At 38.7% G+C, this 126,496-nt stretch overlaps 1 protein-coding gene across 4 annotated transcripts; it reads right to left on the bottom strand.

Annotated features, from left to right (window-relative positions):
• Positions 1-5,582: 5,582 nt before the first annotated feature.
• On the bottom strand, positions 5,583-108,607 carry ank1b (ankyrin 1, erythrocytic b). Of its 4 annotated transcripts, XM_041810594.1 has the most exons (44): positions 108,292-108,607; positions 57,238-57,339; positions 51,337-51,435; positions 50,711-50,809; positions 50,436-50,534; positions 49,695-49,880; positions 49,345-49,443; positions 49,005-49,103; positions 48,761-48,859; positions 48,050-48,247; positions 47,711-47,809; positions 47,199-47,297; positions 46,419-46,517; positions 45,418-45,615; positions 44,978-45,076; positions 44,661-44,759; positions 44,236-44,433; positions 43,300-43,398; positions 42,914-43,012; positions 42,570-42,668; positions 40,708-40,800; positions 40,398-40,470; positions 40,206-40,226; positions 38,753-38,876; positions 38,468-38,531; positions 37,071-37,183; positions 34,743-34,967; positions 34,014-34,168; positions 33,475-33,686; positions 31,359-31,563; positions 31,088-31,184; positions 30,756-30,984; positions 30,124-30,252; positions 27,043-27,162; positions 24,826-24,910; positions 23,694-23,768; positions 22,415-22,546; positions 22,064-22,222; positions 20,525-20,596; positions 13,404-14,061; positions 13,131-13,266; positions 10,503-10,574; positions 9,853-9,948; positions 9,534-9,616 (listed from the first exon to the last, which is right to left on the bottom strand). In XM_041810594.1, the coding sequence occupies exons 1-43, from the start codon at positions 108,415-108,417 to the stop codon at positions 9,880-9,882; spliced, it is 5,712 nt and encodes a 1,903-aa protein (XP_041666528.1). In that variant the 5' UTR covers positions 108,418-108,607; the 3' UTR covers positions 9,534-9,616; positions 9,853-9,879. The 4 variants fall into 4 exon arrangements, with proteins under 4 accessions (XP_041666531.1, XP_041666528.1, XP_041666529.1 ...); XM_041810597.1 differs by lacking the exons at positions 9,853-9,948; positions 20,525-20,596 and having other exon boundaries at positions 5,583-9,616; positions 13,404-13,476; XM_041810595.1 differs by lacking the exons at positions 20,525-20,596; positions 40,206-40,226.
• Between the last annotated feature and the right edge of the window lie 17,889 nt (positions 108,608-126,496).

Genomic DNA, 126,496 nt, shown 5'->3' with positions numbered 1-126,496 from the left:
AGCTTTGCAGTTTGTCCTGTTTATCACGAAATCTCAGCCATTTCCCCATATTTGGCATGAGGGGGAATTAAATGCTTTTTCCTGGTTTCCTGTAGCGGCACTATTGTTTATTAAAAAAAAAAAAAAAAAAAAAAAAAAAAAAAAACCAGCAACGACAACGCATAATATTAAAGTCATTGCTCACACTCAAGGCTGTGATAATACCATTCAAGCAAATCCAATTTGCATGTAGCAAATGAAAAATATTTCATTTTTTGGGTTTTCTCAATAACAAACATCAGGGTATTTTGCACTTAAACTGGCATTGAGAAGGTTACATTTATAAAAAATGATACTTGAGATCAGGTCTCATCTTGATTATACAAGACATGTTTAAAATTTGAAGTATTTTATAGTTTTTTATTTATTGCATCCATTTTTGGTCATAAACACTGGCATGTCAAAATTTACTAAAAACTAAAAACAAAAAAATGAATGAACATTAATCAAAGTTGTTGCTCATTGTTAACATACCCAAGGCTGCGCTAATAATCCTCAAAGGATCTGAAATATATATATATATATTTTTTGTATTTTTTACATTACAAATATCAGAGTTGTTTGCCCTTAACTTTACCTACTGTGGCTAAAAATGGCGATTTGGACATATTTTGTTATTCTGGCTGTAAAAAAGTCAGGAAATGCCCTAAGTCTGAGAGCTTTGGTCCCTTTTCCCAGAAGTACTTGAATTTGACTTTTCAACATCTGGTTAATGATTATTGCACATTATATGGAATTGCCAGCAGTTTAGAAGAAAAACACAAAAACAGAGTTGTTTTTGATGGCTTTTATGAGAAGAAATGTTGTTATTGCTCATGAAGTTTTGATTGGACATTTGAAATGTGAACCTATACATGTTTAGAATAATCACCAGTCATTTTTTGAGTCTAGGACTCTGGGTGTGCAAAAGAGAACTATACTAAACCTCAGTTTAGAAGATGCATCCTTCAGACCACTGTCCTCCTCTATGAACCGTAGTGGCTGTTTTACCGTTCTTGATGGTCTCCCCGGCATTATAAATGTGTGTAATAAAACACAGACACACAGACACAAATGCCACTATCTAACGCTATTTTTAGAAAACAAAACACCACTCTCGCTCTCTTTTTACTCTCTTCCTTCACTCTCCTTTCTCACTGGTCTTCTGCAAAGTTGACCTTGTCGCGGTTTGACATTACTGTAATATATATACCACACATCATATATTGCTGGAAAGCACAGATTCTCAGTATTCTCTGACAGATTCTCTGTCAGCATTGGAATTTTTTAAATTGAGCAAACTTTCGAGGAGTAATGGTGCTGAGAATCTGTATAGTTGTCTCTCCAAACTTCTGGTGTATTGTTTTGAATGCCCACATTATATGGTTGCGAGTACCATAATGAACCATATATGTACGCATGCCCACAATTCTTAGCTTTCCAACACTGTTGGAATTTTTCAAATCAGACAAACTTTGACAGAGTTACGGTAATAAAACTCCAGACATATAGAACAGATCACCGGTGCTCCCTCAGTAGGTAAAGGGTTAAACTGGCACTGAAAGAAACCCCAAGAATGAATTAAATTTTGATTTCAGGTTAGATTTGATCAAAAATTAATGCAAACAGAGTGGAAGCATTTTTCTAATCATGTTTAGTATTTTCATTGTAATATATGTATGCTATTGATCATGAACACATTCAGTGTAACAATTTCTTTAGCAGCATCTCAGGGTTAAATAAGAAATATTTTGAAATGGTTAAAAAGTTTAAATATGGTTAAAGCAAACAAATCAACTCTAACATATTTGTGATAAGCCTCTAAATATTCGAGGGATCTTATTTTGTGGAAAAAAAATCACAAGGCAACCTGATCTATGAATGCTTCCAAAATATAACAAAACACTGGCTTCAAAATTATTCTGCAATATTTTTCTCTGATTTTCCTAGTCGATGCAAATGACAGTATAATTTCCAAGTCAACAACTGTTAGAGCATAATTCAAATTTCATTGAACAAACCCCAAAATGATTTTTTTTTTTTTTAAATGAAAACACTCAAAATGCACTGCTCCAAATTATTATGCACAACAGAGTTTCAAAACATTTTATAGGTTGTAAAGAACTGTATACAGTCATTTGTTGAATTTGCAGTATTAGGAGGTCATATTTACTTAAATCAAAAGCTATTTCAATCAAAACCATCTTAACAGGCCAAGTTACATGTTCACATAGAACCGCTTCTTTGATATCACATTCACAATTCTTCTGCGAGTTATTGGAGTTTTCGCTGGAATTTCTTTGCAAGATTTAAGAATAGCCTCCCAGAGCTGCTGTTTTGATGTGAACTGCCTCCCACCTAACCATGCAAAGCAGATGGATACACCCGTTTCCATGTTTCTCATTGGTTAATCCATCTCGCAAAGCTCCTGTCTGAACAGTTTGTGCCTGGTTAGAAAGCGACAGGCCCAATCAGGGTCAAGGGGGGGTACTTTCGGGCACGGCAGAATCATGATGTAAGCAAGCAGCAACAAGAAGCCGATGCAATCATGGCGGAAGAGATTAGCGTGGATGCTGCTAAAGCACCAGTTTTATCAGAACTTGATGACACTTCTTTGTTAAAAGAACAAAGAACAGCAGTGAGTTGGGTTTTTTTTCAACAATGACAAAAGTCATGTACTGACATGTCTACAGTCGCCATGATTTGTGTTATGCAGTTCTCTATGGAGTTTATGGAGTTTACTCCTTCAGTAGGAGAGCTACTGAAGCAGCTTGGTAGCAAGCTCGCCATGTTGTAGGGTTGGTTGACATGCCTTTGCAACATTGCGTGGACATCAGGGACAGTGCCCCTGGACTGGCAGACTGGGGTGGTGGTCCCCCTCTTTAAGAAGGGGGACCGGAGGGTGTGTTCCAATTATAGGGGGATCACACTTCTCAGCCTCCCCGGTAAGGTCTATTCAGGGGTCCTGGAGAGGAGGGTCCGTCGGATAGTCGATCCTCAGATCCAGGAGGAGCAATGTGGTTTTCGTCCTGGTCGTGGAACAGTGGACCAGCTCTACACTCTCGGTAGGGTCCTAGAGGGTGCATGGGAGTTTGCCCAACCAGTCTACATGTGTTTTGTGGACCTGGAGAAGGCATTCGACCGTGTCCCTTGGGGAATCCTGTGGAGGGTGCTCCGGGAATATGGGGTACCGGACCCCCTGATAAGGGCGGTTCGGTCCCTGTACGACTGGTGTCAGAGCTTGGTCCGCATTGCTGGAAGTAAGTCGGACTCGTTTCCGGTGCAGGTTGGACTCCGCCAGGGCTGCCCTTTATCACCGGTTCTGTTCATAACTTTCATGGACAGAATTTCTAGGCGTAGCCAGGGCAATGAGGGCGTCCGGTTTGGTGGCCTCAGGATTGGGTCTCTGCTTTTTGCAGATGATGTGGTTCTGTTGGCTTCATCAGGCCGTGACCTTCAGCTCTCACTCCAATGGTTCGCAACCGAGTGTGAAGCAGCTGGGATGAGAATCAGTACCTCCAAATCTGAGGTCATGGTCCTCAGTCAGAAAAGGGTGAAATGCCCTCTCCGGGTTGAGAATGAGACCCTGCCCCAAGTGGAGGAGTTCAAGTATCTTGGGGTCTTGTTTACGAGTGAGGGAAGAATGGAGCGAAAGATTGACAGGTGGATCGGCGCGGCGTCTGCAGTGATGCGGTCTCTGCACCGGTCTGTCGTGGTAAAGAAAGAGCTGAGTCGAAAGGCGAAGCTCTCGATTTACCGGTCGATCTACGTTCCCACCCTCACCTATGGTCATGAGCTGTGGGTCATGACCGAAAGAACAAGATCACGGATACAGGCAGCTGAAATGAGTTTCCTTCGCAGGGTGTCTGGGCTCTCCCTTAGAGATAGGGTGAGAAGCTCGGCCATTCGGGAGAGACTCGGAGTAGAGCCGCTGCTCCTCCGCGTTGAGAGGAGCCAGATGAGGTGGCTCGGGCATCTGGTCCAGATGCCTCCTGGACGCCTCCCGGATGAGGTGTTCCAGGCAAGTCCCACTGGGAGGAGACCCCGGGGAAGACCTAGGACACGTTGGAGAGACTATGTCGCTTGGCTGGCCTGGGAACGCCTTGGGATCCCCAGGAAGAGCTGGACGAAGTGGCTGGGGAGAGGGAAGTCTGGGTCTCCCTGCTTAGGCTGCTGCCCCTGCGACCCGATCTCAGATCAGCGGAAGAAGATGGATGGATGAGGCTCAGCCCTTTCCCAAACACTGCTTATGAGTGGTTCACCAGATGGATGTGTGAAGCAAATCCATCTGGTGTGCCAGGTTACCTCCCACCCTCATAGATCTTATGCTTGAGGATGCTCCAAAGGTTCTCAATAGGGTTGAGGTCAGGGGAGGATGGGGGCAACACCATGAGTTTCTCTCCTTTTATGCCCATAGCAGCCAATGACAGCGAGGTATTCTTTGCAGCATGAGATGGTGCATTGTCATGCATGAAGATAATTTTGCTATGGAAGGCACGGTTCTTCTTTTTGTACCATGGAAAAAAGTGGTCAGAAACTACATACTTTGCTGAGGTCAGTTTCACACCTTCAGGGACCCTAAAGGGGCCTACCAGCTCTCTCCCTGTGATTCCAGCCTAAAACATGACTCCCCATCCTCCTTGCTGACGTCACAGCCTTGTTGGGCCATGGTGGTCATCCACCAACCATCCACTACTCCTCTATCTGGACCATCCCAGGTTGCATGGCACTCATCAGTGAACAACACTGTTTGAAAATGAGTCTTCATGTATTTCTAGGGCCATTGTAACTGTTTCTGCTTGTGAGCATTGGTTAGGGGTGGCCAAATAGTAGGTTTACGCACGACTGCAAGCCTCTGGAGGATCCTACACCTTGAGGTTCATAAGATTCCAGAGGCACCAGCAGCTTAAAATACCTATTGCTGCTTTGTAATGGCATTTTAGCAGCAGCTCACTTAATCCAATGAATTTGTCTGGCAGAAACCTTCCTCATTATGCCTTTATCTGCACGAACCCCACTGTGCTCTGAATCAGCCACAACTTTCATCACGGTACGATAATCACGCTTAGGTTTTCGTGAAATATCTAATGTTTTCATAACTTGTCCAAGGCATTGCACTATTCAACGCTTTTCAGCAGCAGAGAGATCCTTTTTCTTTCACATATTGTTTGAAACCTGTGGCCTGCTTTATAATGTGGAACGTCCTTCTTAGGTAGTTTTCTTTATTTGGGCTCACCAGGCAAACTAATTATCACAGGTGTCTGAGATTGATTTCAGTGATCTAAAGAGCCCTGAGACACAATACCATCAATGAGTTTCATTGAAAAACAACAAATTGAATGTTTATGACACTAAAATCCAATCTGCATGTTAATTGGAATGTGGTGTAAAACATATTTTCTTACTTCTTCAAGAAATTAATAACTGTTAATGGTTAACAAAAACATGAATGTATTTTGGATACATGAAATAGCACAAAGAATAAAAATAATAAAACATATTTATAAAAAGAAAAAACAGTATCAATTTCAACAAAATATGACACAGCACATATGTCACATCTTTGTTTATTAATTCTTGTAAATGGTTTGAGCTGGTGTACAGGGTAAGATGGTCTATACATATCTTCATGTCAGAATGATTCTGATTGAAAGGCTTGTATACATATTCACGTTTGTTTATCCTCTCTCTGGGACAATAAAAAAGAAAAGAAAACAAGTGGTCATAGCTACAAAGCCTCTACATTCCCCATGATGTGGGCGTCGGCCTAGTCTAGATAATGCTTAAAGAACATCCATAACAATTCTATGAGGGTGCATAGCATTCTAATGAAATATATTTTGTCATATATTTATACATATATTTTCATAAAAACATATTTTTTGTGCATGTGCGCAGTTGCATTCCTTAGGATAGAGTAATATGATATTGCGTTTACATTGTCATGTATCCATTCTAAAGGAGTATAGGTGATCTCTATTCTTTGCAACACTTATTTATTTTTATTTTTTACAATACTCTTTCTTAGAATACAGCATCCTTGGTTACATGTCCTCTCAAGTCACATTTCCAGTCAAATTTATCTTCTTCCCCCTAATCTAAGCAGGTTTAGAACAAGCATCACACACATACACACACACATCCCACACACACCCATCCCATACACACACAACATGGTGGGTGCTCACTGATTTATTCAAGAGTTCAATTCCAAATTATCCACCTAAGGTTAAAACGAAAAACTAAAAACCTAATAATATACTACACAAAGTGCTTAATGCGTCGTAAAATTGTTCTGGGTTTAAAACAGATTAATTTATAAACATGTAATCTCACATTTTTTGCTAAATTTCCAGTGATATTTTCTGTCAATAAATTCCCCCACATTTAACAAGTACTGAAACTTTTTAGAATGCATAATAATGAACTGACTGCTTGAAAGAAGAATAAAGACCAGTTTTAGAGTTATCTTATATGATATTCTTTAAAACTGTATTATCAGCTTTACAAGCACTGTCTGCCAAGGGAAACTGATATGCATTTTGAATCACAACCAAGGAAGACAGAATCTGGAACTAAAAATGAAAATGTCATATTTACTTGTGTTTTAATGACTGTGATGCAATGCAGTGAAAACTGCTGTAAAGAGAACAGTTTAAAGAATTGTAGAACAACAGGAGTTAAAATAAACCCTCATCATTTATGAAAGTTAAGAAGAAAGTAAATGAAATAGAAGGTGTCTTGTTGTCAAGGTTAAGCAGCTGCTTTGGTAATATTACAGAAGTCAAATAGTAAACCCAATAAATCACTGGAAAGACTGTATTTCTATCAGGTGAAACTGTCTTTGTTGCCCTTTACTTCATGTTGAGAAAGATTTACTTCAACAAACACTTTTTTGCTCATTACTGGTTAAAAACAAATGAATATCAGTTGTCACTGCGGCTCCATGGAAGCTCTGCATGCAAACATCTGAGTTTTTTCTGACTACATATTCTGTCATTTTTGGTGTCATTTGAATCAAAGGGGACCACCACCACACGCATACACACTCAATCACTCACAACGATGCTCACCCATCATCCATCTTGCTTCACCATCCACCCCCTTGATTGAACCCTTTGAATCCCAAAACGCCCCCTAATCGTCCCCCAAACCAAAGCCTGATCCTGAAGCACACTTTGTGTCTTGTCTTTGAGAGGAGGACTCCTAACATAAACAAAAGGAAAAAACATTTTGATTCTGACTGAGCAGAACTGAAAACCTGAGTGGAGATACAGTGGAAAACATGTGATATGTAATAAACGTGCTATATCTGATGAGGCTCTAGTGCACGGACCGGGCATGGAAAATATGTGCATATGTGCGATGTGTAACTAATGTCTACATGCATTCATTCATTCAGTATCTCACTCATTCAGGCTACAGTAGCATTTACAGTACTTAAATATTGTGTTTTTCCAGAAAAATGTGTGCTACTATGATATGACCCCGTCATAGTGCTGCCGTTGGATTTATGCATAAAGTAAGTGATGAGGGGTGGTTTACAGGGATGCCAATATGACACAATCAAAACAACCTATATACCCAATACAAGAAAATGCAATAAAGTGGTTTCCACACTTCTTAGTAGCAGCACACTTCTTAGTAAATATTAGTGTGATACAACATATCCTGGTTTATATTTTGCTACGTTAGGTGCTGGAAAATAACACAATAAATAAATAGATTTAAAATAAAACAATGTCTCAGGCCTCCCACACTGCTACTGCTGAGTCATCTGATCTTGGATCAGTGCATTGACTGTGACTCATTAACATCAAGGTCGACTGAACTTCACAGCAGCCCAATGTCAACTCGACTGCTGTTCATCCAGATGGAGTTTCTGTGTTCACTGAGGAGTTCAGTCAGTTACACCTTCCAGTTCACTCTTGTTACAGATAATACAGAAGCCTGGCCTCCATCTTTTTTGTTTGTTGTTAGGTATTATTGCTGTGGTATTCTCCAAATCACTGTCCTCTGACACCTTGACCTAGCAATGGTTATTAAATGATGTGATGTTTTTCTGATTATGTACGTTTATATATATACTGTGCTTTTCTTGGTTTATATGAATGTTTGTATATCTTCACAGTTCACGAGTCTGGGGTCAGTGGTAACATGACGATCACAGTGCTAGCTGTCTGTCCTCACTGCACAGTACCATTCATATGTTGAAACCTTATGCTGTTTTATGCTTTCTGCCATTTTGCTAGTCATCATCCAAACCCTCACATGAATCAGATACTCCCCGTTATTTCTCCACTTCTGTCTTACAGGTGAAAGTTTTAAAGTGAGGCCCTACAGCCATTGCAAACAGATAAGCGTGCACACGCAAAGTTTTTAAACTGATATGGAGGCGCAAAAGATGCTAATGGAGAGGCTTGTGATTTCTCTGCATATTGACTGAGGCTACTGATAAAGATTGCGGATCAGTATGACTGCGCTACTGGAAGTAATGATGGAAGAAGGTAGAAGAGGTCACAAGGGAGGAAATAAGTTACATCTTTGTATTGTTAGGCTGCTGCACAATGCAAACTAGCAACTGACCTCTTTCAAAGAGCACATTCCCAGTTGTCTGAAAAACACATTTCCCCTTAAAACATGAGGATTCAAAGAGCTTCAGTTTCCATACCAAGGTTGAACTCTGCTTAAAAACCAAGGTGGACAAGTTTCAGAAAGAAACAATAACAAGAAACAAGCTTATCCACAAAGGAAAAGACGTCAAAACACGCAGACAGGAACACTTACGAGCAGGGGAGCGCAGCGGCTTTCTCATTCCAGCGCTGAGCACGGCATGACATCACAGGGGCAAGAGCCACTCGTGACCCGTGTCTCAGCACAAAGCCAGAAGCAAGAAACACATGCGGTAGAGAAAAGTACACGCACACATACACACATACACACAGTGACACATGTCCACGTAGCATAGAGTGCATATATCACATTGAGAATAATAAGGGAAAAGGTCCGGTGAAGAAGCACTGGTAGGCTCAGCGGAGGATTAGCTGAATACGGAACCATCCTCTTGGGGACTTTTTTTTTGGCTGTAGTGTTTTTGGACTTAACTTGCTTGCCACTTTAGTTAGGGGGGGATTAGGTCCTTAAAACGACACCTGTCCAAAGAGTTGGCCAGCCCCATACCTTTTACCCCTTCAGTTTGTAGATAATGACAGTTCAAAAGGTCAATGGGCATGCACCAGCAGTCATCATGCGAATACAGTTCACAGGAAGCACTTTTTGTTGCTTTTTTTCTCTGTAGTTTCACAGACATTTATGTTTTTTTGTAAAAAAAAACAAAAAAAAAAGAATCTTCATGCCATAGTTTAGTTGACGTGTTTCTTTACAAATGTTATAAAACTACAAGTATAACTCCTCTCCTTTTCTTCTGTCTCTCTTCTTTTGTGGTGCTCCATGATCACACATTGAGGATGATTCGGTGTTTGCCATGTAGTTTGGATTTGTTAGTCTTTGTGTCACTCTTCCTCTTCTCCTTTGTTCATTTCCATCTTCGCTCTGGTTGTGTTTTTTTGGAGGGTGGTTTGGCAGTGGCTTTCCGGTCCTAGAAAACAGAGAAAGACATCATTAATGTTTAAAACACAGGCTGAATTATTTCGGCCTTCTGATATAAAAATATCATCAGAGTAGTGAATGCCAAATCTACTGTTCTAATTTTGAATGTAAATGGAACAGAACAGCATGTGACAGTCTACTGAGCTTTAACAGAGACAAATGTGCTGCCATAAAGGCTTCTTTCCAAGCACTGGGATGCACAAGTGCTTGCTGAGTGTCCCGTACCTGGAGGACTGGGGTAGTATGTGTATTTCAGTGTTTAACTCTCCGCAGACTGGTGCGCTGCACTGATTGAGCGCCCTTTCTCACATCCACCCCCACCTGGAGCAAGGAGGGAGGGAGGAGGGAAGGAAACAACACTTGGACCAGTTAACTCCTGAAGCCTCTTTATGTCACCAGAGCAGGAAACTAACTTCTCTCCACCGGCCAGCCAGGGAGGCTCGCTGCACTCCTAGAGGCCATTTCATTTTAAGATCTAATACATCAGCCAATCAGTTAAGAGTGAGCATTTTTACACACAGAGGAGCATTGTATGAATGAAATCAGTTTACAACTCTGAAAACAATTTGATCATAATGGAAATGATGATGAAAGGTGGTACTGGCTTACTTTTCTCCTTATAATCTTTTCAAACAACCAGACCTTACATTTTATTTTATATCAATGTCTTTATTATATGTATCTCTTTATGTTTACTTGTCAGATCTGCTAGTGTGGACAAAATGCTTTAAACGTATTCTTAGGCTGGTGGCTACTGTTAATTTCCCACCCTTTCAGCCAGACTCTGTGATTGATTCACACTTAAATGTGACAATGATTAGTTTCAGACTTGGTGAGTGAATATGAATCTGTATGAATGAACATGTCTCACTAACCTTTCGTGCCAGCATCTTGCCCTGTTCAGAGGCAAACTGCACCTCAGTACTATAGTCCTCTTTATCTTCTCTCTGAACAGAATGACACAGAGAAAATGTAAGGAGCAGATCAAAGTATTTAAAAGCCCTCTTTCCATCAAAAGCACAAGGAACTTCAAGCCAGGAACTCCTTTTCAGGGAACTTAAGGTTACTATCAGCCTGATGTGTGAGTTTTTATCGTGGTCTAAAGACTAGGAGAATCTTAGCAAATATAATGGACCAATAAAAAACAAGGACAGCTGTTTTTACTAAGGTTTTGCACACGACTTTATAGCAACACTGTAGCTGTGTATTTACTGTAAAACAACTCTTTTGGGGCTGCAGCATCCTTTTATAATTATGTGTCTTCTTTTCTCATGTTTTTATTTTCTGCCATTGATGTGTTCAAGCAAATAAGACACAAACATACAAAATTAAAGCATCTGTGTTGGAATTAAATGTAGCACATACTCAAAATAATACTGAATTAGAAGTTATAAAGCTGAAGTTCCAGTTGGTAATAAAAACAGTTTCACAAGTTTTGGTCAATGGGCCAATTTTATTCATCTTCAATATCCCCTTTGTTGGATTTATCACTAGGAATTACTCAAGGAAAATTTTTATACATGTGATAATCAATTATACTTATCTGTGAAGATGAATAAAACCAGTCAGTAAGGACTTGTGGACACAAAGACCTGGTTCATCAGCAAATGTTTCATTAGGGTTCAATTAGGCTCAGAATCTGAGATGTATTTAGGTATGGACTGAGCCTTCTGCCTGTGCCCTGAGGTCATTTTGTCCATCAGAGTTCCTAAACGCTTTAAAGAAACAAATCCGAGACTTTTTAAGATCTGATCTGAGAAAAATTAATACATTTTTTTGCATAGTAAATTGTCAAAAATGACAGGTGTGAGATTTCTGATTCAAAAAACTGTTTGTAAAATGTCAAACTGTATAGAGCAAAAGATTTCTTTTTTGGTCATAAACAGTCAAATTTGATGATTTCTAGCACACTTAATCCCTCTAATGTATCAATATACAGTATAATAATATTTATATAACACATTTTTGCAGGTGTGCTGAGTTGATCCGAAAAAGTTTAAATATTAAAAAAGCAGAAAAATGCTATTTGTCAAGGAAGACCTTTAAATGCAAGGACTTTAAAGTGGGAAACATGGTTTTTTACAACAGTACAGAGAATCACAATGAGTTCAGACAAGTGTCTGGGGTCCTCTCTCAGAAGTTAAGAACATCCAACACCAAATTCCCTTAATTATGGAGAGTATTTATGCAACAACTTGCAGAAAAAGATGATTAAAATCATATGAGGTTGGCTCGAGAACAAAGACTGGCAAAGGAAATGTTTTAGTCAACCTGCCTTCTAAAATTTAAGAACTTTTATGTAAAAAACAGACTTTTTAAGACTTTTATGGCATTTTATGGCCTTTAAATTTAAATCTGTAATTTAAGAATATTTAAGACCTTTCAAGGATCTGCAGGAATCCTAGTCTGTATGTTTATGAAGCTTACGGATACAGACCAAGTGTTGCAATACCACTGAAAATCATGAGGCATTATCGAGTATTGTAGCCAACAGTAAAATGGCAGAAGTTTTTGAGGAAAGATTTCAGGAATTGGTGAGGAACTACAAACATATTTATAATGTTAGCTCATCCAGGAACATCGACAGAAAACTACAAAAAAACAGCTGGGAGCTCAGACAAAAAATGAGGGTCAGCTCAATGGCAGTGAAGGAGAAGTGGAGGTCCTTGTGGGACTGTGCCCTCTTTTGTATTTGTTTTTTAATGTCTACTCCAACAGAAAGGGCCCATATAAGAAAATGAATAGGGATGTTGCTATCGTTTAAATTGCTGTTTAATTGTTTTACCTAGCGAAAACAAAGATGAGAACTTTCCTTCAACCTTAAAATAAATAATAAAAAAAATACTTATAAAAATGACAGACTAGCAATCTTGAGTTTGTTACTTTTTAGCCCTATTATTAGAGTTCTTGATGATCAGGCTGGTGTAATTAGCCTAAAAAACTTTTAAGCTTGTCCAAAATGCTGCAGCACATCGATCACTGACAAGAAATGTGATATGACATCATATTTCTCTCATATTAGCTTCTCTGCAGTGGTGGAAGTTCCTGGAAAGGTGTCTACTTCCTGGGAAAAGTTCCTGCTGTGAAACACAGCAATATTTGCATGTTTTTCTTTGCATTAGAAATGTAAAACAAAACCAAAACGTATTGGACATGGCAGGTATCACTCATGTGTTGCAGCATGCAACACATTCCTCTGTTCAGGTTCTGTGATGTCATCAAAATCAGCAGTTTTGATGATTATTGAATAGTTAAGTGGGACTAAAGCTGTGAATGATAGCTAAACTACAAAAAAGATAAAGGGATGGACAAAGATGTTTTCCCCTCCAGGCGCAGGCAGCGGCGGGTGGTTGTCGTGGCAACCTGACCTGGCCCCGCCTCTGCTCCTGTTCCCAGGCACGTTGGCCCATCTCCTGGTGAGAGAAGCCCAGCCCCTTGTCAAAGGGCTGTGTACCCTGCAGGAGACGCCCACGCAGCACATAAGAGTAACCCGTGTCACACACCGGAGTCAGTAACGCCTCTTGGGCCACACGCAAGCCTGGCATGCTGCCATCACGTCCTGATGACACTGAGCCCACCCAGCCCTGCAGGGTGTCCTTGTCTGGTAAGTACGGCTGAAATGCTCCACCGCCAACCATACTGGAGATTGAAATGGAAGTAGACCAAAGACAGGGAGGAAAAGAACAAAAACAGAAGATAGACTAAGTGTTATGAGAGGAATGGCTGTTTTATGGCACAGAATAAGGTTAATTTGAGCACAGATAGATTCAACGTACCGGTTATCTCCATTGTGTTCTGAAGCGCGACTCAGTCCCGATATCTCACACCTTTGAGCGTATACCTGCTGGCCTGCAACAACAGAAATTCCTTCCACTGAACCCAGCCCTTGACTTTCACCTCCCCCTTTAGACCCTCCTACTGTAGAAAGGGCCTCCCCTTTCCTTCTGTCCGACCTCTGACCTCCAAGCTGGCCGTTAAGGTTGACCTTGGGAACGGCACCACTGGCCCTCACCCTGTCTCTTTCTGTCAGGGTGGTTGCTGGCTCCTGTGGCGCCTCCTCCTCCTCAACCTCCCCTTCCTCCTCCTCCTCCTCCTCTTCCTCCTCCAACTCCATGATGGAGCCGCTGGCCCCACTGGCTCCACTGCTTGGGCGACCCAAGCTGCAGGGCAGGGAGAGGGTGGCCCCCTCCGAGTCATCAGCTCGACTGCTGCCCTCCAGGGACGAGTCCTCCACTGTAACCAATGAGGGGCTGACCCCTGCTGGCCACACCTGAACGTCCGACATCTCCATTAATGTGTCTTCCTCTGTGGTGGCAATTGGGGCGCATTCTAGGCTTGAGACTTCTTGCCAGTAGGGCTCCACACCCAGTGGAGATGGCAAGCTGTACTGCATGGAGGCCGGGGACAGCAGCTCCTCCTGCACCAGCCCATAACCTGGAGGGAAGACAGGGGCGAGACAAGAAAAAGACTAACACCACGCAGGCACAGCCAGGGGAAAAAGGGGAGGTGGTAGATTGACTGTTTCTCCAACCTATGAGGAAACAGCGAGGCACCACCCTGTCCCAATATACCAGGAAGTAAAAAATTTAACAAGTTGGGAGCTGTATTATCTGAATCAGTTGTATGACTATCCCAGACTGTATATTTCTTTTTTAAAAATTTTGTATTTTCTTTCAGTTCAAAAGATGGATCAACTTGTCTTTGATTCTAGATTTTATCATTGGGACACAGCAGTTAGAGTGAGGTGGGAGTAAGAGGGATTTGGTGCGTCATCCATAGTCTGTGAGGTGAATGGTGTGGGGCTCTAGTTTGCTACCATGTTGAGGGGGGGAATCTGCAGAACAGACACTGTGATCCTTTAGAGGCATAAACAGGGTGATTCTAGAGTTGTAAAGAGTACCGATTGTTGGGTTGGCACGATAAAAAATGCAATGTGGGTAAAAAATGTTTCAACTGGATTTTTTTGGATCATTACAGGAGCTTGAACTCATTAAAAATAAGCAAACTGATCAAAAAAGTCCACTGATGCTGTTAGAATTACAACACCAATAACAGAATAACATTTTAGATTTGACAGTCACATTAAAGCATTTCTAGCTCTTGTATTCTGTGTTTGGATGAATTAAAGAAAAGCATTTTTAAACATTTTGGATCATTGTGTTAACTGGTCATGGGAGAGACTGGGTGCTGCACTTCATCAGGAAAGAATATATCCAAACTGCATTTTAAACTGAGTCCAATCTCCAAAATATTTAAAACATTACCTTTGTTCTTTAATAAAACAGATCTATTATCGTTCCAACCCTTGTTGCACACTTCTGAGTGAGAGTAATCAGCATCTTGCAGATTCTGAGTGGAAAATGCAAGCTACTGCTGCTCTTGCATTCACCTGTGGTTGCACATCAGTCATGCATTCATGTGTTTGCACCCCAAGCACGGGAAAAAACTCATTATTCATACTCTAACCACACAGCCGGAGACACACTTTAATACATACACACAGACACAATAGATCTGCTGAAAGACTTTTAAAATTGTGTGCTTTGAAAACTGGGTTTTCATTTTCATCTAACCTGAAGAGGTCATTTTAAAATGCAGAACACTAATAACATTTGAAAAGGTTAACTATTTGGTGGTATTTTAGTGAGTCTCCTGTCTTTCAGAATGCTCTGTGGATTGTGAATTTCATGTTACCTTGCTCATTGATCCGATTCATTCAGTCCTACACAAAATAGTATGCTTTGTTTTTTTTTTTTTTTTTTTTAAGGAAAATGCTCTCAGTAACATTTATTAAAAAAACAACTTTTTAAAAACTGACTTTTAAAATTCTCTTTAGGTTTAATCAACAAGACATCTTTCACAGCAACAACACATGAAAAACACACAAGGGCACACACAAACACTCACAAAAACTAATTTTAATCAGTTGTCTTTTCATTTTATTATTTTTAAATTACAAATTTTATTTGAGATTTAAACTTAAGATAGGAACAGTATTCACATTCAAACCGAAGAATTCGAACTAAAGAACATTAAAATATATAGATTTTTCTTATCTGTAAATGTTAATGTAATTGTAGTTCATTTTGTTATATATATATATATATATATACACATATACATTACTGTATTTTCAAGAGATTTATGTTTCAATGTATTTATTTTTTTCTCCAAATAACTGATGTTAGTTTTCTTTCTTTTATTTATTTTTATTTTTTGCCTTTTTTAATCTATCTGGCTGGCCTTTTGAGTCAAGTATTATATCTAACAAATACTTTATCTAAGTTACCCAAAAATAAATGGCTACATGTCTTATGATTAATAAATAATAACAGTGCGGTTATATACATTCAGAAAGTTATGTGACATAATCTTAGATGGTATGTGTTATTTTTTCTTTAGATTTGTTTTTGGAATCGTATAATAACATAAAACTTGTTTTATAAGTTGTAGGATCAATGAGTTCTGATGAATGACATAAGGTTAACTTGACCAGTAAAGGAGTACTTCACCCACAAATAACATGTTGGGATGCATTAAAATGTTGTAGTAAAGAGCCTCATCCACAAAGGAATGCTGTCAACTGTTAAGCTAACAGCCTAAAGCAACTAACATCTAAAAACTACAAACATGAAATAATTATTAAAAAACTAAATAATAATATAAAGGAAATGTTTTGTGCCTGACACAGAGCTCTAGAAAAGCTGAACTGTGAGAACAACACTACAGTCTCCTGACAAACCTTTCAATTGATTTTTACAGGCAGTTATCACAAAATGACCCTGTCAAAGTATTGCCAATCATTGTGGAAAATACCCTCCTGATTAAATGTACTGTAAAGCTAAATATTTAGTAAAAAGCTGCCTTCATCTTGATCAGGCAGAGACAGAAAGGGGATACATGTACGATAAAGTCTATAGTTAGTAGTTCTCAGCCCTCCATTTCAAACAAACCTAACCTTTATATAAACAGAAGAAATATGGTAAGATTAATAAAGTTATCATAAAGTATACTAAAAAAAGAAATGACTGAAATAGACTGATATCTATCAGTACATTCACAGTATGGAAACAGCTGCTATGTACAACTTTATAGGCTGAAAGTAAGCAGCACTGCTAACAAGATACTAACCATGATTAATCCAATGGTTAAGCATAATACTTAGACCCACAGAAAGGTTTGATGTACTTTTTTATCTGTACTAAAATTATTAACAGAGTTGATGTATGATTTTTGCAAAAAATCATGATGTATATGTACATACATGGACTGGCACTGAGTCAGCTACATCCAAAAAGATTCAAGTGAATCACTTTGCAAAGTCTACCTTCAAATCAGGCTTTTTCCTACTCTCAGTTGAAGCAATGTAGATTTTTCCAGCATCTTTTCTACCGTAAACAATCAGACAACACATATAACTACGTAGTTCATACTTAAACGCTCAGCTCTAACAAGTAAAAGAACCATTAAAGGGTGAAATACCTCTTTACTGTAAAGCTTACTGCCTCATAGTGTGTTTGTGAGTAAGCTTGTGCATGTGTGTGTGTTACTGGGATGGTACAGGGCCAGGATAATGAGAGGCGGTGTCAGAATGAGGTGGACAGGGGGGAATGAATCAGGATTAGAATGAGAGTTAGAATGAGTTAGTTGAATCTGGGTTAGCCTTTCCCTTCACTCCTGCTTTTAAAACACCAACACATACACACAACAGTGTCAAAGGCACAGGATGTAGTGAAGCAAAAAGAATTCCACAGAGACAAAAAACAGACAATAAAACTGCACACCACGCTACTCACTGTACCACTGTACACACGCACACAAACTCATAATACTGTAGTCATACTCAGACACAGATGAAGACACACATTTGGCTCACAGATTTAACCCCAAATCTACAAAATTAATTGCACACACCCAAATCATACACAAACACACCTCAAAGGAATCCCCCTCTGGCAGATAACGTTTAGACAATGTTATCAGTGAGACTGTCATCAGACCAGGGCAAAACAAAGACTCACAAAATTAGGTAAGGTCAATTCAATTAGGTCCAAATTTATTTAAAGCTATCCTACTTTTTCAAAGATGCTTAGCATAACCAAATTAAAGCAATGAATGTGTGTATGAATTAGAATATTTACAGATTATTTTTACAGATGAAGAAATTAAAGTTAGGTACTTTGCCCGTGAATGAAAGACCTCTTCTCACAGCTACATTGTACAAAGAACATTATATTCTACGCAGATGATCATGTTTCACAGCAAAGCATCAAAAACACACCATTTATTTTACAGGAAAACAAAAAAATCCAGTTGTTTGTTAATATAGCATTAATAACAAGACTGAAATACACCCATTGGACAAAAAAAAAAAAAAAAACACATTTTACACTTTGAAGAAAACGTCATACATTGAAAGCATGCCATGCACATAAAGTGTCACAAAAAACAAAACAAACAAAACAACCAGTTAAGTTTTTGTTTAAAAATCCCTCAAGCTCAGTTCAGACCAAAGATTTGCAATGCGACAAGACGATTTTAGAACAATGTTGGTAACATTTGCGGCACTCTAAGCCGAGCCGTTGCAGCTTGAATCAAGCCATCTGATGCTGCCGGCAATTCAGCCTGTCAATCTGCAGACAGTTAGTTACAAGCATATAAATGTGAAAAAGGGAACTTTTTTTCTTAAAATTTAAATAAAACTTTCAACCTAGTGGCTTATCAGACAAGAAGCACACTAGTATTGCTGCAACTTAACATGGTAAATACATACTTATTGTTATCTTGATCAAAGTTTACATCTGTTTTATACGTAAGGCTCTTTGAGTGTGCAATTTTCCTCCTCATAGAATCTTCACTGAAAATCTGTTTCCTGTACGTTTTTTTGACCACTCATGACATAGAATATTAGCATCAAACTCAGTGATAGACATCAAGACAGCTCCAGAAGTATGTAGCTAAAATATTTCAATCGCCCCCTTGTGGCTGGCTGCAGTATAGGGGATAGGGACTGATCTCAAAGGCTTAAAGTTCCATTAATTTTGGAAGGAAATAATATTTTTGCAAGAATATTTCAATAAGACAAAAATAGTTTGACTATTGAGGCAGAAGAGCTTTTTTCAGGCTGTTTCATTTTTTCTTGACCGAGGCTCAAAAGCAGGCCCTTGTGAAAATAGAGTTGATGACCCCTTTTATATGAGATAACACATGAGAAACTGAAGGCTGTAAGAGCTCATTTTGACTGCAAAAAATGAATTCTCAGCAGATATCTTCGTTAGAACAAGACTGAGCTTGCAAAGCATTTTTGTGTTTTTGTGCATGAAACTTCACTGCCACTATATGATGTTGATGATGAGTTAGTAAAGAGCAGGAATCAACTAGCCTATTCTTATCCATTATCATGATGATAAAGATATAGGAAAAAAACAATTAATGTGCAACAGTGGAGACAGATTTATTGCACAGTAACTTTAGGAATAAATCACTTTAGACTGAGTGACTGTGAGTCCTTGCCATGGGAATGATGTGTTTTGTCCTTCATTTGCAGCAGTGTGAAATTGTAGTTTTTTAGAACGTCGCAGAGGGGCTCATTACAGGCAGCTGCAAGTTTCAACTAGTCTTGTCGTGACTCTTTGTTCTGAACTGGGCTTTACTCTCAAGTTTCAGTTACTCTAAGGACAAAAAAATACTGACTAAACATAGGTTAAAATATATTTTTAGATATTTTTTGGAAGTAGCTTAGTTTATCTTGCAAGCATTTCAAACTATAACCATTCACACTTAAAGTCCTTGCAAGCTAAACTAAGTAAGGGGATAACCTTGACTTTTTGGAACATTCAATAAATCAGCCTCCATATATAGAAGCCAAGGTCTGACACAGGCTCACACACACACACAGGCATACAAACACAGAGTGTAACAGAAACACATGCAGCATGCACATGCACAAACTGTAGTACAAACACAGAGCTGGATTGAGAGAAGGAAGAGGAGGAGAGGGTCCCCTCTCGACTGAACGAAGGAGGAGCACGGGAAAAAAAGATGACAAGAGAAGAGGAGGCCCAGAGGTCAACATGAGGTCATATGAGGTCAGAGGTCGGACAGGAAGAGCTGTGAGGAAGAAGAGCAGGAGAGGGGGCAAGGAGGAGGAGGAGCGGGGCGGCTGGGCAGCAGATATGACATGTCATAGGTTCAGAGATAGAGAGAAAGTAGAAAAGAGAGAAAGGGACTGTCCTGAGCAGAAGACAAAATTTAAAACCACTGGAATATCACAGACATAAAGTCTGGGGTTAATCGAGTAAAGCCAGAAGCGAAATTCTGTCTTGTTCTCAGGGAGAGAAAGAGAGAAGGGAGGAGGAATAGAAACAAGTAATGAAGGCCCAGAGCACACTATCATGTGTGTAATTTTGTCCCTTTAGATTATTGTATCCATCCCAGACACTCACACCCACGTATGCACACACATGGATGTATGTGTGCACACATGCTCACAAAAACACGGAATGAAAAAATCTCCTTAATTTAAAATCTGGAGACGCCCAAATGTTCTGGTTCAGCTTTTTGGTCTTCAAAAATCCAAGTTTACTCTCAAACCCATGTCAATGACAGGAAAAGGGAAAGTATCCTCTTTTCTCATATTAAGTCAAACCAATTAGAACCATCATGTTTAGGGCTCAAGTATGAAGTGTGAAAAATAAAACATGACTTGTGCCCCACTGAGGAATGCACAGAGGCGGTGTTAGTGCATGCTGTAAAGGTCGGGCTCATGGTGGGAAAATGACACCATTCCTCAGACCTCAAACCATCATTGTAGATTCATAATCATCATCATCATCTTCATCATCATCATGTCATGAGCAGCAAACCACCATGCAGCCCAAGTTTAACTTCAACTTACCCCTTCTGAAAAATGGGGGTCTAATAACTCGTGGCTTGTGCACTAGGCGCGATGGCCTTGTGTCCGTGACCTCTTGTGGAGCAACAGAGACAAGGTACAATGGCTGTTACCCACACTCAGTAAAAGGACGGAGATTTCAGGGGTGGAAAGTAAATGAGAACAAAAGCTCACCTCATTGATTAGAATAAATTTGTATCAGATTTTTTTAGGAGTGCTGACTATAAAACAACACATTTGTTTACCAAAGAGGAACATGAAGTAAGCAGATTTTTAATAAAATTGTGCTATTCAGTATTTTTTGGATTCTCTTTTAACAACTGAACTTTTACTCTTAATGATATATTAAATATCAATGCAGTCTTTAACCTGACATGCCAGATGATTGTTTAATAAATCCATGTAGTGGATTTATTAAACAATCATCTGCAAAACTTCCTATACAAAGCATTGGGGAAGTAAAGGACTTGTTCTGTTTGTCACTTTCATGGGCCAATCAAACAAATTAGTAGGCATGCTCAGCTCTGCTCTGCTAAGTAACGTGACCTAAGCAGGGAGACTACCAGAACGGTGGAGCTAGTTGGTGGATCAAACGTGAAGGGTGAAGAGTAAAAACATGTGTGCCAAGAAAAGCTGTCAGTGTGGTTCTTCGCTTCTCTTTCAATAAAGAAATGCTGTCCAGATCTGATAAAAAACTGCTGCTGTAGCTGCATCTTAGCTTGTTGTTCCTCCAGCAGCCATTGTATACTGGCTTACAGTACAACTATCCCAAACCGTAACTATCCAAACTCATGTCAAAGCAGGTTGGGAGATGAGCCAAAACATAATTTCCCACTAAAAAGCTTTCAGTGTGGTTCTTTGCTCTTTTTTAAATAAAGAAATGTGGTTAATGTTTGATAAAACTGCCACTGTATTGTAGCTACATATGTCCAAGCTAATAGTGACACTAGCGATGGCCATTACCACTGCACAGCTAAATCCTGCCCGGAGTTGCAGTCTCATTCCACTCAAATGACGCTGGTCTGTTTTCAGACCTGACTCAAACATTTCAGATTGGAGCTTTGCAAGATGGATCTGCCTGATGATAGTCATGAAATATGGCCAATCCATCAGCTTTGCAGGGTTAACTTAATGTGACTTTTTTCCTCTAAAATCTGCTTAAAACAATTCCTTTGGTCCTACTAACTTTCCGTTTCTGATTACCATAGGTCATCATGGGGCATGAAAATACTTGTGTTCATTTTATATTCACCCCCAAGAAACTCAAACAAAATGCCAATACTTTGGGCCATTTTGCATCATTCGCAGTATAGGACAGACTCTTTTTATTAAAACAGATGGTTTATGATTTGCTATCAAAAGATACTCGAATGATCTAGTCATAGTTAAATGATTTGAAAAACATGTCGGACTGCAAGATACAAAAGGCAACCTCTGCTGAAAAGTATAGCATAGTGTTGTAATTAATTCACTGTTAATTGAAAAAGATACTGGTTTGAATACTGAATGTGTCACATGAAGAGATGTGATTGTGAGTCTTACCATTGATGACACTCGGGGACAGCAGGGTTGAGTCACGGTCACTGAGTCGACAGGCTCCCTCCTCTGAAGAACCTGGTGCTGGTTGTGGAGCTTGACCCTCCAGAGAGGTAACAATGTCTGCACGGTCAATGTTTTTCAGAGCAGTGTACAGGCTCTCCACTGAGAGGGAAAGACAAAGAGGAGAGTTGAAGACAGAAAAGAAGAGAGAAACAGAGAGGTATGTGTACAAGGGCAGTTCAAAAGGTGAGACCACTCTATGGAATACTCGACACTGATGAATGAAAACTTAAATTTTCATATTTAGTGGGTCATTTCTAATTTTGAAGAGATTCAAAGTCAGAGAGGACTTACTCTTGGCCCTTTTGCCTTCTCTGCTGGCCCACAGACTGAGCAAGGCAGAACTTTGGTCCAAAAGTGAGTTGGGATTCTCCACACGAATTCTATTGATGTCATCCACACCAAACTGAAGCTCACGGGCTAACTCTGAAAATTAAACAAATCAAATACAAAAATACATGATTAATTAAAGCCAGTATATACACTTGGTAATCCTAGTTTTCTGGAAAGATAAGTAAAATATTTCATTAAAGGGTATGTCCCTCTTTGTTGTCCCAATAAGCCCATGCTATAATGTCTACGGCTTGCAGTCTCAATGACTGATTTAAGAGGAAGAACAGTCTACATACACGGAGGATGATGCAGCATGATCTCTCATGAAGTGAGCACATGGGTTAGAAGTAATACAACTAATTTCTCCCTTCAACTAAGCTGCTTGTAAAAGTGCTCATGTAGTTCTGCCTAATATGCTATCAGTAAAAAGGAGGCATTTAGAGCTGTTGATATTGTGCCAAGTGTGTATTGGCTTTGTTGCATAGGACTTACGGATATTTGCTCTAACAAGCATGGTGTTTGTACCAGAGGAAGACAGTTGTGTGCAGGTGAAAGGCTGTTTGGTGTTTGAGTGCTGTAGATGCTCCATTCAAAAAAGGGCACAGAGTTTGCTGCAGAAAATGTGTTCTTATTACAATTCAATCATCACCACCTCCGAACAAAGGAGATAATAGGTGTCAGAGCTGCTTGGCTGCCAAGTTTTGCATTTGGTAAACTCTTCCATTTCCCATTAAGGTAAGGTGTTTAAGTCTCATCATGTAGCTTTGGCTGTGAGATATCCAACTGTTCAACAGATGTTTTGCACATTTTTTAACCAGTAGTTAAGTATGGATCAACATAAAGTCTAGTATGAAATCTAGATAGTTGCTATGCCTGAGGCAGAAGCAGACGTAGCTGGCTACACTGATGGATAGCCTAGCCAAGGTACATGGAATTACACTTTGGTAAAAGGCTAAAAGGTGAACTACTTTAAGCTGTATGGAGGCAGTTAGAGTGACAAAGCCCTATTTTCTGTGACTTCATAATATAACCTGGCACAACTGGAGGCCTGTCATCTAGTAATAAATTAAATCTACTGACACTTAAGTGGTCAGTCTGGATAACAATCATGTTGAGAAAAGAAAAAAGATTTTCTGATGCTGCTTTTTGTCTGTTTTGGGACAGGATTTCGTCACAACTGCCAGCCAATAAGGATGTTCAAAAGTGAACCCCACAATGATGTGATGTTTTAATAACTTACCTGCCCAGCTCAAACCCAACTGTTCAGATATGATGTTGATCTTAATCTCAGTTCTTTCCATTGCATTCACTGTGGCTAGAAGAAAAGAAAAAATGCAAATGTTACCAACATGAAGTTTATGTTTGTTGAACTGAGGGAATTGTGACTTCAACCGTTATTGCAGTAACATATGAAGAGAAAGAAGTTGCAATGTCACCGTCAAATGCCCAAATACTGATAGGCCTACATAGATATCTGTATTAACAGTTTTGGTTTAAATGGAACTTGTGTCCTTAAATATTTGATGCCGACTTGAGTTGTTATTAAAACTGCTTATGGCAATACTTACCTTGACAAAAGTATTGCTCTGTTGAAGGAAATATGCAATACCTAAAACATTGTTTTGGTCCAAATAATTTTCAGGCTAAGCACACCATTGGACAAGGGAGGTTGGAATTTGGGTGTCATTCAGGTGCTTGTCCCACCAATCCAAGTAGCATTCAGTGACCATTTTAGAGGGACTGTGCAATGTAGCAGCGCTGGGTAGCTGATAGACAGAAAAGGCCTTTCTCCCTCAAACCCCCCAAAATCAGCAGCCTTTAAATAAAAAAGGGTGGCCATCTTGGCTGTTCATTTACCACAGGCCAATCAATATAAGGACTCCTCTGTCTAAACTCCACTGCGAGGTCCTGCCCATTCCCAGTGTTAAGCTACAGGGCTAATGCTAACCATAACTGCTGCCATGCCATTGGAAATCGCAGTGGAGACACCAGCGCCATGCAAACTAATCACAGAAGTCATTCATCTCTTGTCATAGCTACCAGGACACCTAGTAAGTACAAGGCTAAATTGCCATGTGTCATGGAGCCATTTTTGGTCATATTGGGGCTAGCGCTAAATAATCCTTTGGTCATACATTCAATATGATTTCCTCTGACTGCACTGCAAAAAACTCCGAGGCACACTGTAGAGCAGTGCATTGCATCCAAGGCTTGTCTTTGTGCCATGCGTGCACGCGACACATTAGGGGGAAATAAAGAGGGCAGAGTGGGAAGCAAAGGGTTGTAGGTAAAGGGGCAGTGCAACATTCAGTGCCCATCTCCAAAGTGTATGAATCAGGAGAGGGCTGAAGGTCAGGCAAGGGAGCACTCACCCACACCAGGCTCGTTGAGTGCACTGTAGCGTTCCCTCAGGGCGAGGGGGGTTAAAGTTCGCCTTCGTTCTTCACTTCCAACCACCTATAAAAAAAAAAGAACTTGTGAAAAAAAAGTTAAACTTCTATTTTATTAAGTGTCACAAATGCCATTCATGTAGGGCGTTCTAATGCCCAAAATGGAGCAAGTACGACAGCGGCATATGGCTTTAAGTGACAGCTGGATCAAGGACATTTCACATAAAGAGAAAACACAACATAATGATGACTTAATAAATCAACCTTACAATCCCTTGAGTCAATAAGTCTGGACAAAAATGGTTCTAGGAATACACAGGTACTGAAGTACCAAAAGTAATTTTCCTTTGAGCATTTGTCACTTTCTTTCCTATGGTTATAAGGGTCAGCTTATTTCTTAGAAATTTTGAGTCTCCCTACCCTTAAAGCAGTCTGTAAGTCCATAAAAGTAACAAATCCTAAGGAACTCAGTGTCGAAATTCATGGCAAAGATCTTACAATAAAAATATTCCGTTAGTTAACATTTAAGCCTGGCATACACTGTGTGAATTTCATCCAATCCAGCCCCGAATTTGCACAACTCACTTGGAAGTCAGGCAAACTTTCAGTTGGATCGTAGAGGTGGGAATCTTTAGGTACCTCATGATTAGATTTGATTACGATTCATAGGGCTACGATTCAATTCTTAATGGAATACTGATGCATTTTGATGCACTAAGTTTTTTTCATACATTTCTTTTGTTCTCACTGTGTCAAACAAAATAAAACATTACATTTGTGTTTAGAAATAAAGAGATCAATTAAATGTCAACTATCCTCTAATGGGAGATTTGTGTAAACTGGGAAGTTACAATTGCATTGAACCAAAAGTAACAGCATCCTTTCCTCTTAAAGTTTCTGAAAATACAAACATAACAAAACAAAAACGTCCTTTTTCACAGATGAGCAATTGGGAATCTAAATCTTGCTGTTACATGCTGCGTGTCAGATTTCCACCTTGTTGTTCCTGCTATTCCACAGTATAAAATATCTAAATAATTGATTATTATCGAGTATTGGACTTTTATAAATTGATTCAGAATCTTCCACCTCCACAACATGATGCATATAAGAATCGATTTTTTTCTCCCACCACTATTGGATGGTGCATTGTTTGTCGTGTAGTGCACAGGGGGATAAAACTGACTCGGATCATTTCTGACATGTTTAATATTTTGGTAGTAAGACTTCACACTCTCACAGTGAGAGCAAAGCACAAGCAGAATCCTCAAGTTTGGGGTATTTTTTCCTTTTTAAACTGTCAGACAGCATCTAAAATCACCAAAAGCAGAAATTACTTCTACCCCCAAACCCATAAAATAAGGGAAATAAAGAAGCAGGAAATATTCCTACCCATAGACCTCCAGCTGACACGGATGGGTATGCTGTTTGTGTGTGTGTTAGAGACATAGTGGGAGAGAGAGCGAAGATATGACAGGATACGACTTCAACCTTTGTGTGTCACGCTTTTTTTAAAGGAAACTCCACAGATTTGTGTCACAGTCTGTCCCATCTTTGCTTGTACAGTGTTAGCACTGAGGTTGTGCATGCCCACCGGACAATATAGTGTGAGCACATAAATAGTGTGCAATGGTCGTGTGTTGTTAACTATTCAGTCACACAGTGCAAGCTGACATTCAGCAAAGACTGTTATAGAGTCGGCCTAAAATTGTAGTGCACGTGTGGCTTTAGGTAACACACCCAAATTAGAAGATAGGTTTTGAAAAAATGCAGCTATATCCTGCTAATCTATTTTTAAATGGGACATTAAACTGTGAGAACAATTTCTTATGGGTGACAGCTTTAACATTTATATTACATTTACCATGAAAAATGTCCAGAGGACTCCAACTGGACGTGTATAGGTATGTACAAGTTTTAGGTTGTGACTAATTTAGCTGAAACACTAAAAAAGTTGAATTTTTTAAAATGATAACATTTATTAATGAAACGTTCTGCAATACTGTCCTTTAGCCAACCAGGTGTGAAAGCAATGCAAACTAAATTCTATATTGTACTTACTAATAAGGAACTGAAATTGACTGTTGTGTATTTATACTATTCAGAAAATGTAACCAAACTCAGGTCTTGATATTTTCGGGGGAATTTAAGGAAATTCTGTCTTGAAAGTTTGTACTTTGAACCTGTGTTTATACTTACCTTGACGCAGGGTGGCATGGTTATGTTTAGGTTACACAGTACATGCTGTGTATCCTCATACTTGGTGCACTTCCGCAGAAAGGACAAAAAGCCAACCGCATCCTTGTTACTATCTCTCACCTAACAGAAAGAGATGGCAGACAGAAGAAGAGAAGAAAAGAGAGAAGAAAAAAGACAAAAAGAGCAAGGACAGAGAAAATGGAGTAAACGAAACCAGACAGAGAAGAGATAAAGGTGAGCAAAGCAAGTAGCAAAAAGAAAATGAGAAAGTGAACCAAAGAGATACAATGAAGACAGAGTACATAACAGAAGAACAGAATGAAAATGAGTAAGAGTGAGAAGGTATAGGGGGAAGGAAAAGCAGATCAAAACAGGTATTAGTTCCCTCCACAATGTCTCGAGTATGTGCCGCACTAACATGGGACGAGAAGCAGGGGGAAACAGGGATGGAAGCAGTCCACAGGCAGGCGAGAGGGAGAGATTTACCTGCACATTTACCTGGACGTCTGTCAGACCAGACAGATACAGAGTGACCGTGAGAGAGAGAAAGAGAGACAGTGAGACAGACACATACAGACAAGCAAGGCCGCAAGATTGGAAGGCAGGCAAAGAAAGTGAGGGAGTCACAGGACATGCAAACAATTACCCAAGAGAGCTGACAGCTAGATAGGTAAGTTGTTTGTTGCTTGGCTACAAATATGAACAAATATTTATCAGAGTGTATATATATCTAGATGATAATGAGTGGTGTGTGTCACACTAATGGACACATACAAGGACAATGACAGACAAAAAGATGGATAACTAAATACAATTAAATGATAACAAAAAGTACATTAATATGATAACAAGACACACATAGATATGCACAAACTGTTCAAAAAGTCATCTCTGTAAGGACAGGGGTTCAAACAACATCAGAAAGGCTGATAGTCATAAATTAATACCTACAGGGGAATAATAAAAATAGTGCACTATTACTTCTTAGGGTGGCTTATAAGAGCATGAGCAGCAGAAATATAGAAAGGAAAAACAGTATGCCAAAGTAGGCTGGACAACGTTTTACTTGTTTTTGTTAAAAATATGAGGACAAAAATGACCTTCCCAACTCCAAAAAAGTTGGGGCACTGTGTAAAATGTCAATAAAGACATTATGCAATGTTTTACATATGTCACCAACCCATATTTTATTCATCATAAAAAACAAAAAAAACAAAAATAAAAACCAACATAAATCAGATGTTGAAACCAAGACATCTTACCATTTCATGCAAAATATTAGGTCATTTTGAGCTTGGTGGCAGCAACACATCTAATAAAAGTAGGGACAGGGAAACAAAAGACTGTAAAACTAAGTAGTACCTATGAAAAACAGCTGGGGGAGCATTTTGCAACTAATTAGATTAAGTGGCAACGGGCTGGTAAAATGTCTATGAAAGGAGCATTTCAGAGAGGCAGAGTCTCTGGACAGTAAAGATGGGCAGAGGTTCACCAATCTGCATCCAAAATTTGTGGAACAATTTCAGAAAAAATTTCCCCCATGTAAAATAATTATGTGAAGACTTTGAATATCCCACAAATTAGTATCGGGGCCCTCAGGTGGCACTGCATTAAAAACAAGCAGGATTTTGAACCAGAAACCCCTGCATGGGCTCAAGAACCCTTCCAGAAATCACTGTCAACCCAGTTTACTGTGCCACCCACAAATTTTGAAGCCGTTTCATTCCAAGCAGAAGTAAAACAAGACATATCTTCTCTGGACAAAAGGTTATTTAATGCACTGAGGCAAAATGGAAAATTGTTATGTAGTCAGATGAACCAAATGTGAAATTCTTTTTGGAAACCACGCCTTTTTGGAAACAATGAATTATCCTGCGGACCAAAATGGAGAGGGACCATCCAGCTTGTTTTCAGCGCACAGTTCAAAAGAATCGCCAGTGGTATGGGGGTTGCATTAGTGCCAATGGTGTGAGCAGCTTACACATCTGGAAAGGCACTATCAAGGTTGTAAGTATAAAGAGGTTTTGGAGCAATGCATGCTCCCATCCAAACATCTCTCTCAGAGAAGGCCTTCCATACTTCAGCAAGATGATGCTAAACCATACACTGTAGCCATCACCAACAGCATGGTCTTGCAGCACGAGTGCTGAACTGGCCTGCCTGCAGTACAGACATTTCACCAATAGAAAACATTATGCAAATTTTAAGATGAAAAATTCAGCAAAGAAGACCCTGGACTGTTGAGCAGCTAGAATCAGACAACATTGGGACAACATTCCTCTCCAAAAACTCCAGCAGCTGGTCCCCCCACTTCCAAGATGTTTACAGACTATTTTTAAAAACTGATGTTACACAATGGTAAACATGGCCCTGTCCCTACTTTTTTTTTACATGTGTTGCTGCCATTAAAGTAAAAATAAGCTAATATTTTTAATAAAATGGTTAAATGTCTCAACATATGACAGGGTTTTTCTATTCTTTTGTGAATAAAATACAGGTTTATGGGATTTGCAAATCATTGCATTTTGTTTTTTAACTGTCATTTTGCAGTGTCCCAACTTTTTTGGAACTGAGGTTGTGGAATGAACTGATTGACAGACATACACAGATTGAGAAATGTGTTAAAATGTCATAATAATCAAATAATATTCTCTATAGTTTCATCCTCACAAACATACTATTACATGCTTACTAGACTTTAGAATTAGACTTGATGCTACGTACATTTTGCGATGTTTATTTGATTTTAACTTTTTTGTAGGTATAGAGGTAACTTTTGTGTTGAGGTACTGCAGTAGTTCTAAATGAGGTTGAAGTTAACACAAAGCTGTACTGTGAGCTAAACCTTTACATGCTAATGGTAAGACAAACTGAGAGACTGCCTGAGAGATATGAAGGAGAAAAGCAAACACACAAAAACCACCACGTGAATAGCAGGTGAGTGCCCAGGAGGGAAACTGACTGCAGAGAGGATCCTTGACACACTGAAACCACCAACTGAACAAACAACACCACAGTACAGTACGAATATGTAGCATGTGATAGAAAAGCAGGCATATGGGCACTCTCATATCCACAGACCTTGACAGAGACAGGCAGCCTGTTATCTCTGAAGGCCTGGAAGCTGAAGCTGCGAGGCTGCTGGGTGGCCTTCCTGATGGGTACTAGGTTACCAGAACACTCCAGGTGCAGCGGCATGCCTTCCATCAGCTGTTGAGAGAGTTACAAAATGCTGTAGGTGTGAAGGAACTGACACTCGAAAAAGAGACAGAGTATTGATTTTTATCTGAAGACACAAACTCTGACAACTGCCACAGTGGAAAGAACAAGCCTCCTGGGATGAGGTTTGGTTAGCTGTGAAGCAGAGGTGTTAGTGTCATTTATCTATCAAAATAAAGAGGTTTAAATCTTTCAGTGCAAATCTTTCGTAGGATTTATAAGTAGGAGTGAGATAGTTCACAGAGATCATAATATGGTCTGTACCTCAGTTTTGGAGTGACAGTTCAGTAAGAGAGCAACACATTTCAATGTCTCTGGTTTAGTTTTGAACCCACAGTAGTGAAAGTTACGGATTGCTGAAATTCTAGTCTTTTTAAGTTTCTAAATATATAACATGTTTATTGTTTGCGCTACTGTGAAACTATGGTTGATGTTGCCATCACAACTGTTCCTTTTAACAAAGGTCACATTCTCAACATTTTCCCTGTGCTGACCTCAATGTCTCGACTGCGGGCAACTTCAGTGAAGTTTTCATGCAGCTCCAATGTTTTGTCCATCTTATCATCTGTCATGCAGTAACACCGTAGGCGTCCCTCACGAGCTTCATTCATCTTTGCAAAGATAACAAACTTGGCCATGTATGGAACAGCCATCAGCTCCCGGTACAGCAAATTTGCAAAGGTCACTGCCTCTGCTGTGCGTGGACAGTCTGCCAGCCAGAATCTGGATAATGTAGGGGGAAAGGTTATAAGTGAAAAAAAGAAACTTGGTTTTTACAAGGACAAAAAAGATAAAGCTGACTGGTGAAACATATATTATTACATACCTGGCGGAGACATTGGTAGTGAAATTTGCACAGTTGTGGGCGTACATCAGTTTGGTGGTTCCAGTGATGTCCTCCCATTGAGCTGGTGCTGTGCCTCCTGGGACATAACAAACACATAGTGTCAGCCATTCCCTGATAGATGATGGCTACAAAGACATTTCAAGTGTACCTTTTGTGTTATAAGGGCATCCAAAAAATGCAAAACATTACAAGAAATCTTTAATTCAAAGACACTCACTGTCTTCCTGACAAACTGATAAATGGATCCTACCAATGACACTGCAGAGCAAGCGCAAGCTGGTGGTATCACCCTCCCCAGCATCCCGAGGACTCTCCCTCCAAGAGGGTGGCAAAGGGATGCGCAGCCCGATTGGACGGTGAAATTTGCGTCGACGTGGCTCGATGGTAACCACTGGGCTGAAGGTCGCCTGGTTACCAAGCTGCCGAGTCAGCAGCTCATCAGGGATGGGCTGCGCCTGTGGTGGTAGTGTAGGAGGGAAAGGTCATAAATAGGAGGATGCCAGATAAGACTTTTCAAAAGATATGAAGATAAGGATGGCTTAACTAAAAAAAGCTAAAGAGAGTGTACATGACTGAGAAGGAGTCAGTAAGCAGGAAACAGAAAACACATGCAAAAGACTAAACATCAAACTCTCAGCCATACTCACACATGCAACAAATTCATATTTCACACCTGACCCAACTCAGATCAGTGCATCAGCTCGGTCAGTGTGGCTCACAACTTAAATCAGGGAACTGAGGAGTGATGAATGGCTGGATAAAAGAAAACATGAACAGAGCAGCATAAGGCAAAGCAAAACTCATGCAGTTTCTTTAAATAGCATCAGTGCTGTGACAAATCAGTGCCTTGACAGACAATGTAAGCAATGTACAGCAAAGCGATGTAAAAAAAAAAAAACCTGAAATGAAGAACCCATAATCCTACATAAAAATTCTGTCATGACAAACACAGCCAAGCGGAGGTGTGGTGTGAAAGGAGACAGTCAGCATAAGTGTTTGCCAAGCTTCCATATGTGTGTCTGTGGAGGTCTGGATGAGTGACAGTCAGCCACACGATTGCCAAAAGCTTCCATTTGGCAGGACAGACACCACGTGTTGCAAAGGCTTATCATAGTGAGGTATGGTATTAAAGACTGAGGTGCTCCTTAGGTTATTCCACCAAGCCCTTTTGAAACCATGTATACAGAGTAATATAGTAAACTTCTTGACTATTCTGCCAATTAAGAAACACTTTTATTAATTTCACTTAAAGAAATCTATTTTCTGTTTTAGTTTTCTTAATGGCCTGAAGAGAGCAGGGCGAAGCTGAAAAAGTTTTTGGTAAAATCTGATGAAACCATGACAATACTGTTCTATTAATGTATTGAATTGTACCATAGAAAACAAAAATACACAGTAATTTGTTCTGAAGGCATGAACACTGATCACTGCTGATACATATATAAATATCTATCACGCTGAATTTAATTTTCTTTTACAAAGAATTTTACATCATTCAACAAGGTTTCCAATAGTTTCAAAAGTAATTTACAAGGGCCACACAAATGTTATCAATTCAATGCAAACTTTCATATTTTACCTAACTGTTAACAAGCTTTCTTGGCATTTCATAGTGTTTTTTTTTAAATAAATGCTTTAAAAACAGAAGTTTGTTTCAATTGTATTTTATTTTATTGTATAACTTTCCTAAAGATATTGCATATATTATCTAACATGTACATGGTCTGCAAAACAGATTTAAAAAAAATGCACCCCTCAGCCAGCTGTTTAAAAACATGGATCAAAGTTACAGTGTCATGTAGAAGACACTTTAATCCAAAGCAACATACGTAGGTGTTCTTGGCAATAAGGACCTTGCCCAAGGATTGGCACAGGATACTGATCGTATCACAGTCAGTGACACAAACCACTGAGCTATCCAGCCATATTAAATAGATCAAAATATGACTTTGTAGACTGACTGTAGATGTATCAACACAGCTCACTTGTGCCCACAAACATCAATATAAACCAATGCAGGGTAATACAAAAAGTCAATTTTGCATTCAGTTACTACTTCTGCTTTTTCAGGTTAATTGGCAAACATACAGAACATCTGTCCAATCACAGCATGCTCAGGTAAAGATGCTGCTATGGACCATTGAGTCACAGCCTGAGACTCAGCTGTGTTGTCTTTCAAACATCTGTTGTCAGTAACTTTTGAAAAGCACCAGATTGTTTTGTTGAACAAGCAGCTTTTCAAATATCATGTTATTTCTTTTTATTTTATACCTCCAATACATGCAATTGCCATCATTTCTGCTCACTTATAGTTCATGTTTTTCCCTCTCTTGTATCTTTGCTCAGACTTCTCCTTTTCTTTGTACCTGCAGTCCCAGTCTCACTCTCTTGGTCACAGCTGTTTCAGGGAAGATGGCCTCCACATGGGGCACAAGTTTACTGGTCAACCTGCCACCTTCTGGGCCAATCAGATCACTCTCCTGCTGAATTCGAGAGACCACAGCAAAGTAGAGCGGGAAGTCAGTGGAGATGATCCGACGGATTCGCTTCTTCTCCAGCTCGTCTTGACTCTCCAGGTCTGAAAACAGGAGGAGGAGAGAGGAGAACGAAAAAGACACAAAGGACGCAAAAGAAAAACACAATAAGAGAGAACATTAAAGAGAGGAACAAATGACAAGTAGTTTTATACAGCTACAACTGAGCCTCATAGACTCCACTTTCAAACACATGTTCAGGTGAGACTAAATGTAATTCTGTGTCCTTGCTTAGACTCCCCTTCTAGAAAAAAGTATCCCCTCTATGTGCCCTTGTTCTGCAGCTCAAGGGTCATGCATCAAAATTAGAAATGACTCATCTGCAACCATGCAAGGTTTTAGAGAAAGTCATTCATTACAATCACACTGACCTTCATCCATGCCATTCAGAATAGTTTCTAGCACTTCGTCACCATAGCGATTGCGGTGTTCTTTCCAGACAGAACCATTTTCACTGCGGAGGACTACAAGCTCTCTGTCCCCTCGGCCCAGTGAGGCAAAGTGGGGGATTTCAACTATTACGGGCCTTGAAAAGAAAAAACAAGCATAAATTTTAATCTGATCCAGAGGGTGCACTGTACATGTTTATGGTAAAAAGAAAAAAAAAAAAGATTGGAAGCAAAAATAAACACATCTATTGTTGGGTTCAGTTTTTGCTTCTGAGGTTGTCATGTTAAACATGATCTCCCAAAGAGACACATATCTAGTTATGTCCACTAGATGGCGTAATAAGGTTATTCTTATTTTGTGGTTAATGGATCAATGACAGCAGATAACACTGGCTGCAGCTCTCTCTTTTGATTATCTTGCACATATCTGGTTCAAGTTATGGTCATTACAAAATATCTGCTTGATTTGACAAATTATTTCAATGATCTTAAAAGCATTTTCCTATATCTGTAAAAATTTGATGGGGAAAAAGATGATGGACATCAATTAAAAATAAAAAAATCACCACCATATCTCATACTCATTTTCAGAGACTGCAAATACACTGCAGACAAAAGCATTTAAAACCAAAAGCCGGCAATTAAGCTTTACTTGTAATAATATTCAGTCATCCAAGTATAGGAAAAATACCAAGAACAAAGCTAACTCACCCAAGGAACTGCATACTGGATGGCCCAAGGGAGATGATCCGGCTTGCAAGCCCTTCCCCTTCCACCAGAGGGGGTGGTGTGGTCAGTTTCTGAGGTTTGACCAAACGGCAGGTAATGCGTGTTGGGGCAGTGCACGTGCGAGGAGGAATGATAACTCTCAGGCCGTGGTGTCTGCTGCCTCTCATGGAGCCTCCTCGAGCATCCACCATGAAAGACACCAGGAAGCTAAAATTCATACCGACCGACAGACCGACAGTAACATTAAATCATTTAAATGATCCTTACCATCTTTATCAACATCTTTATCATACAATCATGATAAACAGGATTAAAAAAATGAACCACAAAGTGCTGGGCTTTCCAAAGAGAGATTCTCTCCACTGAATGAGACCAATGCATTTGTGTTTTATTCAGTGCTCTTATGAATGTGATCAATGTGATTGTATTTTGTGCAGAGTGATTCAAAGAGAAGAAAACATTCTAATATGTGTGTGCCCTTTTCATTTGATCATCTCAATATGGTAGGAGAGGACAGGCCATCTGGAGTGGTCACTAAGTGTGGCAAGAGCGGCATAAAAAGACTTTTAAAAGAGCCGCGTGCTGTTTGATCCTGCTGTAGACAAACTGCTTCATACAGACGTGTGTATGCGAGTGTGTGAAAGAGTGACTCGTCTTTTCTCATGAAGTCATCCTTCCCCTCCAACACCTGCACTTAATATTCTCACTTCAAATGCTGACTCATTGTGCTATGTATACACTATGACTAAGCAGACATAATAAGTCAATTCATGAACTTGCTCAATCCTGGGTTAAATTTATTAGAAAACAACACTTTTGTTTTCTTTTTGATTTACAAAATCCTCATGGTAACAGGGGGAGGGGGGATCACTTAACTGAAACAGTGTTATTTTAGGCTAGGTAGAGGGCTGGGTGGAGTATACTTACACCAATGATGGTCAATGATTACAAAAGTTAAAAATAAATGCATGCTAATATTTTGGAGTTTATGAATATGTCTTTTCTGTTTGTGTGGACCTTTCTGATGCAGACGGACTGTTTATGTTGGATTATTGTGATTTGGAAACAGTAGAGCTTCTAATGGAAATTGGAATGATTCTATTTCAGTGGTCCAACATACACATAGATTGTGGCCAGGCCCGCCCGTCCCTATACGCAGACCACATACACACAATGCGTAGGGCCTCATCATATGTGGGGGACCTTGCTTTGAGTTTATTTTTTTCTCACTCTCTGCACATCAGGCCTGTTTATACACAATAAATTTGATCAAGGTTATGTATATGAATTGGCCAAACATAAACTTTACTGGGCATCACAGAAATTAATCCTCAAAATACATATTTTTGAAGATCGGTGCCATGCCTGATAACTCAATAAGCAGGCAATGTCTGCTTGCTCTCCCTCTCTCTTCCTCTGCTGCTGAAATGCAATGTAAGGGGGCCTAATATCACAGTCTGCCTGGGGCCTCACTTTGGCCAAGGGCGGCCCTGATTGTGGCTTTTTTGTTGTTTTTGCATGCATTTTGATTTTGATTTGTAAATGATTCAAATGGCCAGGATCATAAGAATCATAACTTTCCAGCCATGTATGATATAAGTAATACTTACATACAGCAATTGTGTAAATGCTCATGACAATGAAGCAAAAGCACACAAACAGCAGGCTGTGAGACTTTCTAAATGGAAACTGGACTCTAGTTCTAGTTTACTGACTACTCGATGGGCTTTTGAACTGCAGGTCACACCTACATTCAAACAGTGATGGGAGAGGTTGCGATGGAGAATTGGCCATCAGTATTAGCAAATCCCATTCATACCCATCCATACACATTTGCACATCACCAACAAAGCAGTGGAAGCAAATTGTGGTTAAATGAAGGTCTCATGTAAAATATGGGACTTCGGCAATCGGAAAGTCATGGGATTAAACCCACAACCTTGAGACTGCAAGATGACCACCTCTACCTACTAAACCATAGTCGTCCAAGGTCTAAAGTTTTAATGTTAACATCGTTGTTAACTTCTGGTAATTCTGAACATATCCGATAGACTAAATTCTATCAAAGTTAGCATCTTTGTTAGTTTACTAACAAAATACAGTTTTTTATCAACTCTGCCCACTTTGTTTTTACACATTGCACTGTGAGCCCACCCTCGTTATCTTTTCAAACTAATTTAAGTTAACTTGTGGAGTTCACTTTTTTAATGAGGTGCCTAATAGGCAGTGTTGATGAATAATGTAAGTACATATAAGGACATTATATCAGTAGACTTTTACAACATGCAGCATTGTGTTTTGATAGCTGACCCGGTGTGAATGGGGCTGGCCACAGGGCTGACATTATCTGAAGTCTCTGTAGCAGGACTGCTTGGGATAAGAGAGTCTTCGTCATACTCCTTTGGCAGCGGGACTGGGGTGTGCTGAGGTCAGAGAAGGAGATAAAAGACAGACAAAATGAGAGGTGGTAAAATAACCAGGACTGATTAACACAGACAAAAGTTGCAGAAAATGCTAAGAAGAGCCAGGAAAATGGTATGGAAAAGTTGATGACAACAATACAGCACAATGAAAGCAGTGAGAAAGAAAAGAGTGAGGATGGGATTAGGCTGAGTGTAAAAAAAAGTAAGAGGAAAAGAGGAGAGAATCAAATAGAGGGGATGGAAAGAAAACAGAAACTCAAAACGAGCTAAACATATACATTTTAATACCATATTTAAAGGATGTACACTACAAGGGGGATATAATTTTGATTCAGAAATACATCCTTGTCTTGTCATCCTTGTCATGATATTAATGATGACGTTTCTGATGTCAAATATTGATAAAGAAAAGCATTCTGAGCAGATTTTCCTGACAAATTATACAATGTGTTGCTATGTACAGTGGCACCTATGACATGAAAAAAGGCAATGTGAACAGAGGTTAATTTGCCAAAGAAGAGTGTCAAAGGAAGGAAGTTTGATGATGAAGCATGTAGGGAGGTGAAACTGAAACCAAAATGTAGTTAATAACCATGTTAATCAAGCACATTACTTTATGGGAGAATTTAGTTTTTTTGGTCCATACTCCACGGTATATCATACATCATCATGAGTTGCCCTACATTTCCCACCACTTTTGTACAGCACCCACAAAACAGTACGAGTCAGTGTTAATTTTAGCAGCTATTTTTAATTTCAGTCTTAGTTTTAGTCTTTAAATGAAATGCATTTTAGTCTCATTTTAGTCATTTCTATCCTTTTTAATTTTAGTCTAGTTTTAGTTGATGAAAACTCAAAACATTTTAGTCTAGTTTTAATCCATAAAAAATCCTCACATTTTAGTCTTTACTTTTAGTCCAAGCATTTATTTTTTTGCCTAAATCTGGTACTAAATCATGGTAGTGTGTTCTATGCACCCTGTCAAACCTGGGGTCTCTGCTTTCTACAGCTGAGAGGCAGAATAGCTGCAACTGCAGTTTTTTGATAGATTTACCCACAGTGGAGAAATATCATGGATTTTGAATATCCAACGAAAACTACATTACATTTTAGTCTAGTTTTAGTCATCTTGATGAAATCTAAACCTAGTTTTTTGTTTTAGTCATCAAAGATCTATTTTTGTTAGTTTTAGTCTAGTTTTTGTCATGGAAAAAAGGCTGTCGATGAATGGTTTTAGTCATAGTTTTAGTCGACTAAATTAAAACTGCTAAAAGTCAAGCCTACCTGATCCAAAAGTACAGTCTCTGGAGACACACAAGGGATCCTTGGAATTGCAGGAGAATAAGGCCTGTGGGAGAGGCATACAGAATAATGTGAGACAGGAGACAATGGTTAATTTAAGCAAGCAATTCAATGAACCACTAAATCCCATTTTTACATCATCTATTATGTAAGGTGTTCATGAATATGTATCAGAACCAGTTGAAAATTCTACTTCTGCTGTCACCTGCAGCACCTAATTCATCAGACAGTAAAACGGCAAAAAAATGTGAGTACATGATGACTTACGTGGTACCCATGCCTCCCTCGAAGTCTCTAAGGGTTTTCTTTGGGGAGAGGAAGTCATCGTCCTGGTCCTTAAAGTCATCAAGCTTCAAATAGCGTGCACCATCCATCCCGAGCAACTCGTCTCCTGAGGGCATAATAAATTGGTCAGGAAAGGAAAAAGGAACAGAGAAGATAAGACGAAAAAACTGGCAAAGGACAGGTTGCACATAAAGAATTAAAGAGAAAAGGACAACACCAGGGGAAAAAAGGGCAGAATAAGGCTGATCTCAACTCTCAAGTTCTTCCACTCTGGTGTAAAAATAAGATTTCTTTCATGATTAAAATTCTGCCAATTGAATTCACTTTCCTCAGTGCAATTAGAATTCATGAATATTTGAAAATAGCTTGAACTTTAATTTGACCACTCTGCTTAAATCAAAATGAAATCACTCCATTCACATCTTGATAGAGGACCAGTAAAAGCTACAAGACCATCCTTCCCATCCCTTCACCTTCACGAGACCACAGAAAAAATGGCAACAAAGCAATTTAACATATTCAGGTCTTAGCAATGGAGACAGACCAACAACATCCAGAGCCAATGGAAACCAAAGTAGAGGATTGGTAAGACAGTGACTAGTAAGACAGTTTAGGACACTGCATGGACGGCAAACTGCAAGGCACCTGGTGACAGCTTTTTTTAGTGAGCATGCCCATTAAAGATGAAATCACATGTGGTGATGGTTGTTTCTGTGTAGGAGAAAATACCTCAATTATTAAGGAGGAATGGTATTAAATAATAATCAGAACAACAACAGTAAACTATATGCCACCAGACAAAACAGAGCTGTTTAGACAAATATTCAGAAGTACAAGCTGTACAGGAAAATAAAATGTTAAAGAAGAAACAATACAATTAAAAAGAAAAATTATTAAAGATGAAGTTTGCATGAAATAATGTCAAATTTGAGTTAATATTTTAATTTAAATTATTCTGAACAGAAAAATGGCAGAATAAACACCAACTGTGTGTTATATTTGTGAAGGGGTCACAGCTGGCTCAGCATGTGTGTAATTAGTGTATTGATCAATTGGGCTATAAAAGGTAAGACGATTCATTTTCTACTTGGATGGATTTGAAGGGAGCTTTTTGTCATTTGAATGCTGAAATCACTGGAGTTCTGTCTGCAATGAGTCCATGAACAGATGTGTGCTTAGAACGCTGGTGAAAAGGAAAATGTTTTAAACACATGCTGATGAAAAACAGACATTCTTAAATAAATCACTGAGCAATAGAGACTGAAGATAAGATGATAAGAGAGCAAACAGGGCTGGAGTTGAGAGCAGTCAGCAGAACTGATTAAAAGACAGTTAGAGACACACAGAGAAAAACGAGAAGTGCGTTTGCAATGAAGGCACAAGTTCACTATAGCCACCGGACCGGACAAGAGCAGAGATACAGACACAATCCTACCTAACGTTAGCTGGGCAACCCCTAAAAAACAAATGGAAAAGATATTATACACAGTCATTTACATTTTAGTATACATGATGGTACTAGGATGTGTTAGTTTACTTCCCCTTTAGGCTTCTACAAAACATTGAACTGGAGTTGAAAATGATTAATACTGTAAAGGAGAAATCTTCAACAAATTGCACTGCCCACCTTCATCCTCTGAAACATCCAAAATCTCATCTACTGTCTCCGGAAAGCTCATCCGGTGCTTCTCTGTAGTGATCTGTAAAAGAAGATAGAGGTTGTGTTAAGTGATGGGGCACAAAGAAACAGAGAGGATGGAGAGAAATGGAGAGCAAAGAAAGAATAGAAAAGAAATGCAGGATAATACTGAAAGCAGGTGACAGAGCTGAACCGGATCAAACAAGCGTTTGATCAAACATTAGTTTCATGGTGTGTCAGGGCTACTTCTTTTGCATAATGATGTAACTATGTGAACCATGCATGATGTGTTGCTCACCGCGGAGACGGACTCCTCGGTAACCAGTTTCAGCACGTCAATGACAGAGATATAACCCAGCCGCTTAGCAATACCGAGGGGAGAAGTCCCATTCTATTCAGAGAAAGATGAGACACATCATGCAAAATGTTTCCAGATATTTTAACTGTTCAAACAAAACAGAAAAAAAGCATTTTATACTTTTTATAGAGGGGATTCTATAAAAAAGTACATTTCAACTTGTTATTTAGCCAAATAATGTTAAAAAAGCCCATCATAGTTATTGTTTTTTAAAAACAGGCACAAAGTAAATACAAAGAGCTTTGAAATCAAAAAGCAAATGACTGGAGGCATGGTGCGCTTTAAGGTCTCTTTTTTAAACTGGTCTGTTGTTTACAAAAAAGAGAAGTTTCAAAACAACAGACTTAAAAATATCTTGTACATTGTCAAAAACATGTTTGATTTAATGTAAAACCATCATCCCAAACAAATCTCCAAGTAAGTATTTGTGTCTTATAAAATATGACATTGTGACTTACTTTCCTGTGGAATAAGCAGTGTTTAAAAAGTTAACACACTTAGAAAATAAGATACTGTATCATCAGCATAAAAGGACAAAGATATATAGAAGGCATACTAGTTTACTTAAGATCTGCCTAATACATTCAAGTTGCTAAACATTCCACATATGAGGTATAGCTATTAAATAATGTCACTGTACTTATGAGGATAAAACCACGTAGTTCACAGTCACACTAAGTGCTATATACAGTATTAAAGGTTGGGTATTCCTGCACAACTGCTGTAAGTTTCCAAGAAATGATGTCTTTAGTTCCCTGCTAGATACTGATGGAAGTGCACTTGCTTTTGCCAAGGCGTTAGAAAATGGTTAGTGTAAAAGTTGAGCAACTCAACTTAACTTGAAATTTTTGGTGAAACTGAACAAAGCAGCAGCCAAATCTTTTCATACATCAAGTGAGGAGTATAGGGAACCCTTAATGTCACTTGCATGTGTGTTTGAATGGCACAAAAGATTTTGTGAAGGCAGAGAGGATGTCTAAGATGATGAACAATCTGGGTGCCCATACATGTCAACATTTCTGAAAATATTTAACAAATTAAATTAATCAATTGAAATGATCAACATCTCAGTATAAGAATTATTTTGCATGAAAATTTGAACAGGACAAAAGTATGAGCAAAAGTTGTTCCAACACTTCTGAATCCTCATCAAAAGAAAAAAACACAAAAAAATTTGTGGAGACACTTTGGAACAAACTGAGTGGTTATATGAGATAAAACTTGGATATTCAAATATGATCCAATGACAAAACAGCAGCCAGTGCATTGGAAAACACTTCTGTCTCTGAGCATGAGGAAAGCATGATAAAACAAGTCCAAATTCAAGGCCATGTCTATTGCTTTCTTTCACATTAAGAGTATAATTTTGTCAAAGGTGAATCAACACTATTACAAACAGGTTCTAGAATAACTGTGAGAAAAAGCTAGTAGAAAAGACCACAGTTGTGGAAAATGGTTGTACTCTTCATCAAGACAATGCGCTGGCTCACACTGCGCTCTCAATAAAGCATTTTCTGGCCCCAAAACAAATCCCAGTGCTTGACTGCACTGCTTTGATCGGGGGAAGACCCGAATGCAGTGATGTGTTGATGCAGGAATGAAATTTTTTAATAAAATTGTATTACTGCATTAGTCTCATCTTTTTAATAGCCATACCTCGTAAGTGTCTCTTTTTTAAGGTTAAATTGCAAAAATAGAATTTTAGTGGGCTTTTCCCAAGAAATCAGTGCAAATACAAAGGAAATTCCCAGTTTATTTCAGAGAGGGATTGAAAGAGTTTTGATTTCCTGAAGATGTCTCACCGAAGTTATCTCATTTGGCTGGGCTCCGTGTTTTAACAAAAGAGTGACAATGTCGGTGTGGCCCTGCTGAGCTGCTTGGTGCAGAGGGGTATAGCCCATCTTGAGAAAAAAAGAAGAAGATGGTCAGACAACATAAGAAATACAAAGAACAAAACTTCCGCCTGTGATAATGGCACGTAAAACTAATACTGGCTCAATCATGTCAATTTCCTTAAATTTCCTGTTGGTTTTAGCGCCTTTTCATTATTTTCTTCATGGTGCTAAAATAAAGCGTCAAATAAGAAAACAAAAACACAGGTCACATTGTTTATTCATGTTATTCAAGAGGGAGTAAAGTTCTGTACCCTTGTCTTGCTATTCACATGAGCCTGTTGTTGCAGAAGGAACTTCACCATCTTGATGTTGCCATAGTGACAGGCCACATGAAGGGGTGTGTAACCCATCTGATGCGAGGAAAGACAGACAATAGGCTGTTGTTCAGTAGCTTCATTAATACCTCCTTGTATACAGCTTGGATCTTAAATGCACATTGCTCTTTTAAACACGTGTATACAAAATTTTCAAAAGACAGCAAACATCAAATATTTAAGCTAAGCCTTCAGGAATGACTGACCTCTGGTATGTACAAAAAAAGACAATTGTCAAGAAAGAAGATCCTCCATCGTTTTTTCATATCAGAAAATAATACACAGTGTATATTCCATGTAACAATAGAGGTAGTGTAACTTACTCGTGAGGCAGCATAAACTGAAGCTCCTTGTTTCACCAGTGTGTCAGCTATTCCAACATGACCTTCCTGAGCTACAAGATGCAGAGGGGTCAACCCATTCTACAAGACAGAGGGAATGGACAGGAAGGATAAGCATGTGAAATTGTATTTTACAAGTTTTAGAATTACATACTTCAATGACAGAACTAACCTGACACACCAGATATACTAGTACTGTTTCATACATCCATTGCATGGGACATATTCACGTTAATCTGAGAACCCTCCCACACAAAGCATCTGTAAGGTTAGGACTTTTCAGACAAATGTTCTGTCTGTCACATTCTTAACAGTGCAACAAAGAAAAAAAGATAGTGAGCATGTGCAGCTCCAGTAGAAGCCTGAACTCAGCAGATGGTCACTGTGCCGTAGTTTATGATCAGTGGAGTTTACCAATATAGGATGAAGGAGGACAGTCAGGAGCTACACCAGCGGTAGCCATTGTTAATACCAGCCTACAGTACAACTTAACCCTACCCGTAACTATCGCAAACTCATGCTGAAGCAGGTCGGGATGTCCTTTTTTTTTTAAATAAGGTAATGTGGTTCAATTCTGATTAAAACTACTTCTATACTACATCCAGGCTAAACGCTACGCTGGCAGCAACCATTGCTATCAGCTTCAAGTACAACTAAACCCCATCCTTTGCTTCTGCCTCGCTCTTATCAAATGACACTGATTGGTTTGGTCCATTTTCAGACCTGACAGAAACATTTTAGATTGGAGTTCTGTAAAATGGCTTTGCCTGATGACAGACATGGAGTCTAGCCAAACCCTCTGTTTCACAAGGTTATAACAGAACCTCCTTCAATATAAATCATTCATCAGCCTTCTTTAAAGGTGAACAACAATCTAAAGCAATTGCCACTCAGTCATGAACCATTTTGAGATAGTACCTTGTTCCCTAGATTAACATTGGCCTGTTTGGAGATAAGCAAGGCCACCATGTCGGGTCTCCCCTCCTGTGAAGCCAGGTGTAGGGGTGTGATGCCTTGAAGGGATTCTGCGTTGGGTGTCGCTCCATTCTGAAGCAGACAACTGGCCACTTCCATCTGGTTCTGCTTGGCTGCTATGTGTAGGGGGGTGTAACCATTCTGAAATGAAAAGCCAGGACAAACAAACAGGGGTGAGCATCAATTTTTAATCTTTAAACGGTTTAAAGACTGAGTGCTTAAGAGAAACAAGACTGTCACCTGATTGACAGCATGAGTAATAATCACATATTTATTTCATCTGTTTGATATGTGTGTCAACGATCAGCTCTCATGCTCTGTGATCGTCTGCTAATGCCAGTTAAAGCACACATATGTGATCGTCTTACTCGGGCAGTGCTGTGTGCAGATCCTCCCTTGCTGACCAGCAGTTTAACAACATCCAGGTTGTTGTGATGGACGGCCACATGAAGGGGTGTCAGACCATTCTGTTAAACACACAAACATACACATGTACACATATATACACCAAAAGACATTTCACATACAGATACACGTAAACACACAGAAACACATATATATGAAACACATACCATGATAGTCTATTTTAGCTGATAACCCAAATAAATCTCTATTGCCCTCCACAGCCTTGTGAAGAGTACTTTATTATTATTTTGTGTACTTCAGGGAGTACAGAGTGACTCACCTTCCCAGCTGCATTAGGGTTGGCTCCTCTTTCCAAAAGGAGCTCAGCAACATCCACTTTCCCATATTTAGAGGCCACATGGAGAGGAGTGAAGCCTTTCTACTCAAGCAAAAAAGGAGCAGGAAAAAGATATTTCATACTTGTCACTGTTTAATAGATTCATTGTTAATTAAAAAAGAAAAAAAAACATGATATCTCTTATGCAGCCAAAAATCTGTAATTTACTGATACTCTATATGAGAAAAGTATGTGTACAAATGGAAAAAAAATCTAAGATGAAAAAATATCTCTCTAAGCTTTTATTAAAGAAAGACATTTTCTCAAAGTACTTAATCTAGTCATTGCATCTCCACTGGGAAGTTTCCAATACAAGTCTTGAAGAAACTACAGTAAGGTCTCTCAGTGTACTAAGAGTAAGACTGTAACGGTTTCTACTCCACCTTTGTCATCTTTATCTGCTGTGCTCCAGCGTCTAGCAAGATCCGGATAGTGTGGACATGTCCTTCACGTGCTGAGATGTGAAGAGGAGTGTGGCCTGCAGTTGTTGCTGAGTCTGGGTTGGCCTTGTGCTCAAGCAGCAGCTTGACAAGCTCCTTGTGGCCCATGCGGGCTGCACAGTGTAGGGGTGTCTGATCATCCTGGACACACAGAGAAGGAGGTTTTAACCAGGGAAATAGACACTCTGTAGCAGAGGGGGCTGAGAAAGAAGCTACTAGCATTTCAACTTGAACATTTTGCAATCCCAGGAAGAACAATTCTACTTTCTGCTTTAAACCATCTATTCGGCAATTACAACTAATTCAAAAGGGAGTTGTGAATTCTAACCAGAACTACAAAGTCTGAGCACCTTGCACTAGTACTTAAATCTCTCCACTGACTCCAGGTTTTTTTTTGTTTATTTGGATTCCCATCAGCTTAAGCATCAATTGTAAGCTATTCCTCCTGGGTCCTGTGGTTCAAACAAGGACTAATTTTAAAATTCTATTGCATTCTATGGCTTCACTCCTCAGTACATCAAAGAAAAGCGTTACACCAGTTAGAAATCTCAGGTCCATAGACAGTGGCCTTTTGACCATACTACGTAAAAATTCCAAACAGGGGAAACTGCTTTCAGTTTTAATGCCCCAGCTAAATGGAACGTAGTGCCTGAGGAGCTAAGAAGGGGTCCAACACTTAAAACTTTTAAAAGTTAGAGCCCTTTGCAATACTATGACAGTTTTGTATTTGTTTTGCCACTTAATTCAAACCACATTGTGCTTCCCTATGTATGAAATGTTCTATGTAAGTAAAGTTTGAATAGACTTAACTTATGTAGATCTGAGGTAAGTACTGTATATACCTGAGGATGACTTACTGTAAATTTCTAAAGTTAAAAAAACAATAATAATCTCGTGATACTGGAACACAAAATTCTAATGTATTATTGCCACACAGTTTTTACCTTAGCCCTGGCATCCACTTGTGCTGCGTTCTGCAACAGGAACTGAGCAACTTCACAGTGTCCAGCTCTAGAGGCCATGTGGAGGGGAGTCTCCACTTTCTGGTGTACAAAATACAGAAAACAGGCAAATCATTGACACCTCATGTGTATTATGAATATTTGTAATTCTTTTAAACTTCAGGGCATACTCTGCCTCTATGGACAAATGTGATATTTTTACATATCATTTGTTTAGTAAGTCTTGACCAGGTTTATAAACAAAGTGACAATAAAATGACTTCATCCATCTAGGGTTTTAGGGTACAAAATTGAGCGCACAGTGCCTTGTCTGGCTATGCTCTCACGCTCACTCTGCAAGCTGCTCTTGCAACCCTCCTCCACCCCAGCTCCTCCTTTGTTCTGCTTCTGACTTAATCATTGTCTCTCTGTTGTCACAGATGTGTGCTCTGCTCTGTTTTTGTCTTTTAAATAAATAACAGCAATAAATGTTAATTAATTACTGCCCATAAATAAAATATTTATAACTGCAAATCATTGTGTTTGTTGACAAAGTGGTCCTGACTGAAGTAATATTTTCAAAATTTTTAACATGAAATACAGCTTGCCATTTCCTATTAAAAACAAGTAAAAAGAGAGGTAACTTCGTGCCATATATACAACTAAACTTTTAATAATAAAAAATATCAATTCACTTATCCTGCAAGATTGGGAGATGACCTAAAGGAAACGTGAAATTCAGAGTAGTAAGAGAAGTTTTGGTTCAAGGAAAGGATTTCTCACCACATTGGAAGCATTAGGTGAAGCCCCTCTCTGGAGCAGGTTCTTTACTATGTTCAGGTGGCCCATGAAAGCTGCTACATGAAGAGGAGTGAGACCAGACTGCAACACAGACAGTCAGAAAAGGTCAAAAAGGCTGAGTATTAAAGCATTATTGAAAAGTCAACTTATTTTATGGCTCATTAGCATTTGCTTTTTAATGTTTAAGTGCATTACTATTGATAATCCCTGTTAAAAAAATGTGAAAAGCCATTTTTGAAGTATTGAGATGGATACGCCTACCTTATGTAGGGGATATTGCAAAAATCTAGTTCTCACTGTGTTATTTACAAACCCAACATAAGCTACATATGGTGCTACCAGCTATTGTGTCCTGATTGGTAAAAAGAAACAGAATTCAAACATGCTCTAATTTGAAAAATGAAAGCCTCTTGCATATCCTCAATGTAAAAACTTTCACACTACAAATGTGGAATTCTTTTTCTAGCCTTAGTCCCTGGTGGTCAGAGTCTCACCTCTGTGACAGCTTCTAGGGAAGCAGAGTGCTTAAGCAGCAGGTCCATAGACCGCATGTGGTTCTTCTTGCAAGCAATATGGAGAGGTGTGAAGCCGTTCTGGAAACACAAAGATAAGAGTTCACAGCCTCATGAACTTGTTCTGAGAAACATGAACACAGTAGAGATAAGCAAATGGTAAAATAATTTCAAAAACTAACAGGGAATAATAAACAATTTCATTTCAATTGAATTCTTTTGAACATGTACTTTACAACAGACGGTTACCATCTAAATGGTTAAAGTAACTATATTATCACATGTTTTTTTAAATCAACAGCAGATCAGGAAAAAACCTACAAGAGCTCGTGCATTTGCCTTAGCCCCCTTGTCTAGAAGGACTTTGGCCATCCTATGGTGACCGCAGTGAGCTGCTACATGAAGAGGGGTCAAATGGTCCAGCGTGATGTCATCAATCTCAGCATTGTACTGCAGTAGCTGCCTGACGCAGTCCATGTGATCCCCCTGAGCTGCCATGTGGATGGGGGACAATCCGTTCTGAATGGAAAATAAGGGAAAGGCGGAGGACAGATAAAGATAGATTTGTCAGTTTTCATATCCTAATGTTGTGTGTGCATTTTCTGTCAACAGAACCCATTAAATAAAAGTCTGTTCTCAAAGTCCTCAGAGGGGATTTAATCAACCCATTGTGCTAAAACTGCACTTGGCAAAGAGTCTTGTAGCAAAAATATCTACTTAGTGCAGCATAAATATCCATAGCTGAGACTTAGATCTGATCTGTTCTGTAAACAGCCCGATATGTCAGGAATCTGGATTTTATCTAACTGAGTACAATTAACAGAGTTATATACTGTAGGTTTATAGGAAGCTAGTGAGTGTGCGGAATTTTAGATTAAATCGACCTCAGTAGTTTCATAAGATAGAGCTTCACAAAGTCAAATTAGCACTTAAAGTAAGCTTCAATGATCACAGCTGATTACAGAGCTCCTAAAGATAGAAATGGCTAAAAGACAGCCTCTGTGTCTGCAGTTTTTCATTAAATTAATCCACCTTGGTTTTAGCCTGGATGGGAGCACCGTGTTCCAGCAGGATCTCAATGATACGAACATGCCCATTCCTGGCTGCACAGTGAAGAGGAGTCAGCTCATCCTACAAAGAGTTATGAAAGAAAGAAAGACAGAGGTATTGGTTAGAAAGGTGTTAAAAGAAATAAGAGAAGGACAGAGCAAATCTGCCAGGAAGACATGGACAGGTGAGAGAAGTGCAGAACTAGAAAGCTGTCATAGCACTCTACCTTAGTTTTGGCATCAATCTGTGCTCCTCTGTCCAGCAGTAGTCTGACCATCATCACATTACCCCTCCTGGAGGCTATATGAAGGGGTGTGATGCCATTCTAAACAAGTGAGCAAAGATATATCAGATTTTTAATCATTCCTATTTTCAATAATTGTATTAAGCCTTAAGATTACATCGATGCATGGAGGCATATTAAATAAAAGTTTAAATGACTAAACATATAGGGAAAGTGTATAAAGTTAGATTTCTGTTTACTGTGTGATATTCTTCTCACAGGATGAAACACTTGAAACACACTTCAGATGTTATTTTTACACTAACAGTGAAGAAAAACTGACCTTGGGGGTGAAGTTTACATTGGCTCCTCTGTTCAGCAGCAGCTGGGCAACACTCATATTCTCATAGTGAGCTGCAATATGGAGAGGTGTGAAACCAGTCTACAGAGAAAAACAACCGGAGAAGTGTGTGATTCAAAGGGAAATTAAGGATAATTACTGTCTAATTATATCCTTATTAGAAAACAAGGCAAGGACAGTTCAGGATACATTTTAAGGCAAAGTGTACGAAGTTATTTTCCCAGTGAACAGCACTATTCTATTGACAGCCATGTAACCAAACAGCTTCCTTTCAACATTTGCAAACCATAGTTTTCAACAAGAAGTTGAAGCCTCAGAGGCAGTATTCATACCTTGCTGAGAACATCTGGGTTTGGGTCATTTTGCAAGAGCACTGCAGCGGTACGTGTGTCGTCGTTTCGGGCAGCGATGTGCAGTGCAGGGAGACGGACCTTGCCCTTGGTGCCATAGTTTATGAGCAGTGCCACAACATTTTCATGGCCCTGCTGTAGCGCTACTGCCAGGGGAGTAAAGCCATCCTAAAAGAGAGGGGAGAGGGAGTGAATGAAATTTGGATACATCAGAAAGGTTGAGGAGATAGGGTGGGGAGAGGGGAACAATAGGAAGAAAGGAATAAAGAAGTGAAGTGAAAAAATGTAACTCAAAGAATGATCCAACTAAGGTGTGGATGATCTAGAAATTAGGTTGCACTCTCAGCACAGAGGATATATTCCTTAAAGTGAGCGGCCTGAGTTCAGGCTCCTTTTTTGCAAGTCATTCCCACTTCTTGCTCCTCATTTAAAGTTTATATATAAAGTATTTATTGTTGAACAAAACATGTTGTATGACCCTGAAATCAGCAGAGTTTCTTGATAAAAGAGATTGTTTTACAAGGTTAATATTAGGCAATGTTTGGTCTCAAAAAAGCATACTCCTTTCACAAAATGATAAGACATTTCATACATTTTCAGAGAGTTTTTCATATACGAAGAAACAGCACACAACTATACAGTATTTTGGAAAATAAAAAACTAATAATTGTAGACAACTTTGGCCAATCAGAAAAGAAACCCTTACGTTAAAGAGGTACCTACCTCAGTTGGGAGACTCTGATTGGCACCGTTCTCAAGCAGAAACTTGACAACCTCTAAGTGATTCTCCTGTGCTGCCATGTAGAGAGGACTAAACCCTTTCTGTTATGGCACAAAAACATCATATATTGTGACAAAGACACACTGATATTTAAATGTAGTGTATGTCAGCATGCAGTATGGACAGCTCTTTTATGTGTAACACATACGACCACACAAATACACAGATCCAAGCAGACTTGGCACACACTTCTGTTACACAGTTTGCAGGGACTCACATGTGACTGGGCATTAACGTTGGCACCATAGTTGACGAGCTCAGCCACCACTTTCTCCTGCCCTGCCAGCGCTGCGATATGAAGAGCTGTGTTCCCTTTCTGGAGGCACAAGCACAAGAAAAACACACATACACATAGTGAGAGAGATAAAAAATTAGAAGGATTGAGGAGAAAATAATTGCAAGCTAATAGCCTAGATTTTTACAGTAAGAATTTAGCACCAAAATAAATCAAGTGTATTGCATTCATCTGTTTATGAGATGAAAACTCCAAATGCCAACGGATTAAGAATGTTTAGTATGTAATTGTTTTTTAATAGGGAAACTGCAGACTCTTTCAGCTTGTGTTTGTACCGCTGTTTTCAAAGCTTTTTAAAATTACAAATAAAGGGCTTTTTATGATTCTTTATATTTACACATGTCATAAAGGTTCTGTGGTTGCATATATGCCAATAAATCTCACGGTTGTTTGCTGCTATGGTGTAAAAAGTTGCAATTATGTAATCCTGAGTTTAGTGCTAACTACAAAATAAGTGATGAAGCTGTGGCTGTGACAGTGTTTTATTACCTACAGTTCTTAACACAATCTTACATTAGATCATCATGCTCAAAGAGAGAACAAAGTACCTTAGTTGTGGCTTCCAGCTCAATGCCAGCATGCAGCAGCTCCAGGACCATTTTGACATGACCTTCTTTAGAGGCCAAGTGTAACCCGTTGAGACCATTCTGGGGAGAGAACAGAGAGATTTCACATGAAAGGCAAAAAGCACATGTACATATAGACAACCAACAAATTACATATAGAGATGTCTAAATGTAAATGCTCAGGTATTTATCTGAAGTCATTAAAGATCTGCTAATACTGACAAAATTGTCCTGTATGAATGATCCTCTGCAGGTTAAAGAGGCACTGCTTCATCTTTTGTATTAGGCCTATTAGGAGCTGAAATAAGTACTTTATTAATGACAATCCCATTTTCACTGGAAAGTTGTGATGTGATGCATAAAGTCATCCACTGTTTTGCTTATTTGTCAAACCCATATACATCTGTACAGCTTATTTTAAAAACTTTTTTTTATTGTGCAAGCATTACCGGTGTTTTCTGAAGTAGCCCATAATAACAATGAGAAATATCATTTTGCTCACTTTTTGAATATCACAGTCTCCTCTGGGCTCAGCCTTGGCACATGCACACACACTAACGGATGGAGTTGACAGAGACATTATTGCTCTTACTAGTTTGTAACAGAGGCACATGCTTCCTAAATGCATCACATTGAAGAAGCAACCAAAGATAAAAAGAAGTCTATTTTGGGCAAGTGATTACTCTGCTGTTTGACTGACAATGGATGCGGTGAAGTCCTGCATTAAGTAAGAAGGAATGTTAACATAATACTGATAGAAGCACCATATTTTTAATACTGACCAATCATGCACTGTAATTACAATTGTAAGAGGGCCAGATTGTGTATTTACAGGCAACTTTAGGGGCCAGATTTTCAAATTAACAGAAATAAAATGAATGTTTTCATCAAAATAACAGATTTCTGTTTCAGTTTTTTTCTTAATAATGTAAGTATGTTTAAAGCACTAACAGTTACAGTAGTTCCGATTTTAAAACCAGAATCAAAAATACATCCGATACTGCTGAAAATGCTGGTATTGGTATCAGCAACATGTTTGAATCCATTACAGTTTATCTGACTTTATTTTTTGCTTTTTTTGTGTTCAATTTCAGTTTAGTGTTTATTAGTTTTGACTGCTGGTTTGTTAGTTTATTTTAATTTCATTTTGCAAAAATGCTTCGTTTTAGTTTAGTTTTTATTAGTTTTTAGTTTTTCATGGATAGATGTCGGGGCTGAGTGAGTGTCATACATATTTAAAAACATATTAAAAAACGCTACTTTTCACTAATCATTTATTTATTTAATGATGGTGTTTGAATACAACTCCAGACATAAAACTACCACTAAGTGAAATCTTAAGCAATAACATCAGAACAAGAATTTTACACTCCCCAGACTTGGGTGTCGGAGCCAGTCAGTATGGTTGTGTCAAAGGCTACAACTAAGGATATTTTGTCTCCATTTTAATTTTATCTTAGTTAGTTTTGTAAGCGCACTATACAGTTTTAGTTCGTGTTTTTTTTTTTTGTTGGTAAAGCTTAGTTTTTACTTAGTTTCAGTTAACTAAATAGATTTTTGAATTTTAATTTTAGTTACTTAGTTTTCGTTAACTATAATAACCTTGGGAGGCAGCATGGTATCATTTTCTGTATGTTTGTATAAAACTTTCTAGATCGCCGTTTCCATATACAACAAGAAGTGACACAGGTTATAAAATGTGAAATTACTTTTGAAGCATAAATCATAGCCTCCTACACTTTCCTCCTGAAGCTAGCCATTGTGCCGTTGTGGGGGCTTCCAAGCAAGCCTGAAATTTGGTTGATTTTTCAGAGACTTTAGAGTTTAAATCTAAACCAGTAAATCTGATACTGAACGATTATTTTTTTTCCATTTTGAACCCAGTTTTAATTATTTATTGCCGCTAGCTTGAATGCCATCAAACGCTAACGGCCATACTGTTTGTTTGTGGCAGGCTGTTCTGTCATCACGTCAAAATGCGCATGCTTGAACACACAGATCATTATAGCAACCGCCTGGATATTGCATAATGGAGAGAAAGAGCAATACAGAGCCCCTGGTGTGGCCTTCTGGGTCATTGTTACTTTGATATTTAGCAGTAAAACTCACAATAATCAGCAGGAAAAAAACTTTAAAATAATGTGCCAGTTTTCCCCAGCACAGCTGGTCAAGAAAGTTTAAACTGGGATCCGATCGGTACTCAGTATCTGCTGATACCCAATGCTCTGGTATTGGAATCAGTATCAGGAAGGAAAAAAATGGCACTGGAACATCTCTATTAACAGTGAAATAATTCTCTGTTGCCTATGATCAATTGAAATATCTTAGCTACACATTTCAAGGATATGTTGTCCATCACGAGGTTTGATGCTATTATGCTTGTCACTGATTGGTGAAAAACAAATGAAGGTAGAATGAAGGTCTTTTGTTTAGAAAACTGCATATTTAATCAGGACTGGACCATTAAGTTCATGTTTATCATACATCCTATTTACCAGTAACAGCTGACGGGTGGATTTCTGTAAAAGACGGATCAAACATCCAGTCATTCCTCATAAAACTGATGCAAACTTGATTGTTTTGGGGTTGATTTGATAGCTGTACGGATTTAAAGAAAAAAATTATCATTGAACCACAACATATTTTTCTTCCTTACATTTTATGAATTTAAACATCTTTTTTTATGACCAGATAGTGAGTTTTGGGGGGCCTGATATGGCCCCCAGGCCACCATTTGATGATTAATACTGGTAAAAGAAAACTGGTGCTTGATATCCATTCCTAATACAGATGCAATATAAATAAAAATAACTTTTATGAACTATTGCACTTGTGATTTAGTATAACTATCTCTATTTTAAATCTTCAGTAATAGTATAAGAGTCTGATTAATTATCAGGATTATCATAATCATGGTCCACTCTAACTGAAACGTGATACCACATCTCATGGCAACTTAATGAGGTGAGGAGTAGTCTTGTGAGTTAGTATAATAAAACACATTTCTTTCAAATCAATTAATGTAAAAGGCTCTGTGCAAAGATCGCTCAGGAATCTCTGTGCCAAAGCAATTCTTGGCAACCTTCAGCCGTGCCCTCTCCTTGGCACTGATTATTGTGGTTATGACCACAAACATTAACATGAAGTATCTCATAACCTTTCAGAATTGCCAAATTGAACTGTTAGTGCAGCGGTCTGAGAACCCAGGCAGAAATGTGTCTGACTTCTGCCTGAACATCATCAGGCTCACAGGTTCATAATTCTTCAGAATGATGACAAAAGGAGAAGACAGAAAACATTATAGTCTTTTGTCTCATATTCTACATGAGCATTGTAATACATGACTTCAATGAGGTTTCCAGAACATCACTCGTCTAGTTACTGTATTTCTAAAAATAAATGATGAAACAACAACAGCAGAAGGACTCAGTTCTGCCAACTTGAACCAAAAAAAGACTTATGAGCAACAAGAAGATAACAGGATAAGGAAGACAACTATAATGTACATTGTCTATCTGTCAGTCTTTTAGGCTGTAGTTGTGTCACTCAGGCTTAAAAATAGCACACCTAAACCCTGAGCTGCAACCTGCCTGTTGTAACCGACCCGGCCACCAGGAGTCTCCATTTTCTACACTGTTTAGAGGCTTCCCATCATATCATACTGCGGTGCCACTCAATTCAAATGGGTAACACAGTCTCTTTGTGAGCATGCGCACTTTGATGGAAACAAACCACATATCATTTGCAGTTACACACTCGTTATCTAGTGTGGGACCACTGTGCATAAGGATAATGTAAAATGGTACAATTAAATTTGTTGATTTTATTTATCATTATACAGTCACAGGCAACAGCAGAACGATTGTTTGTTGTCCTGGTTAATAAAGAGAGTGGGAGAGTGCAAGTGGGAGAGAGATGGTGCACCAACAACAGCCTGCAGGTTTGTAGCTATAGCAAGGACAGGTTATTGCTGCAGAATCACATAAATCACATATAAAAATACCATCTCTGCCCTTGTCCTTGGTAAAATAATGTCAATACAATCGTAACAAAGTCCCAGAGAAAGGGACAGGCGAATCAACAGAAATACAGCTTAAAATATGGCTCAAAATTAAATAAATCCCACAAGTTTTGGTATAACATTCAAATATTGTTGATCGTGGGCACATTTTACAATCATTTACAGTCATAATATGGAAATGTCAGCAATAACAGAAAATGTGTGAAATGAATACTTCCTTTAATATCATTGTCCTCTCTATCTCATGCTGTTTCTCTTCAGTGCATGTTAGTGTTGCCTGCATCAAAAAAACACAACACAGATAGTGGGAGTAGGCTTTCATTCTTAATGCCCCTCTCACTGACAGTGTTTTGTCTGGGTATGAAAGCACTTGTCTCTTCATTCACCAAACATCGCTCCCGCTACACAAGCATCAGAACACAACAATGCATCCTTGAGAATGTGCGCTTACCTCAAAAATTCACATTTACACAGCTGTGTTCATGTATCATGATATGTTATCGCCTGAGCTTCTTGTTTTACAGACATGATGCAACGACGTGTAAGAGAGCAGACCGCAGAGATGAAGATGGAGGGACTTATAATCTAATAGAGTTAATTATTTATGCACACCACTTTGCACAAAGATGGGGAATCAGGAGGTCTGGCAGTCGTTAATTTTTAACTTTCTTTTGTGCTTTTATTTCACACCCTTTTCTTATGTAGCACAATTGTATTCAATTTTAAATAAAGACGCTTTGTGTGGTACATTTAGACTCCTATTCAAATTACTCTAAAAGAAATTTAGTACTGTTTGTTCTTTCACAGATAACACAATGAGGTTTTTTTAAACACCACGCTTCCCTCTGTTTCATAATCATGACCTCTTTACTGAGGGAAAAGACTTCTACTATCCCACACTGAGGTAGGAGATGGCTCCATGCGCACCTAAATGATTGTTTGCTAAGTGTAAAATTATATTTCACCACATTTCTTTATTTTTTAAGTACCTATAAATGAACTCAGTGAATTATCAGGGTGTCTTATTAAATCCAAGACTTGGACCAAGACAAAACATTATTCATCTGTGTATGATCCAAAAACAGTGGTGTATCTCATGATGTGATACCAGTGGTATAAAAAAATGAAGTAACGAATGAGCTATGTGTAAAAGGACCAGCTGGACAACGTTGTTAAGTTCTGCTAGGGTGCTTTAAAGGAAAGGAACAAGTGAATTAAAGTTTAGCCCTCCTGCACTTTATAGCAAGAAATAGAAACCTAGACTTTCATCAGTGGAAATTTCTCTTGAGGAACATTTACAACTCGTGCTGAAATAAAGCTCTCTGGCCATATGTGCAGAAGCACTCCCTCATTTTTACAATAATGACAATTTTTAGTACCTCTGTGGCAAACATGACTAACAAAATGTTACACTGTTAGTTTAATTATTTGTGTACAACTGCCATTAATACAAAGTAATATTTCTTAATTAATGTTTTCACATGTTCATTGGGTAACTCTCCCTTTTTCAGGCTTCTTCTACGTCCTTGATTTATTGCTTCTGTGTTACCAGAAATATAAAAATGTAGAAAGTTACACACGGATGTATCAATAAAGATCAAAATGAAAAAGGCCATATTGTCCTTTTAACATTTATAAATGATAGTGTCAATGTTTATGCAAAACCATAAAAGAAACACCTTGTATTTTGTGCAGTGCTCTGCACAGGCTACTATTTTAGTACTCTGAATATGTGATCAACGTTTAATTGATTTAAATGAGCCAGGATTTGATTCACTGTTTTGTTAGTTGAAGTGTGTGGGTGGCATCTTTATACCCACACTCCAACAGCATCACTGTTAGGGAGAGATAAATTTATTTACTTGATTAGCTGTGTTGATGTCGATTCCATTCTTGATGTGATCCAGAGCCTTGTCCAGGTTCCCTGAACGAGCTGCACGCAGGAAGCTGGTCGCTGCATCGGCCTGCAATGAACACAGGACGAGTGTCAATACACTTTCTTAACTCATATAATCTGAAAAGAGAGAAAAAGCTTAACATGTAAGAATATAGATGTTTTCAGTTCAACAAAGCTTAAAACAGTTAACATTTGTTTGACATGAATATTAATACAAACAGATCTAAATATAATGTAGCTCAACATCAACTGTACCTAAGTAGAACCCCCAGTCAGGTTGAATAAAATCCATTACAACAAACTAACAGTGTCTTTAAGGCAGGACTCAAAGCAAAGGAAATATGATACTACATCTATCAGCCCAACTACCCTGTGTACGAGGGAACACATGTCAGACTCTTTACAGTCAAAGTTTCGCCCACATTGTGTGTCTGGCAGGCATTCACAGCTGAGCACGCCCAGCCGCGAGCTTCACTGCTGCCTGTCTGATCTCAGAGGAAAGCTCCCGTGGTTTGAGTATCAGTGTATGTCGGTATTTGTACGCCCACTTCTGTTTTAATTCATCGACCAATAGTGTAATATGGCCGACCTGCTCAATGGGTTGCAGAGGAAATACTTCATAATGTTCTGTACTCTTGACCCCACTCCTACCCCCATCACCAGCAAAATGATTTATCCATTTGAGCTGCTATTCTCAAGTGTTTTAATTATAGAGGAATCCTGTTTGATTCACCAGCCTTTTCCAAGTGACTAAGACTTTTTTTCTCCATATCTGCTGTCTGTGCTGATGCAAAAGGTAGCAAATGGGTCTACTCACATGAACCATGCACTTTTTAAAATTAACAAATGGATATATTTTTTACACCAACCTAACATCTCTCTTTAGACTCCTAGTGCTTCTTCAGAGTCTTCTTTTGTTGTCCACCTTCTTTGAAATAATCAGGATTTTTTTTCTAATTTGAATCTTGCTAAGTTAATGTATTGTGTGAAGGACCTCTTCTGGAGTTCTTTGTATCTCCAGAATCCTCTCTGTCTCTCATCCTGTGTGAAAACAAAAGTATTATTCCATGAAATCTGATACACAACTTTCAAGAGTATCTATTTTTTTTTCTTATTTGAATCCCTGGCAGGGACAGCTTTTATGTGTGGAGTTTCCATGTTTTTTCCTGTGCGCATGTATTTCCCCTGGTACTTCCTCTCACAGAGAAAACAGCCACTTGTTAGGTTGATTGGTTGCTCTATTGGCTGTAGGCGTGAGTGAAGTGTGAATGCTTGTTTGTGTGTGCATGTCAGCTCTCCGACTGACTGGAGACCAGCCCAGAGAGCACCCACCTCTTGCCCAATGAAAGCTGGGGCTGCCAAAACACTCTGTGACCCAAATAAGGGACGTCAGTATAGATAACAGATGGAGGGACAAATATTATTTCAGGGAATAACCTCCTTGAATCAAATCTAAGGTAACAATTTCAGTGGTACTTAAGATTTAGACTTGACCTTAAAGTTCCACATTAACAGGTGGTTAAACACTAATTACTCAAGTACAAAATATCATTCCTCTTTGAAGGTGTTAAGAGTGGGAAAAATTACTAGGGCGATGGGCTAAGCATATCAGTGCTTACAAATTTTGGTTTAAAATTACATGAGCTACCCTCCCAAAAATATAATTATTAAAGTTATAGATCATGTGTACTACTTGGTTGAATTTTCCTATCTGATCTGAACAGATTATAAATTGTCCTGAAGATAGACTGGAGTTCTTGTCTATTATACAATCATGAAAACCAAGATAATTTGGTCATTTTCTCTTTTATAGGGCCCCTTAGGCATCAGCTTGGAATAACATACGGAAATTTCAGCACTTTTGTGACCTCCATCTAATAAGGCTGTCCTCTGCCAGTGCAATCAATGAAACCCCTAATATGATTTGTCATCAATGATTTAGCTAATACTCAATGTTTTTCAATATTGGGGACAACTATCTCTACTCAGCAGGACACACACACCATCTCATCTAAGCACACACAGACACAGAAACGTGTTTATTTGGAGCGTGTGGGTGTGGAGTTGCTTAATAGAGATGGGCAAATCTGTATCACTAATTTTATATTGTTAAAGGAGGCATATGCAAAAATCACTTTTTCAGGCTTTTCTAACAAAAGATGTGCCCCTGGCCTGTCCAATATCCCCTCAAGTACTAGATGACACATGACTGCAGAAGCTGGGAATTAAACCCCCAAGTGCATGATGTAGAGATGGCTGACTAACAGTTAGTTGCTCCCCCAATTTGATATGTAATATGATACTATACCAATTGGTTAATATCAGATTCTATAAACTCATGTTTTTCCGTCTTTTTCTTTTCGCCTAACATGAAGTGCCTGTGTAGCTATATGATAAGGACACCATCTCATGTCTTAAAACATGAGAGTTTAGAGATTACTGAGAGCCTGAGGGTGCAGGAACACTGAACTTTAGACAGCCATTGTCCCTGACAGGATAAGCAGGTGTTTGTACTGTATGTTTAAGGTGAGTGAATCACAGGCTCTACCTGCATCCCTATTCTTTTCACCAGGACCCCACCACTGCTTGATGAACCAGTTTTCAGTGCATTCATCATCTGCAGTATGTGTTCATTAATAAGTGCTAACCAATTTGTGTGTGTGCATGTGTGTGTGTGTGTGTGGGTGTGAGATTAGAACTGCAGCCTGAGCCATGAGCTGACCACATTTAGCAGAAAATGAAAAATCTTGCTTCATCACCTTCCAGAAAGTCTTTCTGCACTAGATCAAGCTCATGTTGCTGTCAGGCTGGAATCCATTTTCCTCTGAGCTCCCTTTACGTCTGTTCGATATCTTCTCATTCGCTTTCACCACTCCTTCCATCTTTGCTTTCAGGCTTCCCTTTATCACAGAGATTAGAGCTGTTTGTCCACTCCTGGTAGTTCACTTGTAATTATTTGTAATAAGGGTACAAGTTACACTAAATGATCAGATTACTGAAGCACCTCTCTGTGCCTCTAATCTCTGCCTCTGCCCTGTCTGGACCTAAATCTGATTTTACTTCTTGCAGCTGCCTATCAAACTTAAGCTATTTTCTCCCTTGCTCTGGCTCTTTTTTGCTTTAATTTCAGACATTCACTAATACCAACATCACATTTTGTGACTTTCCACAGCTCATTGACTCATATTGAGCTGTTCTTGTACGTTAACAATGCAAACACTTTCTATATTCTTAGATGTTTGTCTTGACACTAAACTTTTCACTGATTTATTTGTTTTTGCTTCCTGTGTTTCACATGTGCCTCATAAATTTTCTTTCTACCTAATAATCATGAGTGGGAAAGTCTGAATACAGTGTAGAGATAAATCATTGCTGCTATTGGACTACAGGACCTATTTTTGAACAAATCACACAATATCCCACTGTCTTCTGCCTCCAGTGAGTGCTGTAATTAAAAATGTCTTATCTCCTGTGTGTAAGAAGGATACAATGATTGTTTTTCAAGTCGAGTGAAAGCTACTGAGCTGATATGTGAAGGGGGTTTTAGATTTCCAATTTCACACTCTCTTTATAAACAGCGTTGACCTCAGAAAACATCCAGGGGTACATTTTTAATTTCAGCTTGGTTGTTTGTCTCTACATGTCTGCTCTGTGACATGCTCTCTGCCCATTGATGACATTTGGGGTCAGCTTCACTCTCCCATGACCCCAAAGGGAAGGGTTGGTGGTTCCCATTGAGAACCGGTTCCAACTGGTTCAATCCAGCAAAGTCATTTACATTTAATCTTAATGATTCCTTCACTGATCTACACCCAGTAGAAAAAAATGAAGTTTTAAAATTTAGATTGTCTTGGATCACATGACAACCAGCAGTGCATGTCTAACAGTTTGACTTTAGTGAAGACCATACTGCAGTGCCAGACCTGTGCCTGTGCCATGGCAGCAAGTATCTGCAAGTATAAATGCGCATGCTTGTCTTTTGCAAACCCTTCTGACATCCTTAGCAGGAGTTCTGTCATCACTTTTAAAGCGTCTTCATACACAGGCAGTGACGCTGCAGGTGGAGACAGACATGCAGTATTCTCGAGGAATTTATTCTAAATGTGTGCTCATTATACAGCCCTGCTTCATGACAGTAATTTAAGCAATACTGAGGCTATTTTAATACCCCAGGATTTAGTATTACCTCCTTACTGCCCATTCCAAGTGGGAAACCACAAAAACAGGCTAAAGTGGTCAAAAGCATGGCTTCATTTCTCAAAAAAATAAAGCAAACAGGGCAATGTGCAATGTCTTTCGAACAGTCATTTCATGCAAGGCATGCATCTTTTTGCACAAGAACTGTTAATTTTGTACAAGCTTTTAATTTATTTTTACAAGTCCAGAGATCTAAGATCCAGAAGACTAGTTGTATACTCATTTTAAGGTTATATCTTTTAAAGAAAATGAAAAGTAGCATCATGTTCTAATTCTAGTTTATAGATTGAAGATCAACAGAGAAGTTTGTTTTAACATTTCCACAATTTGAAAAATAGCACAAGCCCACTAAACAAAAAATCCCATCAGGCAGAATTATAACATACAGAGAGGGGAAAGTAGAACAGCAGTGGAAAACTACAAATTACTGAAACCTATGGCCTTAACAGCTGTGGTGGTCCTGAAAGCAATGACCACAAAGATCTTACAAGAAACAGCCGCATCACAAAACAGCAGTGACAGTGCAGAAAAAAATCCATTACTTTAACTGTTGCCAGAGTTCAAATTAAAATACAATTAGTGAAAAAGAAAACCTTGGGTTAGGGTTGAAAGATTTCTACAGACTGGTAGATACAAAAATGTAAAAATTAGAAATGCTAATGTTCATTCATGGTGAATTGTTAAAATCTTTGAAAATCTGTTCAAATCTCTTACTCCCTCAAGAAACCCCACTGCAGCTGATGAGACAACACAAACAAAGTGAAGAGGGAATATGAAAAGTGTAAACAATGATGTATACAGGCATCATATTTACTCTGTTATTAAAGAGCTTCATTCTTCACACTTAAGCCAACTTCTCTGAGCCCACAATGCCGACCTGACAGACACATCAGAGCTGAACCACATTAGCAGAGGCAAAACACACCCAACAAGAAAACAGATAAAACAGAAATGTATAGTTAATTGCTAACCTTCAAACAGAAATAAGCATCATATAATCTTGTTGGAATCAGGCAAAAATTGTCAGGTGTCTCTGATTTAGAATTAATTTAGTGTAATCTAGATTTTGTCACCAGTATTACAGATGGTTTATCACTGAAACACTTCAAACTTGGACCCTGTTGTATCGTCCACAAGAGTGTAGATCATGTAACTGTGAGTCCATTTGTTTACATACCAGCAGGCACACAAGGCAATCATGGACACAGTGTGAAATATGGCCCATGTGCAACAGTCAGAAGTATGGCTTCACAGAACAGCCATATAGCACACCCAGCAGTAGCCCATGTTTGTTTCCAATTCAGCCCTTTGCTGCAACTCTCTCTCTCTCTCTCTTCTCAACATTCTCTGCAGCTCTGTATGCAGCTCATCACAAAAATAACAGCACTGCAAGACAAAAGGCCAGATACACAAAAAATTAAACTGAAACACCAGATAGAATGTCTCATTTATCCACTGCATGGGATATACTGTATGTCACATCTGAAAAATGATCAGATAAAAACTGCAGCTAAAGCTACATCTGAGCAAATGCTTCACTAGCAGTGATTGCTACCGGCTTACAGCATAACTAAACACAGTACGTGTAGTATGTAACAATCGCAAACTCATGCCAAAGAGGCAAAGTAGGTCAATGAAAGAGCGAAAATATCTCTTCTACAAAGAACAGCTTTCAATATTGTTCTACAAGTTTTTTTAATCATTAAAGAAATGATTAAAATCATTAAAGTTATGATATAACTTGCTAAACCAAAGCTACATATAATAATAATAATAAGTTTATTTTTATAGCACCTTTAAAGAACAGCGAGGTCACAAAGTGCTTTACAAAAAGGTAAAAAATATGCTCATATGAGCTAATTGTTACACCAGCTGTGACCATTGCTGCAGGCTTTCACTACAACTAAACCCGGCCATAGCTACCACCTTGTTCTCCTCAAATAACGCTGATTGTTCTGGTCTGTTCTAAGACCTTGCACAATCATTTCCAATTGGAGCTTTGCAAGATTTATCTTCCCGGTGACAGACATGAAATCTGGCTGATCAATAAGCTTTGCAAGGTTGGTTGGCCACAATCCAGAACCATGATTTAGGCTGAATTAGCACCCTTTCTGTGCCTAATGTAGTGTTGCACTTAACCAAAGAAAATCTTTGACTAAAATGACACCCACACACTTACCAATCAATTGGTTAAAAAAAAAAAAACACCTGCACATTATCTCAAGATTAACCTGATCAACTACAGTACCCCCACTGCGCCCTCCTTGAGGTCCAAATGAACTAAAGAAAAACATGTTAGGGCTTTTGCAGCAGAATAATTTCTTTAAACAACACTATACTGTACTGAAAACACTTTCATTTTTAACCTTCCTACTGTCCTTTAAAAACTGTTACACCTTTTGCCTTAACACGCAAAAAAATGCACTTATACAAAAAGCCATATAAATATTATCTAAAAACACATAATTCCAGTTTTTTTATTTCATGGATACCATTATTAACCTCAGTCCTCACCGTGCATATCAAATATTCCTTGTGTTTCTGAAATTTAACCCCTAAAATGCCATTTTTGATGATCAGAACTTGAGTCTAAAATGAGACCAAAAAACACAAAAAGTGAAAAATTTTTCACTCCATAAATGCAAAATAGATGTTTTGGGGGGTGGGATAATTAGGGCCTGGAAGTGTCAAAAATTGGCATCAACACTGATTTTTTTTTCATTTTTTGTTTTTGTGTAATATCAGATTTTATAACAATTGTTACACCTTTTGCCTTAGTGCACAAAAAAATGCATCAACAAGGACTGCATTGAAATATTATCATTTATGACAAACATTGGAACAGATGAACATAACAGCTTGCGTGTGCATATACATTTTACACAATGCAAGTTGAGCAAATCCAAATAGTGTGCTCCTTGCACACTGCCTGGCCACATTTGGAGCAGCTCGTCTCATCTTGATAGTTGGGGATGAAATGAACACCAATCTAGGTGATATATATAAGGTGTTTCCAGCTTAGATCTGTGTAATCAAAGCCAGTGTCTAGTCTCTTGTTTTGAAATAACTATGTCGCTAAATTTTTTATTTTTTGCAAGATATTCGTTTTGAATGCACAGCACACTATGACATCCCTAAATAGTTTTCCTTCTGAATATTTATTGAATTGGCCTTACAGGCATGAAAATATAAGCAACCATGCATGGTTTTCCTGTGCATGGTTGAGAGCTACCTACCATATATAGATACATGGCCCTTACTAGTGGAAAACAATAAAACTAAAATTCCAGTCCCTTATTAACAGGGATCAATGAAAACATTGTCAAAAATTTAAATTCATGCAGCAAATACAGCCCAATACATTTTTTTTTGTTTTTATATGAGAGTAAATGGTGCAAAAAAATGTCAAAGGATCATTGATGTAACAATTTTGTTTAATGCAGTGTATGAAAGGGTTAAAAAAAAAAATCATGAAATTTTAAATATCTGCCCAAAACACAAATATGGGGCAATTTTTATGCCAATTGCACCAACACAGCCAAAGTTATCCACAAAAAAAAGTCTTAAAACATCAAAAAATGACCCAACGCAAAAAAAAATCTACTGAAGCAGAGCCAACCAGCGTGCACCTGCCTATATTCGACTGATTTTGCAATCACAACAACATTTAAATAACTGTTTTTGTATTGTTTCGTAACTATAACAATGAATTCAAACCCCTTCTTGGCCATGCTGTGTAATTTACAGGTAAAATTCTGTCCTGATAGCAAGCAATGCAGTCTTTTTTTTTGCAGCCTTAAACTCTCTCCTCTGTTCTGTATCTGTAAAAGACACTTATTTGCCAAAATTTTTCCTGAGCGCACTTTGAATCTGACCAGCCACTTGCCGTGAAGCAAATCCGTGACTTACATAGCGTAGCTGTACATTTGTTCATGAACGCAGCGCCGTGCATGCAATTTCTGCTACTCTTATAAATCAACTTCACCACCTTTTCCAACATTTTTTGCTATGATTTACCTGTTTAGCAATTTTTAAACCATTTTCATTCTTTTTTTGACAAAAGGATTTTACATTTTTAAGAAAGCTTTTTGCTTCACGCATGAATGAATAACAATATTTGTTTCTTTGATAAGAGTGGTTATTATTCAGATTAAATATAAGATATGGATATAACAGCTTAACTTTAGAGTGGACCATGGCTTTGCTGAACTCCATGGGCCCTCAGTTTGGTTGGGCATCAGAAAGCTCCCCTCTTTATCCCCCCTTTATGGACAGCACTGTCCTAAAGCAGTGTTCTCAACCTGGGGGTCAGGACCCCATTGGAGGTTGAGGAACACTAAGAGGGGGTCGCCAGATGCCTTAAAAACTGAGAATACTTTTGAAATGATTTTTCTCACCCAATTTTGTTACTATAATTTGCCATTTTTCATCAATTTTGCACAATTTGAACCAATTTTTTTGCCACTTTACTCCATTTTAACCCATTTTCATCCCTTTTTCCCAAATTTTTTGCCAATTTTACAAATTCTTGCCACTCTAAACCCATTCATATCAATTCTTAATCCTTTACAACACTTTTTACTGCCTGTTTGTCACTTCTAAACCAGTTCTCACAACTTTGCGTATATTGTTGCCTCTTTTGACCCATTATTGCCACTATCAACCCCTTTTTTTTTGCATTTAACACCCATTTTTGCTCATTTCAACCACATTGCACTGTTTAATATGCCCATTTTGACCAGTTCAACCCAATTCTGCCAATTTCTACCTATTTATCTGCCCCAGTTAACCTATTTTTGCCCGCTTAATGCACGTTTTTCCACTTTTAAATACCATTTCACAAATTTTTGCCTATTTAACACTTTTCCTGCAACTTTTTAATCCCCTTTTACAACTTTTTGTGCCTGTCGTTAATGCATCTATCCATATAGGAGTTTCTAGCCATGCAATCGCTGGAAAGTCTAAGCATGCTAGGTTTGTCTGTAATATGGACATCATGGGCCACTGTCCTCATCCAAGTAATAAGTGAACACCTTTTCTATGGTGTAAGGTGGATATTGCATTGATGAAAATCACAGTATACTATATGGACACTTTACTCTCTACAGTTGACAGTACAGTACAGGAAGTCTATTCTAAGAATTTATTCACTTTAAAACATTTTTATTGAAATTGTGAACAATTTTTCTTTTTTTTTTTTTTCTTTTATTCTATTTTTTTATTGGCAAACCGGAGCTCCCGGAGAAAACCCTTTACAGACACAGTGGACCATGTATCACCCTGACAGACAGAAAGCTACCTCCTATCCATCAGGACTTCCTGTGACCCACTGTGCTGCCTAGGCCTGTTACAGCCTTTGTGGATCTGGAGGACAGAGAGCGCTGAGTGTGGCCACTCTCTGCTGCCTCATCTCCATCTTGAACTGGCGCCGATATAATGGAGTGAGGGCCTTCTTGAACTTCCTCCAGGATGAGACGTTTTCCCCCGCCTCTCTTATTAACTCGTCCACTTCTGTCTGCAGGACGATGCAGCAGGACGTCGTCGCTTCCAGCTCGTTCTCCAGCTCCTCATTGACTGCGTCTCTGCTGGAGGCCTCCTCGTTCATCTTCTGCTCCAACATCAGGTTCCTGTCCTCCGCCTCTGAGAGCTGAAGCCTGACACCCTGTAGCTGTTTTTTCAGAGTGTCAGCCCTCAACGTTTCAGCCTGCAGATGACTGGCCTGAGATGCAGTGAGGTCCCTTGCGTATTCAATTTCTCTCTGCAGGACCTGGATGTTGTCTTTCTCAGCCTGAAGTTGGAATTCCAGGTCATGGCAGTGGCTGGTCTGTAGCTGCAGCTGATTGGTCAAGGCCTCTATCTGCAGGGAGGTATTGGCGTCCTTTCTAGAGGCTTCTCTCTGGAGGACCCATATCTCCTTCTTGAGAGAGTCTATCTGGGCTGTCAGCCTCTGTCGGACCTCCTGACCCTCTCTCTGCATGGAGTCAGACCTCAACATTTCAGCCTTCAATCGATCATTCTGAACAGACACAAGATCCAAGAGCTCTTGTATATTTCCAGGATCGACTGATTCCTCCTCTGGTGCTCTGGAGGCTGGACGTGAGGTGGTCTTTGGTTCAGTGGCCTCCTTTGGAGGTTTTTCAACCAAATATGACTCTCCATTCTCGTCAAACCTCACTTCCTCCTCATCCTGAGTAGGAGGTGCCGCACTGTCATCCCACATGTAAATCTCCAGCTGCTTTCTAAGGTCTGTAATCTCTCTCTCCATGTCCTGTTGGGCCTCCTCCTTAGCCTTTATTGAAGCATGCTGTTTCTGCAGCTGACCCTTTAAAAGTTTCAGCTGCATGGCAGTGCTGGCTTCTTTTTTGGAGGCCTCTTCTGGCAGGGTCTTGTTCTTCCGCTCTAGGACCTCTTTCTGAGCTCTCAGGGTCCTGGTCTCCTGCTCCAGAACCTCTTTCTGAGATCTCAGGGTCTTGTGCCCCTGCTCCTTGACCTCTTTCTGAGCTCTCAGAGTCTTGTTTTCCCGCTCCAAGACCTCTTTCTGAGCTCTCAGAGTCTTGTTTTCCCGCTCCAGGACCTCTTTCTGAGCTCTCAGAGTCTTGTTTTCCCGCTCCTGGACCTCTTTCTGAGCTCTCAGAGTCTTGTTGTCCTGCTCCAGGACCTCCTTCTGAGTTCTCAGGGTCTTGTCTTGGAGTGAAACCCCTGAAGCTTTGTCCTGGAGCTTTTTATTCTGAGCTTCAATGACTCCGATGAGCTCCTCTTTGGTTTTGTACGGATAAAGGCCAAAGTTTACTTCAGTGAAGGATGGATTCAGGTGCTTCAGCTGTTCCTTCAGCATCCTGATCTGTTTTTCACCCTCCAGCCTCCTGTTATTCTCCGCCTTCACCGCTTCAAGTAGATCATTGATCCTTTTATCTTTTTTGCCATTCTCAGTCTCTAATTTGGCTTTTTTCTCTTTCTCCCCTTCCAGCTTGGAGGACACATCTTTCAGCTCAAGGGAGACCTCTTTGAGTTTGCCGGTCCGATCTCTGAGCTTACTCTTTAGAGTCTCTATGTCCTTCATCCAAGGAGGGCGATCATGGCCCTGGTATGGTTGGCGAGGGGGTCCGTGTGGTTGATGAGGGGGTCCATGATGTGGTGGACCAGGAGGACCCCTGTACGGCTGATATGGGGGTCTGTAGTGTGGTGGCGGAGGGGGTCCACGGTGGGGATATGGTGGTCGTGGGGGTCCGTGGTAGGGGTAGCGTGGATGAGGGGGTCCCTGGTAGTGACTGTGGTTCTGCCTGGGACCTCCTTCCCCACTTTCTTGAGGAGCATTATCTTGCTTCTCTGTTGCAACTTCTCCAGCCTGGATCTGATCGCTGCCAGTCTCAGGCGTTGTATCGTGCATTTTCTCATCCTCCATCTCCATCAGATCTCCCCAGCTAAATAAACTAGTCTCCGTGTTTTCAGACATTTTCTGTGTTTGAAGAAAAGCCTAGAAATCAAAAAGTTTGAATACGTCTTGCTGATTGATGATCTCTGATCTGCTCTGTAAACTCTGTGCTCTGCAAACGCTGTGTTTGTGGTTTGGCTGGTATATATAGACATTTAAGGAGTGACATCAGAGCCATTTGGCTTTGATGATGTCACAAGAGTCCAACATTCCGAACAGTACTTGTTCACAATATGTCTGAGTCCAACATTCCGGAACTCCCAAGTTTTCTTGTTTACCAGTTTGAAATGAAATGTAAAGAAACATGGCCGCCCCGGCATTAAATGCCAGGTGCAACACTAATCAACAATTCTATCAGGAAAAATAAAATGACTACTGCTGTTTTGAAATGTCAGTAAATTGTGTTTTCTTCAGTTGTAACTCAGTAGTGTTTTAAAGCTCCTGTGAGCTGTTGACAGTTCCGCAGGCAGATTCACTAAATTCAGGAGATTTTATCCTGTGTAAACAGTCAGGAAGCATGTGAAATCACAACGACAACTTAACACTGAAAAAAATACAACCCCATTTACAAAGGGTCTTTTCACACCTAAAAGATCAAGATCAAGGTTTATATTGTTGGTGCATTATATATAAACTTAGTACAAAAAGTAAGAAACTTTCTATTACATTGATTATTTCTTACATTTGTTAGGAACATGCATTTGTGAGATGAGCAGCAGAGCTGAGTATGTGGGTACCAGCATGCAGTACTGAAAGTCCAATCAATAGACTGTCACTGCTTCCTATAAGAGCCGTTTTTATATAAAATGTATAAAATATTTGATCTGCATAATCAAAAAAAGAGATCTTTTCAAACAGATATTAGAGAAAAATATTCTAAAAATAGGTGCATGGCTCTTTACTCCCCATAATTATAATCAGGGGTGTCCCGATTGCGATTGTATGTATCAGATCGTAGCCGATATAAGCATTTTTTTAATTGATTGGAGATCAGCAATTTGAGCCCATCAGCCCTGCCGATCATTTACATGACATGAGCTGTTGTAAACGGAGCATGATTTACATCAGGCCGTAAACGCACCATTAACACAACAAAGCAGCAGCAGCAACATTTGTATTCCTGTGTTCAACATGTCAGCGGTGTGGAAAAACTTCAAATGTGAGAGTGAAAACAGTCCAGTGGCCACTTGCAGCATCTATAACGTGACCGTTTCACAAGTGGTAGCAGCAGAGCTGCGTTTAATACTACAAATCTGATCCGTCATCTCCAAATTAAACATGCAGCAGAATACGGGGACTTCACTATACCAACAGCAAAGCAGCTACACCAAAGCAACAAACTCTGGACTGAAAGAGGAAAGACAAGTACCCTCAAGAGAGAGATAAGGCTCAAAAGGTAACAGAAAAAGTGGTCGAACTCATCGCTTTGGACAACCAGCCCATCTCCATGGTGGAAAATTTGGGTTTTGTCATCTTCTTGAGCTTTTGGACCCATGCTATGCCTTGCTTCTTGACACTACATTACTGACACTGCAGTGTTTCCCCTACCAATATATTAGGGGTGGCCCCGCCCCTCTTGAAGGTCGAGTTAATTTTCATTTAACTGTATTTTCTATATACCGCCAGATCACAACTAGGGGTGTAACGATTCATCAGTGTTTGTCGATATATAGATTGGTTGATTGATGATCCAATCAGATCAATGGAAAGTCAAAACATCGATCTAAATGGATGCTTCAAGCTACGCTGTTATTTTGAAATTCCCCTGCACACCTATTGACAGTTTCCGCCCAAGACAGTGACAGTGACAGTCCTCACCAAGCTAGCCGCAAGCTTACTAAGTAGCAGCAGTGGCTTAAAATTTCGCTGCTGAGGGAAAGAGGATATCCTCTCCTCTCTCTGCTGTGTGGATATATTTCAGACACTGCAGGATGGATCTCTCCCCTAAGTTTGCCGACTACATCTACGTCTTTATCTGTATATAACCGCCGTATGAGATCGTTCACGGATAAAAACACTCCACCCGTTATGGCTGAGGAAGCGAGTGCTGTCTGCAGCAGACCGCCGATACAAAGAGAGGAAAAAGTCGGCGGCTGCATATCTCCTTTGATACACTTATTTTACATCGCCGTCTCACGTTAGATTTATAATGAAAATATAAGTTGTCCAAACTTAACATGGTTCAACCAGGACAGCTGTTGTTTGTATATCCCCGCCCCTTCGCACTTGTTATTAGGCTGCACATCACAGGAACGTCTTTTATAATAAAACTTTTCTCTAGTATTCTGTCGAACCTTTTCATTTATTAAATTCAAGGTTGCAATAAATAAAAAATGATAAGGAATCATTATATAACATCATATGCCCCATATTTTACCTCATTTAAATCTCATAAGGTGAAGAAACTAAATTAATTATCTGCCACATTAACAGGCCCCTGTGTAAAGTACGAAGGGCTGATATAGAGCAGAAATATCTGTCGAAGTCCACATTGTGTAAATAAGTTTAAGAAAAAAATCTAAAAAGGGAACACAGGCCAAACATTTTGATCCTTATTATCAAGGGTTGCAGAAAAAGTCCATATTGGTGCTTTAGAGGGATCTGGGGATGTGAGGAAATAAAATGTTTGGTACTGAAAGTGTTTTCCGTTTTAAATCAACATGTTTTAACACAAATGTGCATAGTTGTGTTCCTAATTTAAAGGTGATCAGGGGTAATCAGGTCTTTGTTGTTTTTGTTAAAGACATATTTTTATTAAATACAGAGACCTGTCAATAATTTAATTGCAGAAACTGTTTCTTTTTTTTTGTAACTGTGTGAAATTTTTGCACAAAATTGCCTGATATTGATCCTGGGCCCCATATCGAATCAAATTGAAATCGTATCGTGGCAGATTTTGTGATATCGGAAAAAATTGTATTGGATAGGAAAGGATACCTTTCCTATAGAGCAGGGTTATACCTAGTCTCTTTATTAAACACACTAAACAGCCTGTTATTCATCTAGAATGCATGTAATTAATTTCTGAGTCCTGGTAACCTGCTTGCTCCGTCTGACTTTATAACCAGAGCTGAGCAAGCTCACTGAGCAAAGAGCCCTGCCTCCTCCTCCCTGTGTCAGAGCTGCGGTCACATACAGTATGTGCTGGGATGCTTTGACTCAGTATCAGAAGAGAGAGTTTTCTAATTCAACTGACTTTTCCTCTAAAGTTGTGTATGAACCAATGCCCCGCTTGTTTTACATCCGAGATAGTTAAACGAGCGCATGACTGCAGCAATTGTGTGTAATTCATTAAATTCTTGGAACAAGTCTGACACTTGTAATGCAGGAAAATATTGCAATCCCCCGTATATCACACTGCAAACTGACAAACCGGTGGGAAACGTGGTTAAAATTAGTGACAGTTGAGCTTATGTCTGCACCAACTCCCTCTTGATCTTCTCACCACAGCAGGCAGAAATGCGCACGGTCCTTCACAGGTGTGTGGGGGCAGGTGTGAGGGGATCAGCTTGGCTCCTATACAGACTGAGCGGCCCATTCGCAGGTCACCTAACGATCATTTTATCATTTTAAAATTCATTCATCTGGGAACAACAAACTGGTGGACAACCTTTTTGTGTTTTTATTCCTCGCGTGCAATGTTTCTCATAGCGCCTGATGCTATCGGCAATATTTATTATCATTATTTACGCTCTCTTAAATAAACAGAACCTCTTCAACCTTTATAAATGTAGGAGTGTTGCAAAAAGATCACAGGCACAGAGACAACAGGAGGAGATGGAGACATGCAATGTGTGTGAATAGTAATAGTGAAGCAGGGCCAGAGTTCCTCTCACCACCAAAGACATGCTCGTTAGGTTAATTAGTGACTCTAAATTGCCCGTAGGTGTGAGGGCGCCTGGTTGTCTGACTCTATGTCAGCTCTAGCGACCAGTCAGGGGTCCAGGGTGTACCCCCATATTGGTATTGGCATATATTAGCTAAAATAAAAAGGTAAGAAAAGGTATTAGTATTAGCCAATGTCTACACACAATATAGCAGCCATACATATTGTTAGTATATAAATTGTAGGGCTGTAGTCAAACAAAAAATCACGGTCGACCAACCCACACACCAACCAGTTAATTTGTGTGTGGATTGCAGGTTAAAAAAAAAAAAAAAGGAAAAAAAAATCAGCTTAATCCATGACAGGTTCCTCTTTGCACCCTCTGGTAGTCTTAACAGAAGAGGCTCTATGAATCATTTTGTAATTAATTTATCCTCATCCTGTTGTACTAAAATAACAGCTGACTCAGGAACAATTAGCACACACCTGCCTTTACTTACATGATTTCTGTGATCACAGCAAGGTAACTACTGAGCCTCATATAACCTATTAAATAACCTTAGATAATTGTTTGTGTTAATTTATAACAATAACTTTTACCAGGAGCCCTTGTTCCAGCAGACCACATGCAGCATTTATTTACCACGGTGAAGGGAAAACATTCACTGGTCTCAGGACTTAATAACCTGAGGACACTGTCTTTTCTCTCTTCTGCTATCTTTTGTCAGTAACAGACTATAACAGCGACGTGAACAATTTAATTACCGGATAATACCCCGTATTTACTGGCCAGCAAATGAAACAACCTATCAGAGCTGGGGCTCTTCTGGAGGGCAGGGTAGAGACACGCCACTTCGACACAAAAATCCTGCATCTTTGTGTTGAGTTTAAGATGTTTTTAAGTTATTCACAGCGTAACTGCACACACTCACAACCAACCAACCAACAGGAATCTTGGTGGGATGAGAGCTATCGACCAACTATCCGACTGGAAGGTGTCAGCCTTAAATGATGGCAAAATGTACAACTACCACCAGTAAAAGTTGGTTGCCAAAGACGCCATGCACTCAAAGGGTCCACTATGAGCCCTAAACATTCTGAATGAAGCCTCAAACATAAGACCACTACAACATTGTATACTTCCCTGCTCATCCCCCAGCTCTGCTTGACTCAGCATCTCTTTGCACCAGAGAGGGATTTTTACAATAAAAAAAGCTGTGCGTATACACTGGTACAGGTGCTGGCTCAAAAGATTTAGGAGATATTTCAAAAATCCTATAACATGCATCCTGAATCAAAGCATTCTGTCAAAGGGTTGAATGAAATGCATGTGGGGATGTGTCCTCTGCCTACAAGTGCTTGATCTGACTTGCCTCCTATGTAATCTGATATTTAAACACTTGGCAGTAATATCATTTACTGCGGAAACATTTTGGGAAGGTTTAATTGTATTAAAAACTAGAAACTGCCCAATCCTATTGAGAACCACTATCATATAAAAGTATACAGTACAGTCTAAGAAAGGGAACAGTTTAAACCTGGAGATGTGATTATATGTCAGTTAAGTGACGGTTGATACCGGCCCGCAGCCTCCTTAGGCTGGATACACTGTACTCCCTGCTCAGAAAATATGACTGCCTCCGGTTGCTATGGTTACTCCTATCATCTGACGGCCGCTGCGCATTAATTTGGAACATTGTAATGATTTTTTGACCAGAACTACCTGGGAAGTTTGAAAGATGTCCATATATCAGAAATTAATGGACACCAATGGAATTTCTAGAGCAAATCAAAATCAAGTATTCACCAAAACCATGGTATAATTCAATAAAAGGCAGAATCAAAGAGACAGTCCAGGCCAACATTTCCTTCAAGTTACTGAAAATCTTGTAATATTGTGTGGTACTCTTATCCTTGTGCCTTGTTTGTTAGCATCTGCTGTGCTACGCTACATATTTCATTTCTGGTTGTTGGTGTTGACAACCCACACAAATCTGATTTTGTGTCCTCACAGCGAAACACGGACTCATACACTCCCTCATATACTCACTGAGCCCAAAAATAATAACATAGACATGAGAAAAGCCAAAAGACTTCAGATATTATTACCAGGGGAGATAACACTGAAGCAAAACTGCTATCACTGCATACACACACAGGTGGATATTAAAAGCAAAAAGGTTAAAGCACTTCATTTCAGGTTTGCTATTTAATCAGTTTTATCTGTGCCATTCTATAACAGGCACCTACACAGGCACACATGAGGTGTGAAACACAAAGCACACAAACGCTGTAAAACACACAAATGTTCCTGTAGAAAAGCAGGTTGATAGAAACCTATCCCTCAAGATGAGTAACACCTCATGTGAAACAGTGAGTCACACATGAGGCTGGATCAAAATATAAGCTGCAGTAAGAAATCTATGGTTGTTACAAAACTAGGGACTACTAGTCTATTACCATTATGCTCAGGTTTCACCGTCAGCAAGGTGTATGCATTTTCCTCTATGGTGCCTACATTAAGCAGACTGGATGGGGCAGTGTCACGTGACTTCTTCTCCTTCATTTTTGGGTTTCCAGGCAGGCTACATGGCTTGCGACACCTGGCTGCCTGTCACATGACAACACAGCCAGTAGTGTGTTTGTAGGGGGAAGGTGCATTAGAGAGAGAATTACAAGGGAAAATTAATGACCAGCACCTAGCTGTGGCTACAACAACTACTGACACTTTCAGCTGGAAAGTCATCAATTAACACAGTCACTAGTTAAAACATAACACCTGCTTTCATACAGCATCATCAAACAGTGAAGGCTTTAGATTTATGAAAGTTTTTTCCACTTACGAGTTCCTGATAAATATCTTTCCTGCTTAAGTGCATTTTATTCATATCAAACTATTTTGCAACATAAGTATAAATGACTGTTTTCTTTATTTTTGTGATTAGCTGGTCAAAAATCCAACAATTATGCTGAAAAAAGCATTATCTTGAACAAATTTTACAAACCCTTTTAATTTCAAATACTTATTTTCAGTTAATTAGCGCACGGCAGACTGAAGTAGATGCTGAAATAATCATCTCTCGTTGTAGGGAGTGTGTTATGAATCAGAAATTGATTCAAATCAAAAACTGATTCTTAATTAAATTACACTGCCAGAATCTGAATTGAATCTATATTTAAAGATACTTAAAGATTCACTTCTCTACAAGACAGGTTTACGATTGTATATCATCGTACTACTGTATAAAATATTATTGATTCCCAAGTTTTTAAAAAATATGAAATCAGGGTTTGATCTCCATCATAGGAGAGAGGAATAAAAACTCATTCAACCCAACCATAGAAAACTTTCTGTCCTGTAAGCAGTTGTTGGTTTTCTGTACTGTGGCTACTCTCAGAGTGAGGTCATCTGCAAAATGTTGCTACATGCTCTTATTGTAGTGACAGCGCCTGTCACTTTTAGTTTTAAACAACTTCAAACTGAGACTTCGTCCTACAATTCATCATGCATCATACAGACATCTCCATTTACACTCTAACTTGGTAGGTGCTTGTAGAAATACCAACAGCCTCAACACAGTTTTAGTACCAGTGTTGGGACAGACGGACAGAGGGTATGCGTAAGTCTGTTTATTCAGCAAACATAGAACTTTATTTGTTTCAGATTTGCAGTATGTGAGATAAAACTTGTTATACAGTCCTAAGAAATCTGCAGTATCTGAATGGGGAAAACAATTTTGAAAATGCATTTACATCCTCTAATTGAAATTGTTTCCTTAAGTTTTGCAGCTAACAAGAAAATATTCAGCAAAATGTATCAGATAGCAAAAGCAAAAATTACCCATAACCAAGAAATAGATCAAGTAAGTAGCTTGTGTGTTTGAAGTGCAAGACCTGACAAAGCATATTTGAGAGTGTAATGATGAATAATGCTGAACAGTCATGGGTTAGAAGTGAAGATGCACAAACTGGCAATTTTTCATTGGGGAAAAAAAAAAAACGCTAAAAAACAATACACATAAAGACAAATTACCTACAGACACACACATACACAAAGCAAGCTAAAAATAGCTGCAAAGATGCCACAGTATGTTAGTGTTGGCACCAACAGGGAGGGAGATAGATCACAGTAATGAACCCTCGTGGGTTTAAACAAAGACCCGCTTCTACCTCCAAACACAGATAGATTCTCAAGTGAACTCAGACACACATGAAAAAGGACTGAATACATAGCAAAACAATGTGGACCCAGAAGATTTATGTAGAAACACAGTACACATTATCTGCTAGTTGGGATAACTGAATACACTAAAAAACAACTGTAAGGGAATTTGAGTATGATAATAGGCTTATTATTGTCACTGCATTTAACACATATCATCACCCATTTGCCCAAAAGCATCTACCATTAGAGTGCTTTGTGATTATCCCAGGCCATTCTAGTTGTACCACAGCCTTTAATGGTATAAAAGAAAGAAACCTTTTCACTGCTGGAACCTGCTGCACAAGGATCTGTAAAGGATCTGTCATTTCTTCACATCTTATATTACTGCCACTGTTACTGTTTTCCCACTTGGTTTCACAGCATCAGTCAACCCCAATTTCTCAACTTAGACTTCTAACTTTGAAATATTACCTTGTCAGGAGGACCCAGAGTTAATGGAAAAAGCTGATCAGCCCAATTACAGTGATACATCTGTTTCAAACTAGCAGTGACAGTGTCTGGAGGAATTTGCAAATAATACACCTTCCATCCTGTAATATTCAGTTTTAGGGAGACATTGAAAGAAAAGGGCCCTATGAAATCCATTTTACTTTTTGCCAAAACTCAGATTTTTCCATTTTCTGACTGTAGCTGTTTGCCTCGCGCACAGACACACCTCTCTCTCTGTGATTCTCTGGTGTGGTGAGGTAAAATAACTCGAGGCACGGATGAGTTTTCTTGAAGGTGCAACATAATGTAGCACTGAACTGCCCCGTGTTGAGCTAACCTGTTATTTTTAGGGGGGAGTGTTTGTGAAGTGAGGCACAAGTTGTGCCATGCTTTAGTGATCCCTGTAACATTTTCCTCTGGTATACATTCTTCTTTATAGAAAACACAGCATTTTCAGTCAAATTCATTCAATTTCCGCGACTTCCACGTTAAATTGTAAATTCTGTTTTAATCGGCCAATTCCATGATTCATCCGTTAAGGGGGAAATCATAGGGCCCTAAAAGAATGCCCTGGCACTGAACAGCAGATCTGAAATGCAAATGAGTCTGAAAGCTCTGAAATTTACAAAGACAATGATCAACCACAAGCACATAAAAGCCAACCAGCTAGAACCAAATGTTACCAACCTGCTCCCTGATAGGCTGCATAGCATGCCTGTCAAGCTTAAGAAGGGGACAGGCTTTTCTCTGCATGGCCAATGGGGGAGGAAAAGACGGGGTTGCTGTCTTGAGAGCTGGCGCCGGCATGTGAGAAAGAGGACATCGGTACAAAAAACCTGAACAGTCATCTGAAGACCATCTGGCATGGGCAGCTGACGCCTGGAAACCCTAAACAAGGGTTTGCTGCTTCCTAGGGTCATTTTTACCATGACACAAAATGAAGTGTCATTTAAAAATAGGATACATATTAAATCTAGTTTAACATAATACACTTTTTTTGCACAATTTAACAGCACAACACTTACAATTCACATACACAAACTAGACATGCACCTATTGTAAAAATCAGAGCCACAGATACTGATATTTAAAATAACAATTTAGCCGATCACCGATGCCAATGTCTATTTTTTCTTTTCCTCTTTTGGAAATGAACAAAAACTCAAAACTCCCACAATGCCAACATCTTTTCTCATGTCTGACGATGAAAACAGGTCTGATCTTGTCCAATAAATCACATCTTCTGCCTAAAAACACACCTTTGAATCCACCATAAGAAGTGCAAGATGCCAGTATTACATTTCTAAGACGTACATAATAGATAAACATCTGCAGATGACATCGGTTTGTGACCACATATTTTGCTGTTGCAAGTGTCTGTCATAAGTGCCAATATTGGTCGATACCAATGTTGAGCTTATGCATCTGCGCCTCCCTCATATAACAAATGTGTAGTTTATTTACTGACAGAAATATTCAAAAAGTTCTGAAGTTCAAATTCAAATAGAGATTTCATGGTTGATTACAAAATTGTCTCAGGAGAGCTTAAACGACAAAAAGACACATTACTTCACAATTTCTTTGTAAATACCACCATTATTAAAATCAATCAATCATAAATTTTACAGTTCCAATGAAATTTGATCATATCTCAATCATTATCACTATAATACATAGACATATTAAATCCTAAAGTGCTCTTCCCCCAAAATGGCATCTTTATAAAATAAATGGAACATTCAAAATATTGTAGTCTCAAAAGGTAGATGAAGAACCATCATTTTTAAATTTCCACTCATGAAAGCAGAAATGTGGGACCCTGTCTATATGCCTGCTGAGATGAAGTCATAGCCTGAGAATTGAAAATCAATATAATCCACAAGGGCTTTACAAAGTGGGAGTTGATCCAATATTGATGGATGGATGGATGGTCTGAGTGTGAGACTGTGAGAAGCTGAAGTAAAATGAGTGTAAATGGATGAAGACCCATCTTATTCAAAAGTCCATGAAAGAACCCTGCATCTAAAAACAAGCTGAAAAACGCATCTGAACATAGATGCAGGAAATGTGACCAAAAAGGTTCAAATTTTAAATTCAAACACTACTGTTCATAGTCAGAGGCAGTTTTTTTTTTATCTTATTGCCCTAAAATATTCATAGTGAGAGACTTAATCTAAAATAAATGGCTTGTTAAGAGAGAGACTTTTAGCAGTATGGCTTTTCGAAGCTCTCCAGATTGTACAAAGACAGACTGTTTGCCTCTGACTTAGATCTAACACACACTGAGACGTCAGATGAGATTGCATGCAAGTTAATCAACGGCACAGAACCATCTAATGAGAGAGGTTCAAAAAGACGTTTGATATCATCCTGGGGTGCTTGCTCCAAATGCTCATACTAATCCAACAAAGCATTTCATGTACAGTCACAATCATGCAATCACGTTCCAGAAAGAGTCCAGACTGAAGTGAGTGTACACTAGCCCAAACAGCTGCCGTTTACAAAAATTACAGCTTTCAAAGCAGTGCTTGTAATTATGAAGTGATGTATCTACACCCAACACAACCAGAATCATGTTCTGTCCACAAAAACCTGCTCGTCTGGGCCTTTCTGCTCCGCTTATGTATTAACGATAAAAAGAAGTGTTTAAGGCTGAATAAAAGATGATGTGATTCTATTGAGATTATTATTTTTGCAGCACACAAAAGTGCCTCTGTCCTTGTGAAACAATGATGAGACACATCAAAACGAGGATCTTCCTGTTGTCTTCTCTATCTCGATGCTAAAACAGAGCTTCTGAAATATTTATAGCCTCTGTCAGGCCACTGCTTCTGCAACCCATTACAATCAAAGCATGCTTTTTCATTTTTTAATACAAGCTGGTATATATTTCTGTATACATTTCTTAGTGTTTCACCCTATGCACACCGCAAACATCTACTGTATGATGACATTTTGGCAATTACTTTATGATTGTAACTGGTCTGGGACACTAATATCACAAACAATAATGCATACAATGACACAAACATAAAGAAATAGCAAGGAATGGTGACAACAGGGGCACTTCCATATTTAATCACTGTACACACATTCCTACACACTAAGTGTGCATGTGTACAAAATTAATATTACATGAATCACTGTACATCTTGATGGTGGCATTCAAGGATAAAACATGATACTTCCTGACAAAAAAAAAGATTTTAGCAAGTTATTAAAATGCTAAAATTCCTAAAATTGTTCCAATGTCAGAGGTGTTCAACAAAACCGAAATACAATTAGCAAAATATTAGAATAATCACAAGGACATTTCAAACTCTTGGTTTTAGTGTGAGGAAGCCCAAAGTACACTGTTACATTCCCCTTTAAGCTGCATAATTTATAACTCTTCCATTTAACTCTCTCAGTCCAAAGCCAAACCTCATCTACTTTTGATTGAAAATAATTCTGTACATCAACTGTACTATGCACATATGCACTGGTACAAAAAACAAACCTCTCTGTCTCTTTCCTGGGTGTTTTCTGTCTCTCAATATGATCTAACCAGGTGGCATGGCTATGGACATTTTCCTGCTCTATGATCTCTTGTTCCTTTTGTCTTTACAACACTGTTTCTGGTTTATGCATTGCTGCCTGCAGCACAGAGAAGAAGAAGCACAGGAGAGAGAGGAGAGACAGCAAGGAACAATAAAGAAAAGTGACATCGGGCGAGGCAGCCCTGAACTACTGGATTCCCAAGTACCTCTTCATTTGCTCAGCCACACATCATATCCACCCTTTTCTTGTCATTACTGCTACAACCTCTCGCTTATCTCGCAGCTTTGTATAACCTCTCTCTTCCTCCCTCTCCCTCAATCTGCCTCCTCTCTCTCTCTTTTCATAACCTTTTAATATTTATGAGCACTGCAGAAACACTCATAGCAAAGCATGCTGGGTAGAGCTGTCCCTCAGAGTCTACTCCTGACGTCACAACTCTGTGCTGACATTCTGGGCTTCCTGCCTTGTCTCAGTAACTGAACAAAAGTCAAATTACCTGATAGATATGGATATCTGACAAGATATTTTAAAAACACACATTGAGATTAAAAACAGCAAAAACTGGCTTTGAATGCACAAAAGGATCTCACTACAATCTTTGAAGGAAGGCTGTCAGGGTTTGGTCAAAGATCAAGCAATAAAAATTGCTTTAAATAGTTTAATGCAGGCTGCAGTGAAAGGCAACCACTACCTTCCTATGTGTGTAACAAATCAAGCCTTTTGGCTGCTCCAAAACCAAGTCTTTTAAAATGACATGAGGCAGTTTTCCCTCAATGTTGATTAAATATGTATCTCAGACCCTGAAATATTAGTTGTAGCTTTCTCTCCCACTCACTGATACACTGTTATTTTCCTTTAAAATGTAAAAAAAAATAATCAAACTAATATGTAAAGAACAAAATGAAGCACAGTAAAGAAGAGAAAGACTTTGACTGGAGCTATTTTAGCTTTAACTTAGCTTATCCTTTTCTCTTGCTACATCACCAATTTTGGAAGGGAAATAATAGAGTTAAAATCCAGAATAAAATTCACACCAACGTGTAAGATGTGGACTATTTTATGGGGACTTCCAAAGGGCAACTAGAAAAGGACGTGTCAGCACTCAAAAATGTCCATTTAGATAGTTTTTATTTAGGCAAGGCACAACGGACGCCTCATGGTCTTCTTCAGCGTTGTCTTCCAAAGGACTTCCAAGGGGCAAAAACAGGTCAAACTGTCTCCCTGTGTGACTGCAACATGCAGTTTCAGTACAGGTCATGTCAGGTATGGAAGCATATGCCAGTTGGCATGGTGTAAGTGCACCTGGCCCTGACCTCTCCAGGTATCCTCCCAGTCAATCCTCCACATTGAGCAAGTGCTCATTGACAATCCAAAATAGGCAAAATGAAGGTTGTCACAAAAGAGTCTAGCCGGTGTCTCTGGCCATTAGTCAGCTTCAAGGCTGCACAGTAAGGCTAGGAAGACCAAGGACCAAAGGACCCTGACTTTTTTTGCACACCCCCTTGCCCAGCCAACCCATTGCTCCGCGCACAGAGCCAAGACTGCGGTCAATCTCAGGCTCACAGTTAGCGAATCGATGTATTACACTGCTAAGATAGGTGAACTGCTCTACAACTACCTCTCCCCATTCACAGACACAGATTTGATGGGAGCATCCAAGGTATTCCCAAATGTCTGGATCTTTGTTCTGGCACAGGAGGTACGTGGTCTCAAAAGTTCAACGTTCTCGCTCAGCAGTTTCAATACATCTGTTTAGCCCTTTAAAGTAACATCTGTATTCAGCATGTGCAGTTTTTAATCCTCCTATCTATGCCAGTAGAATAATTGAGCTTTAGGCTACACTGATAGTTGTAAAGTATGGATCCACAGCGTGTGAACAATTTGAGCAGAAGTCACTCTGCCCAGTGCTCACCCTCTCTGGTAGCTTTTTTAAACTGAACAGCCTTCAATTAATGTATCTTTTTTTTTTTTTTTACTTAAAAGTAATAGTATACCAAACTTTTCTTTGAATCCATTACAATCTAATGAGCAAAATGCTGTTAAAAAAAGGGTTGCTGCAGCCTGAGCTGCTTTGGTATGTATCCCAGCATGCTTTTCAAAGTGAAATGGCTGCCTGCAATATACAATAAATAGGCGAGAATTTTCAAATGCATGACAAATATGCAGTAGATGATGATGGTGACTGTGCTTACAATCATGATGGCCCTTGCCAGTATTCTACATTAGTATATTTGTTGCATCCATTATTTTAGATGAAAAAGAGATATTATTATTATATTATTATTATGTTACATTTTATTGTAGGTTCCTGCCAAATTTGATTTCATAGAGATAAAATCAAATATACCATGGGCTCTTTTCAGGCACTTGTGTTACTAATTTCCCTCAAAATAGCTCACTTCCAGCATACACAATTCCTGCTCCGAAACTTGACAAACCTAATGGAATGACATCTAAAGAAGCTATTATGGATGTATCAATAACATCTCTCTTTCTATTATGGCACTGCAAAAGTCATTGTCATTGAAAAGGCATGTAACCCATAAAATCCTATTATCTGGAGATAGCAGATACAGCGTGACTTGACATAACTGTTTTATGAACTACAGCAGCAAACACCTCTAGAGGATTGCTTTTATACCAGGTGCTTGGGAAGTCCACCTTGTAAAATTTTTTTATGTAATGTGCTAAAACGCTTGAGCACTGATTGGTCAATGTCAAATCAAAGTTGCTTGGAGCACAGCTGTCTGTGATTGCCCAATCAACTTTAAGAGGTTGGCTCCATAAAACAAGCACCACATGATTTAAGAGTTGATTTCAGCTGTGTCTGATCAGCTGGGACGTGATGTGACTGACCCTTTGTGTGCTGTGCCTCACACTTTTAATAGCTTCTAAAAATCCTCATTTGGAGCATCCCTTCAGAGGCTCAATGCTCTGGCCTAATGGTGAATTAGGTTTGCTTGTATAACTATTGTATGTATCGTCGGGAAAAATGATATTGGAATTTTTGTGCTACTTGATATGCTCAGATTTCCAAGCAAAATAAATTCACTCTTCAGCAGTTCTTAGGATCAATGACTGAAACATGACAAAATGAAAACAACTTTTTCCCACTGGAGAACATGTTAAATTCAGGCTTTATGAATCATGATAGCTAAGCTATCACAGTGCAGGATGTAATCTTGTTACTGAAAAGCAAACAGCATATCTCCACCTTCTTGACTGAATCTCTGCCTGGAAGTAAGTAATTGTATTTGCCTTAATGCAAAGCTACTCTAAGTCAGTTTTAAAAGGTGAGGAGAGGAACAAACCATTCACCTCATAAATGGTGCATTAAGATGCCCAGAATCTGCAGAAAACAGAAAAGGGAAGAAGATAAAGGGAGACATGTTGAAGCAGGGGAGCCACTTTGTCTGAAAGTCATGTGTGCATAACTAATGCAAAGCACTCAGCTGCACATTGTCAATGACTGCACTACCTCCCATAAGGGCGATATACAATCACTATGACAGGAGGAAGCAGTCAGCAGAGGGAGGAGCAAGGGTGATGGATAGGAGAAGGAGGAGGAGTTGGAAAACAGGACGGTTACAGAGGAGAGGTGTTAGATAGTGTTTAAAGACAATAATAACAGGAGAAAAAGAACATCAAAGGGTAATGAGATAATGAATGAGTGAGAGGGAAAAGGACCGAGAGAAAGAGCTGAAAGAGAGGGGTAGTTGAGAGAAGCAATGAGGAGGGAGACAAAAACAGGAAAGGCCATGAAGGTCAGTTAGAAAGAGCCTCAGGGGGTTCAAGAAAAAGAAACATGTCTGCATATTTAAATTAAAAAAATGATTTTGGTGAATGCTTTTCATATCTACAGTGGCATTTCTGGTTGTTTTTTTACCCAACTGATTGATCATTAAAAAGGGGACAAAGTAGGATGAAATTCTGTAAGTAAAATATCTGAATACCAAGTCAGGTTAGATCTTCCAACTATGTAGCTGATTCTAGTCAATGGAAATATGAGAATATCCTCGTTTTCCAGGTTGTGAGGGATGATCTGTTTCACTCAGTGTCACTGTTTTGGGTATTTAATAAGACCTCTGTGGTCAAAAGGCCCTGTGAGAATGCAATGCATTATTGTGAACGTGACTGTTACGGTGAAATAGAGAAGTAGAGGTCAGGAGAGAGTGAGAAGGATGAAGAGAGGAGGGGTGAGAACCAGCTGTGAGAGGAGTCACGTTGTAAAGCAGCCAATCCGTGTGTGATGAGAGAGATAGATGTCTTAGAGCTATGAATCCCCACTGGGAGATTTTCTTTTTTACTTGTTCTACCTCCACAGGAAGAGGTCAGCGGTCATGGTCAGACACAGAGCAGCACCTCTGGGGCTGGTGAGGATGCAGTCTCCCTTATACTCACTAAACCAATGTCAGATCAGTTCAGCCTTTAAATATAGCCTGTCTGCCCATCTATCAATCTATATGTCTTTCCTATTAGCTATATAAATCTTCATATCCAGTCTGTGGTCTACCATCTATCACCAGTCTGTCATACTGACCTATTAGATTATAAAATGAGCCCATCAATAATTCATTTCTTATCATAATTTCTAATGTGTCTTGCCTTTTTAAAACATTACTCATGAGACAGAAACACAAACACACTTGATTCAACACACAAGGGAAACAAAGGCTTTGCTGTACTGCTCCCTCAGTAGATGATACACTGTTGTAACACTTCAGGATTCAGCACTGTCACTTTATCACTCCATCCTCCCCCATCCATCTGTCACTTGCTCATTTGAGGTGATCCCAGGCCAAGCCCAGGGTTGTTACCATTACCTTTGAGGCTTTGCTAGCATCAAGGCTGATAATATTTTAATGTCGCAGAGAATGGACGATAGCACCTTGGAGAGACATTTTCTACCAGATAAAAACTTACAGTTGACTTTTTGATGTGGTTATATTATTCCTTAACATGCTTGTTCAGCTCATTTAGAGACAATGTCATACATTTAATTTTGCTCATTTCACTTTCTTTGGTGTGTGATCAGTAAAAAAGATGGCAGACCTTCTTTTAAATCATGATTTTATCCTCCATAGAATTTATCCTGTGACACAGTTTCAGTATTTGTTATGATACTTTGCTGATAAAAGTAATTATTTTTGTTGATGATATATGAAGATTACGATCATTATGTTCTTGGATTTATTACATCATTAGAGATGTAAATCTATAAATATCTCAAGTTCCAACGCCGATTCCGGGGGTCATGACTAGATTCAGAATGAATTTTTGATTCAAACTGATTCACAATTCACGACACAATCCTTATTTTTTACAAAAAGATGGGGTAATTTCAGCATCTGTTTAAGTCTGTTGTGCATCAGAGAGATTCATGTTATCATTGCAGTGTTTCCCCTACCATTCTATTAGCGGGGGCGTCCCGCCTGGCCCCCCACCCTTGAATGCTGAGTCAATTTTATTTAATTGTATTTTCTATATAGTGCCAGATCACAACAGAAGTCATTTTAGCACATTTTTCCAATAGAGCAGTTCTATACCTGGTCCTTTTACTAAACAAAATAAATAGCCTTATGTCATTTATCTTGTTTACATGAATGTATGCAATTTATGCTCGTTCCCTCTGACTCCATGACCAGAGCTGAGCAATCCCACACGTGCACTGACCAGAGAGCCCCGCTCCCTACCCAGGGCTCCACATAAGGCATGCGAATGACGTATTCTAAATTATACCTAAAGGAATAAAACTTATAAACAACCTACAGATAAACTAGAATTGTGCAATAGCAGCAATAAGGCAGAAAGCACAAAGAGAGGGGACGAACACCAAAAATACATTTTGAAACCCTCCCCAAGCTGTCTGAAAAATGTCACAGAACCACTGTTAGAAAACAAATAACCTAAAATGGTGAAAATCACTTTTGTTCAGGGACTTAAATTAATAGCTAAAAAACTGAATCAAAACAAATACACATGCTGCATCATTGTGACAAATGAAATCTCTACTAGACTGGTGAGTAAGTTAACTGCAGCTCCACAGTGGAGTCACTGTAAGGTCACTGCAGTGTGACTCAGTAGTTGAAGGCAGAGTTGGATCTTATATGTCAGAGAATCTGCAGTTGTGGCCTGGGAGGCTGGGAGGCTTAGGGGCTCTTGTGGGGGGCAGCAGCTTCTGCCCTATCGTGACACTGACTGACTGACTACCAAATCTGCCGTGTCATGAATCAGGACGGAAGAGAGCTCTGGAGCTGACATGTTCTAACTCACACAGGCATGACAGGCACAAGACAAATACACACAGAAAAAAAGAGTTTTTACCTGTGATTGAATGCACACGAGCCCAGCTAATCCATAAAGATTTACACATGCACTTTGTTATAGACAAATGCGTAGCCATGTGCAGACATGTCTGCATGTTACACTGTAACATGCTACATCATCTTCAGGCCTGCTGCCCACAGGCGGTAACAGAAGCAGACATATGCTCCTCTCTGCAGGATATAAAAACTCCAATACACACGAGAGTGCACGTGTCTCCTCACTGCTTACAGAAACGATGGAAACCCAAAATCCAGCCTTCTTGCCTCATGAACAGTGGCTGAAATTTGTCCAGTCACAAGCACCCACTTCTCTCCCCCATTTTTAAAAATTGTTTCAAGTTCATTCTTTCAAAACCAAAATAAGACACGAGTATCCAACAAGTAGATATGTCACCTGCAATAATCCCAGTATTTTATTCCCCATCCCTAGGGAACAGATATGAACATACAGAAAATATATGGGTCCTCTTTGTGATAGAGTTAATCACATTTTCTGTATTTACAAAATTGTCTCCAGCATTGATTTAGTATTTCTGATTGTGATTTATGCAAGTAACAAACCTATTTATGTCTTTCTTGTGTCTGATGAATTTTCATATCTCTAAACAGATATGAGCTGAATGTTGAATGAAGTTTTCAGCAAGGATGCACAATATCATCAGCATAACAGTCGGTCACTTTAACCAAAAAATTCTTTTTTTAAAGGTTAAAATTTTGGAGGCTGTCTGTTATTTTGACCAACTGGAATAATGAGGAGGACCCTGCTTTTCAGCACACTCACACAGATAAGACCTTTTCTGTTCTATTGCACACATGGCTCATCATGGAGGTTAACAAATCTATTTAGAAAAGGATTCCTTTCAAAGCCTGTGGGATCTATCACTGACTTTGACACCACAGATTATTAAAAGAGCATTGTCCCCGTGCTGATGGCGCCACTGAGAGGCTGGTCTTGAGGTGTCTGAGCATGACAGTCATAGAGGGCTACAGCTGCCATTGTGGTTCATTGACAAACATTGCGAAAAGTTTTAAGCATGTTGCACAAACTGAATACACAATCACATAAATGATGGCTTTCATTTTAGAACAAGGACATTGTTTCTTGAATGATTTTGCACGCATCTGTGTGCAAGCACAGCAAAGGATTGTGGGCACACAGAGGCGGAGCCATTCTGCAGCAATTTACATGGACAGAAAAAATGTGGTATCAGCAATCCCAGTACATCAAGTATAGGTGGTTGTTTAGGACGCTACAGACTTAAGGAGCCACATCTTGATCCTGGAACATTTTGAATGAAGCCCTGAATGTAAGAGTTACACAACTGTGGAAAATACAACAAGAGAGAAAAAAGCTGAAGAAGCAGTTTTGTAATTCATACCCTCTTTTTTTGTTATTCTCCAAGCATCAAGATGCAAAAAATCTTTGATTAAAGATATTGACAAAGAACATTACTATCACAACATATTTCTCTTTATATCCATAATTTCTGTTTGCATCCATACATAAACCCAGCTCATACTCTGAGCTGGCCCCACTGTGCATGTCTGTGTATGTGACAGCGGGTTGTCACTAATCACCCAGTAGGCGCAAAGGCATACCAGTGGGTGACATGCTGAGAGAGCAATGAGGGAAACAGAGGTGTTGATCAAGGATGAGGGAGGAGAAATCCTAGAGGGCAAAAGCAAGGTAAAGAGGAAGAGAAGATCTCAGGCTATCCACTGCCATTATTGTGAGCTAACAACTACCACTATCACTGATTCTAGAAATAACAATGATAAAGCAGTAGCATTATAGCAGTGTCAGCTATTCCTTGCTATTCTTAATATATTTAGAACCAGGAAGATGTTTTGGGAAAACAAGTGATTAAATCCAGTAATCTGATATTTAAAAGTTATACAAGATATGGATTAGAACTTGGTGATGAAAACAGAAGATTTAATGGGAAATTTTTACCATTAATAAACCAGAACCACAAAAAAGCAAATCATCCTCTCATGACACAATAAGAGGATAATGGCATTATCTGCAGCCACAAATTGCTGGTCTGATGGATTTCATGGGATGGTGACCACTCCCTGAGGCCGGTCGATAGAGCCAGCTCCTTATGATTCAGCATTCTGTGCAGGTTCACAAAGGGCATTTTAGCCCCAGAGAAGCCATTCATCAGTGGGACAAACTCATGGCTGATTCCAGGGTCAGGCCTGAAGCCCAAGGTCTAGTAAGGGTTAACACACAGCCTGTCAATCTAAAGCTGAAGCAAGCAGCTTGTCCCTAGAGGCAACCAAATAACAGTCCTCCAGAAAGGGTAGATTAGAGAAATGAGTCACAGAGGGATACAAACAGAATATGAAAAATGGCGTTCAATGTGAATCATGATCTAAAGTCTCTAACATACTGATAAAAATCAGCCCTGGGCCAGAGTAGACACTTAAATGTTCACAGTGATGAACATAGACATAAACAAAATATTACTATTACAAGTGTCTGGAATAAACCAACTCTCTAGCCAGAAAACTGTCATATAGCTAAAACATTAGCTTTCAGATCAATGAAGATGTTAAGTGGGCAGCAGGTTGACTACGTTACACCATGTGATGTCACAGTGAGAAGTCACTAAGCCCTTTCCAGAGCTCATGCTATAATAAACCTTATTCACCAGGGAGAGCTAAAAATATAGGCTAGACAAGCTGACACACTGCATTTGCAGAAAGCTGGACTCCACTCGGAGCACCATCAATCAACCACATATTTCACCAGTTGCTGATGTTGTTGTGCTGTGTATTAAACATGTGATACTCATACACAAACGAATGCTGGCCGGCTAGAAATGCCAACACAAAACCAACAATTGTCAGGTTTGACAGCAGAGAAAAATTTCAAAACTCTGATTCCATTACATAATGAAATGTCTGAATATTAAGATTTATATTATTGTAAAGTTATCAAAAGTTTTGTTCATTTTTGTCCATGCTGGAAGACTAAACATTTGCATACCTTTAAAATACAGACCTTTCATGTTGGAACAAACATAGGACAATCTCAAGTATCTTCTAATCAATATTTCATGTCAGAATGAAAAGGCCCCTAAACCATGTTAGAACCATGAGATGTTGGTCTCTAGGGAGCGAATAGTTATGGCTATAGCACTTAATGTATCATGATGTAAAGCGGTGTACAGGATGCTCAAAAAATACTTCCAAATACCTTTATCCCTGTTATAATAATGCCTGTTCTTGACCTATTTCAATCTGGTTTGGGAGAGATTCTGGATTCTTTATGACAGGTTTTCACTCAGTGGCATATTCAGATGCACCAACCTGAGACAGATTGGTTTACCGAGGTATTGTGCTGCATTCACAACAGCAAGTGTTGTTTCCCTCTTATTCCCAGAGGGGGATGTAAATTATAGTGTAATCAATCACTGGATTCTTTCTGCAAGGTTCACTGGGTTTGGTGTCTTGAATTCTGATGAAAGAGGAGAGGCTTTAGCCTGCAAAGCTATGGGATTAGATGGTTGTTTTAATATGTATGCTATGTGCATATTTGAGTCGACGTGTCTGGGCGTTTCGTCCTCTCACCTTGGCCTGCCCCATGGGACCACTGGTGCAAAAACATCAGCACAAAGCTTGTCACCCTCTAAGTCAGTCATTCTTCCTTAAAACTGCTGTGTCAGACTTTTCAATGCATTTCAAACAGGCACCAATCAACAAATATTTCAATTTTTTTTATCTGTATGAGCTAAAGATTTGTGTGTTAAAGGAGGATAGAGTTTTAGAATTCAACCCATATATGTAATCTAGCAATTAATTCAAGTATGCAGGGATTTGGCAACACAGTCCACTCTAGAGACCTCGATAGCAGCTTTTTAACAGCCCATGCTTCCATTAGTAGTGAGGTGTTGACCTCTAGTAATCTAGGTTGTAATCGTGTGACAGTTCATATAGCCTTGATGTCTCAGAGGGGGGTTTGTTCAAATAAACACGTCTTTTAACCAGTGTCAGAGATCAGTATATGAATAAACCAAAGGGCAACAGTTTATTTACAACTAATTCATGTCTGTTGCATTATGTATGTTATGTACATTACAAAAATTACTTTGAAATACACCAAAGAAACATTTTTTAAGTCCAAGGTGTAGCTAATCAGAAGTCACAATGAATTACTGTACATTACACATATAATTGTACATCACACGTGACAGGAATGCACAAAAATATAGATGTCGATATTTTAAATTAAATTACCAGGAGATCAGTGTAGTTTCACAAGGTTAGAAACGAACCACAGTTCTCTTGGTAAATTTAGTAAACTTTAAGTAAACTTACTGAGTTCACTATGCTAGATTATCTCATATCTCATGTATCAGTGTCTCTAAAACAATGTTGGGGGGAGTCATACCCTATTTTTATGAAATTGTTATTTATTATCAGTTGGTTTGTAGTAAGGTAGAACTACTAACTATTTTTTCATTGTCCCAAGACAAAATGTAACTGCAAAGAATGCCTAAGAGGCAAGTCATACAGTCACTATTAATCATGACCAATCAGATGTGCAATGTTTTAAATACACAGTGACCAGTACAAATCTGCACAGATCAGAAAACTGTTACTGTTTTAATAAAGCTAAAGCAGTGTAACATTTATTCCTTGTAAGATACCAAATAAATTAAAAAAAAGCTAATAACATGTAATGTTTGTTCATCACAAATTTATCGCCTTCTAAATTTCAAAACTGCAACTGCATGCATCAATTTTTCTTCCACATGTGCAGGCCAAGTTTTTTACCCTCTATCACCAGTCTTTTTTACCATGTTCAACCAGTAACTGCTCCCCTTACCTCCCTTGCATTCTCTAATCTGCAAACATACTTGCATCATTCCTCTCTTAATGCACACAGTGGCTGGTCCAGATGCATGTGATTCTCTATGTTTTTTTTTGTTTTTGATCTTTTGACAATATTCATCAGCAGTACATTTTATAAACATGCTCTAGTAGCATTACTAATTCCATTTTCATGTGTGGATGGCAATTAGAATGCTATGAAAAGAAAGAAAAAATGTTCAGAAAATATAATAAAGAAGCTGCAAATAGACATTGGCCAGGCCAAGTATGTCGATGTTTAGGAAACACAGTCTATCGTAGCTTACATAACTTACATCCAATTAAAAGACACTGATATTAACCTATCTCATGTAACATGATGTACCCATAATTTCCACATACACTGGCTGAGCTGGGCTCAACAGCACCACTATTTTCTTCAACTGAAGACAAGGGACCCTGCAAATTGGAAGTGTCTACAGCAACAGAGCCTAGCGCTGATCAGCTTGAGACAAGAGGGCAGAAATCATGGGGGAACTACGAGTTCAAGCAGGAATAGTCTGTCATGGATTATTTTACATTATTGGGACTGATCAATCCATTCATTTTGACATGATTTTATTGATCTTTGACGTATAACTCAGTTATCTGATTCCAATTGGTTTATCTTTACACCACTAGCTTTTAGGGGTCATAGACTATGGACCTACTCTGCCATTTAGTTCTGAGTCATTGATCTTGTAAAAGGATAGTACCACCTTGCTATAGCTCTTCTGATTAGTCTTTTTGATCACCAGAGGTGCTGCTACAAATGAATCACACAGTGGATCATACCATGACAGTCACCATAAATATGCTGATGATTAGTTTTTTTCTGTCTGTACTCTTATCATAGTTCTACTTTGTCCTCTTGTGACTTGGCAACAGAAGCTAACAGGAAGTAAACAACCCAGATGAGAGGGAGCCAAGGAAAAGATAATTAGGCTGGGATGCACAAAAATCTGTACTCCCCTTGTCTGTTTTTTCATTAAGTCCCTCTTTGTTGGGGCGACTATTTTGATATAAATACGGAACACTTGCTGGGATGAAATCATGATACCGTTCTACACTCTGTGCCTCCAGAGCAGTATTACATTTCCATCTGTTCCTGTTTTCATGCTTGAAACTCAAAATCAACCTAATGGCACAAAATCATCATTTATGACTCACAAGCTGTTTTGGCAAAACACCGTGTTAGCATTTATTTGTTGTACTTAGCCTCTAACTCTGTTTATACAGCTAATAGATGGTTGCCTTATGGATGAGTCCTACGGGTTTGTTTGCTGGAGTTGTCATTAAACACAACACCGAAGCAATGCTTGCCCCTCCAGGTAGGTTAGTTACTAAATAACTAGAAAGAAGGAGATTGGGCAATATTTAGTCACTATAATATGAACCGTTTGACAGTGTTTTGGGTTACTTAAATATATCAACCTCATTCCCTTTCACAGATAGTCAAACAGCAGGGTCAATGTTACATAAATGGGCTGCATTCAATATCATTATCACATTAGGGAAGAGATCAGGGGAAAATAAGAGGGAGGACAGAAAAAAGGGAAAACAACATGCATCAGGCCTTCCAGTGAGAAAAACCTTCATGTCAGTTCATGAAACTGAATCCAAGCGGTAAATTAACATTTGGTATGGTGTGGTGACTGAGCAACAAGCCCTTTACAGTTAATAAAAACACAGCTGTACAGCACTGAAACACACTAACTTTACAAAAAGGAGCTCATTATTTTGTCTCATCATGCTCAAATTATACCCAAGCTGGATTGCTTTATATTAACTGTACACCTTTTATGATATAAGAAGAAAATATAAGGAAAATACATGTTGAAATTAATTGAAAAGATGGAGATATAACATTTTGTTGGTAAAATTAGCCATGCTGGCATCTTAGTTAAGAGCTGACTCTGGTACTGCAGCTACAGAGCTAGAATGATTAGGCAGTGGCACTGACATGCAAAAGTGAGTCAGTTCTGCTGAATGCAGCATGTCAGGGATTCCAGAAAGAAAGCCTTTTAATCATTCTGAATCCTTGGTATTCAGAAGTTTGACATACTTTGGAACGAGGACTGCAAAATGCTTAAGGGTAATCTTTACATAGGGTTCTGGGTTTCAGTAGTTTGCTTATTTAACTACTGAATTTAGTATGTCCGTTTTAGGCAAATTTATGTAGCTTAAGGGTAAAGACTGACCTTAGAGATGGCAGAAAATAAGAAAATGAAGTGTAAGTTCATGCCCTTCAATTGTTTTGGGGGACTTTTCAGCCACTTTCATATCCTTCGTTGTAAGCACATTGCTCGCTGACAGGGCTAACTTTGTCCTTTCTGAAATTTTTTTTTTTCATAACTGTTATTTGTTGTCTTTTTTCCCCTAATAACACTGTGATCACAAATGTTGATTGCTGCACATATAACTGTCCCATGTATTTCCTGCTTTAGACCAGTGGTTCTCAAATGGTTTGGCAAGGCAGAGTCAAATCCAGGTGTGCTGGGGAATTAGTACAACCTTATGATATTACTACAACTACACATCAACTAAGTTACTGTGACATGCTTTAAAAAAGCTATTTTGTATCGATATGGATAAAGATTGGTGTAGGATTTTGGCCTAATATTAGGTGTGCCTTACGTAAAAAATGGTTGACAAACACTGCTTTACACAACTAAACCCTAAAGTGTAAGAATTAACTAAACTTTGTATTTATAAATAAGTAAATAAATAATCACATCTTTTAAGCTAGTTAGCTTTCCTCTAAATTGGAATGGGACATGAAGTTTTAGATATGTACAAGCTTTTGCTGGTATTATTTCTAGCTGCATTAACCCGTGAACATGCCATCCAAAAACACCCAGGTATATTCTGTGAAAATCTGACTCCACTTCTGCCATGCTCCTGCTTGTTGAAAATCAGTTGCAGGTGTGGTGAAAATAAGAGGGAGCAGACAAGAAAACCGCTAATGAGGCAACATGTATAAGAATATAATGTGCTAGTCAAAGGAGAGAGGAGGAAGTAGGTAAAAGAGATGATAGAAGAATAAGAGGATGCAGAGAAAAAGGTACTGCAAAGAGAAGGGAGAGCCAAAGAAGAGCTGGTGGGGAAAAGAGCTGAGGGCATGGTGAAATAAACAGTTGCTTTACTTCCCTCCTTCCATCTAGAGTTTAAAATTGAATTAGCTATGAAGTATTTATACAAGTTCAGTGTGGATTTTCCATCTCAATGCCTTTGTACAGTAGACATCAGATGAGGATTGTAATCAGAAACATACTGCGCCACTAATTGGTCTTTCTTTTCTATTTTTCTTTTGGCATAATGAAAAATGCTATTTAAACCATAAGGGACATGAAAAATGAGGATTTTTGTGAGAGTAGAAAAAAGAAAGCATTTGGAGGCAACAGAGGAAGAACACCCAGTTTATTTTAGCTGTTCCCCCTTTCTGTTGTGTCCTCGCTCCAACTGCCGTCAATGGGTGCTGATGCAAGCTCTCTCAGCTCAGGGAGTGCAAAGTGATAGCAGTGAATGAATGAATGGCAGCTGGTCCTGGCAAGGATGTTTGAAAACTGTTGATGTAATATTCAGCCCTTTTAAGGAGTTTCCCCACCTGTAAACCAATACTGCTCTTTTCCAGTCAGTTTGATTGAAAAAGAGCAGCATTGTTGAGGGTGGGTGGGGGGTCGCTGTTTGGTCAGTCCCACAGCATAGATTGGTTAGTGAGTGATGAGTCTGAAGAGAGAAGAGCCATTCCACCTGTCATCAGCCAGCACTCCCTGTGACACACGACACCTTTTCTCATGATGGTGACACTCTTGAATGAACGCAAATACACAGCTAAACCATATAACAAGTGCATGCCCTAGTGTGTAAAAGACAAAAAGGCTGTCGCAATCCATCATTATTCATGTTCGGTGCATCTAGACATCATTTTTTAAAATCATACCTTGCTTTAAAATCCCCCAAAACACTTCAGGAAACTATTTAACATGCAAGATTACAAATCAGTGAGTCTGACAGTCATTTTGGGCAATCTGAACAAACCAAACAAAATATTCAAATAGGGTAATAACAACAAAATGCATTGTATTAAATGCGTTTGTCCTTCCACTGTTTTACTATCGACTCATTACTCAAAATCCAATTCAACACTGTGACTTATATCCATGTAGTGTTTTAAAGCACTTCACAAAGCACAAAAGAACAATAACAACTGTTTACAACAGCAGGATGAACCAAAGAAATTATGAAAACAATTCACAGCTTCACCTCTGTCGGAAATACTTGTGTTTTTGTCATGCATTGTGTCCGTGCACTATGAAATGTGGTTAGGCCATGCAGCAGAGGAGAGTGATGGAGTCAGGGTGTGCCTGTGAGCGGCTGCTTCAGTGCATTAGTGGACTCCTGCAGGCCACATGATCCATGTAGACCTTGAGGAGCACTAATTCCATTACATAATGCCCATCTCCAGCTCTAAGTGTGTGTGTGTGTGCTCTTTGTGGGTATCAGTGTGTGTGGCATTGTGCCAGTCAGTATTACTTTCAGCCTTTCTCTAATGATTCTAAGGCAATAATAGTTCTCACATACTGCTTTTACTAACGACTTGTAATAAGGCAGCTTCATTATCAGAATGAAGTGTACATGGCATGTAGGTCAATTATGTAAATTGTGTATTTTAGATTTCCCTCCTGATATTAAAGTCTGAGCTGCTTGGGATGTAAAACAAATCCGGAAAAATCTGGAACACAATTGCTGTCTGACTCATGTTTTCTTATTGATGTAGTCTCATCAGAAGCACTGGGAGCAGAAATGAAACTCAGCATCCACATAAATCTAGGACTCTGCAGAGGAATTTGAGAGTGTAGCTAAAGCAAGCTTTTTTTACTACAGTGTTTCATGTCTAGCTGGCAATCTGTACAGCAAGTAAGACGTCTCTTCATCACCAACCAAGGAATGCCTTCGCCCATCTCCTCATCCCTTCATCATCCCACCATGTTAAGTGTTACAGAGTAATCGCCATGGTAACATTAGTCACTTCAGAGTGCCTGAAGACTGACCTCAGGGTCATCATAAACTTTGCCAAAAGATTTACAGCTGTCTCCCCTCCCTCTGCATGCCAATGACTCCCATTGGCCGGCCTTGCTAACAATGATGATGGATGGTCTGATTAACTGGAGCAGGCTGGCAGATGAGCTGTGACTTTTGTGGAACTGAACTGCCCTGTTTTATAGAAAAACAACACCCCAGTGTCTTAAAACTGCAGCTCAATGTAACTGTTTAGGAAATATTCACACCAGGCTAAGATAAAGTGCAGGACAACTCACTGTTTGCAATTCACATACACAGATTGAATAAGATATACACAGCCGTGCAGGGTATGTCTGTGTGTATCTTATTTTACTACATTTTCCCAAGATGGTATGGCAGTTTGTTAATTTCCTGAGGATTTTCCTTGTTATCTTAGGAAAACTAGCAGCGTTATCCAAAGAAAAGGAGGTAAGTACATTTATGAATTTATCTTTAGTCCACTTAGAGCATCTGTATATAGAATTTCTGATACATCTTTTTCCAGGCACTGGAAATTGACTCAGAATGTCTTTAGACAGGCGACACTTGGTGCTCAAAAAAGGTGTGCATATATTGGCAACAGTATCACCAAAAAACAGTAGACACATTGCAAAAAATCCAGTTTTGTGCACTCCTATTAGTGATATTTTCACTGAGGATTTAGGTTACTATTCAGTAGACTTTTATTGTTTCACTGAGCATAAAAAACCCACAGAACACTGTATGAAATATGTTGATGGAGACATTTAAGTTATAGTTCACTAAAGCATTTCAGCATCATTAGAAAAGATAGAAACTGCTGTGGAAAACTTCCTCATTATGAACAAAAACATACCTTGAATAATCATTAAAAACTTGAGACACAGGGACAGGATCAAAATGGATTAAGGTTGATTAACTTCCTGTGAGTTCACTATGAAAGGTAGGCTGTAAACACTTTTTAACTATTTTTCTATGCTGGAATCCTTTGCTGTATTCCATAATGGGTGTATAACAGGTGCTTGATAGATTGCATTAGAATTTGTAGGCTATATTGTCACTGGCATTCATATATGACAAACAGTTATGTTTAAGATTTATTATAAATCCAAATCTCTGCTACACTAGATCCTGTGTGTGCTTCTGTGTGCTGTGTTTGACTGGAACAAGTGCTTACAAAGAAGAGCTTGTAAGCAAACAGAAACAAAAGCTTCCACTCTCTCTGTTCCATTAAAAACTTAATCACAAAATGCTCTGATGTGGGAGTGCAGGCGGTGGAGTAGTTTAAGGTGCTACCCATGTACGTGGGCGGCCCGGGTTCGAATCTGGCCTGTGGCCCTTTACCGCATGTCTCCCCCCACTCTCTTCCCTGTTTCTGAGTCCATCCACTGTCCTTCCTCTTTAAAATAATGGCATGAAAAGGCACAAAAATAACAATCTAACAAAAATGCTCTGATTTAAACTGTTGGCACCCTATATGAGTGGAAGAAACTCCATAGGTCACTATAAACTTGCAAAGCATACATCTTTCCAACACGTCCTCTAAATATCCAATAGCACCACAGATTTTAGAGTTTAGACCTGGTTTGATGTAATTTAGAGCAAAAATGTTTTTGACTCAGCTGTTTACTCAAAAATAAGCAAGCAAGCACTGTAAGGAAATTCAACAGGCAACAAATAATTTCAGTTCTTCTGTATGACAATTAGTTTCAACAACTTCTAAGATTTCTTGTAACAATTTGTTATCTTAAATTAAATTTTTATACAAACATTCTCAAAAATATTTTAATTTAATCCATGTTTGGATTAAATATATGTAAAGAACTCAAATTAAAAAGATAAATGGATAATAAAGTTTTTCTCGACTGAAACGCAGCAAAAATAAATGTTTTAGAATAGCTGGCCACAGAAGGAATGGGCAGACCAGGCACAATTAAAATCAAGTTTTTAAAAATGTTTCATCTTATCTTTACTCATTTTTTATGTGAAATGTAGGTTATGTCATTAGGCACCTGTTGGTTATTTAAGGAGCTGAAGTAGTCTTTAACTTTTCATAAGTTGCTTCTGATTAAGTGAGCTGGATGGAGCTCACCATTGAAGCAAATGCAGAAATAGATCATATGTAAGGCCAGTCTATATCTGTTTCAGAGCACACAGATAATCATTTCACATTCCCAGTATCCTGTATGATAATAATTATTATTTCCCATATTACCTCTGTGAGTAGGGGAGAAAAGAGAGAGGAAAAGAGAGTGTGTGCCACAGAGGGAGAGGAAAAAGGGAGAAACTTTGTTTGCTTATCTGTCCACATGTAATTTAGTTTACTAGTTAACTGTGAAAACACTTCAACTATAAATCACTTACAGAGCTACTGTAAACTTTGCCTTATATACGCCTGGGTTTTTTAGACTCAAAGCCTTTTGATAAAGAATGAAATGAAATCCTTGTAAAGGCACATGATCTGCTCGCTTTTGTTGTGCATGCTGACAAGTGCTTGTATAATGTGGTTGTTAAACACCTGAGAGCAATATGGTAAACCCGGTAAAATTTAGGGAGATTATGACTATTAACAAATGAATACTGCGCTATCCTAGTCCACAGGTACATTTCATTTGTATGTTGTGCAGTAACTGAGCAAAATGACTTCAGTGATATTCATCAAAGATGTCTGACAGAAAAATCTTATCTTAAATCACACCGATCTCTACATCAAAACATGTGACAGAGCTGAGTCCTAAATGAGTCCTCAGGGAAGACTGATAAACATCAACCATCATGCTGCTATTCTGGAGTCTTCCTGTTGTTTAAGCAGGTATGGATCCAGTTTAAAATCAGATACAGTAACAGAGCAGGTGCTCAGCTAGCACACAGTAGTGATGTGTAGACAGAAGGCTAGCTCTGGTCTCAGATGCACTGTAATCCTAGGCTGGTAGGTAAATATAGCCTGTGGCTGCTTTGGGTCGGGCTGAGTGCTACTTTGCTCAACTTGACCTTGGCTCATCATGCCCTCTCTTTCCTCAGAAGATAATGAAGCACCAGCCACCATTATTATGCTACCTATTATTGTTGCCTTACACAAAAACTTGCATACTATCAAATATTGTAGCATCTATTCTGACGTAAAAGCTCTCACCACACCCCAAACAACCTGAACCTGTTATCAGTATATTAGACGGGGAACAAAAGATGTCACTTCTTTAAGTTTATAGTATTCATCTCACCAATCTTTTTCTCCTGTTCTTCAACAGATAAATCTCCAGAACATTCAAATTTTGGCACTCAAACTACAGAGAAGTGCTTCTACCTTTGATCTTGTTACGCTGTAAAACTGAGTTGCTCTCATGAACCCTACAAACACACATTTAAAGAAACACACTTACAAGAAACCTTTATCAACTACCCTACACAAAATGATAGACAAATCTAACAGCTAACAATTAAAGCTTGGTTGAAGACTTTGACACATTTCTTAGAAATTGATGATGAAAATAGAAATATCACATTATATTGTGCCAAAACTTCCTGTCATGCATAATGTGTGTTGGGCCTCTTGTGGTTTTAAACTGTCTGACCTGGGGTAAATCCAGTGCACATGGATTTCACAGAAGTGTGTGATGTAGTACACTGTAATATGCCTGAATGCAACTCTTTTCATTGTCCACTGTAATGGCATGACTTACCTTTAAAATCTTTTAATCAGGATTCAAAGCCCTAGCATGCAAAAATTGCCTAGCTATGATTAGTTTTCCCTCATCTAAAAATATTTGAAATTGTTTATAATGCAGATCATATGGCTTTTAATTACCTACCTGGGGCAAAATAATTGTTCTGTTTGTTATTTTGTGAAGACAAAAGTGGACAGAGAAGCAAAGAAAGAGGCAGAGTAAAGTTTTGGCTAATTAGAGTTGGGTATCCATAAGGTTACATAAAAGCTGAATGAGACACCCTGCAGCCCTGCTTTTCCACTCACACACAAACTGTACATGCACACGAGGTCTCTATTGAAAACATGAGTGAACTTAGCACACACACGAGCATGAAAAGCACACAATATCCATTAGCAGATCTTTGGATCCATCGTAATAAGTGCTGCCCCTGAGGTGACTGGGGAATGTAAAGGCCTAAGGAGCCTCATGCTGAGTGACTACAATAAAAGGTTTTATGTCCCAGATAAGGCTATCCCATTAGATATAGAGAATTAGGAATGAACGCAAAAAATCAGCAGTGATATCTGACCATGAATTTTTATATACTTCCTCAACAATACTATTTTATTCTTGGTATATGATAATCATATTTGTATTATGTTTAGGGATGTGCATTTGAAGTAAAATCTCATTGAAGTCATTGAATAAAATTCAGAATTACTTCACTCATTTTTGCAAAGGTGGATTTAGACATAGATCTTAGTTTGTAAGTGAAGAACTGTCACTTCACTATCAAGCCTTAAGAGATGCTGATTTAGTTTATTAGCATTTCTATAGGTTGTAATAAACCAGCTGTCTTCCCTGATACCAATGCTACTGCTTCTTCTGTTAAAGTGTGACAGTAAACAGCTTTCAGAGGCACTCATCTATTGTTCCTTTCTAACATAAGTGGTAGCATTATGACCTGGAGTCAGTAAATATAAATGATAAAAATATATTTTCTAGGATGATATAAGTCTTATGAACACCTCAGATTTTATGGATCAAAGACAATTTAAATATTATGTCCCAGTCCTAATTTTATCTTAGCTATGTATCACACGGTGAGCTCTGTGTTCAATCAAACAGTCTTTTCCTCTTCTATTACACAACAGCAACACCCATCTTTAGCGACACATGACAAAAGAACAATAAGAAATTGCATCTAGCCTTGCAACATTGGACCAGTTTGTGCTAATAAATAAAAGGTAAATGGACTTGAGCTTGTATGGTGCTTTTCTGGTTGTCTGACTACTGAAAAAATATTACACCACAGGTCACAGTAACCAGTTCACAACCATTCACTCCACATTCAAACACAGACAGTGAAAACTGCTATAAAGAGTGGCAATCAGTACTAACCAAGGTATAATCTCATTTACACTGAATTTGATATCTTGTAGATATCAAATGTTTACAAAACAACATGTGCCAATATGGACAAACGTAGATATCTGTAGAATTTTTCATATCTGCCAGTACTGATATCATATCATCAATATTGTGCTTCCCCAGATAATACAGATCCACACATATTCACACATCACTGACACAGGAGTCTGAGCAAATTGGGGTTAAGTGCCTTGCCCAAGGACACACTGGCATGTGACTGCAAGAGCTGGGGATTGAATCCATGTACTTCCGTTTGAGAGATGACTGACTCTATCTAATGAGCCATAGTTGACCCAGTAGAATATACAGATGTAACAGAGATAGATGGATGGATGGATGGATGGATGGATGGACTAAAAGACCAAAGTCTAGCATAATATGATTAAATTTGAGGATAGGTTGGTTTGCCCCATTTAGGCAGAGAATCTGCCTAAATGACTCAGACTCAGATGGGGAACAAGGTGGGAAAAAATAGATCTGGACTCTGATTTATTGAAGCATAAATCAATAAAAATCAATAATAAGTCATTGGACTGTTGTGACTGGTGACTAGTGAACATACAGCTGTGGTCAATATTGCTAGACAGACAGAATGACCACAGTGTGGTCAGATAGTAATTCATACTGGCAGGACTCCAGCCAATGAGTTAGGCTAAATATAGATCCTGTCACTGTGAACATGAATTGATCTCCAAATTGCGTTGTATTTAGGTGGATTTCATACTGCGGATGCTATTAATCTTTGATGAGTTCCAATAATTTTAATTCAAAAACCCAAACACACACACACACAAAAAAGAAACAGAGATTGTTTCATTTCTATAATACAACCCCATTTGAGAATTCCTTAACCAATACTTCTATGGACAGATTTGATTTGGGATCCAAAAACTTTGAATAAAGAATTGGAGTAGGTGATAATTAAAAATGTGTTCTCTGATATCATCCATCTATCCATTACCTTTATGGCTTGTTATACTTTGGTGGCTGCTCACAGGTGCCTGGAGTCAATCACAGCTGTCACTGGATAAAAGGTAGGGTATACTCTGGACTGTTCGCTAGCCAATCACAGGGCTTACATAAAGAAACCAACAACTAGGCACATTCACATTCAGCCTTTGGACAATTTGGAGTTACCAATTAATAAAAAATGCATGTCTTTGAGGGAGAGAGGAACCCAGAAGAGAATCCATGCAGGCAGGGAGAACATGCAAACTCCACAATCCATCACACATCCATCACTCCACATTTGGTGGGGAATAAAAAAACAGGAACCTTCTTGCTATGAGGCAACAACACTAGCCACTGCATCACGGTGCAGCCTCTCTGATATCAGCTGTGATAAAGTTGTTTTTCTTTGCACAACATGACACAAATTATCAAAAATTGCACAACAAATACATAAGATTTCTTCTGCTGACATGCAAAGAGTGTTTGGTCTCCATAAGTTTTCATGACATGTGAGGAAAGGTTGCAGATATTTTTACTCTGCAGCTTTGAGAAAAGTAGGCAACAAAGACTACAGAATGCTCCTGCGCTTTCTTAGCAGATTCTTTAACTAAATTACTGTCCACCCCATTCAGAGTTATGATAGGATCTCTGTTGGCACTGTAGTGAATGACCTTTGAGCAAGGGGAGAAGGAGAGAGGAGAGATGCCATGCTGCCGAGTTTGATTTACATCGAATGGAGCTAATTAACATCCTGGGAACATTAAGACCTGCCAGTATTTCTTCTCTCCCTCGCTCGCTGACTTCCTCTTTACTTCTTTGTGCATGGAACAATCTACAGAAGGAACTGGCTCAAGTCAGATGCAGAATTAACAGAGAGATAAAGTAGCTTGGTTGATGATTGAGGTAGGAGTGAGGGAGTAAAGCCGTTAGGGCAAAAGCGATCCAAAAGTACAATTTTTAGATTTAAACTTAATTACAGCAACATGAAATACTCCTTAACAATGAAGTCCTGCAGGAGACTGTGTAGTAACGTTGGCTCCCTACATGGCTACCTTTAAAATGAGAAAATAAAAATGATTATAGCAAATGTAATGTTAATTTCTATTAAGTATTTATTTGATAAAGAAAAAGCTAGGGCTGCATGACATTATCAACTTAAGTATTGGCAGTGTAGGCCACAAAAGAAAACACTTTACAGAGGTAAATTATCTTTTGGTTTGCATATTTTTTACACCAATGCAAACCTGAACGTCAGAGTATCTCAAGCTGTTTCAATGAGAGACAGTTTAAACAACGAGTGTTTACACACCATTAACTAATCAATGCCCCGTTAATAAAATCTCATACATAACAGCTTGGTTAAAGTGTTACCATAAATTACACACTGATTGGACTGGATGATTTGAAAAGAGAACATTAAATATCAATTATTTTTATGAATATTAATATCAAAATGTGGTGTAACCATGGTGCCAAGCTCAGCCCCTGTCTTTAATGACCCTCTGGATCTTGAGGGACCCTTAAGACAAATAAATGGATAATAAAATAAGCAAACATATAACTGTGGTATAAGTACTGTGGTTGACCTTGCTTGTCTGATTGTGTTGACCCAATCTGCTCTATTCTGACAGAGTTAAAACACACACTATAAAACATTCAGCTGCCAGGGGGCTCTCTTTAAAAACAATAATGCACATGTTCAAAACAGATAACATACACATTCGTTTCATTCATGAATTTCTCATAGTGAAGGAGAAGAGCTAAGAAGTGCACTTCTAGGTCCTGAAGCAATCCCTGAAAGAATTGCGAGTAGCATGCACATTATTTATTATAAGTTATAATTTAATTTCTTAGAGGGGGCTCCTACAGTGGTTTGAATCTATCTCTCAGACTATAAACAATATGTAGTCACTAATAATGTGAAATCAGATTTTCTGAGGACTAAAACAGGGGTCCCACAGGGCTCTGTTCTTGGTCCATTTACTATTAATTCTTTGTAATTTTAAGTTTGTATATGAATGACTTACTGAGGTCTTCAGATGCATGCAGACGATATAGTCTTATATGTATCTGGGAAGACCACTTCATCAGTTTCTACACAGCTGTCACATAATTTATGGTTCATAGCTGCTTCGTTTGAGAGCTCATGTCTTTTCTTCCAGGGCCTTTTCCTAAATCAAAACTTGTGAGTTAAATCTAAAAGATCAATCTATTGAACAGGTCCATGAAATAAAGGAACATTATTTATACAGCCATACTAATCCGACTAATCATATGTATTTTTTACATTAAAATAAGTGATCTAAAATATGTTATGGTCAGGGCTCGACAGTGTGAGCGCTTCACTCGCATTTGCGCCTAAAAATAGGTGTGTGCAAACTGTAAAAAAATATTTAGGGGCACATAAAAAAATCAACCAAAGCAGCCCAAGGAGAGATCCATGGAGGAGAGACGCCTCGCTTGGCGTCTGTGTAGCCATAGCAACACGTCATCGTCTGTGCATATTTATTCGTCTCATGTTAAGAACAACATGTTGGACATCTCACTGTCTCGCTGGCTGCTCATAATGCCCCAATGCAAGAGCAGAAACCCCACAACAGTGTAATTCTGTTTTTTTCATTGTTTATGTGGAAAAAAGACCTGCGGAAGGAGCTGAATTTCCCCATATCGTCTTCTTCTACGCTGGCTTTTCTTCTTGGTTGCCGTTTGTTTGTCACGACAACCTCTGCCCTCAACGGGCAGAGGTTGTAGGTGTTCGGACGGTTTGGTCCGTTTGGCCAAGAGCAGTGTGAATGCAAACCAAACCAAAGGAAAGTGCATCAATGTTGCATTCTCTGTTCCAAAACAGACCGAGTCCCCGGACTATACAAAACATGCAAAAATGAAACCTATTAGTCACTTAGACCGACTCCAACTGAAGTTACCAAATCTAAAGTAAATTTTAAGTACCAAAATTAGTAACATTATAGACAAAATTAAATTGCAATACGTTTTCAAACTTTCATGATTTTACCTTTCTGTACATTTTGTATACAAATTCATTAAATAATTTTGCTTGTAAATGTATATTTGCATCACGTTTATTACGGAAAACACATTATTTGATCAGTTTTCATTGTGCCCCTGAATTTCTTTATGTACTCCTAACTTTTTCAACTTAGGAGCACATGTGCTCCTTGGGAAAAAAGTTAGTAAGTTAGCTTTAACGTTTACACATCAGTTCCTTGGATTTAATGTTTAAGGACCTAAATAGATATTCCCCCAGAGACATCTAAACAAGAGCTGTAAAAATGTATGTTAGCCAATCTATGCTACGATAAGCTATCAATGGATGTTTTAATTTCATAAGGTCACACCCTAATGAGCCTCACTTCCATCATCAAGAACCAGTGTGGGAACTGTCAGGCCAAAATACATGTGTCCCATGTTGTCTCTAACACTTCTAAGCCCACCGTTTTCTTTAACACAGCTGTACTTGTGCTTTCAAAAAAGTTTTGTGGGAATTGTGTTAAAAAATTTCCTTATACTGAGCCAATGTTTTACATATGTTTCAGTTAATAAACAACAAGGACCTACTAATTTGAAATTAATCCTACTAAACAATAATCAAAGATAGCTGTCATAGGAATCATAGAGCTTAAACAAGTAATATTGTTTTACAGTAGGATAAGCAGTACTTCACCTACACAATATCGCTTCCACCACCATAGTTTCCATCTTCTTCAACCAAAAACAAAGCTAATATAACATTATTAATATGTGGAAAATATCTACTACCTTGGAAACACTGAGCAGATCCTGCTATGGTCAGGGCAAAAATGTTGATTAAAATAAGACTGTATGTCACTACAACACTACGCTACACTACAACCACCCAGCTCTCTCTGCAGATTCAGTTTTGGACTTGCTTCTTCCTTTGTGCTACTGTACTTGTAACAAACACTCATTTTCTGTGTTTCATATTAACACACACACACACACACACACATCTCTGAGAGTGACTATAAAGAGGTCTATCACATCTCTGTTGGCACAACTCAGCATTAATACAAGCCCTGAACAACATGCTGCAGGAGAAGCAGATTGCTAGCATTTACATTGAACACTGAGCCCACTGTGCATCTCATACAGTTGTCAAGTAAACAGAAGGGAAAACCTATTGAGGTAATTTTAATCCATTCAACCAGTTTGGTTTACTATATAATGTGTGTTTGATGAATCATGTTTGTGCAAGCTGGCAATAATGCAAGGCAGCATAACCCCAATATAATCTGCACCTAGAGGCAACAGTCAGAGAGGGAGAGTGCAGTAGGGAGGTGAGATGAAGGGGTGAATGAGAGCTCTCCTGCCTACAGAATGATACCCTGGAAGTATACTTTGTCACTGTACATCCAGATATCAATGTCTTGCACCACATACCACTAGCATATACTTATATAATAAAAGCCTCCATTTTTCAGTTGAACAAGGCAGGAAGCCTACGCATACTGAAAAACAGATGGGTTAACATTGCATGTACTGTTTGAGTGTTCCTCCATCTTCCCCCTCCATTTTACATCTCCCCCCATAAAAACTGTATATGGGGGAAGACATAAATGATAACACTAACTCAGCTCTGTGTAAAAAGAACAGAGCATGCAGAGCATGTAGAAGAAGATGTGATAACATGCAAAAACCAAACATATGTACACCGTATTCTACTTTTGTTGCATTAATATGAATGAGCTGCACCCATGTCAGACTGAAATCAAAAAAGAAAAAAGGACATTGCCTGTTATTTAATCAGCAGTCTATATTGGTCACACCTCTCAAGGCATACCAATCATGAGAGCTTCCTTTTCCTTCCCCTATAGCTCTATGTCTAACCGAGCAAACACAACCTGTACCAGAGCCTATGTGCTTGACTGGTTAGCCTGCACACACACACCTGCTGAGGCCAGAGAACCAACTGTGTAATTATATGTGTGAAATTGCATCTTCAGAAATCTTTTCCAAAAGATGCAGTAAGAGAGAGAGAGGCTGCCAGAAAGGTAGAGAACGGCGTGTAGAGGGAGAAAGATGGATGTAAGAATCATCGTCACCTCCCATGTTTCTTAAGACTGCCAGCCTTACCTTGCGCCTACGGTCCCTGGATCGATTCCTCTTTTTTAACTTTTCCTCCTCCTTCTCCCTCTGCTCCTGGGCGGCGGCCTCCGCAAGGTCCTTGGTCTTGCGGAGCTGCTTGGCGGCTTGCGCCATAGTGCCGCTGCTACTGCTACCGCTACTCCAGTCACCGTTGCTCCAGCCCTCCTCTCGTTTGCACTACCACCAGTCGTCCCTGTTTCCTCCTCCTGCGTCCCTCTATCCCCTGAGCCCCGTCGCTTACTACCTCGTCTCTGGTGGCCACCACGACATGTGTGTGTGTAAGGCAGGCAGCAGGGGCGTCTGTGTCCAGATATCTGAGTGTATGTGGAGAATGTTGATGCTACTGCAGCCACAAGACAGCCTCCAGCAGCCACAAAGAAAGATGCTACAGCTAGTGGTGCTGATGCTGCTGCCTGTGCCGCGGCTGCTACTCATCCAGTCAGCTTGCACTGCGCTGAATTGGCTCCCCTCCCCCCTCCTTCTTTCCTACCTTCCTCCCTCCTCTCCTGTATCCTCCCTCTCTCCCTCTGCTTGCAGAGACCAGTCACGCAGTCCTGTGCTCAGCACGGTTGGGATCCTGCAGCAGAGCTCCCTCTTTTTATCTGTCAAATGTCCTCCTCTTCCTGCTGCTCTGCCTTTTTCCTCACAGTGCTCCTCTCGGCTAAATGCTTTTCTTTTGCTGTTGCTGCTTTGCAGAAGTGAGGTACAAAAGATGAGGGCGCCAAAGCTGCAGAATGTCCTTAAATTATTTTTTCTCACGTTTTCCCTCTCCTTCCTGGAAACAGATGGAGAGAAAAAACAGTGCAGAGAGAGATGGAGCCTTATTAATGAGAAATATCTCTTTCATTTAAAATCATGTAGAAAGTGTGTACTTATGCAGAATGATTTTTTATTTTGATTTTTTCTTTGCACAGCCTGGCCTTTTCACATTACCAATGGCATTTGTTAAGGTGGTCATACAATAACTGCTGCCCATAAAGATAAAATAAGCATAAAAATAGTGCCTGATCTAGATACTCACATCAGTCAATGAGACACATTTCTCTGAAACTTTAATTGTAATTTCCTTGTCTCTGAAATCACAATCCAACACAATCTTTTGTGTAGTAAGAAAAAAATTAAATAAATACTTATTCATCTGTGATGTAATACTGTTTTTAACAGATGATTATTTGCTTAAAAATAATATTATGTTTTAAGTAATTGAATGCATTATTTTACATGACTTTCAGTGCTCTCCTATTGTACTGACAACAAATAAACAGTATTAATAAGAAAATAAATCTCTATAACTATCACTCCCTTGTTGTTAGTAGTCACACCTAATTGTGCATATGTTGTTATATAATGCATATGTTCTCTATAGCATCCCTTTGAAAGAGACAAGATGCTCTGACATCAAACTCTGTAGTACTACTCATTAATTCCCCCTCCTGCCTCTGCAAGCTCATCTTTCTGCAGAATGATGCTGCAACACAGCATGCATGCAAAAAGACCATTCAAAAGGGAATAAATGAATATTAAATTTATAGACGTCAACTGCTACTGGATTAACATTACAATGATTCCATTATTTCAAGCTCAAAGCCATGCACATGAAAATCAATACTGTGGCTTCATGTCAATATTAAAAATGGGATATTTTCTCAGGAATATTTCAAAGAACATTCTTACTTGTCCAGATAATCTCACCCCATACTTTGATGGTTTCTATTAGGGATGCATGATATTGTCAGCCAGATATCGGTATCGGCAGATATTAGCCAAAAGAGGCAACTATCGGTATTGGCATATATCAAAATTTCTGCCAATATTTACATCCAATATTTTGGCTTTGAATATAAGTATGTATCAACTGTAAAATTTGGCCATAAATATACTAATAAATTAGTGGAGTTTTAGGCTGGACCTACAGACCTATGTAAGTTGAGGTCTTTCTCTCTATTCTTTCAAATGTGTTTTAAGAAAAAAGTTTTTCTTTTTCATCCTCAAACCTTAAATCGGGATCAAAGGACTGAATTTTTAGTTATGTAAAACATATCAAAATATTGGTATCAATATTCGTATCGGCTAAAATTAGTCTGTAAATACTGGCATATCAGATATTGACAAAACTCCAATAACGAACGTCCCTAGTTTCTACGACTTTGCGTTTTGCTTATAATCCACATACGTTCATTAGAGTTAAAGCTTGTGTTTTCTTAGGCCTGGTGCTAACAGACCTATCAAAATGGAAGTAATAAACTAAATAATGCTTCAGCTGCCCTCTAATGATTTAAGATCTGCCTGAGAAACACAATGGTCATGAGAAATAGCTGTCAGTGTAGCAAAACAAATACTTCCTAAAGTAATCTACACATCATAAAGACTAAATACCCAATAGGGAATTCAACACAGCTTTGATGCTGCCATAGAAGTTTACAAAAGAATGTGCCTCTTTGACGAGCACAAATATTCTCGATTAGGGTTGTTCCGATTCCGATACCCGTATCAGAAATACGTCTGATACTGCCTAAAATGCAGGTATTGGTATCGGAGAGTACACAAATTTATGCGCTGATCCGATATGGTTTGGTTTAGCTTTGTATTTTGCGCCGTTTAGCCATGCTAAATGTTAGCACTATAAAATGGAAATCGTTCTTCTTCACTGCCGGAAAGCATGTCATGCACTGGCTACTGATTTCAGAGAATCATAGAAGAACCAGAGGACACACTGCAGCAGAAAAGATTACTGGCTGTATGACAGTTTTTCTGCATGACAGATTTTAACAATCTCTGATGTTTAGACGCCTTCCAGACCGGCGCTGTCATACACGACAAAAGTGATGCAGTCTATAAAAAGTTAAATAACTTTTGAACCATACATTGCTGCCTCTTACTTGTTTTTCATCCTAAAGCTAGCCGTTGTGTCGTCCCAGGCCACTGATGCCTTTAAATCCCTTGAGGCAGCATTTTCAGCAAGGCTGGAACTTGTGTGACTTTTGGGGTCAAAATGTAATTAGAGATATCTTGAATTGTACAGATATCTACAATTCATTTGCAGATATAATTCACATTGTGGATATCCAAAATAACGTTGTAGATATCTGTGATGAGAAACCCCATACACATAAATGGCAAAAGTGACGTAATTTCGCCTAGTCAAAATGACGTTGTAGATATCTACAATGACAAATGCGGATATCTGAAATGTTCTTTTTGACTAGGCAAAATTGAATTACGGATATCTACAATGTTAATTCCAGATAGTCAAACTTAGCTCAAATGTTAAAATGGGTTGCCATACAAACACTACTGGCTAAAAGTAGCCTACCATTTTTAAGGCTAACGCTATCTTTGCTGCACTAGTGGAAAAGAAACATTTTCTATGACTCATTCTTGTCGAGTCGTAATAATTGCGTGGTAATAACAGCAAAAATCACCATTTATTAAAACCACTTGCAAAACAAATTCATTGATTTAAGGCAGGCTGCTATAAAGCTACTGTTCAATAAGGGATTGAAAACGGTATAAAAGTTAAGCCAGACATTGCTTACCATAATTTCCGTTCATGGAGGGACTCAAAACTTGTTCATAAATTCAGCTCGTTTGGTCATGAAATTTTCGGTCATTTGTCACGAGTGGCGCCAGACTTTTTGGGACGTGGTCTCGCGCTGTTTCATGCTGGGAGCCATATATGGTCATTCTGCCCTTACTCTTTATAATTGACATCTAGATGCCAAAGGTGAGCCACAAGGACAACGGAAACACACAGGCCTACATGTCGAAAAATACTAAAGATTCTCAAAATGACTTCATGTCTGGTATTAACCTGCATTTTTGTGTTGCTGAATTTACTAAAAAAGAAAAATGTTACCTTAACTCCTCACAGTAACTGATGAACGTTTTTGCAGAGGTGGAAAAAAGTAGATGACAATTGTACTCAAGTAAAATTACAGTACTTTGGAAGTAAAAGTCCTAGTCTATAAAAATACTCGAGCAAAAGCAAATTAATTTTATTTGAATTTAACTGTAGCCTAAGTACTGAGTAGACACAAAGAAGTTGTATCATAAAATACCTCCCCTTTTGGTAAGAACAAGAGAACAGATATCCATCCGGGTTGTTCAGGTAAAGTCACACTTATCGATAAAGTAAATACAAATCAAAATTTTGAAGTGCCAATCAAACTCACACAGAGTTACATACAACTCTTTTGAAGTCTACAGCATATAGTCCACACTACAGACAGTTAAACTACAGTTTTGAAAGTAAAACATATTTTACAATTTCACAGACATGCAGTAATGGCAGTAATCTGTAGTAAGGTGGGTTTCCTCTGGCAGAGTCAACCTCATGACAAAGCAGTTCAGATTGATAAAGAATACACATCCTTTTGGTTGGGCCGAATTTAAAAATAAACATTTTTTTTATTGTCTAATTAATATATTTTGTTGAAATATTTTAATTTTATTTTGGAATTTACACAATATGTAAGCTCTAACAGTGAGATCTGTCCCTACATTTCACTAATTATTTCTTTGGCTGTCATGTTATCTACCACTTGGTTTGATGTTATTAGGCTGTGTTGCCCCCCCCCCAATGATCAAAAATGGACTGATAAATAGGGGCTAACGTATATTATGTTTCCTAATATTGACTGACAGGTGGATTTCTGAAAAATATTTCTGAAATATAAAGTAATTCCTGATTAAACTGTTTAATGATACCTCAAATACCACAACATGTTTTTCCTCTGCACATGTTCTAGGGACCTGATGTGGCCAGCAGTTGATGATCACTACTTTTGGAGGACCCAAAGTCACAGATGGGAACTATTACTCAGTGGATAACTTTACCCTTGGTGCAAATGTGTCTAACATAAAAAACAACACTCCAACAGAAAGATGACCAGCAGAGCCCCAGCAGGAAACACTGTACAACAAGCAACATCCAAACACAAATGAACACAACTGAAACACAACTAAACTCTCTGCCTAAGGGCATGATGGGCTCCCACACATCAGTTTTGAAATTGCAGTGGGTCTAGCTTCATTGACTAAAATTAGTGGATCAACATTGAAGATTTAACCCAGAACGGTGTTAAAATTACATATTCTGAGTTAAAAATCAACTCTGAAGTGTTTATCACTGATAATTCAACAGTCCAGTTTTTGCTGTGTCCAGCAGCTTTTAGGATGTGATGTGGAATCCTTCTCTCTCTTTGTCCTACTGCGTAGTCAGAGGTGGAAAAAGTACAAGAGAAGTGTTCTTAAGTAAAATGACAGTTACTCTTCTTAAAACATGCCTAAGAAGAAGTGAATGTTTTCAAAATGTACTAGAGAATATCCCTCCAAAAAACAATTAAACTACAGTTAATTGAGTTAATGTAATTAACTCACTAATTAGCGTGGACTCCACATAGACTGACATTAAAAAAAAACCTTTAAATGAGTTTAAACCAGAGAGCAGATGGTGCTGGGATCTATCACAGCTGAAAACAATGATACTCCTGATTTTTGTTAGATCTCACTCCACTGGATTCACAGCATGCTGAATGTGGAGTATAGTGAAGCAGAATAAAATAGAGAGAAACCGTTTTGGACTAATTTAAGAGGCCTAAAGGCTAGAGTGAAACAAAACCAGTGCTTGTCAAAGGTTGTGCCATTTGTTCATCATGATTTTCTATTTGACAAAAACGTGCAGACATTTATGTTCTTTATTAGTGTATCTTGGTATAAAAAAAGGTCTTTACTAGATTGCCTCATTTTGTCCATTATCTAATTTGTGTGATGGATGTAGCCTGATCACTGATAGTGATCGCAGCTCTTTGTGGCACTGATGTCCATGACACATTTCCCTCAGGGGACAATAAAGTTTATCCTTATCTTTGTCTTTATCCTCAGTCTTGTCTTAAAATTGACTAAATGTGATTTTAACCATACAACCACTGTAACAAAATGGAAAAAAATGAAATTGAGAGATTCACAGACTTGTGAAAAGCATGTTTTACTTTGTTTTTTTTTTTTTTTTTTGTTTGTTTGTTTAAGAGGTCAGCTGTGTCAGCCTTAAGCAGGGTGTTACATATTTTATTGGAAAAATAGATCAAGGCACTTCCAATTATTTCAAGGGCTTTGGGAAACATTCATTTCACTGTACATAAGTCCCAAGGATAATGTTGTTGCTCATCTATGAAAAAGAAACACTCAATGAAATTAAAATGCTTAAAGCACTGGGCTGTAGTAGAGTGCAGTAAATGATGTGTAATCTATCCTTTTTTTTTTAGTCACAACAGGGTTCATCAATTGACATGTGCTAAAGCATGAAGTGTAATATTTATTTCCTGAGAGTCACGCTCTACATTCCTGATTAGATTAAACCGTTTCCCCCTTTATGGTGATTCATGATTCTTTAGTGTTAAGATTTACAAGTAGTGCCTACATCACAGCTATTTAAAGACCCAAACTGCACTGCAACGTCCTTGACCAGTCATGTTAACTGTGTTATGGTGCCATCAAGTGGTAATTGGTTGTTATTGCAAGTAATGAACATTTTATACAGCGTTGCTTCCTGATGATATAAAAATGATGTAATTTGTGGAGATGTGTCTTTGACTGTTGCTTAAAATAATTCTTGATGTCGTTATTTGTGTTTCTGAGGGCTTATATCTTAGTCCAAACTCTAAATTCTGGTAATTTACAAAATGGTATAACATTTTATATTAAATACTGGCTTACATACACTGTAATTCAATTAAAATGGATCTGCATTGAAACTTTATCTTAACAAAAAATGTCAAACATGTGTCTATAAACTGATGATTTAACCTTATTTTGTACAACATGATGCCAACATACTGCACCTTTATCAAAAACATGAGCATGGGTCTGCTGTGTGGTGTCCCTGAAATGCCCTGTGAATTGCAAACTCTTTCCTGTTGTGTCACATGCCATCTGGCTGAACTCCAAAGGAGACTCTGTATCCACCTGTCCTTGCCCTTGATGATGACTTGCACTTCCCCCAGCAAAATAAATAAATAAATAAATAAAACTAATTGGACTACAGCCAATACTGCTGGGCCCAATCTAGAGTCTATGGCTATCTCTGAAATAATAAGACAGGCTGTGAGAGCTGCAACAAAAGGGTACAGCTTTCTCTCACCTTGATGTGACACTCCTTTACATAATGTTCACAGAAAAGACACTATCAGGTACATGTTCGGAAAGAATCCAATTAAACTCTTCAGCTGCACCTTCCACAACAGCCTCTTATCACTTGCAGCCCCGCTCTGATACCACAACAGCAACAAAAACCCTGTCCTCAGCCTCACCCACCTTTTATAATGATAAACTTTCATAGGATTACATGTTCACACCATCACACCACACATACATCCACAGGTAGCACAGCTGAACAGCCCCCTCCTCTCATCTCACTCGCTGTCTCCTTAAGGCCATAACACATTTGAGTTTTTTTTCTTCCTTTGTCTTTTTTTTAACCCGTCTGTTGTCTTTTTCTTTGTTTGTGTGTCATTGATAATCGGTCTTAAGTACAACCTTGGCTTTAAAAATCAGTTTTTGGACTGATGTTTTGTGATATTCTAATATTTGAGATAGAGAATTTCTTATTTTTGTGAGCTGTAATCATTAAGATATAAACAAAAAAGTCTTAAAAATATTTCTCTTTGTATGATATGAATCTAGAATTCATGAAAGTTTCACTTCTTGAATTAAACCAGAGGACAAATGAACTTTCTTATGATATTCTACATTTTTAAGACACACCTGTGTACCTAAAGAATTCTGAATTTTAGTCTACATTTTGTTGAAGCTTGGCCTCAACAAATCATTTTCTGGTCCATCATCAAAATGACCCCATCATACCTCTCTTAGTGACTGACCCATCCAAAACATATGCTATGACAATGATCCAGTGCTATACATTCTGTAGAAACAGGACCTTCAGGGGAATTATGGACATTTTTGGTCAAAACTAATTCCTGTTCAAAAAGAAGGCTGATCTTAGATTGAAAGAGCTGGTAAAATTTTCTGACATGAGAAAATCTGCTTTTTTTTTTTTTTTTAACTGTGTTATTTTTTAGCATTGTCAGGATTGTTTCAGTGATCCACCCTGCTGTTGAATCCATTAATATCAGTAGTAAACTATCAGTTGAATGACAAATGGCTCTATATTTATTTAGAGCTCTACAGAGCTCACTGCCAGGTTGCACGTTGTTACAGTGATGTTGGTAGCTCTCAAGGAGCCCAGAAGAAGAGCCCGCTGGCCTGAAACATCACATGGTTGCTAATAAATGCCCGATATGTGAGCTCCTTGGTGTGCAGACCTTTTCTCCTTGCTAGCTCTAAAGGAGAGACATGTTACTTGGTTTTACTGTTACTTTCAAAAAACATTTCACATGTAATCAATAAGTAGTGCCCATAGAAGGTTAACCATCCTGTCTTATGAACAAAGACATGCAGGATTATCTCGCATATTTAACCCACCTAAAAATGGGCCTTTAGCATTTGTGCATTGCCACTGAATTTCTGCTGCTACAACCCAGCCAACATGTCCTTGTGGGACCCACATGGGCTATATATTGTAGCCCACAAATACCCCATGTGGGCCCACAAGGACATGCTGGCTAGGAAGGGAAAAGGAGTATTATGAAATCTAAGCCAAAAAAGAGCAGATCATGGGATCACCACCAGCCCGACTACATGGTGAGACACTTTCATAGCTGTAATTTCTGAGAAAACAGATGCCTGCAGTGCTGGAGGTAATGCACTGCAAAACAATGCAATACTGTGCGCAGATTACTTTCATTTCCTTTGCTATCCCATTCCTCTGCTACTCTATGGAGACTGAAAAATGAATGGGTATGTTCCACATATCTGCCTATACCCCACACTATACCACTGCATACATTTGATAATGGCATTGGCCAGTTTGAAAACATCAGCATAAAAAATCCAGTATTGTGCATCCAAACATTGAAGTTTGCCTCTTAAAAGAATCGGAATAAAACTACAAGTCTGAAAAAAGAAAAACTGACAAATTTAAAAATTACACTAAAGAAATGCATAAGGATACATACTGTATACGTATATTACATAGAACTTAGAAAGCCCAGACCAACTTAATGATGAAATCCCTATCTTAGCCTAATTGTTGCATCCTTTGGTCTCAGTTATAGACCTCTGTGCATCTGGTCTCAAATATAACATATGTTTACACAACTCTCCTGACTGGCACAGCAACCTAGTGATGATTTTAACATCCTCTTTCCCTCACACAGCAGCAGATGATAAGATGGGCTGTCTAGTAATGCAAGATCACAGTAGTGATTAATAAATAAATTAATTCATCTTAATACTAATTCTGTAGGTATTCTTTTCGGTTTATTTCATAGTCTTCTATAGTAAGGTCCACCAGGTACTTCAGCGTATAATACTGACTTCATAGACTGAAGTAAATAACATCACAGGCTGTGACTCTAGGTATTACAGAAGGCCATATTTAAATTCTACAGCAGGTGATTTTTTTTTATTTAGGACATTTTTCTTGTAACACAAAGACTTGAGCACCATTGTATTTTAATGTATCAAGCTATAAGATGGTTTATACATCATATATAATGAGCAAAAGCAAAGTGCAAGAATACAGGACAGTACAGCCTCATGCCTCAAATATAATGTTTATTAATTGGGAGTTTTTCCTCCTCATGTTCCCCGAGCTTCTATAATAACCCAAGCTGTTTTTTTCCTCATCATTTATGTTGGTTAGTGGTGGTACACGGCTCAGTCCACTTACACACTTAAACCAGTAGATGTCAGCAGAGTTTCAGTCTGCGAAACACAGCTTTAATTAGAGAGCTTTTCATTCAAAATCCAGAGCAAAACTTTAGGCAAAAAATAGTGTGAGTGCATATTCTTACATTGTTTTCTGTTTTTCTCCATAACTTTTCTTTTTCTAAATATTTTTTCTGTTCCTCCTGGTATGTTTGACAGGCAGAAGTTGTGCTGCAGGGTTTATCTTTGATAAGCTTACTTATAAAGTTATTTTTGTACAAAGTGACTTGAAATAAAGAAAAAGTTCATTTAAGCTATAGAAAGAAGGGCACAAATGCACAGTTCCTGCAACAGTGGAGGACAGGGGTATGTGCTGCATTACAGGAATATGTTAGTCTGCTTAGAAGGAAAGCACAAACACAAAGATAAAGAGAAAACTTGCATAACAAGGATGCATGATGCTGGAATTTTTGCCGATATCTGATATGCTGATGAACTCATTTTGGCTGATGCTGATATAAACACACCTGTTGTTATTGTAAAGAACACCTTACATGTCTCCAGCACCAAAGAGGGGCTAAATCGAGCCAGGCTGAGAGAGGAGCGTGGGAGTAGACAGTCTGGAAGTTGTTTTATGATTGAGGCTTCTTTCAAAAATGTTCGGGGCTCATGATTGGCCTCCTTCAGTGTGGCACCCAAGGCAATCATCTAAATCTAAGGTTTAGTTTGCCTATTTGCTAAATGGGACATATAGATGATATACCGCTGATAGCCGATAGATCAGCTATGTCATCCTTACTGTTTTTGTACTGATACCAATATTTAACTTTTTAAACTACTATCTGCTGATACTGTTAACATGCCAATAACATTGTGCATCACCACTTCATAAGTTATTTAGGAATTCATGTTAAATCCTGTTGATTTGTAACAGTGTTGCAAAACTCATCAGCAACAGTTTTGGTACCCTAGCACTAAGAGTGTTTGGAGTGTAGAGTAGGATGTTAAATAGTGAACTTTAGTAATGCTTTAAGGCACATTTTTAAATTTCTTTGACAGGGACTTGATGGCTTTTCTCATGTTTTTCTTACCTTCATGCTAAACTAAGCCACATGCATCCTCATTATAGCTTTACACCTTACAGACATGAGACAGCCATTAAAGGCCTAAAGTTCTGGCCAAGTCTAAAAACCTCTACAATGTATTCTTGGGATGACTCCTTCACATTTGTATGGCTCATAAGAATTTGATTGCCACAACTAATTTATATTCTGAGAGAGAAAATGGCACCAGATAAAGGCACAGAATCACAGTGCCCCTTTGAAATTCCATGCTGTGCATGACTGCTCCTCCATTAGGAACCAATGATGATTAGAGCGTAGCATGCTGGACCCACTCTGTGAGAATCAAAGTGCATGGGGGAAGGGGAACCTTGGCGGACACTCAAAAATTATCCCAGAGTCACCCCTACGGAAGCCAAGATGCCCCAGTACTGCAGAACAGCCTCCTGTCAAGTAGAAGAATAATGCAAACTTTCTCTCTTTCTATCTGAAATGCTGATGAGGAGACTAGGGCATGCCGCAATTCTGCATTGCTTATAATACGGTCTCCTTTTTCATTGCCAAAGCCCTTTCAGCACACAGCTGATGATAGTGCAGCTTTCATATTAACAGCGTTTAAATGGATTGCTCTTTATGCCTCATTGTTACCCCTCCCTTCCTGTTGAAATGTATGTTTTTAGTTTGCAGAATAAAAATATAAGGTGTTGTTGAACTCTTAAAAAAATCCCGAATCAAACACCAGATTTCTACACTGTAACTGCAGCATCCCTTCCCTCATCCTGCCGGGAAATTCTCCGACCTCTGAGGCTTGGATTACCTGGCACAGCCCTGAGAGAGCAGCACAGGAGCACTTGAGGACAAGCCTGGAGCTGCTCTCGATCAATTCTCATCGACTGTGCCTCTTTTTTTTTTTTTTTTTTACAGGAGTTACATTACAGTAAATGTGTTTGCTTTGCGGTAGTTCTGCAAGCTTCGAACGGCAAATACCTTGTTCCATAGATTAGGAGGTAAAGCTGAGATGTAGAGGTCTGATCCTCTTCAAATGCTCTAATGGAAGTATGACAACACAGGTGCATTTCTTTATTGCAATGTTAATCTTCAGTTTCATGTCATACTGCAGCATTATATACAGTAGATCAAGGATGGGATAAGTTAAGTTAGAGGCAGCATTATAAATAGCAGAAATGTGTATCTAATTTGTGGGATAAGCTTAGAAATGCACAATCCCTCGGATCATGACACATCATAAAACCTTTCATTTGATTATGGATCAAATTTCTAAAGAGGTTATAATAAAAGTGCAGTGTAAAGTAAAATGTTTTGACCATAATTAGGTATTTGTTTGATCAGTTTCTTTCTTATTTATTGCAAGAAATGTAAATGTAAGGTTAAAACACTGAAGTTTCTGGTTGGGCTGACCAGTATGTCAAAAATAAATACCCTTAGTGTCCAACAAAACTAGTTTTACATTTCAAACAAATATAATGTATAATAAATAGAAACAAAACTGTGTAAAGGCACATACAGAGGCCCTAGGTGGCATGCTTTCATACATTATTCTCTCAAAATATTTAAATATTGTTTTCTTGACATCTGGCCATCTTTATCTTCTTATCTTGTGATAACAACACTGGTAATCCTATTATAACAGATTTACAATCTCATTTTCTTGACATAACAGGGCTTGTTTTCTCATGAGAATGGGATTATTTTCTTGCAATCTTGCATTAATCCTGCAAAAACGAAATCATGGCCTAAAAGGCTAGACCCCGACATGCTATGCTGCCATTGCCCACAATAATGAGGTTAAGTAAGACTCTTGTCTTCATTTTTTTAAGCTCTAGGGTATAAGATAAATTAGTTTTGATTTCTGTAGAATGACCAGAAACCTCCCATAATCACAAAAAAGTAGGGACATTAAAATGCCTGTCATCTAAGGGCTTCAACAGAAATCGATAAATGACAAAAATATATTTTCCAAATATTATATTGATTAGCTGCATTTAAACCAAATATCTAAAGTAATACATATATCTGTGGTCATTTCTCCCCTTGAGGCCAGGCCAGCAGTGCAAACCAAATGGCATTCTCTGGAGTTTCCAAATAAAACCAATGTGGAAGTAGCCATTTTTACTGCAGAAATAAGCATGCTACAGCCCAGTCCAAATTGTGTTTTTTTTCTTCTTTTCTTCACTGATAAAAATTGCACAGGTGAGATTTTTTTTGCATAAATCATCTTTATTAATTACATTAAGGCTAAGAGTGTATGCATATTTATGCATAATAATGATAGGAGGTACGACTGATTTATACTGACACATCGCAGATGTTTGGCAGATAGGCTTCACTTTTGCTACATCTTGTTACTCACCTGAAATTGCTTTCTTGTTTGTGTTCATTTGGTCATTAATATGCTATGTTATGGACTTCACCATCCAAGGTATTCATTTGGCCCATCTCAAGTGCATCTTTCCATTAGTCAAGACTTTTTTGGAGTCATAAATGAGTGTTTCAACTGGAGGAGCAATTTTAAAAGGTTCATGTCCAGGTAGAAAATAACTCCAAAAGTTTGGTTTGGACCAAGTTTGGTGAGAGGTTAAACTCTAGGGTAACTTTTCCAAAAATGCTGATTATTAAATGTATGTGTGTTTGTGGCTGTATTGGTGCTATTGTTTAATCACCACCCAATTAATGTAGGATTGCATGCATGCTTTCAGACAACCCATCTAGACAGACAGAGTGCTGCAGATGAAGAACTGAGAGAAATACTTTATTTAATAACTTTATAACTTTATTTGAAAAGCACCTTAAAAACAGATGTTTAAAAAAATGCTTCAACAGACACAGCAGAGAAGGGCTTAAAAGTCAGGCAAAAATACAGAACAAACTGGAGCACAAAAGTCAACGTAAAATAAATGAGTGGAAAGTAAATAAAACAAAGAATCTTAAAAAAAAAACAGTTAAAATAATAAATGATGAAAATATCTGAAAAGGACAATATAATATGATTAAATAATACATTATAAGATAAAATAAAAGAAAGACTTCACATCACTGACATTAAATAAAGATAAGAGAATTAAAAACAGATAAGAGATAGAGATAGAACAAATCAGTAATTCAAAAAACAGAGGATGTTTAGACAGAAAAAAATATAGATGATAAAAATAAACAGTTTAATTTGGCATTACATAAAAGCAAGTCTGTAAAAGTTAGTTTTAGGAAAGTGATTTAAAAGATGATGCAGAGCCTGAGAGCCTCATCTCCTTGGGCAGGTCGTTCCAAAGTCAAGGGGCTCTAAGCAACACCTGAATACCTTTAAATTTAAGTCTCAACTTTGGAACAACCAAAAAGACCCTGTCCCAAGGATCTTAGGCTGTGTGATGGCTCATATGGGGTCAGCATCTAAGAAATATAATCTGGGGCAGCTTCCATAAGAGCTTTAATACTAGATGCATTGAAAATAAATACAGTGGACCTCTAACTTTTAACCCAATCCTCAATGTTAAAGAATAGCTGGTACACATCATAGTAACATCTGATATTTAAAGTTACAAAACATGTATTTGAAGGCAGGTAAAGAACGTAGAATATAATATGAGTTGTGCACTTTGTAAAGAACTATGTTTAACTATAGATCATTCAGCTGTAATAATGATAATTCAACAAAAAACAATGGATAAATAGGACAATACTACATAACACTAACACTGCTACTACACCTATAATACTACATGATTCTAATACTAATACTAATACTGATACTGATACTAATACTAATTATAATACTAATATTACAGTAAACCAAAATCAACAAATATTCAGTGGTTACTGTAAAGTAAATTCAAAGAGAAAATGTAAAACAATTGACTATTACTTTAATTTTAAAAAGCCCCATACCATACCTCTACATCAGAGCTTTTATATCAATAATAAGCTCACTGTGGTCAGCTAAGTCTGTATGTATGGTCTGTTATTTGCTTTAGAAATTATACTACCTTAAAATTCCTTCACTTTGACTCAATATAAATTCAGATTTAGGAGCCTTAGGCCTTCTAACATTAACTTGAGGTCAGGGTCAAAGTGCTCTTCTAGAAAAATAACTAACACAGAAAAACCGAAAGTCTCTGCTCTGCTCTCTGTACCATTAGTCATGTATGCAATCATGTACGTATGTATCTTCCAAGAAAAAGCCATTCATATAGATTCTTTTTCTATCATCAGTCCCACTTACTGTCTTGATGAGGGCCTCATCTTTCTCAGATGCTGTTTAGTCTTCTCTCTTCTGAATTACTCCCAGCAGTGACTTACATAAGCCTGTTTTATCACATTAACACTTCTGAGAAAACTGCTTGATTTCAACAAGCAGCACAATAGTTTGTCATAAAACTATTAGGGCTGTTAGTGTCTCAGAAAATCCTATCACAAGAAGCCACTCTGAACTTTCAACATTTTGAAATATTCAGAAGATCTGCATGAGTCTGTTTGGGGTCATCAAGTTTGCTAAGAGCAGAAGGGAGGGGTGGCAGGGAGACAGGAGTAGTTTAGTGTTTAATTTCCGTCTGCCGCAGGTTTTTTTTATTAAAAGATGATTATAACTGCACCTCACTTGGCCCATTCTTCTATAGATACATATATTTGTAATTATTAATGATAGAATGTCATACCGAGTTAGCACAGCAGAGTCCTAATGTTCAAGTTTTTGGGTGAGAAAAGATTAATCTGGCCCATCACACGCTACAAACTGTAGATGTATACACTTTTTCAGGTTATGGGGCAGTGCAGCTTCGAGCTGATGAGTGGCACCAAAAACTCCCTTCACTGTCCCTTTGCCCCCTCTCTGCCTCACTGCAGAGACACAGAGGTAGAGAGACTGAGTGAGGCAAGGGTGTTCGGATCAGGAGAGGGAGGGGGCAGAGTTTTTGGAAACGGGGAAGTAAGCTGCACTGCAGCAACTGGGCGTTGGCTCTGCCCGAGGAAGAAGGCAGAAAAAGGCAGAGGAGATGGAAATAAAATGTGAGGTGCAGGGGGAGCCTGTTAAATATGTTATAAGGAGACTTTGGGGTAAGCATGAAAAATGTTACTTTAAGAAGAAAGAAGTCAGTAGCTATCTTTTTTAAGGGCTAAATAGCATCCATAGTGTTGACATGGCTAGCACAGAAGATTTGAGTTAGGGTTACATTTTTTGCTCTCCAAAAGCAAGACATTTGCAGGCCTTTTGATGCAATTCTTTAGACTTGTTCCTTTATTTTGGAGGGGAAAATCTGCTGTTTCATGCTTTATTTTGAAGGACTCAGAGTTTCTAAAGATAGCAAGTATGTGAGGCTCTGGATAGCAGGTATAAGATGAATGCAGGAATTAAAATGTTGCAAATGTGTGACACAAAATGCACCAGAGCAAACATTATTGCAGCTAAAAGATATGATAAAACTTCAAGGCTGCAAACTTCTGACAAACCCCATCATTTTAATCAACATTGCACTATTTGAACTTGAATTCATGTAATGCTGAGTCACAGATTGCATGTTCACTTGTTGCTCCTGCTCTCCTGCTGTGTATCCACTGCATATCTATTCAGAACTGGACAAATCACTTGCACTTGCTTTTTGATGACTCCCCACAATCAGCGTTTACTGGATTCATATTTCATCCTGTGCATGCGTGAGTGCATTAGCTGGGTCAAATAAGGACATGTCCTGAGTACACAAGCTGCAGGAAATTTCAGCCCAGCTGCCATGTTGTTAAATATAAAGCCATAATGTACACAAAGCTCCTTTACTGCCAAACCCACTTTTAAGTAAGACAATAAAATATTTAATGTTCTGCACATTTTTAAACCTCTTTACTTTATTTGCTCATCTATCTTTCCTTTAATCTTCTTTGTTGTCCTGCTCCTTCTGTCTGTATTTGTTTCTCTCTCTAAACTTTCCTCCGTCTGTCTCTTTCTCTTTCAATCTCTCTTCGTCCACCTCTGGTCCTTTCTTTCCTCCTCTCTCCTTCTTTCTCTCTTTAGGCCAGGGAAATGTGCTGTGTCTGCACTGGGGTTATTTGGTGCAGCAGACGGGGAGTAATTGATAATGGTGCTGCTTTTGCTATCAGGAGAGCTGTGTTTGCTTTTAAGGAAAATGAGACAGGGACCCAAAGAGAGGGAATTGTAGGCTAGAGAGGGATAAAAAGGTACAGGGGAGAAAAAAAAGCTCAGAAAAGAAAGAAACAAAACAGAAACAAGGAAAGAAGTCAGACAGATGGGCAGAAAGATTAGACTGATATATGAAAAAAACTTTTGTAAACACACTTTCGTTGGTGTTTTTTCTTTGGTTGATTGTGTCATCTTAAATGTTCTGAGCATCATTTTAGTTATTTGCATGTCTGACGGTAGACACTTTTCATCAATCATCTACCTGTCTCATTAAATTCAATTCAACCATCTGTTGCTAGGTATTGGAGATCTGGAGACTGCAGTACGACCGTTTTATGCAAAGTGGCATCACAAACAGGATGAAAGTGTTTGGGAGAGAAACAATACTATCCTGTTACAACACCCTTAATGAAAACATGGAAATGGTTTAAATGTTGAATGAAAATCTTGTTTTTAGCCTTGTTGGAAGCCAAAATGATAAAGAGAGGACATGCAGTAATGACTGGGCAGTGGGGAGTGATTGCCTAAGGCCTCATGCACTAAGAGGCCTCAGAGTAAATGCATCAAATTTGATAGACATTAAAAATCATTTCAGTAATTAAGATAGGATAACACCAGACCTAATGGGATGCACACCTTTCGAGAAATTCTACTTTTGTTGAATCCAAGAGCAGTATTACCTCACTGCTATATTTCATAATATTAGTTTTCCCTATTTTCATTACCATCCTGGCTGCTATTGCTAATATTGCATTGTTCTGTTTTCTATCATGACTGTTTTCCATCAATCATAGCTGTTCCTACTATTTTTTATATTGCTACCATCATCAAGAAATTAAGATCAATTTCCTACAAAATGTAAAATAAGTTAATGGTAACAACTGCCATGAATTTGTCTGTTTTTTAGTGTTTTGTTGTTTCTCTTGTCCCTTGCTTTTCTCCATTTGCACCCATCCTTCTGGACCTTTCCAATCCCAGTGCAGCTTTTTGGCAGAGAGCTGTCAACATGAGCCTGGTCTGCTCATCAGTCCTGCCACAGTTAGGTTTATGGTTTAAGGTTTAAGGTTCATGTCACCACTGTAACGGGGCTAAATACTGCTAGTTCTGTGCTCATGGTGATTAACACTGGCCTTCATTATAATAGGGTATAGTCTTCATTATTTTGTAAAGTCTCATTATATCATTCTGGTTGTGAATTGGCACTACACAAACAAAGAAAAATAAA

This window comes from Cheilinus undulatus, linkage group 17 (assembly GCF_018320785.1).
Source record: "Cheilinus undulatus linkage group 17, ASM1832078v1, whole genome shotgun sequence".
Taxonomy (NCBI): domain Eukaryota; kingdom Metazoa; phylum Chordata; class Actinopteri; order Labriformes; family Labridae; genus Cheilinus; species Cheilinus undulatus.
The sequence above is the reverse complement of the archived record's forward strand: the minus strand, read 5'-3'. Positions and strand labels throughout refer to the sequence as shown.

Coding starts and splice junctions, on each gene's coding strand:
- ank1b (XM_041810594.1), bottom strand. CDS start 108,417: ATGGCGCAAGCCGCCAAGCAGCTCCGCAAGACCAAGGACCTTGCGGAG. Junction 27,163..30,123: donor GGCTGCCTGTCTCTGTCAAG/GTCTGTGGATAT, acceptor TCTTTCTGTTAG/GTGAGAGATAGTAACAAGGA. Junction 14,062..20,524: donor ACCCCCATTTTTCAGAAGGG/GTAAGTTGAAGT, acceptor TCTTCCCTCCAG/GTTATGGGCTGGTGCAGGAG.